Source organism: Theropithecus gelada, chromosome 6 (genome assembly GCF_003255815.1).
Source record: "Theropithecus gelada isolate Dixy chromosome 6, Tgel_1.0, whole genome shotgun sequence".
Taxonomy (NCBI): domain Eukaryota; kingdom Metazoa; phylum Chordata; class Mammalia; order Primates; family Cercopithecidae; genus Theropithecus; species Theropithecus gelada.
Window position 1 is genome coordinate 146,998,961 of NC_037673.1, and position 131,048 is coordinate 147,130,008.

At 51.0% G+C, this 131,048-nt stretch overlaps 3 protein-coding genes and 1 non-coding gene across 10 annotated transcripts in view; 3 read left to right on the plus strand and 1 right to left on the minus strand.

The window, feature by feature from the left end:
- Positions 1–18,292, plus strand: part of NDST1 (N-deacetylase and N-sulfotransferase 1) — a 72,222-nt gene extending 53,930 nt beyond the window's left edge. The window contains exons 9-16 of one of the 2 annotated variants that reach the window (XM_025387862.1): positions 133–315; positions 1,622–1,718; positions 2,909–3,032; positions 5,489–5,663; positions 8,358–8,528; positions 9,837–9,946; positions 11,869–11,971; positions 13,284–18,292. In XM_025387862.1, coding sequence (XP_025243647.1) covers positions 133–315; positions 1,622–1,718; positions 2,909–3,032; positions 5,489–5,663; positions 8,358–8,528; positions 9,837–9,946; positions 11,869–11,971; positions 13,284–13,403 — 1,083 coding nt within the window. In that variant the 3' untranslated portion in view covers positions 13,404–18,292. The remainder of the gene's footprint in view (positions 1–132; positions 316–1,621; positions 1,719–2,908; positions 3,033–5,488; positions 5,664–8,357; positions 8,529–9,836; positions 9,947–11,868; positions 11,972–13,283) is intronic. The other variant, XM_025387863.1, reaches the window with a different exon arrangement.
- Positions 3,650–3,749, minus strand: LOC112627296. The gene has a single exon (XR_003120138.1). It is a non-coding gene; the product is annotated as a small nucleolar RNA U13 (small nucleolar RNA).
- A 43,873-nt stretch (positions 18,293–62,165) lies between the features above and the next one.
- On the plus strand, positions 62,166–121,617 carry SYNPO (synaptopodin). 5 transcript variants are annotated; one of them, XM_025388043.1, is made up of 3 exons: positions 62,166–62,268; positions 80,235–80,885; positions 110,404–116,666. In XM_025388043.1, the coding sequence occupies exons 2-3, from the start codon at positions 80,486–80,488 to the stop codon at positions 112,791–112,793; spliced, it is 2,790 nt and encodes a 929-aa protein (XP_025243828.1). In that variant the 5' UTR covers positions 62,166–62,268; positions 80,235–80,485; the 3' UTR covers positions 112,794–116,666. The 5 variants fall into 5 exon arrangements, with proteins under 5 accessions (XP_025243828.1, XP_025243827.1, XP_025243830.1 ...); XM_025388042.1 differs by lacking the exon at positions 62,166–62,268 and adding an exon at positions 79,773–79,814; XM_025388045.1 differs by lacking the exons at positions 62,166–62,268; positions 80,235–80,885 and adding exons at positions 86,747–86,961; positions 118,846–121,617 and having other exon boundaries at positions 110,404–112,763.
- Positions 121,618–123,236: 1,619 nt separating this feature from the next.
- Positions 123,237–131,048, plus strand: part of MYOZ3 (myozenin 3) — a 19,424-nt gene continuing 11,612 nt past the window's right edge. The window contains exons 1-2 of one of the 2 annotated variants that reach the window (XM_025388325.1): positions 123,237–123,827; positions 125,320–125,381. In XM_025388325.1, the coding sequence (XP_025244110.1) occupies positions 125,321–125,381 (61 nt within the window). In that variant the 5' untranslated portion in view covers positions 123,237–123,827; position 125,320. The remainder of the gene's footprint in view (positions 123,828–125,319; positions 125,382–131,048) is intronic. The other variant, XM_025388326.1, reaches the window with a different exon arrangement.

Below are 131,048 nucleotides of genomic sequence, written 5' to 3' on the forward strand. Positions count from 1 at the left end.
AGCCCCAGCGTAACTTCCGCTGGTCATCAGGGGCCTTGCAAGCTGAGGCAGGGTCAGAAGGATCAGAGTTGGCGGTGAGGGTGGCTCAGACACTGATGGGCCTTGCCTCTCTCCTCCCTTCCCCTGGAGCAGATCAGCATCTTCATGACGCACCTGTCCAACTATGGGAATGACCGCCTGGGCCTGTACACCTTCAAGCACCTGGTGCGCTTCCTGCACTCCTGGACCAACCTCCGGCTGCAGACGCTGCCCCCTGTGCAGTTGGCCCAGAAGTACTTCCAGATCTTCTCTGAGGAGAAGGACCCACTGTGGCAGGTGGGGGGCTGGGCAGCCTGGGCACCTTGCTGCAGGGATGGAATGCCACCACGCACAGGCATACACTCCAGATATGGACTCAAGGCTCAGCCATCATGCCCTCACACTCTCGCTCGAATGTAAACTCAGGTCTCCATCTACTCACCAGTATGAGTGCATTCACTCCTGTGCCCACATGCATGTTCATACATGTACATACCTCCCCATGCAGACCTACATGCATGCAGTCATACATAGCCTTGGAAAAAACAGTGTTAAAAAAAACGAGTGGGCTGGGCGCAGTGGCTCATGCCTGTAATCCCATTACTTTGGGAGGCCAAGGTGGGCGGATTGCTTGAACCCAGGAGTTCAAGATCAGCCTGGGCAATATGGTGAAACCGTGTCTCTACAAAAAATACAAAAATTAACCGGGCATGATGGTGCGTGTCTGTAGTCCCAGCTACTCGGGAGGCAGAGGTGGGAGGATCAATCGAGCCTAGAGGTTGAGGCTGCAGTGAGCTGTGATCATACCACTGCACTCCAGCCTGGGCAACAGAGTGACACCCTGTTTCAAAAATAAAAAACAACTCCAAGTGAACACAGTGCAGACAAAGTATAGAAAGTGACTGCCCTGTCTTGGTCAGACTCTTAGATAATCTCTTGTATCTCTTCTAACTCCAGCAGGCTCTGAGTGGGAAAAGGGACTGATGGGAGGGTTTGGGGGCCAGTTTTGGGTAAAATCTGCTCCTATGGGTTGTTAAAAAGTGGAAGCAGAAGCTGGAATTGGTGACAGTCTCATAGTTCAGACCAGGAGTCCACAAACAATGACTCATGGGCCAAATCCAGCCTGAGACCTGTTTTTGTAAAGAAAGTTTTATTGGCAGACAGCCACACTCATTCTTGTATGTACTGTCTATAGCTGCTTTCATGCTATGACGGCAGAGTCGAGTAGTTGCAATGGAAACTTCCATATCCCAAACCTAAAATATTTACTGAACACTTACCAAAGATTTACTAAACTTTATAGGAAACGTTTATTGACCCCCTGGTTCAGACCCAGCTTGTCCAGTTAAATTCAACAAGTGCTTGTGAGTTCCTGTTATGTGCTAAGGGGCATTTTGCCAGGCTCTTTGGGGGACGTGAAACTGACCAGAAGTGGAGCCTGCCTGTCAGTGGCTCAGTGTCTGGGAGTGGGGATGTGACAAGGACACATGTAGCATGTAGGTATTATGCCTGTTGGGCTGTAAGGGCCACATATCCATGCGCAGTGAGAGTCCGCTGACTGGGTTCTGGGGCGCCCCACACGTCCCTTCCACTGTTGTTTTAGGACCCCTGCGAGGACAAACGTCACAAAGACATCTGGTCCAAGGAGAAGACGTGTGACCGCTTCCCAAAGCTCCTCATCATTGGCCCCCAGAAAACAGGCAGGTTTCTCTGCTCTTGACCCAGCTTCCCCAACTGCCTGCTGTCTCAGCCACAGAATTCTGAGGACTGCCTCGCCCTGGCCCCACTCCCGGATAATTTGCTCCCTCTTTCCCAGGAAGTAAGAGTGAAGTTGGGGTGAACACAAATTGCCTGTCAGTATGGAGGGGAAAGAGGTGGAGGAGGGGCCTGGAGTTCTCCTATTTACCCTGAACCATAGCCTCAGGGAGCTCTCTCTGCATCATCCTGGGAAGTCTCCAAGTCTAGTCAGAGAAGCCCAGATCAGTTGCTCTGTAAGTTTGAGTAGTGCCAAGCAAAACTGGTATAAAGAGGACTGTGATCAATTAACCATGTCTGCCAGAGGTGCAGTAGGGAGAAGCAGTGACATGATGGCTAAGCATTTGTCATTCATACAACCCTGCAAGGCACAAATAGGCACTCCCATTTTATGGACAGAAATTCAAGGTTCAGAGAAGTCGTGACTTCCCTTAACACATTCAGTTAGGTAATAATGGCAATTCCTGGTCCTGAACTCTGGTCTCTGTGACCCTGAAACATACACTCTTAATCGCAAAACTCTGTAGCTTCCTTCTCTTCTGGGCTCTCTCATTATAGCATGTAAACTATAGATTCATATCACAGAAAGTGAATGAACTTGCGGAGGAGGAGGTAGGTTTAGGGCAGGGTGCGTGAGTGAGGAGAGGGTATTGGGAAGAGGAGACATGGAAACAAGATTTGTTAGTTTTTTAAGAATTTCACATTAACAGAACTGGAGGGTCACAAACTCCCTTTTCCCTGAGCTCCTACCAAGTGCCAGAGGACAGAGGCCCAGAGCTGGAAAGGGCCAGCTCTTCTGGGATGCTGAGGGGACAGCAGTCAGTTAAACATGGCTACCAGAGTGCAGTGGTGAGGAGGATTCTGAGGCCAAGTCCTTGTTTAGTGAAGAATGCTGTGATAGATTAGTGATGTCTGCAGTAGGTACAGGAGTTGCGGTGTCCACATGCATGCCATATATTTACCACCCTGGATTTAGTAATTCCTTCATTGCACTGATGAAGAAGCTAAGACCCAGAGAAAGGCAGAGACCTTCCCAGGATCCCTCAGTGGGTCATGGGGAGCTAGGCCCAGAACCCAGACTCTATCTTTGGCTGGGGACTGGGCCCTGGGTCTGAGGTGTCTACCCTCCCCACAGGCACCACTGCCCTCTACCTGTTCCTGGGCATGCACCCTGACCTAAGCAGCAACTACCCCAGCTCTGAGACCTTTGAGGAGATCCAGTTTTTTAACGGCCACAACTATCACAAAGGCATCGACTGGTGAGTTGGCCTTTCTGTCCACAGCAGGATGGGAAGGCCATCCTGGGGCCTCCCGGGAGTCTGCTATGGCCACAGCAGGAAGCAGCTGGAGCTTGCTCACACACAGCTGTAGTTCCTGTAAACAGGGACAAAGTGCAGTGACCCTTGAATCATGGTGTGAAAGCGTTGTCATAGAGAGGACACTCGATGAGGAGGCCCTTTGCCCCTTTGCTCTACTGCCTGCAGTCATACGCTGAAGTTGAAGTCCACCCCTCCCTTGCTCGCAGAGAAACATCCTGAGTCTTGGGGAGGAGAAGGGTTTGCCCAGGGTCTTAAGGTCTGAAATCCAAATGTTCTGGCCCTCCTCACTGCGTGTGGCTGACTGTGAAGCAGAGGTGTTCTTGCGCGCCCTTCAGGGACAGGTCCCTGGTCTTCAGGTATCACCTGGGGAAGTCATTAAGATTGCCGCTTCCCACCAGAGCCTGCAGAGGTTACCTTTGTAGAGGTTCCCAGCAGAGGGTCCTAGTAGAGGTTCTCTTAAGGGTGTGGGGACCGGAGCAGAGATGGTTTTACTCTCCACCTTTTCAGTTGGCGTCTTTCTCTATTCGACTTTTTTTTTCTTTTTTTAAAAATTTTCATGTCAGGCAGGTAATGTGCCAACATCATAACAAGGTTCGAGGTGGGTACACCTCACACGTGTGTGAACACCCAGTCATCACGTGCATGGACTGCAAAGTTTGCCTTTTTAAACCTTGTCCATGTATTACCATTATTGATTATTTTTATGTCAGTGGGTTCCCTGGGTGGAGATGTTATGGGACTTCTATCTGTTTTTTAGTATTTTTCTGTGCATATTTCTCTTTTTTATCTGTGTATCATCGTTTTGTCTGTCTGCCTTTGTGTCTATTCATCTGTCCATCTGTCCATCCACCTACATTTCTTTCTTTCTTTCTTTCTTTCTTTTTTTTTTTTTTTGAGCTGGAATCTCGCTCTGTCACCCAGGCTGGAGTGCAGTGGCATGATCTCGGCTCACTGCAACCTCCACTTCCTGGGTTCAAGTGATTCTCCTGCTTCAGCCTCCCAAGTAGCTGGGATTACAGGCACCCACTACCATGCCTGGCTAATTTTTGTATTTTTAGTAGAGATGAGGTTTTACCATGTTGGTCAGGCTGGTCTTGAACTCTTGACCTCGTGATCCGCCTGCCTTTGCCTCCCAAAGTGCTGGGATTACAGGTGTGAGCCACCGTGCCTGGCCCATCTCCCTGCATTTCTAACATGTCCACAGTCTCTTATCTAAAATCTATTGTGGCCAGATGGATTATTTGAAGTCAACATTTTTCAGATTTTAGAAAGGTAATGTGGTGCGAAACCATATATTTAGTAACATCTTCAGCGATGCCTGGGGCAGTACCCGGTAGCAAATTCATTACTATGTAGCAAAGTATGTGAATATTTACACTAAGTAAGAGGAATAAGTCAGGTTTTGTTGCTACACGGCTTTGCTACAAACCTAGGAAACAAAGCTGTGTTTTCAGAGCTTTCTCAATTGAGATATTGTAAACAAAGGACTGTGGACATGCAAAGAAAATTCAGAAAGATGAGAAAAAGCGTGATTCCTTGGCCTGATTCCCAAGAGCTGGATTTTGTAGGTAGGTCTAAAGTGGGGAGCAAGAATCTAGCAGGCCCCCAGAACGCTCTGATGAAGTGCATCCTTGGGACCACCCTAGAGCAGCCCTACCTCACAGGATAGGATAGGGACCCTGTACCCTTCATGAGAGTAGACTTTGCTTCCCACACGCCCCAGAAGTTGGACTCTGATTTTGCATAGGTAGGTTCCCCTGCGAGGGTCTGGAGTGTTCATTTGGTTTCCAGAGGTTCCTTCATCCAGAGATGGCCATTGCTCTGGTGGGATATGGGCATTAGTCTGGAAAGCCGTGCTCACCCACAGCAGACTGGGGAGGGGTTGTGGGTAGCAGGAGGTCCTGGTCCACAGTGACGGCCTAGAAGGTGTTCCCCCAGGTCAGGAAAGAAAGCCCGCCCTCTGGAGGCCTCCTCTGCTCTGTGCCACCCTTCCTGGGGCAGCCCTGGAGCTGTTCTGAGCCCCAGCTCGCCCCCTAGAGGCAGAGAGAGTGACAGCCCTGGGAGTTTAGCCTGGAGCCGCTGAGAGGGCGGGATCCTAGAGTTTAGGGGCATTACCCCCTCCCCATGACCTGCAACTGACGGCGCACCCACAAGTCTTCAGATCCTGCCAACTCCAGAATCTTCTGGAAAAGGAACAAATTTGAAACAGGGAGGCTGCGGAGAGGCCATTCCCCTCCAGAATCCCTACTGGAGGCAAGTCCTTGTTTGGTTGGGAGCAAAGTGTCCTGCTTGCTCTCTGAGGACATTCGACCCCAGTGCCTCGCCCTTGTGCTGCGTTCCCCTAGCCCACTCCTCATGAGTTTTGTCTGTGAGCCCCCTCTCTGGGCTTCCTACAGGTACATGGAGTTCTTCCCCATCCCCTCCAACACCACCTCTGACTTCTACTTTGAGAAAAGCGCCAACTACTTTGATTCAGAAGTGGCGCCCCGGCGGGCAGCAGCCCTCTTGCCCAAAGCCAAGGTCCTGACCATCCTCATCAACCCTGCGGACCGGGCCTATTCCTGGTACCAGGTGAGTGGGACTGGGGTGGAATCCCTGTGTGGGGGACGCAGGGCTACATCTGACACTCAGTTACTCACTCAACAGATGTTAGTAAGCACCTACTGTGTGCTAGCCCTGAGCCAGGTACCTGGAGCATGGTGGTGGCTGAGAATAGAGTCCCTGGTGGAGGAGACAGACGGAAATGGAAAGCCAGCCACCAGTTAACTGTCCACCCTCCTAGCATCATGCGGGGTCCTGCCTCTGATTCTGACACTGACGAGAGGTGGAGGCTGGTTACGCCTTGAGGAAGCTTAGATTTGGTGAACAGCGATGCAGGATCATACTGACTGTAGCTTCCTCGCTGGACACGGGTGGGAGTGGGAGCTCAAGGAAGGACAAGACACAAGACTGCCATTCACAGTGGAGAAGGCGGGCACCTGACCAGGTGAGGCAGTTACCTGGACTGTGATAGATGAAGAGGGTGTGGATCCGAGCCTCTCTCTGGGACATGTATGAACCAGAGCTGTCTTTTTTTTTTTTTTTGGAGACAGAGTCTTGCTCTGTCGCCCAGGCTGGAGTGCAGTGGCGCAATCTCAACTCACTGCAACATCCGCCTTCCGGTTTGAAGTGATTCTCCTGCCTCAGCCTCCTGAGTAGCTGGAATTACAGGTGTGCACCAGCACACCAGGCTAATTTTTGTATTTTTAGTAGAGACAGGGTTTTACCATGTTGGCCAGGCTGGTCTCAAACTCCTGACCTCGTGATCTGCCCACCTAGGCCTAGGCCTCTCAAAGTGCTGGGATTACAGAGCCACCACGCATGGCTGAACCATAGCTCTCTTTAATGCCTGTGGCCTGACTTAATTTCCTGCATGCCAGCCCACTGAGCCTGCAGGAATGCTTTCAGGCCTTCCCTGGTGGGGTAGGGGGAGTCCCTCCCCTGGCTGCCAGCATTCCTGTGATTATACCACACAGCCAAGAACTGTGATTCAGAAGTGGTGCCCCAGCAGAAAGCCACCCTGTTGTCCAGGCCAAGGTCCCGAGCATCCTCATTAACCCAGCAGACTAGGCCTGTGCTTGGTGTTGGGGAGGGGGTGGGGCCCTGGGTCTTATAGCCCATGGTTGCCAGAGAAGTGTCCCCTGTCCTGGCTGGGACAGCCTCTTCAGGCCTGGCCTGACCCACCACTTTGAGGCTCTTTTCTCAGCTGTGACAGTGGCTGCCTCCCGCCTGGGACCTCGTGGTCTCGTCCACGAGGCTGGCACCTGCCTCCTCTTTGCTCCCATGGAAGTCTCTCCTCCTGCCACTCGCTGAGGCTGATGGGGAAGCCCCTTCTTACTCTTGTTCTCTAGGGCTTCTGTTTATGCCCTGATGTCTGCTTTCCTGTGGCTTTTTCTTTAGGAGAAGAAAACCGAGAAACCCTCGTCGAGTGTTTCTGTTTTCTGCCGTGCCGTGCCCTCGCCTCCTGGTGCTGTGCAGGGAACGAGCAGTCTGCTTTCATGGGGGAATGTAGGGTGGAGAGGGAGCCGCCACAGGTTGGCTCAGTCCCTGTTCTGCACTGACACTGCTGTACATCTGCCACCTCACTGGAGAGACAGAGGAGGGGTTTCATGTTTGTGTCCCCTTCTCAAAGATGAGAAAACCAAGTTTCAGCAAGTTTCATGTGGTGGCATTTGAATCCAAGTCTTCTAAATCTAAGACCCTATTCCTTTTTCTGTCCATGGTCAAGAGGGGTAAGGGAGAGAAGGAGAAGGGAGACTCATTGTCCCCAGGAGGACCTGGGAAGGTGCTGGAGGAGAGGAAGGGCAGTGGCCTATCTCAGAAGGACGTTGGGATGAGGAGGAGGCTGCTGTGCACCATATTGTCTTGGCCCTGGGCTGTGTGTGATCCTCAGGGGAGGGGATTGGCAGCTGGGGGGTAGTGCCCGTTGCACAGGTGCCCGAGCTCTGGACTTCTGGACTTAGTGAATTCTGCAGATTCTGGCCTCCCATGGCATTATTTTAGGTGGTTCAGACCAGCCAGTCTCCCTTTTATAGTTCTTTCCCAATCCTTCTGATTTCCATAAAGGAGAAATGCTCACTTTAGTGCAAGTGGTCTTTTGTCCTTTCTAATACTGCCAACCTCTGCTTTCAACAAAGAAAGCAAGTTCAGGGCCTGTTGCAGACATTTGTGTCTGGCTGGAGTTTGAGAACATTGCTTTGTTTTTATTGCATTTATGAGTGGTTGCCTTCTATATAGGACAACAGTGCAGCGGCATGATCTCGGCTCACTGCAACCTCAGCCTCCCGGGTTCAAGCGATTCTCGTGCCTCAGCTTCCCGAGTAGCTGGGACCACAGGCGTGCACCACCATGCCGGCTAATTTCTGTATTTTTAGTAGAGATGGGGTTTTGCCACATTGGCCAGGCTGGTCTCGAACTCCTGACCTCAAGTGATCCACCTACCTCAGCCTCCCAAATTTCTGGGATTACAGGCGTGAGCCACCATGCCCAGCCTCAGGAAACCCTGATTTAGTCCAGCTCCCGTATTTCGAAGATGCAGAAATTGGGGCTCTGGGAGCAGTGGCTTCCCCTAACATAGGACACGGTGAGAGGCAGAGCCAGGACTCAGACCCAGAGCTTCTGGGTCCAGCTGAGGATCTTCTGGTCACCTTGCAGGCTGCTGTCCCTCTGAGGCCACTTCCTTTGTGCCCTCCATGTGGTGTGCTGACCCTCTTTCCTTGCCTGCAGCACCAGCGAGCCCATGACGACCCAGTGGCCCTAAAGTACACCTTCCATGAGGTGATTACGGCCGGCTCCGACGCATCCTCGAAGCTGCGTGCCCTCCAGAACCGCTGCCTGGTCCCCGGCTGGTACGCCACCCACATCGAGCGCTGGCTCAGTGCCTATCACGCCAACCAGGTAGCTGCCTGTCCCTGACCCTTGTGAGGGCAGTCGCAGTACTGGCTTGCTGTGGTTAGCGGAGAGCCTCCAACTCTTTCTCACCAGCCACGGGGACAGATATGCCCTCCTTGGAGAGCTAGACCCTTGGGTCTATAAAAATATTTTATTATTATTATTATTATTTTGAGACAGGGTCTCACTCTGTTGCCCAGGCTGGAGTGCAGTGGTGTGATCTCAGCTCACTGTAGCCTCGATGTCCCGAGCTCATGCAATCCTTCCACCTCAGCCTCCTGAGTAGCTGGGACTACAGGTGTGAGCCACTGTACCCAGCTACTTTTTTTTTTTTTTCTTTTAAGAAACAAGGTCTTACTATGTTGCCCAGACTGGTCTCAAACTTCTGGGCTCAAGCAATCCTCCCTCGGTCTTCCAAAGTGCTGGGATTACAGACGTGAGCCACTGTATCTGGCCTAAAAAGACGGTAGACCTGTTTACCCCAAGGTTGAACTCCCCAAGCCTGTGTCCCGTCACCACAGACCCTGTAGCCCTAAAGGGACCCAGAAAGCCCTGAGGCAGGCAGGTGGGAGTGAGGAGCCTGGGCGTGGTGAAGTAGGGAGAGGCTGATTGGAGGGGTGGGCAGGAACCCAATCATACCAGCTACGTATTTATTTATTTATTTAGAGACGGAGTCCCGCTCTGTCTCTCAGCCTGGAGTGCAGTGGCATGATCTCGGCTCACTGCAACCTCTGCCTCCCGGGTTCAAGCGTTTCTTCCACGTTAGCCTCCCAAGTAGCTGGGATTACAGGCATGCGCCACCACGCCCAGATAATTTTTGTATTTTTAGTAGAGACGGAATTTCACCATGTTGGCCAGGCTGGTCTTGAACTCCTGACCTCAAGTGATCTGCCCGCCTCAGCATCCCAAAGTGCTGAGATTACAGGTGTGAGCCACCATCCCCGGCCATACCAGGCCTTTTAGGCAAACTTGTGGAGTGTTTGAGCAGGAGAGTGATGTGGACTGGAAGCTCAGAGAGAGGCCAGAGAGGGACGTTTGTAGGGACCTGAGGGGCAGGCAGAGTTTTGGTGAGAGCTTAAACTCTAGGAGAAATGGCATTGGGCAGCAGAAGCTGGTGGAAAGCAGGCATGAGACCACAAGAGGCCTGAGCTTGGGGATACCTCCCCTTCAATGGGGGAGGAGGAGCCCGATTCTAGAGGGTGCAGGGTCCCGTATTTATAAGCAGGCCCGTTCCTGCTGCTGTGGCTGTTGCCCTTGTTTGCCACCGAAGTCAGAGCAGGTCCCGATCCCCTTTCTCCCTTTCCTCCTTTCCAGATTCTGGTCTTGGATGGCAAACTGCTACGAACAGAACCTGCCAAAGTGATGGACATGGTGCAGAAGTTCCTTGGGGTGACCAACACCATTGACTACCACAAAACCTTGGCGTGAGTGTTGCGTTTGCATTTTTGCAGGTTATTTCCCTGATTAGGGACCTGGGCCAAAAAAGCTGAAGGCTTGAATAATTATGAGAGAGGTTAATTAGAGTCAGCAAGTATGAAAAGTTATTAATATGACTTAAGTCATATTAATAAAGGTATCACCTTAAGAAAAAGGGAGGTGATGGATCTGTTCTACTCTGGTCCGACCATCCTGGGGTATTCTTTTTGGTCTGGGCTGAACATTTTCAGAGTGTTTTATGTAAGTAAATTAGATCAGTAATGAAGCAGCCCCAGTTCCCACAAGGTTTTCTTAGCATTAGGTTTTTTTTTCTTTTTTTTTTTGAGACATGGTCACTCTGTTGCCCAGGCTGGAGTGCAGTGGCATGATTTTGGCTCACTGCAACCTCAACTTCTGAGGCTCAAGTGATCCTCTCACCTCAGCTTCCCAAGTAGCTTGGGACCCCAGACACGTGCCACCATGCCTGGCTAATTTTTGTATGTTTTGTAGAGAAGGGGTTTCACCGTGTTGCTCAGCCTGGTCTTGAATGATCTGCCTGCTTCAGCCTCCCAAAGTGCTGGGATTATAGGCATGAGGCACCGCCCCCGGCCAGCATTAGATTTTGACTTATAATTTCAGGAAAAGGAAACAAATGTTGTTGACGGTTAATAACCTTACTCACTCAGAACATGGTGCAAGTGCGTTGAGAATGCCCTCCCGCTGTGAGTAAGTGCCTGCCCGCATTGCATGGGCTCAGGGCTGGGAAAGGCTGCTTTCCTGTGCTATGTCACAGATAAGTGACACACTCAGCTGAATGAGGGGACCCGCAAGAGGAGGAATCAAGTCACACTCCCTGGCTCCATTCTTGAGAAAGTCTTGCAACGAGAATATTCCCTCTTCACTGTTGTGGGAGTTGAAGGTGGAGAAGGGAAGTCAGTCCTTCACCTTGAGGGAGGAAGGGCCACCTGCTGAGGCTGTGGGCCATGGTGTCAGAGATGCCTGGGTTAGGGCCCCACATCCATTTCCTCAGCCTTTCAAGCCTCACTTTCCTCATCTGTAAGTTGGGGATAAAGATAATCCCGGCCTCCTGAAGGTCACTGAATTGAATGAAAGCTTCATGTGGGGCTCTTAGTACATGCTTGGCATGCTCTTAGCTGAGTGCTTGGCACACACTAAGTGCTAAGTAAATGGTAGCTGCTGTTGTTGTCATCATCATCAATATCATCACCATCATCATCGTCATCGTCTATATCTATCCTGTGACCCATTCAGAGGTCTCTGTTCTCCTCCGCTATTCATGGGAATTCTGTTTTCTTGATGACCTCACGCTCAAGGATCTCCTCATAGTTCCTGATCCGGGGCTAAATTCTGATGTCAGTATTCCTCCCTTCTCATAACAGCTTCGGATCTCATATCCCAAAAATGCCTTTGAAGACAGGATGGTGTTGGCAGTCTTGCTGTGTCATTTCTGAAGTTTACTGCAAAAAATGAAACTCTCCAGTGATAGGCATGCTTAAGTGCAGCTGTGGATACTGCATGTTTTGATAAAGACGAAATTTATTAAAAAGCAAAAGAACCTCCATTAAACGCCCCCCTCCCCCATGGACCCTGGGAGGGGTAAAGAAGGCTTCTTGGGTTTAAAAAAAAAAAAAAAAAAGTTACTCTGAAGGAACTGTGGCTGCTTGGGCTGGAGAAGAGAAGACTCAGAGTGTGTGAGCTGCCCTTCGCCGGGAAGTAGGGCAGGCACATTTAGTGTAGCCTAGGACACATTTGGTCCCACCGATGGCACACAGCCGCTGACAGTCCTTGTGGGTTCAGGAGCAGTAGATTCCCTGGACTCGGCCATTCCTGGGGTCCATGAACATAGCTTTAAGGTGGGAAGTGGGTGGGCTGAGTCAGCTCCCATCCAGAGACTTTCCCACCTCCGCAGGTTTGATCCAAAGAAAGGATTTTGGTGCCAACTGCTCGAAGGAGGAAAAACCAAGTGTCTGGGCAAAAGCAAGGGACGGAAATATCCCGAGATGGACTTGGATGTAAGTGGTGGACACACTACCTGTGGCACCTGCATAAGCGTAAGGGATCCCTGTATGGGGTTGAGGGGGGTTCTGTTCCCTTTACCATGCACTCAGCACATTCATGGCCTTAGCATTTCTTGGACAGTATTTGTAAGAGGAGGAAACGGGGGCTGAGACATGGTGGGTCAGAACTGATTTCATCAAACAAGTGTTGGTTACCTTCTACTAAGGGCTGAGTGCTGTGGGGCTTTGACAATGAGTCACAGATGTTCTCTGCTTTCAAGGAATTCCTGGCCTTGGAGGGGGATGAGTCCCAACACCAGTAAGTAGAATACAGGCAGAGAGTGCTGCGCGCAGTCAGAGAGGGCACACGAGTGCTGTGGGAATTCAGAACAGGGGAATGTCACTTAAAGCTGAGAGGGGTAGAAAGGCTCCTTAAAGGAGGGATGGGGGTCTCCGGAGTTGCACCTAGAAGGATGAGATCCATTTTATAGGATTTGGACTTATGGAATGGGAGGCTGGGTAAGAACAGCATGTGTAAAAACATAGGGGAAATTTAAAAAAATATATAGGAAAAAGGTCACAGACTGTGGGTCTTGTTATTTCCTCCTTCTGTTTTTTTTTTTTTTGAGACAGAGTCTCGTTCTGTTGCCTAGGCTGTAGTGCAGTGGTGTGATCACGGCTCACTGTAGCCTCGATCCCCTGGGCTCAATCAATCTTCCCTCCTCAGCCTCCCATGGTGCTGGTATTATAGGCGTGAACCACTATGCCTGGCCCTGCCCTGCCTTGGGTTTTGATTATTAATTCTGTCTCCTCTCCCTATGAGAAGAATTTTGACCTTGTGAGATATATTTTGATGCTCCTGCCAACTGGGAGTTCCTGATTGGAGGCTACCATTTAGAAGGATATTGTGGATAAATAAGAGGTATATAGAGGGTGGTGCCAGAGGCATGGTGTTTTTTTTTTTTTCTTTTGAGACAGAGTTTTGCTCTTGTCACTGAGGCTGGAGTGCAATGGCGTGATCTTGGCTCACTGCAGCCTCCACTTCCCGGGTTCAAAAGATTCTCCTGCCTCAGCCTCCCAAGTAGCTGGGATTACAGGTGCCCACCACCTCACCCGGCTAATTTTTGTATTTTTAGTAGAAATGGGGTTTCACCATGTTGGCCAGGCTGTTCTTGAACTCCTGACCTCAGGTGATCCACCCACCTCAGCCTCCCTAAGTGCTGGGATTACAGGCGTGAGCCACCGTGCCCGGCCGAGCATGGTGATTTTAAAGAGGAGGTCACTCTTAAGTCAGCACGCAAGGTCTGAGCTTTCCTTCCCGTTACAGTCCCGAGCCTTCCTGAAGGACTATTACCGGGACCACAACATCGAGCTCTCCAAGCTGCTGTACAAGATGGGCCAGACGCTTCCCACTTGGCTGCGAGAGGACCTCCAGAACACCAGGTAGCCGCGGCCACCACAGCCAGACTGAAAGTTTGTGACAGCCGGGACGTCCCGCCACGCGCTGAGCCAGACTGACCTGCAGAGTGCGAAGCTGGGCCCGGGCGGCCACGTACTTACGAGCAATACTCTGTGGAGGCCTGGTGGGGCCGGGGGAGCACCCAGGCGGGTCTGCAAGCACCTCGGAGCACCCACCGCTGGGTCTGTGGCCTACGGGACCTCCCTCGCCAGCAGAGGTCCATTCCGTTCCCAGCCGCTCCTGGGGAGGCCGCTTCCTGGTAGGAGGGAGTCCACGAGGCTCTTTTCTGTCCCTCACTGTGTTCCGCCGACCGTCCCCTCTCGTCACCCATCACTCCCTGCTTCCGCAGGGCGCCCCTCAGTATTCGCTGCCATTTGTCCCTGTCCTCCAGGCTGTAGGGGAGGAGAGCCTGGCGGGGGGAGACAGACTGGACATTTCTCTTACTGTTTCGAGCCAGGCTCTTCCAAGTGGCCAGCTGGGTCCCCAGAGTCAGTCCTAGGCTGGATGGGAGGGTGGCCACCTCGAGAGGACTCCCAGCCTCCACATCTGGTTCCTACCTTCATATCTCACCCTCCTGTTCTGGGGAAAGAATCTCTGGTTCCTACAGTATCCACCCCATCCTCAAGGCTTCCCATGGGGCCTTGGGGCACTGCCTTGCCATGGGGCTCGGTTCTCTGGGCCCCACCTGCACCCCTTTCTTCCCCCTGGGATATGACATGTGTGGTGTTTCCTGTGGTAAAAGACTGAGGCAGGCCAGGGTTCTGCCAGTAACATGTTCCCATGTACAGATGCGGTCCCCACACCCTCCCAGCCTCAGGCCCAGGCAGACGTGGACGAGCTGGCGAGATTGCCAGCCATGGCTTTGCTCAACCACCTGTGGCGGAGGGCTCCCAGAGACCCCCTTAACCTCCCAAATACTAAGAAGCTAAAGTATTTTAATATTTTGGTTTTTTTTTTCTTGGTGCCAGAGTTTATACCCTGGGTGCTGGGGTCGCACTGTGTTATATATATATATAATGTGTATATATATATATATTCTATTTTTTTTGGTTGGGTTTGTTTTTAATTCAGTCATACAAAGTGGTGGTAAGCCCCAGTCTCAGGGGGCGTTCTGTCTTAGAGCTAGAAATAAGGTGGCAGGGAGGGAGGCTGTGTCCTCAGTGGCCTGGGGCCTGAGGAGACAGCAGGAAGGGGCCCTTCCCAGTGCCATGGCTGCTCTGGGGCTACCCCAGGTGAACAGAGGTGGTGAGATGTGCAGGGAAGACCAGCTCTCTCCAGGACATCGGGCTGTGTGAAGTCCGGTGACCCTGAGGGGATTTTGGCCAAAGGAAACAGCCAGTGCTGGGCTAGGAGAGCTGGGGTCAAAAACTGGCCCACCCCCTCTCCCTCACATGGTGCTAGGCTGGGAGCTGCCCTGAGAGCTGGAATGCCCACCAGGGCCCACAGAACTGTCTCCAGGCTCCTTGGAGACAGTGGGATCTCTGGGCTGATTTCTGGTTGGGGTCTGCTCCTACCCCACCCCGTATAACAATGTGAAGTGACTGAGGCTGAGGTGCCTCTCCCTGGCCCCCTCCAACTGCCAAATTCTGCTTCCCTCTGACCCCCAGGAAATACTTTCTAGAGAGCCTTGTCTTATTCGGAAGACTCTAGCATCTTGGGGCTGGAAGGTCTTTTGACGGGTATGAAACAGGTCCAGAAAGGGGAGGTGGCCTGCTTGGCCGATGTCATGGAGCCAGCTGGGAGCAGGGCTGGGCATTGAACTCAAGGCTCCCGGTTCCAAGTCCTGTCGTGCTCTTCCAATGCCACACTGCCTCTGAGCCCATCCTTGGGACCCTACTCTGTGCCAGGTTCCTGTCCCTTCCTCCGTCACACCATGGTCATTCCAGGATATGGGGACAAACCACTCCTTCCCAGCCAGGGTGCCTTTGAGCCTTCGCATTCCGAGGTCTGCGTTTGCATCCTTGTCGTGTTCTCCCGCGAGGGGTCCTTCCCCAGCCTGTGGGGGCCTGGGTCTGTTCTGAGCTGATTCCCTTTTCTCCAGTTCACTGCTGGGATGAAGAAGTTGGACACTCAGTGGGACCAGCTGCAGGTGGTTTCATGGTGTACAGAGCAGTGTCTCCATCATGCCTCTCAATGGGGCCTGCAAGCCTGGGAAACTTGGGCATCGTTGGGCCAGCAGGGATGAGCAGCAAAGGGTCTGAGGACAGGGTGGCATGTCTGCTTGTACACTCGTGAAGACTTGCCCATGCCATGGAGCCAGGGGCTCCTAGAGAGGGGCAGTGACTTCCAGAGTCCCATCCGTCAGTGAGGGGACCAGGCTGCGGGATGGGTGAGGATCTTACAGCTCCCAGGTTCTGAAATCTACCCTCTGGGCCTGGAGGCCTCTGTCGCAGAGCCTGGAAGGCAGGAGAGGTGGGCTGGCCTGGGGCAGGAGCTCCACTTATCTCTGCCTCTGGCTGTGGGAAGGAGCAGGCAGTTGGAAATCCTGTGACAACAGAGATCTGGATTTTTGCCTGGGCCCTTCTGCAAGCCTGGGGACTGGACCTGCCATGTGTTCTAAGTCTATCTGCTGGGGTCGCTGCTGCCACCTCCCCTCCCACTAACAGACCTTTCTTGAAGACCCACTAGGCCCAGACACTGCCAGGACTTGCAGGTATGGGTGGGGGTGGGTAGAAGGAGAGGCAGATAAGCTGCCTGAGGGGCTGTCAGCTAATGGGTACACGGACACCCCCTCCCGAGAAGAGAAAGCCACAGATGAGTGGGGCAAGCGAGACCGGTCTTCAGTGTCCACCAATTCACTCTCAGCATTTGGCCAAAAAAAGGGAGAGAGAAATAGCTGAAGTTAATTGTTCAGGTGGCTCCACCACCTATTCTGTGGTCCCCTCCATGAGCCTTTGCCCCAGGGTGGGTGCAGGTGCGAGTGTCACCTGCAGTTGCCTGTCATTCAGGGTTCCGGAGCCTTCTGTGGTGGAGCGTCCTGCTGCTTGGAGGATGAGTCTGAAGTTTAAAAATGGGCCTTTTCTGAGTCCCCCTGATGAGCAATCAGTGCTTCTGGGCCCAGCTAAGGAAGCCATCTGTTCCCAGCAAAGGAGGACTGCTGCGCTGACCTGCAGAGGTTGGTGGTCCCAGCACAGAGCTGTGCCCACTGGCTTGTTAGTGGCAAGAGCAAGTACAAAAATGTTTTACCAAACATTTAATTATGAATGCCCACTCCCCAGCATCTATATCTAAAATTAACATTTTGCCACATTTGTTTTTCTCTGTCTGTGTACATATATATTTTCTCTGTCCTAATTTAAAAGTACATTGCAAACACCATGAAACTTGAGACCTGAAAGCTTCAGCCTGCATCTCCTAAGCATTAGGGCATTCTCCTACACATTGGCCCAGTATCACAGCCCAGACAAGAAGTCATTTCCCAACGACGTCTGCTATCCAATCTGTGTTCAAATCCCCCTGGTTGTCTCCCAGGTAACTTATGTCTGGTTGTGGAGTCAGCGTCCAGTTGCGGTGCACACTGCATTTTCTAACTATGTTTTAAAAACCCCTTTGAATGCTGAAAGGTCTTCCCTCAGCTCACTTTGAGGTTTTAAATGATATTGTTTTTGAGGCCCTCGGCCTGCTGTCCTGTTGAAGCCCCACATTCTGAATTTGTCAGCTTGTTTGCTCATGGTGTCACATAACCACTTCTTCTATCTCCTGTACTTTCAAGGATGATTTAGGCTACATGAGACTTTGCCTTTTGTGCTGGCTTGACAGCTTCACTTCTGCCTAAGGTGTGCCTCCACTGTCACCTGTACCAAGTGCCAAAACAGCAGAGGGGCCAGTTAGAGCAAGAGCTCTGGGGAGGGCCCGGAAAGGCTCCCTGGAGAAGGCCGCAATATCTGGGCCTCGAAAGGAAGGACTCAGGGCTCTGGAAGGAGGAGGCTGCATGCCTGAAGGCTGGGCCTTCGACCCTGGGGATGGGCCGCAGGGCACCAAACACATCATATGTCTCTCTCTTTCTGTTTTGGGGTCCCAGGGTTCTCATTTCCTGGAGGCCCATGGTCTGTGTGCACTGGAGCAGAGCCAGGCTCTGGGACGCAGCAGGGAAAAGCCTACATGGGGAACTGCCTCCCACAAGCTGTGGTGTGAGAAGAGCCCTGGCTGGCAGCAGGAGCTGTGAAATTTCATCCCAGCCGGGTGCATTTAGTGACTGCCTGACCATCTTCCTCCCAGGCCCTCAATTTCTTCATCTGTAGAATGAGCAGATAGGGGCCACGGCAGGGGTTTTCACACATCCAAGGAGGCAGCTCTGCTCTACTTGATGTGAGGATGAGGGGGGCCTAGACCCCCTGCTGCCCAGGCCCTTGAGGCAACACTGGGTTCCTGGCTTGACAGCTCTGGGCCGGCTGCCCTTGCCAGCTCAGCCGGCTGGAGAGTTTTCAGCTCCCCCAAGGAACGGGCATAGGGTTTGTGTGGGGTCAATGCCAAGAACCTGGGGGAAACTGGCTGCATTTTATCCTAAGAAGTTCATCCCTCCTGCTCTTCTTCTTCTTTCTGGCCCTGGAGGAGAATGAGGGAGGAGAGGCTTTTCTATGACTGTGTTAGCTTTTATTATTAGCAAGAGGGCTCCTTTTGTAATTTGTGCATGAAATTCATGTCATTTCCTGGGAGAGGAGAGGGCCAACTGGAGAGGGTGGGGGGCACACTGGGGAAGCAGGCAGAGGTTTCCTTCCCTTGTAGGGGGGTGGGGAGAGTGGGGGAGAGGGGGTGCTACCCAGTTCGCCTGATGAGGGCTCTCGAACCAGCCGTTTTGGGTTGTGTTAAAGGTGAGACCTTCCTCCATTAATGTACAATCTCGAACTAACTGCTAATAAAGTGGGGTTCTGTTTGTACACCTTGGTCCTGTCTGTCTGACCTTTTTGCAAGGCCTGCAGGGGAGGGTGGAGTAGGGGTGTTTGCATGCATGGCCAAAGCCCACTTGTCCCCGCCACCTCAGGCATGCACACGTGCCCACACGTGTGCACTCACATATGCACATGGTGACTTGGTCAACGCAGATCATTTCCACTGGGTTATGAATGGAAGATTTCCCAGATAGAGCAGAGGCCTATCCTGGGGCAGCCACAGGGGGCATCTCAGATCATGAGCCCTCAGACAAGCTGGATTGCTCAGAAGCCCTGGGGGTCGGGCACTGGACCGAGGGGAGATTTGGGAGCTGGAACCATTTGTGCTACTAATGTATATGGTAGCTGGGGGGCAAGCCACTTTTACTGTTTTACCCCATTTCCCTTACCTTTTAGATGCATGGAGGGAGTTGGACTCTGTGGCCTCTCTTGAAGAACTTGCCTAAAAAATACAGATTCCCAGGTCCACTTTCAGAGATTTAACTCCAGCAGATGTGGGATGGGGCCCAACATCTTTAAGGAGCCCTCCAGTACACTGAGGAGTTTTTAACGAGCCCTCCAGTACACTGAGGCAGCCCAGTGTAACTCTGGCTCAGAGTGGGAAACTCTGGCTCAGATCCATGGTTCCTGTGGGTTCTAATTAATGTGGAGAGCCCCACTGTTCAGGAAAACGTAGGGTAAAACAAATGACTTTGAAGCCCTCACAGCCTAATTGAGGGCCAGACTCGAGATTTGCCTGGAGAAGGAGAGTTATCACAGGTAGGGGGGCCCAGGCCAGTGTCTGCAGTGCAGGTGATCAGACCTGCTCCTTCAGAATCCCCTTGGGAAGATTGAAACAATATACATTCCTGGGCTCCCCCAAAATCTGCTCACTCAGAACCTCTGGGGTGGGACTCAGCACAGTGTACTTTAACAGACTCCTTGGTGTTCAGGGAAGTTTGGGAATGCCGAATCAGGCCACCATGTATGTCAGAGACGGTACCCAGAAATGTGCACAGGTTCTGAGGGGCAGAGGAGGGGCATGCTGGAGACGCAGCTGGGCAGTCCTGCTTCCCAGAACCCAGTATGTTCAAAGTGAATGTACCACAATGCCACCTCTGATGGCGCAAGGGCAGCACCTGCAGAGCCCTCTTTGGAGTTCGTCAGCTGGGAGCTTGGTTTGGGTCGGGTGGCCTTCACCAGCAAGAACACAGCTGGAGGCTGCATGGGCAAGAGCAGATCAAGAGGCATGGTGCAGAAGGGTGACTGTGCCAGCTGAGGGGTCAGCCTGCAACGGGGATTTTTGAATTTAAATACAGCTGAGATTCTGTTTTGGAAGAATCACTTAATTGAAAACCAGGTAAAGGTGGGGGTGCTCTCTGGAGTGGGAGTGAAGCTCTGGACTCTTCCCAGCTCACCTCCTCCCTGTCTCTCAGCCTATCTTGGAACCTTAGGATTTTTTGAAACACATTGTGAAAACCCAACCCAGTTGCTTCCAGAGGTCCCAAAATTCCTGCAGTTCTAACAGGCTGAATGAATAGCAGCCCATCAGCCCCTCCTCACCCCCCACGGGGATGTCCACCCAGGAAATCTGGTGCCCCAGGAGTGGTTCGGGCTTCTAGAGGTGGGCAGTTCCCTTGGAGAAGCCTGGATTTTGTGTGTAGGGCAGTGTGTTTCATAATAGCAAAATGCTGGGAACAACCTAGATGTCCATCCACAGGGGATCAGCTAGGTAACCTCCGTTGTATCCATTCACTGTAACGATGATTCAGTTGAAAGTAATGAGCTCAGTCTTCAAGGCCTGCCGGGGAAATTTCTATGACAGACCTATACAATGTGACCGTCATGGAAAGAGAACACTACAGTTTGTATTTTTCCTGGGGTTGTAGATGTATGTATCTCACATCAAACTGCTAGTAGGGGAGGAAAGACTGAGAAGGGGGACTTTCAAAGGGGACTTCAGCCTTGGCTGAAATATATGTAAGACAAGGATAATTTATTTGCATATCATTTGTGGAATGAAAACGTCTTAATGAAAAACAGAAATGGACAAAGTGGAAAGGGGGACTCCAAGCAGCTAGAATTCCACGACCATGCGATGAAGGCCAACACGGCTTTACCCAGCCCTTAAGCTCCTATGGAGTTAAGGTCTGGAGAAGGCCTAGGGTGCCGGTGATGAATTTCTTGCCTTGCTGCATTTGTCCTAAGCATTCGTGAAGACCCTGAAGTGAGGAGCCTGACCTTCCTGTGACTGTAGGCCAGTCTTAACTCCTCTCTGGTCCTGGGAGCTTGGCTTCCCTGAGCTGACAGACGGGGGAACTAGGGTTAGTATCACCATTGCTGGAACAAACTGACACCATGTGTCTCCCAATATGATGCAATGGGAAGGACCCAGTACAACACCTGGGAGATTCCTAACAAAAACATGGGACACGAATCCAGCCAAGGGGAACAGACAGACACATCCGCATTGGGGACATTTTGCAAAATAACTGGCCTGAACTCCAACAATGTCAAGGTGATGAAAGATACAGAAAAGCTGAGAAATGGTTCAGGATTAAAGGATACTAAAGAGGTGTGGTAATCAAATGCCATGTGTGACCCTGGAGGGTCCCGGACCATGAAACAATTTGCTATAAAGGATACCACAGGGACACCTAGCAGAACGTCAAGATGGACCGTGTGGATTAGATAATACTATTCAACCGATGTTCAATTTTCTGGTTTTGATTATTTTACTGTTATGAAAGAGTATCTAATGAAGTACATGTGAGCTATTAGTTTTTTGCAATTACAAGTAATTGCCGCAATTACTTTTGCACCAACCTAGTATTTAGGGGTAAAAAGGAAGAAATGGAACTGAATTTTGACTCCTGTTCTTTCTCTAATGGTACTAGATGATAGGTACTCATCAGATGCAGTCCAAAAAGTGTCCACCAGGGGGCACTATTATCCCAGCCTCTCACAGTGTAGTCAGTGTGAATGCCTCCCGGGAAGACTGGGCTGGTGTAATGGTGGTGTGGCAGTAATATTATCAATATTAATATCAATAAATTAAATAATATAAATAAAAAGTATTTCTTATCCTGTGTCAGGCAGACCCTCTGCTTATCAAGTGCTATCTTTAAAATTTTTTATTTATTTTTGAGACAGTGTCTCACTCTGTCAGCCAGGTTGGAATGCAGTGATCTCAGCTCACTGCAGCCCGAAGCTCCTGGGCTCAAGCCATTCTCCCACCTCACCTTCTGAGTAGCTGGTATTACAGGCATGCACCACCACGCCTGGCTAATTTTTGTATTTTTTGTAAAGATGGGGTTTTGCCATGTGGCCCAGGCTGGTCTTGAACTCCTGGCCTGAAGTGATCCTCCTGCCTCAGCCTCCCAAAGTGCAGGGATTACAGGCATCAGCCACCTTGCCTGGCCTCTTTTAATCCTCATAACAATCCTCTGAGGTAGGTATTATCATTCCCATTGTATATTTGAGGAATTTCAGTTCAGAGAGGTTAAGTAACTCTACCAGGATCACAGAGCTGGTAGTCATTGGCCCATGAGACTCCACAGCTTGGAGTCCACTAGACTGTCCTGCCCCCTGGGCCTGAGGCTGAGAATGTGTCCTGGCATAGAGAAGTGCCCATGAGGCTGAGTGGGGACAATTCACTGAGCCTGGCCCTGCCCTTTTCAGGGCTGGGGACTGGGTGGTCCTGGGAAGCTGTTAAAGGTGCCTAAAAGTATATGTACCTACAAATCTAAAACAGAAGTACAAACAGGGGATGGTGTGAGAAGCAAGACTCCTTCCACTCCCTGAGCTTTGTCCTCCAACTCACTTCTTCAGAGGAAACCACCATTAGCAGTTTCTGTGGATCTTTCCAGAAATTGTTTTACATGTACAAACAGTTGAGTGCACGTGCATGCCCTGCTGGTGTGTACCCTCAGGCTGTTCTGCACTGTGCTTTTCCATGGGTGCCTCTGGTCAGTGGGTGGAAGGTATTTACTGCTCTGCATGGCAGCACAGGGCTCCTCTGCATGGGTACTTGGGTGGAGGGTATTTGTTGCTCTGCATGGCAGCAGATGGAGGGCTCCTCTGCATGGGTACTTGGAGAAGCTCTGCTCTATTACACCTTTCAGGGAGTGGGGGTAGAAACTGGAGCTTGAATTCTTTGACCTTTGCCACATTCTGGGGTGTTCTCCCTTGGGAAGGAATAGACTGCACAGCACAGTAGTCAAAATATGCACAGCTGGATAGATTTGGTTTCAAATACAGGCTCAGTATTGGCTGTGTGACCTTGGTCAAGTACTTCATGTCTCTGGGCCTCAGTCTCTGCTTTCGTGAAGTAGGGATAGTTACAGGACTGAGGTGACAGAGATGTTGTGAGGAGTGAAGAGACAGTGTCTGGAAAGCCCTCAGCAGAAGTCTTCTACACAGTGAGTGCTCAGTAAAGTCTTTGCCAGTTCCTGGTATCACACATATACAGACCCCATTTCTGAGCCTGAGCCTGGGGGTGGCACTGCCACCTTTGTCCTGAGGCTGATGAGGTTGGGCTGAGGAGTCAAGCGCCCCAGTCAATGTGGAAACTCATTACATTTGATTGTTCTTCCTGGGACCTTGAAATGGAAATGGTGGGTGATCTGGGGCACTGAGAATGACTCTTCAGAACACACACACACAACACCAACTTCACAGGAAAACAAGGAACACGAGAGACTGCTATAAGCAGCTGCACGTTAACAAATCAGATGCTCTAGATGCAATGGACAAATTCTTAGAGGCACACAAACTACCAAAACTGACTCAAGAGGAAATAGAAAATCTGAATAGACCTATAACAAGTCAGGGGATTAAATCGGTAATCAAAAAACTCCCAGCAAATCGGTGAATTCTACAAAACATTTAAAGGAGAATTAACATCAATCCTTCTCTTAAACTCTTACCAAAAATCTAAAGAGGAGAGAACATCTCCCAACTCATTCTGTGAGGCCAAGCATTACCTTGATACTGAAACTAAGACTCTACAAGAAAAGAAAATTGCAGGCCAGGTGCAGTGGCTCACGCCTGTAATCCCAGCACTTTGGGAGGCTGAGGCAGGTGGATCACCTGAGGTCAGGAGTTCAAGACCAGCCTGGCCAACTTGGCAAAACCCTGTCTCTATTAAAAATACAAAAATTAGCCAGGCATGGCAGCATGCACCTGTAATCCCAGCTGCTCAGGAGGCTGAGCCAGGAGAATCACTTGAACCCAGTAGACGGAGGTTGCCATGAGCCAAGATTGCGACAGTGCACTCCAGCCTGAGTGATAAAGTGAGACTCCACGTCAATAAACAAAACAAAACAAAAACATTATATGCCATGATCAAGTGGGTTTTATTCCAGGAATGCAAGGGTGGTTCAACATATGAAAATCAAAGTAATATACCACATTATAAGAATGAAGGGGGGGGGGGAAAACCACATGATCATCTCGATGCAGAAAAAGCGTCTGACAAAATTCAACACCCTTTCATGATATAAACGCTTAACAAACTAGTACTAGAAAAGAACTCTTTCAACATGATAAATGCCATATGTGAAAAACTCACAGCTAACATATTTTTTTTTTGAGACAGGGTCTCGCTCCATTGCCCAGGCTGGAGTGCAGTGGCACAATTGTGGCTTACTGCAGCCTTGACCTCCCAGGCTCAAGCGATCCTCCCACCTCAGCCTCCCAAATTGCTGGGACTACAGGCACATGCCATGCCTGGCTAATTTTTTATTTTTGTTGTAGAGACAGGGTCTTGCCATGTTGCCCAGACTGGTCTAGAATTCCTGGGCTCAAATGACATCATTCTGAATGTTGAAAAACTGAAAGCATTTCCCCTAGGATGAGGAACAAGACAAGGATGTCTGTTTTCATAACTTCTAGTTAAGATTAGAAACTTCTACTCAACACAATACTGGAAGTTCTAGCCAAAGCAATTAAACAGGAAAAAAACAAAAGGCATCCAGATTGGAAAGGAAGAAGTAATACTATCTCTACTTATAGATAACATGATCTTAATGCCTAGAAAACCCAAAAGAATTCATACGCATACACGAACTATTAGAATTAATAAGTGAATTTTGTAAAATTTCAGGATACAAAATCAATACACAAAATCCATTGAATTTCTATACACTATAATGAACAATCCAAAAAGGAAGTTATGAAAACAATTCTACTTATGACAGCATCAAAAAGAATAAAATATAGGCTGGGCGTGGTGGCTCCCGCCTGTAATCCCAGAACTTTGGGAGGCTGAGGTGGGCAGATCACCCAAGGTCAGAAGTTTGAGATCAGCCTGGCCAACACGGTGAAACCCCATCTCTACTAACAGTACAAAATGAGCCAGGTGTGGTGGCACATGCCTGTAATCCCAGCTACTTGGGAGGCTGAGGCAGGAGAATCACTTGAACCCTGTAGGTGGAGATTCTGGTGAGCCGAGATCGTCCGCTGCACTCCAGCCTAGGCAACAAGAGGTAAACTCCTTCTCAAAATAATAATAATAATAATAAATAAAAATAAAATATATAGGAATAATTTAATCAAGGAGGTGAGAGACTTGAATACAGAAAACTATAAAACATTGCTTGAAGAAATTAAAGATCTAAATGAATGGAAAGACATCTCATGTTTGATTAGAAGACTCAATATTGTCAAGGAATATACAGTTTTTTTTTGCAATTCCTATCAAAATTCCAACAGGTTTTTTTCCAGAAATGAAAAAAGATTCCTAATATGAAAATTCCTAATATTCACATGGAATTTCAAGAGACCCAGAATAGCAAAAACAATCTTGAAAAAAAAATGACACAGTTGCAGGACTCATGCTTTCTGATTTCAGAACTTACTGCAGGCCAGGCATGGTGGCTCACACCTGTAATCCCAGCACTTTGGGAGGCTGAGGTGGGTGGATCATCTGAGATTGGGAGTTTGAGACCAGCCTGGCCAACATGGTGAAACCCCGTCTCTACTAAAAATGCAAAAATCAGGTGGACGTGGTGGCACGCGCCTGTAGTCCCAGCTACTCGGGAGGCTGAGGCTGGAGAATCACTTGAACCCGGGAGGCAGAGGTTGCAGTGAGCTGAGATCATGCCACTGAACTCCAGCCTGGGCAACAGAATGAGACTCTGTCTCAAAAACAAAACAAAACAAAAAAACTTACTGCAAATCTACAGTAATTATAACAGTGTGCTACTGGCATAGGATAGACATGTAGACCCTGGGGTAGAATTGAGAGCCCAGAAATAAGCCCTCACATCTATTGCCAATTCATTTTTGACAAGGGTACTAAGAACTTTCACTGGAGAAAGAATAGTGCTCCACAACCTGGATATCACATGCAAAAGAATGAAGCTGAACCCTTACCACACACCATAGGCCAAGACTAAGTGAAAATTGATCAAAGATGTAAATTTAAGAGCTAAACTTAGAACTATTAGAAACATAGGTGCAAATATCTATGACCTTGAATTTGGTAATGGTTTCTTAAATATGACACGAAAAACACAGGCAACAAGGAAAAAAAAGATAAATTTGTCTTCATTAAAATTTAAAAGACTTTTGTGTGTCAAAGGACACCATTAAGGCCAGGCACCGTGTCTCACACCTGTAATCCTGGCACTTTGGGAGACCTAGGTGGGTGTATCACCTGAGACCAGAAGTTCAAGACCAGCCTGGGCATCATGGTGAAACCCCATCTCTACAAAAACTACAAAAATTAGCTGGGCGTGGTGGTGTGCCTGTGGTCCCAGCTATTGGGGAGGCTGCGGTGGGATGACCCCTTCAGCCTGGGAAGAGGAGGTTGCAGTGAACCAAGATTGCATCATTGCACTTCAGCCTGGGTGACAGAGTGAGACCCTGTCTCAAAAAAGAAAGAAAGAAAAAAGAATACTATAAAGAGAGTTAAGAGACAATCCACATAACAGGAGAAAATATTTGCAAATCATATGTCTTATAAGGGCCTCATATCCAAAAAATATAAAGAACAACTCAACAACAAAAAGACAAACAACCCAATTTAAAAATGGGAAAATGACTTGAATGGATGTTTCTCCAAAGAAGACATACAATGACCAACACACTCGTGAAAAGGTGCTGAAAACGTTCGTCATTACTGAAATGCAAATGAAAACCAGTTCTCATCTACTAGAATGGCTGTTTTTTTTTTTTTTTTTTTTTTTTTGAGATGGAGTCTTGCTCTGTCACCCAGGCTAGAGTGCAGTGGTGTGATCTTAGCTCACTGCAATCTCCGCCTCCCGAGTTCAAGCGATTCTCCTGCCTCAGTCTCCTGAGCAGCTGGGATTACAGGCATCCACCACCAGACCCAGCTAATTTTTGTATTTTTAGTAGAGATGGGGTTTCACCATGTTGGCCAGGTTGGTCTGGAACCCCTGACCTCAGGTGATCTGCCCACCTGGGCTTCCCAAAGTGCTAGGATTATAGGCGTGAGCCACCACACCTGGCCGGCTATAATTTTTTTTTTTTTTAAAGGAAAATAAGTTTTGATGAAGATGTGGAGAAATTGGAACCCTTATACATTGCTGGTGGGAATGTGAAATGATACAGCTACTGTGGAAAACAGTTTAGTGTTTCATCAAAAGGTTAAACAGTATTCACAATAACCAAAAGCTGGAAAGAACACAGATGTCCATCAATAGATGAATGAGCAAATAAAATGTGGTATATAATACAGTGGAATATTATTCCACCACAAAAAAGGGAGGAAGAAATTCTGATATATGGTACAACATAAATTAGCCTTGAAAACATTATGTGAAATAAAATAAGCCAGACGTACAAAAAGACGAATATTGTCTGATTTCTTTTATACTAAATATCTAGAATAGGCAAATTCATAGAGATAAGAAGTAGGTTAGAGGTTACCATGGCTGAGGGGAGAGGGAGGCTGGGGAGTTATTGCTTAAGGAGCACAGAGTTTCTCCTTGGGTGATGGAGAATGTTGACAGTAGATAGTAGCGATGGTTGTGTAACATTGTGAATGTACTAATGCCACTAAATTGTGCACTTTAAAATGGTTAAAATGGCAAATTTTATGTTATATGTATTTCACCACAATAAAAATACATATACGGCATTCAAGGCAGCTCTGTTTTCTTAAATTGAAATATAATTTACATACACAAAATAATACTTTAAAGTGTATAATTCAGTGGTTTTTAGCAAATTGTGCAACCATCACCACTATCTAATTCCAGAACATTTCATCACCTCAAGAAGAAACCTCATAGCAGTAAGTGGTCATTCCTCATTCTTCCCTTCTCTCAGGCCCTGGCAGACACTGAACCACTTTCTGTTTCAATGAATTGCATATTCTGAACATTTCCCATAAATGGAATCCTTCCATATGTGGCCTTTTGTGCCTGGTTTCTTTCACTCAGTGTGCTTTCAGGGTTCATCTATGTTGTAGCTTGTGCTAATACTTCATTTTTAATGACTGACTACGATTCCATTATTGGTATGTTTGTTTATCCATTCATTAGTTGATGGACATTGGGTTGTTTCCACTTTTTGGCTATTGTGAATAGTACTGCAGTGAATACTCATGTACAAGTAACTGTTTGAAATTCCTTTAGGTATAGATGTAGGAGGGAAATGCTGGGTCATAAGGTGATTCTATGTTTAACTTTTTCAGGAGTCACCAAACTTTTTGCCACAGCAGTTGAATCATTTTGCATTTCCACCAGCAGTATACAAGGGTTCCAATTTCTCCACATCCTCGCCAAAACTTGTTTTTTTTTTTCCACTTTATTTTATTTATTTTTGAGACAGAGTCTCGTTCTGTTGCCCAGGCGAGGGTGCAGTGACGGGATTATGGCTCACTACAACCTCCTCCCCTCAGGCTGAAGGAATCCTCCTACCTTGGCCTCCTGAGTAGCTGGGACTACAGTTGTGCACCACCATACCCGGAAAATTTGTATTTTTTGTAGAGACAGAGTTTTGCCATGTTGCCCAGGCTGGTCTCAAACTCCTGGGCTCAAGAGATCTGCCTACCTCAGCCTCCCAAAGTGCTGGGATTACAGGCGTGAGCCAACAGGCCTGGCCTTATTATTATTACTATTAAAGAGATAGTGTTTTAGTCTCTTGCACAGGCTGGAGTGCAGTGATATGATCATTGCTCACTGCAGCCTCTAACTCCTGGGCTCAAGTGATCCTCCCCTCTCGGCCTCTCAAAGTGCTGAGATTACAGGTGTGAGCCTGGTCTTATTTTCCATTGAAAAAAAAATTATAGCCATCCTAATGGATGTGAAGTGTTACCACATTGTGGTTATGATTTGCGTTTCCCTAATGACTACTGATGTTGATTATCTTCTTATGTATTTGATGGACATTTGTATGTCTCTTTGGAGAAATGTTTGTTCAAGTCTTTTGCCCATTTTTGAATTGGTTCATTTCTCTTTTTGTTGTTGAGTTGTAAGAGCTTTTTATGTGTTCTGGATATTAGACTCTAATCAGACAGTTCATTAGGTCTTTGATCCATTTTGAGTTAATTTTTGTATATGGCGTGAGGTAGGGGTCCAACTTCATTCTTTTGTGTGTGGATATCTGGTAGTCCCAACATCATTTATTTAAAAAACTATTCTTTCCCCCATTGAATTGTTATGGCACCCTTGTCAAAAATTAGTTGACCATAAATGTGAGTATGTACACATATGCTCAATTCTATTTTATTGATCTGTTTGTCTATCCTCAAGCAAGTTTCATGCAGTCTTGATTACTGTAACTTTGTAGTAATTATTGAAATCAAGAAGTATGAGTCTTCTAGATTTGTTCTTCCTTTTCAAGATGATTTTTGGCTGTTTTGAGTTCTTTGCATTTCTATGTGAATTTTTGTATCGACTTGTCAATTTCTGCAAAAAATGTACCTGGGATTTTGATAGGGATGAGTTAAATCTGTTGATCAATTTGAGGAGTATTATGATCTTAACAATATGAAATCTTCCACTCTGAACATGAGATTTTTTTCCATTTATTTATATTGTCCTTAATTGTTTTCAGTGAGGTTTTGTGTTATGTATTTTTTTGTCTCCAGTTTGACTCTACTGTTTTTGTTGTTGTTGTTGTTGTTGTTGTTTGTTTGTTTTTGAGATGGAGTCTCACTCTGTCTCCCAGGCTGGAGTGCAGTGGCACGATCTCAGCTGACTGCAACCTCCACATCCCAGGTTTAAGCAATTCTTCTGCCTCAGCCTCTCCGAGTAGCTGGGACTACAGGCATGTGCCACCACGCCTGGCTAATTTTTGTATTTTTTGTAGAGGTGGGGTTTTGCCATGTTGACCAGGCTGGTCTGGAACTCCTGACCTCAGGTGATCCATCCACCTCAGCCTCCCAAAGTGTGAGACTACAGGTGTGAGCCACCATGCCCAGGTGACTCACTATTTTTATAATCACATAGAAAATGTTTAGAGTGTGAAGAAGGGGTATGGGTAGAAATGGCAACTGGGACTGAGTTGGCTTGGGGAGATGTGACCTTGATCAGAGTTGACTTGGCCTCAGAGGCCCCTCTGGAAAAGGAGATTCTGATCTTGCGGTCAGAGTTGGAACTTGCCACTCTCCCCTGCCCATGCCTGCCTCATGTGATCTCAGATGGGGGAACTGGGAAAGTCACATGGCTGGGCCTGGTGGAGGGGGAGAGTCTCCCCCAGGTACGTGGTGGAGTCCCAGGCTTGGGCTTTTTCTTTGGGACCTTGGGCCAGCTGCCTATGACATGGAAGATGTGCTCTCTGGTCCCCTGGCCCAGGCTGTTCAGCACATTGCCTTTTCACAGTGCCCAACAGAGAGAGCCCCTGATAAACCATATGACCATAAAATGGTCCCCACATGTTTTTTACCTCTACTGCGTCTGCACTTCTCGCTTTTGAATCCATCATCCCCTCCACCTAGCCTGTTTGTTCCTTGCCTGTTCTATCACCCAAATCCTCTCCGTCATTCAGGGTATCTTCTCTAGAAAACCTTCCGTGGTCCCCTTCCTAGTCCTGCTTTCAGGGGTTTGCTTTCGCTCCTCTGGGCTCCTCCAGCATCCACCCTTTGGGCTGTGCCACCTGAGAAGATTCCAACATCCAGCACTGAGTTCGGATGGCTGATATGGGGGTCTGGACCCCTCACTAGGTGATGAGCTTCTCAGGGGTCTCCAGTCCCATCAGGCCCCAAGCATAGGGTGGCACCAGCTGCCTGGCAATGACTGTACCCTGTGTTGGTTGATCGGACACAGGACAGGATGTGAAAATCATGGGTGACCCTCCTGCCCTACATCCAGTCCACAAACACTGAGAACTCTGGGCCAGAGGTTCCCAAATACTCACCTGTAACAGACTTCTAGCCTCAGAATTCACCAGGGAATTAATAAGAATTCAAATATTCAGACACTACTGTCCTAGATTCTGATTCAGGAGCCCCGGGAAGAGCCCAAGAGTCTGTGGTTTACCAAGTTCCCCAGTAGTCCTGTTATGTAACTAGGTTTGGGAGCTTCTGGGGCTGGCAAATCTTAGTCACTTCAGTCCAGTGTGCTTTCTCCCTGCCCTCTCCCGTGCCAGAAGCTTTGTTTCTAGGGTGGAAGATGGACATGGATCCCTTCCCTGGATGACCCTCAACAGCCCTATAAATCCCCTCGCACTGAAATCCCTCCCTTCTCCTCCATTATAACCTTTTTGGAGGCTCATTCCTCTTGCCTGTTGAATTCATAGGCTTTAAGTCTCCCTTCTCCCAGGAGGTCTTCCTGGCTTGCCTCCATATACTCTCTGATCACAGATATCCAGAGATGGTCATTAAACATTTAGAAACATAACATTAAAGAGGCTGACATAAAACATGTAATATGTATGGGGTTATAGTACAGATAAACATTTGTTTAAGTTCTCGCATAGGATATATTTTTATTATATTACAGACAGATACATTACAGGCATTTAGGCCTAGTGCATTGATTTATGGATGGGTCATGATGTAGTAGAGCTGAGAAAGCCCATCTAGTCCGTTACTTCTTTTCTTCCCCATTTTCAGATAGGTAAATCGAGGCCCAGGTGCATAGGTAATGGGGCTCAGGTGCCTGAGAATCCTTGGCCCCCAGACCTCTGCTCACTTGCATGTAATCTCACTTAGGCTTGTGCAGACCCTCCATCCTCCAGTTCTCTAACTAGTGGTGCCCACCCGGATCCTGGCAGCTCATGGCCTAAGGAGGACAGGCAAAGGGCAATTCCTCAGTGGCCAGCCCAGCCCCCATCTGCCCCCCAGTGTGGCCAGGGCCCATCTGCACAGCTGGAGTTGGTTACCCAGCTGTTTATGGGTCTTTGCCTCTGGTGTTTATAGTTCCGCCTTTGGGTCTGCTTTGCATCCCCACTAATGAGAACAATGCCCCAGGAGGCGGCGGCGGGTGACTGGGGGACCACTGGATGGGGAGCGGTGGGCTGGGCCTGTGTCCTGGCTTCTGCCTTGCCTGGTTCTAACAAGGATTTCATTCCCTTTACAAGGACACAGGAAGAACAGCAAGGTGGCCCATATGAAAACGGGTGGGAAACAGACACGCCCAGGTGAGGAGTGAGGAGGCGAGAAGGCTAAGAACGAGTCTGCCATGACTTAGGCACTCAGGGCAGGGGAGAGCTGGGGCCAAATCTTTCCTTTTAACAAAATGCCTTTTTTTCTTTCATTGCAAGAGTTATAAATCTCCATCGTGGAGACTTTAGAACATACAGACACATAAGAAGAAAATTTAAATGTCTGTATCCCACCAACCTGGTAACCACGGTTCATGTTTTAGGACGTTTCCTTTCTGTCTGATATATAAAGTTGTTTTTGCAGAAAGGATAATATGCATACACTGTATTTTACAAACCCCCTTTATTTTTATTCTTATTTTTTGAGACAGAGTCTTGCTCTGTCACCCAGGCTGGAGCGCAGCGTTGCGATCTTGGCTCACTGCAGCCTCCGCCTCCTGAGTTCAAGTGATTAGATTCTCATGCCTCAGCCTCCCACGTAGCTGGGACTATAGGTGTGTGGCACCATGCCTGGCTAATTTTTTTTTTAGTAAAGAGGGGGTTTCACAGCTAGGCGCAATGGCACATGCTTGTAATCCCAGCACTTTGGGAGGCTGAGGTGGACAGATCACGAGGTCAGGAGTTTGAGACCAGCCTGGCCAACACAGTGAAACCCCTTCTCTACTAAAAATATCAAAAAATTAGCTGGGTGTGGTGGTGGGCGCCTGTAATCCCAGCTACTCAGGAGGCTGAGGCAAGAGAATTGCTTGAACCTGAAAGGTGGAGGTTGCAGTGAGCCAAGATAGCGCCATTGCACGCCAACCCGGGCGACAGTGCGAGACTCCATCTCAAAAAAAAAAAAAAGAGGGGAGTTTCACCATGTGGACCAGGCTGATCTTGAACTCCTGGCCTCAAATGTTCCACCCACCTCGGCCTCCCAAAGTGCTGGGATTACAGGCGTGAGCCACCGCGCCCAGCCTACAAAACTCTTTTAAATCATAATAAATTGTCAACATCTTTATGTGTTATTAGATATTTTTCTACTACATCAAATTGTGTTATTTCTATTTTGTGGAAATTGCAATCGTTAGTGAAGTGCACAAAATTTAAGGCTCAAGTGTCCCCCTTTTTCCTGTCCCCCAGTAATACTTCTAACTCTTCGGTGGAAATCTGTCAGACATTCTCCTGTGTACATCACAAACTGGTGTACATGGTAGAGCTGTGTCATAGTTTATTTAGATGATTCTTTCTTTCTTTTTTTTTTTTTTTTTTTTTGAGACAGAGTCTCGCTCTGCTGCCCAGGCTGGAGTGCAGTGGCGTGATCTTGGCTCACTGCAAGCTCCGCCTCCCGGGTTCATGCCATTCTCCTGCCTCAGCCTCCCGAGTAGCTGGGACTACAGGCGCCCGCCACCTCGCCCGGCTAGTTTTTTTGTATTTTTTAGTAGAGACGGGGTTTCACCGTGTCAGCCAGGATGGTCTCAATCTCCTGACCTCGTGATCCGCCCGTCTCGGCCTCCCAAAGTGCTGGGATTACAGGCTTGAGCCACCGCGCCCGGCCAGATGATTCTTTCACATTGGGCATTGAGGTTAGGTACACAGCTGTTTGAAGCCCACAGGCAGCCAGTGTGACCAGGGAAGCCTCCTGCTTCCAAGAGCAGATCATAGTTTCTCCCAGAAAATCTCACTAGGGCAGCATAATAAGCAATGTCCTTAACAACATGCTGGCCATTAACACAGGAATGAGTTCCACTGGGCTGTTTCCTTGTAAGGTCATGTTTGCTTTTACTTTTAAGTTAATAAAAGTAATAACATTCATTGCAGAAAAATTTAAAAATACAAATAGGCAAATGTAAGAAAATGAAAATCACCCATAATATGGAAATAAGCCCATGCGTGATGTTTATAATGTCTGTTGCCTCAGTCCGTATGTCTGTTGCTGGACACACATGGTGTGCTAAGTGGCTAGTATATGTCTGTAGGTACAATATTATCCCACTTGTACAGATGGCCACCTCTGGCTTTTTAGGTTTGGTGAATGGCCCAAAGTCTTTTGGCTGCAAGGGGGCAGAGGCTGCCAGAGGACCCAGGCCTCCAGCTTCCAAGTCTGCACCCTGAAGCACCCCTCACTCTACACCCCTCAGTTTCGCTCACTGAACTGCCCGGAGGTTTTTCTCTTCCAGCGTAAGATGTTGTAAGATGTTATCATCTGCTTTTTTCACTTACAGATAAATTGTGACCATCTCTTGGTGGTGTTAAATAACCCTCCTTATGGAATTCCATTTTATGGATGTATCACACTTTATTTAATTGTTGAATATGTGGGTTATTCTAGGTATTTTTTTAGTGTCATAAACAAAGCTATGCAAAACATTTTTGTGGCTTAACCCTTGAGCATGTTTCTAGTTATTTCCACAGGACTGTTTCCCTAATGGCCCTTGCTGACCTGTCTTACCAAAGGGCAGGGAGGTCAGGGAGACTCTGGGTGAGGGGAGCACCCAATAAGGTGTGCCCACCCGGTTCTTAGCTGGGTCAAGTCAGCTAGAGGGAGACATCCTAATCTATGTAGAAGACAGCAGGATGCCTTATTCTTTAAACAGTCCTCTAGAAATGGTCTCAGCTGAGTTCAGAGAACCACTGAAAGGCTGGGAGCTTAGCTTGGCAAGTGATACCCATGTGGGCATGTGAGTGCAGCCCCCGCGGCTCTGCAGATAATTGAATTTGAAGAGGAACGAGACAAAACCAGTCTGCAAAGGTGATGTCCCCATCTCCAACAGAGGAAAGAGGATGCAATCCTTCCTCTGCAGAAATGGACTCTGAAATTGGAGCAACTCCCAGAGGTCCCAGAGCTCTACTCCCAGAAGTGTTCCAGGGGCTGTTCTAGTGGGTGGGTGGGGAGTGGAGGGGCTTCACACAGTCTTCCTAGTATGTGGGGCTTGGTGGAGTCTTGGACCACAAGTTAGCCAGAGTGGAAAAGGAGAGGATACCAGGCAGGGGGAAAGATGAGCACGGCCTGGAGATGAGAGGCAGAGCCAGTGCTGCAGAGGACCTGAAAGCCTTAGTCCACAGGGTAGAGGTTAGGGGCAGGGGTGCAGCAGGGGTGACGGGAGTCTGCACTTTACCCCACATGACAGGACTGCCATGATGGCTCAGTGAGGAGACACGTGACAAGGTTTGGGCCCTCTTTTGACGTTTTCTCCCTCCCTCCCATAATTTCTCAGACACCCAGGAGCCAGGCTGGGTGGGTGCTGGGAGAGGCAGGGAGGAGGACACGGCCTGCACACTGGGAACGGGGCCTTCGGGGGCTCTGGGGGAGGGAAGGAAGGGAGGCTGAGTAGGGTTGCCAGTGAGGGAGACAGCTCCGTCCACTGGAGGCCCAAGGAGAAGGCACTCTCCGCTCCCCCAGACAGGCTTTCCAGTGCAGGCCACCCCTGTGGGAGATGCTGCTCCCTCCACAGGACACAGGGTGGGTGGAGTTGAGGCAAGAGCAGGGACAGGGCTCTGCAGCGTCATATCCCAGCTCTGCCTCTCCCTGGCTGTGTGGTCGTGGCCTGGTTGCCTACCCTTTCTGAGTCATAGTTTTGTTATACATAAATGAAAACAATCATAAGAGGAGGATTAGATGAGCTTATGCATGAAATGCCCAGGTGCAGCACCTAGTAAGTGCTCAATAAACATTAATTAGTACTGTCTGAAGCTTTGCCTGCCATGGAGGGAGGCGACGTGGGCCCTTCAAGGAGCTGAGGTCTGCCCCCCTACCTCTCTTTGTGAGGCCCTTTGAAAGGTGGAGGGAGCAGCGGAGGCCAAGGTCCCGGAACTGAGGAAACCAGAGTCAACCGTAGATGCCACCCCTAGCTTCTTTGGAGGTCAGCCACCTTGCTCCAAGGTGAGTTCTCTCCACTCTTCCATTAAATCAAAGTGTGAGTCCCCTGCCCCTGGCCCTGAGTTGGCCTCTAGGTACAAAGTGCATACTATATGTCAGGCCCACACTATGCACCAAGCACCCTCAAATGAAATCCTTACAGCCCCCCGTAAGGGACTCCGTTTATACGCAGGGTGGGGCCCGGGCTTAGAGAGGTTCCGTGAGTTGCCTCGACGCAGACTGTGGGGTGGCAGAGCCAGGACCCCCGCTCTCTATCTGGCCACAGACCCTGGCTCATGACTGCTGTGCTGGGCTGTCCCCCTTGTCCTCCTCACCCCCAGCCTGACCCCCACATGGGGTCCCCCTCACACTCCTCCCTCCTTGAGGCTGCCCCACCTGGCCCGTCCTGGCCCTGCTGTGGAGGTGAGCCCTGCGGCGCTCTCACAAGGCACCATTCATCCAGGCAGGCTGCTGATTAAAACCATGTGTGGTGTGGCCAGCCAAGGTGGCGGCAGCTCCGGAAGCCAGGCCTGGCCCGGGGCTTGTGGGCCTTGAGAAGGTTGGGGGAGGGATCTGGCTGACCCAGAGGCCTGGCAGGCTGGGGGTGCTCTGGGGCGGGACTGACCTCCCCAAGTCATGTACACACACCAAGGGGACTCTGAGCTGTGATTCTGACTCTTAGGTCCAGTCTGGGGATGTGGGAGGCAGAGAGGCCCCCTCCAGGTGAAGGTGGGAACCCGGCTTGGAATGTCTCAGACCCTTACAAGGCCCTTTTCAAGGCTGCCTGGGAAGGGCAGGCCCCGTCTATGGGGCTTGGTTACCTAGGAAGGCGTGTGTATGTGTGTGTGTGTGCGTGCGTGCATGTGTGTGCGCGTGTGTGCGCATGTGTGCGTGTGTGCGTGTGCGCGTGCGTGTGCACAACCATGCATATGTGCTGAAATCCATGCAAGGTGCCTCTGAGTCCTTGGACTCATGATCGCTTTGGGGTTTCCTAAAGGCAGTTTTGTGCAGTGGTTAAGACCATGGGCTCTAGAGGCACAAGACCTGGGTTTGAGTTCCACTTCTGCTGCTCCTGGGCTGTGTGACCAGAGGCAAGCTGCCCAGCCTCTCTGAGCCCCTCTCCTCATTCACCAAATGATGATGGAGTCCTGGTCAATGCGATTGAGCAAAGGTGGGGCTACATTGGCTGGGTAGGCTTTTTGCTCATGGCTGGCCTTGAGGGTGTGCCATCCCCAACCCCCAGCCCAGGGCCCCTAAGTCATTTGGCTGTCACTCCTGACCTCTGAGTTGTGGCTTGTCAGGGAGCTGGGAAGGTGCTAAGTGTGGAGTGTCTGGGTTTCCTGAGGCCAGTTAGAGGGGGTGAACAGGGGATAGGAGAGGTGATCAGGGGTGATCAGGGGAGAGCAGGGGTGAGCAGGGGAGAGCCAGGGAGAGCAGGGGAGAGCCAGGGAGAGCAGGGGAGTGTGGGCTCTGCATCCCGTGTGAGGTGTGGCTGAATTAGCTGCCCCTGCCCAGGCCAAGAACAGAGTGAAGCATTGTTCAGGGGCCGCCTCCCCGGGCACCGAGGTTGTCACAGGAAAGGGCGGGCAGGTGGGCTGGGCCATGGCGGGGACTGACCACAGGCTCGGCTGTGTTGGGACCCTTCGGGGGCTTGTCTCTCAGGAGGCACCCTGGTTTCCCCAGGAACACATGTTCTACTGGGCAATGCTCTCCCTAGCTCTCGCCTGCTCTCCCTGGCTCTCCCCTGCTCACCCCTGCTCTCCCCTGCTCACCCCTGCTCTCCCCTGCTCACCCCTGCTCTCCTCTGCTCACCCCTGATCACCTCTCCTATCCCCTGCTCACCCCCGCTAACTGACCCTCCCTCTGGGAGGGAGGCCATCTGAGGGTATTGGTCCTAACTGAGTAGCCCCCATGAGATACCCTCAGCCCCTTCTCCCAAGGGTAGGGCTAGTCCCAAAATAGGAGCTCCCTGGAGCCAGGAGTCCTGAGATTCTACCCTGTGCCCTGACCACAAACCTGGAAGGGCCATGTCCGTCTTTACACAGGGCGATGCTCAGGCCCGGAGGGAGGGGTGCCTGTATCACACAGAGAGCTCCTGGGCAGAAGCTCAGCATTGTCCTTTGGGGTGGACTGCTTAGGGAAGAGAGCGAGCAGGCGGTTGTTGTGAGGAGGGGCCTAGAGCTGAAGTGGAACAGCCTCCACCTCCCAGTGTTGTGACTGGGGCATCCACCTGCCCTCTCGGAGCCTCTGTGTCCTCCAGAAGCAGAGAAAAGAGTCCCACCACAGGGGCCTCTATGAGGTCTGGGAAGGGGGGTTAGGGGTTCAGAGCCTCAGAGTGGCTCAGGCTGTGCTCGGAAGGCAACCTGGCTTCTAACCCCAGTGCTCTCCCTGGCCAGCTGTGTCACCTTGGGCAAGACATGTTCTTCTAAAAACATCTTCCTCATGGGATTTTTGGGGAGACAAATCAGCTGCTATGCACTCATGTGCTCGCCATCACACTCGGCAGGTGTTGTGGTCATCAGTGGCCAGGCTATGGTCACCAGATACTCAGTCGGACACTGATCTAGGTGTTCTGTGAAGGTATCTCAGAGATGTGATTAAAGTCCATAATCTGTTGACTCTTAAGTAAGGGAGACTATCTGAGATGATCTGGATGAACCTGATTTGAGTGGTTTGAGGCCTTAAAAGCAGAGCTGAAGTGTCCCTGAAGAAAAGTTGTGGACACCAGCTTCAGTGCCTGTTGTGCCTGAGGGTTCCAGCCTGCCCTTCTGGACAACCTGCCCTGCTGTGTTAGTCAAGGTTCTCCTGAGAAACAGAACCAATAGAGGGTGTATGCATGCGTGTGTGTGTGCATGTGTGCACGTGTTTATGTGTGCACACGTGTGCATGTGCATGTGTGTTGCATGCATGTGGGTTCGTGGGTGTGTGCATATGTGCATTGCATTTGTGTGTGCATGCTTGTGCATGTACATATGTGCACATGTGTGCATGCATGTGTATGCATGTGCATGTGTATGTGTATACGAGTGTGTATACCTGTGTGTGTGCACACATGTTTTTATATAGACAGATTTGTTATAAGGAATTGGCTCCCCAGATTATGGAGGCTGACCCGTCCCAAGAACAGCAGTTGGCAAGCTGGAGCCCCAGGAGAGCTGAGAATGTAATTCTTGTCTGAGTCTGAAGGCCTGAGAGGCAAGAGAGCTATTTAGGTTCAAATCCAAAGGTAGAAAAAGCTAATGTCTCAGTTCCAAGGCCAGCAGGCAAAAATAATTCTCTCTTATGGGAGGGAAGGTCAGTCTTTTTGTTCTCTTCAACTGACAGGATGAGGCCCACCCACATTAGCGAGGGCCATTTGCCTTTAGTGATTCCCATGTCAATCTCACCCAGAAACATCCTCATAGGAAAACCCAGAATAATGTTTGACCAAATTTCTGAGCACCACATGGCCTAGTCAAGTTGACACATAAAATTCACTGTCACACTTACGCATTTCAGACTCACCTAGCCAGCCCCTACAATCATGTAAGCCAAGTCTTTGCAATAAATATCTTACTATACATCTCTTACTAGTTGTGTTTCCCTGGCTGAACCCTGACTGACACACATAGTGAGCTGTGATAAGAATAACAATCGCAATTATCGCCTTTTCTGGGAAGTCCCCAGCAGTAGGTCTGCATGTCGTAGGCCCTTGGCAAGTGCCAAGGAGTCCCATTTTATAAGCGGAACAGAAGTCACAGCAGTTTCTTGCATGACTCCAAAGGGCTCTAGGCAGCCAGGACAAGTCGCGTCCGAAGTCCCCAGCACAGACAGCCTCATGGCCCCACCTACACTCCATAGCATGACAAGGCTGGCTTTTCAGGGTGCCAAGCATGCAGAAGAGGGACCTACTCGCATAGCTCCATTGCATGCCAGGCCCTTTGCCACAAGCTTCATCTATTAACCAGTCATCTAATCCTCACAATAGAGCACCAAGGTGGCTACTGATGGCGTCGGCAGCCCGTCTGGAGCAGCCGCTGCAGGGACATCAGCTGCAATGGGGGAGCCACCGCCAGGGCTGCGCGTTCTGCAGAGCCTGGCCAAGGGGCCTCTGGGGCAAAGGGGCCAAGAACGGGTGGGAGCCCTGCTCCCTACCAAGTCAGCAGGGTGGGAGCCCCATGCTCCCAGGCACAGCCGCGACTCTGGACCTGTGCGCTCGGGGGCCTGGGAAGTCCCCCTCCCCCGACAGGCTCCGATGTACCTGCTCCTGCTCCCAGGCCTCTGCCTGCTCCTGGCACTGCTCCAATTTTGGAGCAAAGTTGTGGTTGAGCCCAGGTGCTGGTCACAATCCAGCCAGGTGTGCACGCACTCAAGGCAGCACTGACACACCAGCACCCCCACCGCCTTGACCTCCTCTGGGCACCAACGAGCATGGGAGGAAGGCCAGGGATGACTGAGGGCAGCTCGGCACTGGCCTGCCGGCACTCCTTGCCATGAACAGCCTGGACACCATGGACAGCATGTTGATGGCAGAGGCAGACAGTCCCTGGGCAGAAAGGGGCAGGTCCCTGGTGAAACCCCACCTTCAAGCCAGGGATGGCCTGAAGCCTGGGTGCTGGGCTGCCTGTTCTGGGTGAAGTCCACAGCCCAGCCAAGAATAGCTTCTGGTGCTTTTTCCAGGCCACCTATGGCTGCCCATGGACGAATCAGCAGCACTTTCTCCCTTCTAAGCCCATAGAAACCCAGACCCAGCCAGACCACACAGTCTGGACTACCAGCTGCGGCTCTCCTCTGCACTGCGAGAGGGACACTTGTCAGGATGACCTGTCTGCGGGAAGGAGTTACCCACTGTGGGTCTGCTCTCCGCTGAGACCCGGACACTTGTCAGGATGACCTGTCTGCGGGAAGGAGCTGCCCACTGTGGGTCTGCTCTCCCGAGCCGCCACTTCTAAAGAGGTTTAGGAGCAATAGTGACAGGTTTCTTTTATGCTTCCCTCCTTTCCAAGATGGTAGTGTGGGTCTACTTTCATCCCAGTTTAAATTCCAGCTTTCGACCTTGAGTTTCTGATTCATCTTTGTATTTTGCGTATTTGGCGTGGAGTAGGTGTCCAATAAATGTTAATTGTCACATCTTTTTATCTGGGCCTCCATTTTCTCAATTATACAGTGGCGATCCTGATACAGTCTTGAGACTTGTAGGTGTCTGATAAATTGTTTTTTTCTTTCTTTCTTTATTCTCGCCACTTCCCTTGTATAGACTGTCTTCTCTGCTAATACCATTCCCACCCCACATTGGGTGGAAGGAGACGAAAAGGAACTGTAAGAAAGGAAGGGATATAGAGAAGAAAGGGGCTAAGATGAGGATGCCTGCTTCTTCTACTCCACATGTTCTAGGTGTTCTAGTCAAGGTAATTAGTCAAGGAAAATAAAAAGTCATCCAGATTGGAAAGGAAGACATAGGCTGGACATGGTGGCCCATGCCTATAATCCCAGTGCTTTGGGAGGCCACCAAGGTGAGAAGATTGCTTTAGGCCTGGAGTTTGAGACCAGCCTGGGCAACAAAGCAAGACCTCACTTCAACAAAATAAAAAAAAAAATTAGCCGGGTGTGGTGGTATGTACCTGTCATCCCAGCTACTCAGAAGGCTGACGCTGGAGGATTGTGTAAGCCCAGGAGTTCAAGGCTGTGGTGAGCTGTGATCACACCACTGCACTCCAGCCTGGGTGACAGAGCAAGACCCTGTCTCTATAAAAATATAAATAAGTAAAAGTAAAAGAAAAAAAGAAAGGAAGCAGCAAAGCTATCTCTAGTCACAGATGATATTATCTTGCGCATAGAAAATCCTAAGAAATTCACTAAAAAACTATTAGAACTCATAAATGAGTTCAGCAAGGTTGCAGGATATAAGAGTGATATACAAACATCAATTGTATTTCTACACATTCACAATGAACAATCCAGAAACTAAATTAACAATTCTACTCACAGTATCATCAAAAAAAAAAAATACATATAAATAAACTTAACAAAATAAATGCAAATTTTATACTCTGAAAACTACAAAACTGTTGAAAGAAAGTAAAGATTTAAACAAATGGAAACCACTATATATTCCTGGACTAGATGACTCAATTAACATTGTTAAGATGGCCGTACTCCCAAAATTGATCTACAGATTCAACACAAACCTTATCAAAATCCTAGCTGATATAAATTGTATAAATTGACATTCTATTTCTAAGATTCATACGGAATTTCCAGGGATCCAGAATAGCCAAAACAATACTGAAAAAGAATGCAGCAGGAGGACTCACACATTGAGATTTTAAAGCAACTGCAGAGCGACAGTAATCATGACAGTGTGGCACAAGGATATGTATTTATCAAGTCTAGAGTCTAGAAATAAATCCATACATCTATGGTCAACTGACAAGGGTTCGAAAAAAGACCATTCAGTGGGGGAAAGAATAGTCTTTTCAACAGAAGAAAAGAAAAAGCTTGGGCTTGGGAATCTGGCAGATTCTGCCATTGCCTTGCTGTGTGACTCTGAGCAAGTGGCTTAACATTTCTGAGCTGAAGTTTTCTCATCTGTTAACACGAGGATAAGAGTGCTCATATCACGGGCATAGACACTTGAGATCTCCTATGTGAGTGCTTAGCAGAGCAGACCCCTTGGGCAAGTGCACGAAGGCAGAGGAGTACTGTGCGAATCTGCTAGTGGCCATTAGGTTCACTCCTTCCAGGTCCCCCCAGGAACCCCTTTTGCCAGGAACAAGCAGGGTCGGTGGGGATTGAGTGTGCAGACAGGGCTTGGCGGGGTTCTGCGGGTTGGTAATAAATGAACAGGAAAGGAGATTCCATTACGCAGGAATGTCTGGGGAGGGGGTGGGGAAGGAGCCGGCTCCTCTCCCAGCACCAGCCAGCTCTGCGGTCTTGATTGATGTGCCTTGCACCGCGGCAGCGGCGGGCCTGGTGGAAAGAGGCCCCTTCGCTCACCCTTCCTGGAGCTAGGCCAGCAGCCAGATGTTCCTGGCCTTTGGGGAGCTGGGGTGGGGGCAGGGGAGGCCAGCAGCGGGCCAGAGGGCAGCTGCCCAGACGGCGAACCTCTCTACCTCCTCCTCAGCAGCTGGAGCCAGGTGGCGTTGGCTGTACTGCTGACCTTTGGCTGATGACTGTCTCCTGGACTTTGGCTCTGTTCAGGATTGGGGGTGGGGTTCACCCACCCTGTCCTGCTGGGAGAGACACACAGCTGCCCAGGAAAGGGCTTCGGCTCCAAAAAGGAAAATGTCCCACCTGCCCAAGGTGCTTGTCTTACCCTGGCCAGAGGCACAGGGAGAGGTGTGACTGGCACCTGAACCATCCACAGAGGAGGAAAATCCAGGTTGAGGCCCCTGGGTGAATGGTTTGGGGAGAGAGTCTGAAAGCAGATTCTGGACTTCTCAGAGAAAATCCCTCCAGCAGGCACTAAGATGAACCCAAGGCACATTTCCTCATGAGCTCCTCTCAAGTACAGTGATTATAGCAGAGAGCTGCAGGCCACCAACTCTAGCCCTTTCAATGGTTTTATTATTATTGTTATTATTTTATTATTATTTATTTTATTTTATTTTTATTATTACTACATGCCAGGCCCTTCCCAGGCATTGTATAAGCTTCCTTTCATCATTTTTTTTTAAGAGACAGGGTTTCAAACTCCTGGCCTCAAGAAATCCTCCCACCTCAACCTCCCAAAGTGCTGGGATTACAGGCATGAACCCTGCACACAGCCAATGATTTCATTATTAAACACATAATAACTAGAAGAGAATATAACAAAAAAGAGAACTAAATATCACCCCAAAATTACCATGTTAAATGACTAACTGCCAATATGTTGGTGTCATTTCTCCTTTTATTTCTATCCTGGGTCTATGTAGTATTTATGTATGTTTACTCTTCAGGAAGGTGAGCTTATCATACCCATCTAGCTTTGTCACGTTCCTTCTTTTACTCAACACCAGTGGTGCACACCTGGCCACGCTAGGACATGCAGATCCACTTCAACCTTTTTAGGGCCGTTCCATCGTATAGCTGCCCGATGTTGTCGAGCTTTCAGGGGATTTTCAAAATTTCCCTTGAATGGACAATGCAGCATTGAATATCTTGGTACCTGCACCTTCGTACACATGTGAATTATTTCCTTGGAAGAAATGGCTAGAAATAAAACTGCTCAAAGGGTAAACCTATGAACCAACTGAACTCGCACACGCCGGCCCTCATTCTTCCCTCTGCTTATGTCCTTCCCTCAGAGCTGCCCGCGATGTCCACCATGCCCCCACCCCACCTTGGAAGGTGGTTAGTGGTACTGCAAGGCCCTTCACCTTCACCTGTGGCTGGGGTGGCACTCTGGCCAGACAAGGTTGGCCTGGGAGCCCAGAAATATCTCGCCCCATTGATCTCTCTCTAGAGGGCATCTCATGGTGGGGAAGTCCTGGAATGGAACAGAGAGGACCTTGGCTGGGTCCTGTCTGGTCCACACTTTACCCATTGGGAGTGACGGGGTGGGGGGCAGTACCACAGCTTCCTTCAGTTTATACAGTCTGTAAATGACAGCAGGTCCTCTACGATATGCCCACTGCAGGGACTTCTGCGACTCACGTGGGGACTGTGAGAGGCACAAGGGCAGGATGTTCATGTCACGGGCACTGCTCCAGGCAGGGGCCTGTGCAGTGACAGCCCAGCTTCCTACCAACAGACTGGAAACCCTGGCAGTGACAGCCCAGCTTCCTACCAACAGACTGGAAACCCTGGTCAGGGCAAGAGCAGCTCAGCCCTGCAGTGAGCAGCTAAAGAAGACTTGGTTGCTTCTCTTTGAGGACAGGGATGTGTGACAAAGCGGCATGAGCTGTGGCTGCTCAGAGGAGGCTGGAGGAGTAGAATGGACTTGGGGGTGACTTCTCAAGGCTTCCTGGAACCCGAGAATCCCAACTGCATGGAACTAGCAGCTTTCTTGACATTTGCACGCAGACGCTCAGTTAACTTTGCACATAAAGTCAACTACTACCAGCAGCATTCTCTACCCCCCCACCCCCCCCACACACACACACACACTCTGTCTCCCTCTCTCTAACTAAAGACTGCACCTTCATTGCTTCACACATGCAGATCACATTCAGACACACAATAATAATGATGTAATAATAATTTTAATAACACCTATTGAGCATTTACTACATGCCAGGCCCTTCCCAGGCATTGCGTAAACCTCCTTTCGTTAGCTTCATTGTAAGCATGAGGGAAAGTCACTTGCCTAAGGTCACAGAGATGCTGAGCAGAGGAGCCCCACCCTCAGCACACACTGCCCTCCCACCAGTCGGACACAACCTGGCCCCCCAACTCCCTGCACGCTGCCTTCCTGCCCGGGCTGCAGTAGCCGAGTGTTCACCACATGAACCCCCAACACCTCACCCAGCCCTTGGTACACAGTAGAACAGACCTGGCTTGTCCAGATTCAGGCAGCTGGAGACACAGTAAGTATAATAAACACAGGCTGTAAACCACCTTCTTGGCTTGTATAGGTGCAGAGTTTTCCCCAGGTCTGCGCTTCTGAACTGGATGGGCGCAGCCCCTTGCCCCTCTCCCTGAATCCTTTTTCTTTCCCTCTTTTTCCCTGTCTGCCTCTCCCTGCTCTCTCCTCTTCTGCTCTCTCAAGCCACTTGAGGACCTACCTACTGTGTGCCTGGCACTGAGGTCGCCACTGGGGCTGTGGTGGGGTGGGTAGCCCAGGTTCCAATCTTTTGGGAAACTGAGAGCTCATCCCATCATGTGAGGCCTAGAAGGAGGGGACTTGTCAGGTCACACGAGGAGGGAGCATAGAGCCAGGCTTCATAGTTGAGGCTCCCTGTGCCCGGGCCAGGGCTTTTATTTGGGGAAACAGCACAGGCCACTGGGAGCACTAATGGTCTAGGGTGGCATGTGCTGCACTCCAAATACATGGCTCAGACGTGGAATCCTAAGGGAGTTCAGAGTGGCCCTGAAGTGAGTTGTATCTTCCATGTGCTGGGTGCTTGTGTGCACCAGGCCCTTTATATACATTCTCTTATCTAGCCTTCCCAACAAGTAGATACTATGATTATCATCTTTCCCCCATTCTACAGACAAAGAAACCAAGGCTCACAATCGTCAAGATTCAAACTTAGGTCTGTTTTCTCTAAAACCTCAGCTATCCCAGCAGGCTGACCTGCCTTGGATGAGGAAGGGACTGGGGCACCCAACGGATAAAGGCTTTGACAAGGAGTTGGGGTTTCAGCAGACCTTGAAAAGGATGGGAGGAAAGAGGGGGACAGCCTGGAAAGTGGGCACTGTTTGAGCCAAGGTATGGAAGCCAAAACATACCCATTGAGCCCTGGGACCAGCAAGGTGACAGCCTGATCAGAGGGAGGTTTTTGGCTAAAGAAGCCATTTGAGCTCTTGGCATCCTGCAGCTTCTTCCTTGGAGGAAGGGCTGACAGGTGAGCCTGGCCCAGGAACCCGTCTGGGGAGCTCTTGAAGGCTCTGCCAGGGTTGGCCCCAGAGGAACTTGGGAGGCCCTGAGCTGGGCAAAGTTCTCCTTGGCGTCATAAACCAGGCCCCATGGAAGGAGGAGCCAAGAGGCTCCTAGTGACTGTGCCATCCCCAGCGAGGGACGCTGCCAGGGTCCGGCACAAGTACCAGGCTCTGAAGGTCCTCAGGATGCACTGGCATCAGGTTCCCTGCTGTATGGCGCAGCTGCAGGCCCGCATGCAGGACTGGCAGAGGTGAGTGCCAGGCAGAGGCTGCCCTCGGCCTTGGCAGATCTGGTGGGGCTGGAAAATCGGGAAGGGAGAAGGGAAAGCCCATGCTTGATGGCTGTCTCTAGGGTGAGGCAGCTGAGGCCACTGCTGTGATAAGCTCAGTTAAACCACAAATCACAGAGGTTAGAATCAATCACGCTGCAGTGGAGCTACCAAAAGCGCAGCCCGTGGACTCACCTGCCTCCTCCATCTCCCTCTCGTTGTCAAATGCCTTCTCATCTTTCGGGTCTTAGCTCCAGGTACTCTTCTTTAGGGAAGCTCGCCCTGATACCTAACCCCCAACCCCCACTATAAACTGGAGATATGGTCAAACTCCAGAATAGCACTTCTAAAACTGAGGCTTCTCCTATGCTGGTTAGGTAGGTGGATAAATAGACGGACAGATTCATGGATGGGTGGACGGAAGGATGGATGGATGGATGGATGGATGATGTCTGGGCGGAACTTTAGTTTGTTATTATATATTTATTTGTGGAATTATTTGATTGATATTGTGCCCCTTCTAACTGCAAGCCCTGAAAGGGTAGCAGTTGTGTCTATCATGTTCACCGGACTATCCTCAGGCCCTGGAACGTAGTAAAAACCTGATAAATATTAGTTGAACAAATGGATGCTTGAGTGGATGTGGATGGGTAGATGTATACATGGATGCATGGATGGATATGTGGATGCATGGATGTGTATGTGGATGCATGTATGTATATGTGGATTCATGGATATATGGATCCATGGATGGATATATGGATGCATGGATGAATATTTGGATGTATGGATGGATATATGGGTACATGGGTGGATATATGGATGGATATGTGGATGGATGGATGGATGGATATTGGCATGCATAGATGGATATGTGGTTGGATGGATGGATATATGGATGCATGGATAGATACGTGGACTCACAGATGAACATGTGGATGGATGCATCTATGTGTATGTGAATGCTGCATGTAGGTATATGTGGATGCAGGGATGAAGATGTGGATTCATGGATGGCTATGTGGATGATATGTGGATGGGTGAGTGGCAGGATGAATGAGTGGAAGGATATATAGAAGAATGGATGCTGGGTAGATAGGTGGATAAATAGGCAGATGGATACATGGATGGGTGGATGGAAGGATGGATGAATGGATGTCTGGGCAGAACTTTAGAATGTTAGACTGTTAGAATGTTCATAATCATGAAACTCTAGAATGCTAAAGACAGGTACCTTTTATTTATTATATTGTTAAAATAAAACATAGCATTATAATTAGAAGGGACAAGTAAGAGCTCAATTCCCTCTTATAGGAGATGAGCAGATAGGCTCTGAGAAGTGAAATCGATGTGTCCAAGGCCACACAGCAAATTAGGTGTCCACAAATCTGTTTTCGCACTGCTGTGTGAAACAGCCTCTGGGAGAGGGGTCAGAAAGCTTCATTCCAGTCCTGTCTCTTCTGAGGTTTCTGTGTGACTTGGAACAAGTTATTGGGACTCCATTTTCTCTTTAGAAGAAAAGATTGGGTCTCTTCCAGGGGCAAAATCTAGCTATTCTGTTGCATTTTTGGGAAGGTCAGCCTTGCTGAGCTGTGTCGGATATCCCTCCCCATACCTTTCTCAAAGCCCAATAGAGTTGTCAGGGTAGACGCCAGGCCCCTGGGAGTAAAGTGAAGTGATTTTACAATGAGTCAGTGTACAGTATGAATTTTTTTAGTTTCATAAAAGTGTGAAAACATGGTTCCATATTCCATAGAGAATAAAGTCCAAAGGCCTCAGCCTGACTTTATGGACCCTGGGAGCTTCTGGGACCTCCCATCCTGGTCTGAGGACCAGCCTCCAACTCCCTCTTAAGCCAGTCTGGCCACCGGCCATATCTCCATGCATGACTTTCCGCTCTCTGGTGTGCCCCGGGGGTCGGGGGAATCTGCGTGTTATAAAAGAGCCCTTAGTGAGTTTCTGGCACCACATAACCTGCCTGGAACTTTCTCCCTACCCTGGACTTCTGCAACGCCAGCCTCTGAAGCTGGGGGTGTGTCTGCCAGGTGGAAATTCCCCTTCTCCGGAGCGAGCCTCGACTGCCTGTCCCCACCCAGAGGAAAAGGGGCTCCACAAGTCAGGAAGGGAAGGACCTCTGCAGCAGCCATGGAAGAAAGTAGGTCTTGAGCATCTCAGACCCCCAGACACAGGATTGTGGGCGTCAGAGAGAAGGGGATCTCAGTCTGTCTAGGAGAGTGGGGGAGAAAAACCTTGCCATATGACAAAGGTTAGGGGTGGGGTGGAGGAAGGGGACAGGGGAGAGAAGAGAAGGCTGGGGCGGTGCTCCCAGGAGCTCCCAGGGACCATAAAGTCAGTCTAATGAGGGCTTTGGACTTTATCCTCTGTGGAATATGGAACCGTTTTTTTTAAAGGTGTTCACACTTTTTGACATTAAAAAGTTTGTATTGCACTGTCACTTATTTACAAAAAAAAAAGGCAGCAAACAATACAACTGAATGTTTAGTAAAAAATAAATTTTTCTTCCCCCTCTCCCAATTCCTCCTGGAGAAGCAAACCCTTTTGACAGGTCTTGTATGTCTAAGATGGAGCGATATTCGAGGCTATATTGATTCAATGTATTCCATTGCTTCCTTTTTGTAAGTGGTAATGTACTATACACACCATTCTCTGTTCCAGTGTATGCTTTATAGATTTTTTTTTTTTTTCTGGAGACGGAGTCTCACTCTGTTGCCTAGGCTGGAGTACAGTGGAGCCATCTTGGCTAACTGCAACCTCCGCCTCCTGGGTTCAAGCCATTCTCCTGCCTCAGCCTCCCGGGTAGCTGGTACTACAGGTGTGTGCCACCACACCCAGCTATTTTTTTTTTTGTATTTGCAGTAGAGATGGGGTTTGGCCATGTTGGCCAGGCTGGTCTTGAACTCCTGACCTCAAGTGATCCACCCACATCAGCCTCCCAAAGTCCTAGGATTACAAGCGTGAACCACCACACCCAGCCTTATAGATCATTTCTGAGCAGCACATGTAGGTCTATCTCATTGGTTTTACCCCCACTTACTGTCCTGCCATATGGACACTCTGCACTTCATTACCCATCCCTACGAATGGACCTTGACATCATTTCTAGCCATTTGCTTCCACAAACAATCCTGTGACGAACATATCCTCACGCATTCACCTTTGAGCATGTGGGCTGGTGCGCCAGCTGGATAACTTCCTAGAAAGTGGTATTGCTGGTCAAAGGATACATGCGTTTAATTCAGTATGTGTCACCACATTGTTACCTAGAAGGTTTTGAGCAGGGGAATGACAGGCCTCCGTGGTCTGGTCAGTTGCTGCTAATGCATTTGACAGGGGGTAGAAAGAGCAAATTATTGGATTATAAGCCACACAGGCTCCAGGTCTGAGATGGACTAAAGTATCTTCAAATGAGGGTTTATTCAGAGCCCCTGTGAGCCCTTTCAAAGCCCCCAGCTCTGTGCTCTCTGTAGCGCTCTGGAGCCTGGGAGAAAGGGATTCCAGTAGACAAGTTCCTTTGCTGTGGGGAGAGGTCCCCAGTTCACCAGTCAGGCAAGGACCCACATCCCCCCCGGGGGTGGCTGCAAACAACCTGGTGGGGAGAGGACAGGCTGCCGACAGCTGCAAGGAGCGAAGTTCAGCCAAAGCCCGCACGGAGGGCTGCCAAGAGTTTCCTCTTTTCATTTTTCCAAGCCTTGCGCTTTGGGCTGGGGCACAGTGTCATCCTCATGTTTCCTATTATTTTACAAGGCTCCCATCAAAGCGCCAGCCGCACAGGCTCTTTGATGTCTGAGCTGGAGCCTGCCTCTGCCTTGGGGAGAAGCATCTTTGCTGAGGATCAAGAGGGGAATGAGGCCTGAGATGGTCCCCATGCCTCTCCCCTACGTGCTCCCCTGGCTCATCTCCTGGCTGGGACCGTAGGCCCCTGGAGTGGGGCAGAGGGACCACCACAGCCAGCCAAGCTGAAAAGCCTCTAAGATAGAGCTCAGAAGGGGATGCGGAGGCCCAGAGAGGGCCAAGGGGCTGCTCTAGGCCACACAGCAAATTGGTAGGGCACTTCAGCTCTGGTGGTGATCAGACACTGGGTGAGACGGCAGAGGGGATTTCTACCAGAGTCAAACCCAGCCTGGTAGGCAGCCTCTGCCTCTTGGTTTCTCAGTTTCCCCACCTCACGTCCTAGAAGTCTTTTGGGGCTGATACTGTGCATCTGAGGGTGGCGCTTGTGTGGGTGTCTGCAGTCACCCTGCATAGGTTCAAATCCTGGGCTCTGTCCCTTTTAGCTATGTGACCTTGAGCAAGTTACTTAACACAACCGAGCCTCAGCTTTTTCCTCTCTAAAATAAGATAATGGCAATTCTCAGTTCAGAGGGTCCCTGTGTGGGTGCAATAAGAAGATTCACAGAAAATACTTAGCACAGTGCCTGACACGTGAAGAGCCTCGAAAAGGAAGGGCTCTTATCATTGTTGCTGGTGGTGACAATAAAGAAGTGGAAAGGGGGCTTCTAAGGTCTAAGCATAGACTTGCTGCGATACCTCCCCATCCCGACCTCAGTCCTAGTCTAAGAAGGGACTGGGGCCTTCTCTACAATCCAGGGAATTAGCTCCTTTTCTGCCCCCTCCAAGCCCCTACCTCTAATTCCAAGGCTCTTTTCTGAGCCTCAGGGTTAGAGGGGGTGGGGAACAGATGAGGCAAAGGTGCCAGGCCTGGGTTGGGGGCACGAATGGTGTCTGGGCCGGAAGGTCTGGTAGGTGGGGGAGGGGTGTCTGGAGGACATGGCCTGCAGCCCTGGCTCCTGGAGGCAGCCAGAGTGGAAGGGGGGGTGGGTCTTGGCAAAGCTGAAAAGGCTGGGATTTGACTTGGAAACACATTGAGAAGTCCCTGGCGGCTGCCTCCTCAGAAACAGCCCCTCTGAAGTCGAGCCCGGGACGGGGAGGCTGTTTTGTATAAAGGGGCTCTGGGGACCTCGGTGATGGAGAATGGACTGAAACCTCTCCCCCAGAATTGCAGCATGCACAGCTGAGCCCCCAGCACTTCCTGCAGGCCTGCCCGGGGGGCTGCAGAATTCCAGCCATCAAGCCTGTGTGGGACCAGGGACGGGGCAGGGGAGGAAGGGACCCTGGAGTTCACAGATGGGAAAGGGCAGAAGCACCTTCTCAGATAGCCCCAAGCCTTGGTCTCTTGGCCTTCACCTTCCTGTTTTTTGTCACAACTGCATTGAGCCTGTGATGTTACTTACATAACAGTTTTCTTTAAATTGATTCACTTTTTTAAACCTGAATACATTTATTTCAAAGGGAATTTGATATTGCTACTGTAAAGGGAAGATGGTAACACTCACCATACATAGTAACCATGTAAATAAAATACAATAAAAACAAAACAATGTTGTTAAATTTTACCTAAAGCCTAGGACTTGTTTTCTCTCTCTCTCTCTCTCTCTCTCTCTCTCTGATAAAAAGAGAGATTAACAAGTGTCAGAACTGTGTTAAGGACAGGCTAGCACCCAACTAAGACTTTCTTCTTGATTAGATCTGCCAGATAAAATACAAGAGGCCCTGACTCACTCCTGTAATCCCAGCACTTTGGGAGGCCGAGGTGGGTGAATCACCTGAGGTCTGGAGTTCAAGACCAGCCTGACCAACAGTGGAGAAACCCCATCTCTACTTAAAAATACAAAATTAGATGGGCGTGGTGGTGCATGCCTGTAATCCCAGCTACTCGGGAGGCTGAGGTGGGACAATTGCTTGAACCCAGGAGGTGGAGGTTGCAGTGAGCTGAGATTGCACTATTGCACTCCAGCCTGGGCAACAAGAGCAAAACTCCATCTCAAAAACAAAACAAAACAAAACAACAAAATCATCAAAAAAAAAAAAAAAAAAAAAAAGAAGAAGAAGAAGAAGAAAAAATGCAAGATGCCCATTAGGTTTGAATTTCAGATAAACAATGAATAATTTTTTAGTATATATCCTAAATATTGTGGAGGCCCTACTTACCCTGAAAAAAGTTATTTGTTGTTTATCTGAAATTCAAATTAACTGGTCTCCTGTATTTGTACTTGCTGAATCTGGCAACCCCACCCTCGATGAATGAAAGAGTTTTTAAAGGAACAACTTTCTCACTGCTAAGTGATATTGGATATTTCCATGTCCCTATGCCACCAAGAAAAAAAAAAAAATCTTGAGAAACACTGTTCTGATTCAAGGTGGAATTAAACCAACAAAACATGCTAGTGTGGGAATCTGCAAGTAGGTTAAGAACATTCCAAATGGGGGAAATTCTGAAGGCTCCATGTAGGAGAAGGAGGCATTGGGGCTGGACCCATAGGCCAGCTAGTGTAAGACAGCAATCTTGGAGTCCAAGCACACTTCCTCCCATTGAGCCGTGGCCTGAAGGACAGAGGACACTCCTCAGGTGTTAAGTCTTGAGCCTTCTTTCAGAAGACAGGGGATCTTGTGTTTAAGGGACTGTGGTTTGTGAGCTTGAGTAACTGAGTGTGTTTGCCCAAATCACACCCTCTCAAGATGGAGAAGGGCTTTTAAGGGCATCTCCTCTAATACCACCTACAAGTCCTGCCCACCCCATGTGGGCATCTGAACCTTGTGTCCAGTGGTAGGTGCTCACCACCTACCAAGATATGTCTTTCCATCACTGGGCAGCTTAGGAAGCTCTTCCTTAGGCTGAACAGAAACCTGTTATGTCTCTGTAGATTTACCGCTGCCTTCTGAACAAAGTGCTCCCCTCAGTCCCGGGACAGTCCTTTAGAGTTGTATTGGTAGCCCACTGGAGTCTGAATAGACCCACTTCTTTGAATTCTCCCTCTTATGGCCTGGTCTCTGGCTTTCTCATTTGAAGAGAAATGGCCTTAGACCCCCAGACCAGGGCATGCCTGGCGGCCCTGACTTGTGTGCTATCTTCAGGCAGGGAGTAAGAATGAGGTTTGTCCTGGGAGCTGGGGCCAGGGCAGAGCCAGGACAGAGAGGGAAGCTCCTTTCTGAGCTTTTGGATGCTGAGTCTGCAGGAGTTGCAGGCGGAGCCCCGGAGACCTGGGTTCTGTTCCCTACTCAGTCCCTTATGTGTTGTGCAGCTTCAGGCAACACTCCTTTCCCTTCTGAGCTTTGGCTCTGTTTTATATATTCCAGAGTGACTTGGCCTATTTCTTTTTAGTTTTTTGAGACAGGGTCTTGCTCTGTCTTCCAGGCTGGAGTGCCGTGGTATGATCTCGGTTCACTGCAACCTCTGCCTCCCGTGTTCAAACCATCCTCCCACCTCTGCCTCCCAAGTAGCTGGGGCTACAGGCATTCACCACCACACTGGCTAATTTTCGTGTTTTTGTAGAGATGGGGTTTTGCCTCACTGCCCAGGCTGGTCTCGAACTCCTGGGCTCAAGTAGTCTGCCCACTTGGGCCTCCCAAAGTTCTGGGATTACAGGCATGAGCCAGCACACCCAGGGCGTGGCCTATTTCTGACAATAAAAACATTTGTGTCTGTTCCGGTTGGCCAGTGCTGCTGGAACTGTGATAAGAAGAATTCAGAGGCAGTGTCTGGGTTTGGTGGGTAAATGGACAGTGTGTGGTCAGTGGAATGGCGGTTTCAGAGCTATGTAGGTACAAGTCATGGAAGACTTAGGGGGCTGCCAGCTCTGGCAGTGCTTGGTTCTGGAATAATAAAGCTTCACAAAGTGAGGTGATAATGAAGTCAGACCTGGGGCAGTGGGTGTCCCTGCTGGGCGAAGGGGGGTACCCTGCATGGCCATGCTGGCCCTGGTGCTATCCTTCTTCAGCCTGCAGATGTGTGTTAGCTCCCGCCCTGCCATCCAGATGGCCAGAGGACAGAGGCGCTCTGTGGAATCCTGTGTGTGGGCCAAGACTTGCGGCTCGAGGGTGGTGTGGAAGGTGGCAGGGAAGCCTGGCCAAGTGGGGCTGGGGCAGTGCAGATTGAGGCTTCTCTGCCGGGGGAAGATCTTTAGGGAACAGAAACTTGGGTCAGAGCTGGGGCTTGGCTGCTACACAAAGGGGCTTTCTCCCCATCCCTGCCTTGCAAAGCCAGGAGGCTGGAAGTGGGGAAAACCCAGACTCTGAGTAGCTCAGAGAGGTCAAAGCAAATCCTCAAGCTGGGCAGGATCCCTAAAAAGCAACCAGTTTCCCCCCCAACCTACCAACAGGCCTTCCTGATAGATGGGTCCCTCCACCTGCCCCTGGATCTGCTGCCATCTCACTGTGTGACCTTTGTCAAATTCCTTCCCCCTCTCCCTGGGCCTCAGTCTCCCCAACTGTAAGAAGAAGGAATTGCACAGATGGTCACTACAAGTTTTCCCGGGCCTCACATTTGCAGACTACAAGTTCTCTCATCATCATCAAGTCTTTCAGTTCACAGAGCACTTTCCTATTTACCACTTAGTTTATCCCTGAACAACCTGGGGAGGTGCGCGTGGTGAACACTCTCCTCAGTTTTTTTTCAGATGATAAAAACTGAGGCTCAGAGAGGGGGAAAGTCTCTTCCAAGTTTGCACAGCAACGTAATGGTTGAGCGGGACTCTTGCCGCTATGTCGAGACCTCCATCCGCTGCCCCAGAAGTTTGCAAGGGGCTTCAGTGGGACCTCGGATGCTGTGGAAGGAGGTCAGAGGCCTGAGGGGAGCAGACGTGGAGGATGGGGGGGATGGGATGAAGCAGGCATGATGGCTTCACTTGTCTGTTATTTTATATGGGTTTCCATGGAGGAAATATTTTGAGGCAAAAAATACTTATGCCTAAAAAGTTGGAAGACCTCGTGCTGTTGTAAGACTTCTCAGGCGGAAGCTAAGGCAGACCCTCTTCTGAGCTGCAGAGACTGGGTTGGGTAGCTTTACCTTGGGATGAAGCGAGAACTTCATGTGTCTAATGGAAATGAAGGGGATTTGCACATTTTAGATTGTAGACATTTAGCATGCGATGGCATTTGGGAAGAGGTTGGAAAAGTTCAAAACACACAGAATCACCAAGTATGAAAATGTCAGCACTGGCCGGGCGCGGTGGCTCAAGCCTGTAATCCCAGCACTTTGGGAGGCCGAGATGGGCGGATCACGAGGTCAGGAGATCGAGACCATCCTGGCTAACACGGTGAAACCCCGTCTCTACTAAGAAATACAAAAAATAGCCGGGCGAGGTGGCAGCGCCTGTAGTCCCAGCTACTCGGGAGGCTGAGGCCGGAGAATGGCATGAACCCGGGAGGCGGAGCTTGCAGTGAGCTGAGATCTGGCCACTGCACTCCAGCCTGGGCGACGGCGCGAGACTCCGTCTCAAAACAAAAAAAAAAAAAAGAAAATGTCAGCACTGTGAGATGCTAATGCTGGAAGGATCTTCAGAAACCATCTTGTTCCTCCACCTTTCCCTGTTCTTCACTGAAGGGAAACAGAGGCCCAGCGAGGAGAAGAACTTGGCTCAGGTCTCACAGCATCAGGAGCGACAGGACTAGAACTTGGGTCTCCACACTTCGCTGACAGTTTCAGCATAGGCCACTTTCTGGGTAGGCTTTGGGAGTCAGGAGACAGGGGAGAGAGAAGAAAAGGAGGGATCTGGGGGCCTGGGGACAGGCAGACAAGAGGTATGTAAGGCCTAGCCACTCGCTGATAAGAGACCCACAATGTCATTCCAAAGGGCTATTTTATCAAGATGTAATTTTCTCCGCTGCAGACACTATTTTCTTTCTCATGCAGACTGTGCTGGCCTTCGCGATAAGGCGCCTAGACATGTTCACACTAAGGCAGCCAAAACATGAGGCAGGAGGAAAAAAATTCCCTTCTTAATCTCCCCCCCCCCCCCCCCCGCCCCCCCCTCATTTCCTCTCATTCTCTCCAAGTTCTCATGCCCCCCACCCCCCTAGCTGGCTGGCCCCTTCCTGCCTTCCCGTAAGTCGGCCCAAAGGAGCCAGGAAGGTATGTGGCCCAGCGGCTCTTCTCAAAGGAGAGAAGCATGGAGGGGCCTCCCCTGGGAAAAGAGGCCCGGGCCACAGGCTCTCCCATGACCCTGCAAGGGCAGGTGGGTTGGGGGGAAGTCTTGTTCACAGGCTTGCCCCTAGACTCTTTTCTCCTCCGTCCCCACAATCTCTGCAAATAAAACACAGCTCTCTATGGTTTGGGGGTTTAAGCTGGAGGTGATTAGAGCCTCCCCCAACCACAGACTCTCTGCTCCTGACCCCTACTCCTGACCTCCGAATCCAGGGCTTGATGGAGATTCCTGGGGGAGGGGGCCACCCTGCCGACTTTCCCCTAAACACCCCCAGAGAAGAGATCTGGCCAGATAGGAGATCTGGAATTCTGATCCCACAAATCCAGCAGTCACTGTGGGACTAGTCCTTTTTGTTCTCTAGGCTCTCTAGGCCTCAGTTTCCTTATCTGCTCACTAAGAAGGCTGGACTCAGACATCCTGGCCTTGAAATTCTACATCTGGCTTTTTCAGAAGATGATGTTCCATCCCAGGCCTCCTAGGTACTTGGTGAGTTGACAGACTGGCCCCATGTATCAGTGCCCCGCCCCTGCTCTGCTCAGGAAGTCCACCCCGCCCTCCACATCTGGATGGAATTTACCCCCCAAGGCAACTCAATTACCAGTGATCTGATCAGGACGGCTCATGTGTCAGAAGGGGCCCTGGTGAAGGTTGCTCTGCCAGAGATGAAGGTTCCTGGGCCAGTGATCCACCCCTCCCACAGCCCACGGTACCTTCTTGAGGTCCCTGGGTCCCAGAATGTGTCTGGTGAGCAGTGTCTCTTGCTGAGCAAGGGTAGGGGACCCAGAAGAGGCTGCCACCTCCTGCACGGGCTCAGATCCCCCATGCAAAGACCCAAGTCAGGGCAAGGAGGCTGGAAGGTAAGGGAAGATAGTGTACGCATTTCACACCCACGGGGCCCCATCGTGTGCCCAGCCATTTGCAAGAGCTGGAAAACCTCATGACTTCTGTCCACATTCTGAACTCTAGAAGGGGAACCTGGCTGGTAGGGCTGGCACCTGCTTGATAGTGAGGGTTGGGGACCTAGTGCTGTGTCTCAATCTGCCTTCCTTGGGAAATCAAGACAATCCTGCTGTCTTCCTGTGGCTTCTGCTGAATTGGCTAGTGGCAGACAGTGGGCTTTGGAGCTTCCTGTTTCTTCAAGTCTCCATTTAACGCCTCTTACTCTGAGCCCATTGCTCAAGGACTGTTTTCTTAGACATTGCACCTCTCGGCTGTCTCCCATCCCTCACCATCAACATACATAGGAGGCTCAGTGAGCCCAAGAGTTCTGGGACATAGTGTGCTGTGCTGATGGAGTGTCCACACTAAATTTGGTTTTGTTGTTTTGTTTTGTTTTGTTTTGTTTTTGAGACGGAGTTTTGCTCTTGTTGCCCAGGCTGGAGTGCAATGGTGCAATCTTGGTTCACCGCAACCTCCGCCTCCCAGGTTCCAGTGATTCTCCTGCCTCAGCCTCTGGAGTAGCTGGGATTACAGGCATGCGCCACCACGCCCGACTAATTTTTTGTATTTTTAGTAGAGACGGGGTTTCTCCATGTTGGTCAGGCTGGTCTGGAACTCCTGACCTCAGGTGATCCACCCACTTCAGCCTCCCAAAGTGCTGGGATTACAGGCGTGAACCACTGTGCCCGGCCAGCTTTTTTTTTTTTTTTTTTTTTTTTTGAGACAGAGTCTCGCTCTGTCACCCAGGCTGGAGTATAGTGGCACAATCTTTGCTTACTGCAACCTCCGCTTCCTGAGTTCAAGTGATTCTCCTGCCTCAGCCTCCTGAGTAGTTGGGACTACAGGCGCACGCCACCATGCCTGGTTAATTTTTGTATTTTTAGTAGAGACAGCGTTTCACCATCTTGCCCAGGCTGGTCTTGAACTCCTGACCTCAAGTGATCTGCCCACCTCAGCCTCCCAAAATGCTGGGATTACAGGCCTGAGCCACCACACCCGGACTACACTAAATTTGGCATGAATATAGGGACTTCCTGGGGGTGGGAAGGAGGGGAAAACTTCCCTGGATCAGAAACAGCGTGGGTCAAAACCTTCACGCTCCTCAGTAGTGGGGTCTTGCCTGTGAACACTCACTGCCCTCGCAACACACCGTGGTCATGGGCTCCATGTAGGTTGGGCAGGGCTCGCCAGGCCAAGGAAGCGGTGTTCCCCGCCCACAGAGAAACACACACTACCTCCTTCCATCTGAGAGTCTAACCAGGACCTCTCTGGCGTTCAGTGCAGCAAATGTTCACAAATGCCAGTTCAGAACGAGCACGGCACTCAGCACTGCTGCAAGGGGAAAGACAAGACTGAGGCTGTCTCACTCCTCCAGGGGCGCATCCTGTCACCAGGCACAGAAAATGCTGCCCTCGGAGCCAGTCTGTGCTGCTGTGAAGGGCATAGGCTGGAGGTAGCAGGCCATACTCGTAGGACACACTTAAATACCCGCCCTGCCACGGACAGGCTGGGGCGCTTTCAGCAAACAGTTTGGCCTCCCTACCAGCTTTCTGGGGCTGTCAGGAATGCATGTACGGTGCATGTGAAATGCTTAGCACCGTGCCCAGCACAGAGGAAGTGCTCCATCAATGGCGGTTTTCTTATTATTTTATGAGATGATTAGTATCCAGATAATAACCTTCCACCTACCTGGAAAACTACCTAATGCAGAGCCCAGCCCAGAACTCCTATGAAACCCCCTTTCTAAAAAGGCCTCTGAACTGTTACCAACAGCAAGTTCCGTGTGCAGACAATACAGCTCATGGACATCCCACATCAGCAAGCTGATGGCGGCAGTGGAAGGCAGAGGCTGCTGACGGTGGTGGGGAGGGAGGGGTCCCCAGAGGCCTGAAGGTGCAGGCTGACATGGTGGGGGGTTTGGGTTGGGAAGGAGGGGGAAGTTGAGGTCGGGGCCAGGTTCACAGGGACCTTGAATCAATCCCCTCTAGCCCCTCATATGGCCGGGGGACCTGCCGTCGGTATTGCAGGGCTGTCGACATGGAAGGACTTGTTCAGGAAGCTGATTCTGGGGCCGGATGCAGGTTACACTGAGGGCCACCCATTGGCAAGGAGGCCTGTCAGGGCCTGTTGGAACCCAGACAGGATTTAATGCCAGGATCCATTCTCGACACAAAATTCCAGACAGGGAAATCACCATGTACCGAGCGAAGCCCCTCTCACATCCTTTTTTTTTTTTTTTTAATACTTTAAGTTCCAGGGAACATGTACACAACGCGCAGGTGTGTTACATATGTATACATGTGCCATGTCTGTGTGCTGCACCCATTAACTCGTCATTTACATTAGGTATATCTCCTAATGCTATCCCTCCCCCCCTCACCCTACGACAGGCCCCGGCGTGTGATGTTCCCCACCCTGCGTCCAAGTGTTCTCATCGTTCAATTCCCACCTATGAGTGAGAACATGCGGTGTTTGGTTTCCTGTCCTTGCGATAGTTTGCTCAGAATGATGGTTTCCAGCTTCATCCATGTCCCTACAAAGGACATGAACTCATCCCTTTTTATGGCTGCATAGTATTCCGGGGTATATACCCTCTCACATCCTTTAATATCATGTGATCCTCACAGTTGAGTGAAACGGCGATCTCTACTTCACAGGTAAAGAACCATGTCCTTAGAGAAGGGACCCCACACTCTTGCTAGTGGCATGGTGAGGCCAAGAACCCAGGACGCAAGCTTCTGCATCAGTGCCCCCTTTTTCGTGGATGGTTTGGGAGTGCTCTTCCTGGCAGGGGCCAGGAAAGTGACTGTTACTGGCTGTCACCCAATGGTATGCAGTGCTGGGCAGTCTTGGGACTGATGCTGGGGTCAAGGACTGAGTGAGCCCCAGGAGGGTGACCCGCACCGGCTCTGGAGTCAGGGAATCTTGCTAGGAGGCCCAGCCCCGTCACCACCAGTGTGGCCTGGGGAGACATGTAAACCTCTCTGAGCCTCAGTTGCCCTAAAGTGAGGATGACTGTGGTACCTACTGCAAAGTGTATCAGGGAAGAATCCCTGAGAAGACATCTGCAAAGACGGAGGCTCTTTCTGTACTGTGAGCATGGGGGTCGGGGGGTGGGCTTGTCTTACAGTAACTACTGCAGTGCCAGTGCTGGGCACAGGCTTGGTTGTAGCAGGGACTCGATCAATATCATCATAATAAAGTGTTTGCGGCCGGGTGCGGTGGCTCAAGCCTGTAATCCCAGCACTTTGGGAGGCCGAGACGGGCGGATCACGAGGTCAGGAGATCGAGACCATCCTGGCTAACACGGTGAAACCCCATCTCTACTAAAAAATGCAAAAAAAAAAACCCTAGCCGGGCTAGGTGGTGGGCGCCTGTAGTCCCAGCTACTCGGGAGGCTGAGGCAGGAGAATGGCGGGAACCCAGGAGGCGGAGCTTGCAGTGAGCTGAGATCCAACCACTGCACCCCAGCCTGGGCAACAGAGCAAGATTCTGTCTCAAAAAAAATAAAAATAAAATAAAATAAAGTGTTTGCATTTATCATGGACACTTACTAAGTGTCAAGCACTGTGCTAACTGCTTAACTAAATGGATGGTTAGGCAGTTGATGAGAAGGGATTGAATTCTAACAGGAGAGGGGACCCGAGGCCATCTCCGGAGACTGAGTAGACACCAGTGGGGTAACTGCACAGACCCTGAGCAAGAGGCCTTGCCCGGAGGGAGCTGGGGACAGCTTGCCGGCAAAGCCTTGCCAGCAAACACAGGTTCAGAAGAGCCGGGGTCGATTCTCTGTCCTGCCATCATTTTGCTGCATGACTTTGGCCAAACCTCAGACCTCTCTGGGCCTCTCCTTTTGTTCCTGGAGAAAAGATGGAGGGTGCGAGGGGACTTGGGAGCTGAACTGTAAAGGAGGGAGGCTCCTGCACCTGAGGCCTCCGGGCCTGTTGGGATCTGCCGGCCTGAAGGGGATTTCCTGGGGCCAGCCCCATTCCCAGCCCTGCTGACGTCACCCCTGGATGGGTGCCCAGAGTTGGAGGGGATACCCAGAGCAGTGCTCCACTGGGAAAGGAAGGCAGGCACTCTCCCAGCCCACACACCGGCCCTCCCTCTGGGGCTCTGGGGTCTCCCCAGTCCCATCCCCCAGGTGGGGAAGTGGGGATCCCTCCTGTTGAAAGAAGAAGGCACAGCCCCTTGGCCCAAATCTGGATTTGCTGTGTGACCTCAGGCAAGTCCCTGCCCCTTTCTGGGCCTTGGTTCCCCGTCTCTGCAATGAGGAGAGCAGAGATTCCAAGCTCTTCTGGAACTCTTAACACTCAGGGATCTGGCTGGGCGTTAGGGGATCCGGGAAAGGGAAACGGGGAAGGGGGCTGGATTCCAGGGGTTTGCTTCCCACAATAGCACAGAAGGTGTAGGGGGTGGTGGGAAGTGCCGTGGGATAAAGAGAGCCCCGAGTCCTCCAAGTGGCTCCATGAAGGGGCAAAGCCAGCCTGAGGTTTTGGAAACGTATTTATTTTTAAGTGTCCTGTGTCGCTGGGGTCTTTTTCTTCGGGTTTTGAAATGCTACAGAAGTTAGTACTCTGATGTGTGTGTTTGTCAAGCAGAATATGGGCTGTATTTATTCATCCTTTACCCCAAGCCCTTAAAAATATAGACGGCTAATGTCTTCAGTATGTATGAAATATCCCATATGCTCGGAAACAAAAGGGGCTCTGTTATTAAAGTTTCATTTCCACACGCCCCCTCCCCTCCCTCCCGCCCGCCCCCCTGACACCCTGCCCTCCTCCCATCCCGCTCAGCCTGCTCAAGACAGAGCGCGAGTGAGGAGCAGGCGGGCAGGCGGCGGGCAGCTGGGCAGCCGTGGACAGAGGCCCGGGCACAGCCAGTTGCTGCGCCGGAGGGTGTGGTGGCCGGCTACAGGTGAGGGGGCGACCAAAGGGAAGGAGAACAGAGCCTTCCAGGGGAGAGGGGGCCTCGGGGTCCCTGGGATGGTCAGTGGCGGAGTGGGGGTGGAGGTGGCCCTTCTTGCGGGCGCCTGTGGGGCCAGGGCCCTGGCAGGGCCTGGCTGTCTGGGACGGAAATGCCCGCTCTCCTGTTAACTGAAACCACATGTGTCTCCCAGGCAGCGGGGCAGAGACGCCGCCAAGCCTGGTGCTTGGGGCTGGGGGAGAAAAGATGCAGCTGGCCCCACCATGTGCCCCAGGGTGGGTGAGGGGCTGTGCAGGAGGGCTCGGGGTCATTTGCATCCGTACAAGTGAGAGTGTGTCAGTGTGTGAGTGAATGAGTTCTGTGCATGTGCTTATTGCATGAATGAGCGTGTGTGCACACGCGAGAGCCCGTCTGCAGGTCGGTGGGCTGTTCCTGCTTGCAGGGCTGAAGTGGCCTCCTGCGGCCTGAGTACTGGGCACACTCCTACCTGTCACCCAGAGCTTGGGAGCCTGCTGGCTGCCCCCTAGGAGGGCCCTCTGGAGTGAGGGAATTCTCACCTGAGTGGGGGGTGGTTCTCACTGTGCGGAGACTCCCTCATGACCACCATCCTCCTTCGTTCCTTTTCTTCCAGCCCAGCTCAGTCTTCTGGCACCTGTGCAACCTCTGCCCATTTCCCCGGGGGGAAGAGCTGAGAAGTAGAGCAAGGAGGTGATAACAACCTCTGCTCCCACGTCTGTTTTCATCTTTTTCAGATCAGTCACCTCCAGGAGCTCGGCATCGCCACTGTAGCCCTGGCAGGTGAGAAAACCTAGCCTGAGTGAGGGACAGCCTCACTCAGTGAGGGACATGGTGGGCCATCCAGACTCATCGGGGGCACAGAGGACACTGGGATGTGGGCTCTGCCTTGGTGCAAGTCTGGAGTCCGCATTCTTAGGTTCTGTGGCAAATGGGATTCCCCGAGGGCCTAGGTGACCTGAGTCCTGGATCATCTCTCCTTAAGGAATGAGCCTTACTGGGTGCCAGGCTCTGGGTTCTGGTGGTGGCCCTGCCACTGCCTTGCTATGGATGTTGGACAGGTCTCCTCCTGTCTCCGGGCCTGTTTCCCTATCCCCACAATGGCAGAGTTGGGCCAGGATAGTGTTTTCCAAAGTCTGGTGTGTGTACCTGTGGCAGTCCATGAGACGGTGCCACGTGGATTGCCAGTTTTCACTGTAACAAGGAGTGCGTGGTGTTTTTACCCGTTAGGGAAAGGTGTCTAAATAGCATGTCAAGTCAGCGGGTAGATGGAAATAAAGGAATAATTGACCCAAAGGAATAAAAGCCGGGCATCAGGAGAAGATTCTTGTGTTCTGTCCATTTTGGCAATGGGCTCTCGTTATGCTTCCAGCACTTTATTTATTTATTTATTTTTATTTGTTTATTTTATTTTTTTAGAGACAGAGTCTCACTCTGTCACCCAGGCTGGAGTCCAGTAGCATGATCATAACTCTTCCAGCTGTTTTTTCTTTTATTTTTTGTAGAGACAGGGTCTCACTATGTTGCTCAGGCTGATCTCAAACTCCTGGCCACAGGCGATCCTTCCCTCATGGCTTCCCAACGCACTGGGATTACAGGCATGAGGCACCATGCGTAGCCGCTTTCATCATTTTAAATGCTCCTAAGAGCACTGGTTTTGACTGTCTAGGGCCTGAAGGTGTGATCTGCTATGTAGACCATCTTTTGGCCCCCACGAACTAGCAACCGCCCTGTAATTCTGTGATTACAGAGTGGAAAGCCCAGTTGCCACCTTAGGGTGTGTGTGTGTGTGTGTGTGTGTGTGTGTGTGTGGTGTATGCTGTGAGTGCTATGTGGGAAGGGGCAGGGGATGGAATGCGCAGAGCTGGGGAAAAGATCAGCTGTCCCGAGTAAAAGCTGAATGCCCAAGGTCACAGGCAAGGAGTTTAGGAAAGAGATTGTCCCCTGACTGACGTTTTCAAGTGCTTTGTCCGGACTCAGCCTTGCTTTGAATCACCAGGATGGGTGGGTAGGCGAGAGGCCACCCTGGCCTTGGCCTTTCCTGCCATTCAGCTCTGGCTCCCAGGCCACTTGGCTGTGTTTTATCTGCCAGTCCAGGACAGGCCAGGGAGAGGTGCACTGGGAGGATGCAAGGGTTTTTTTGGGGGGGCCTTGGCAAAGCTCCCCCGTCAGTTCTCCAGGCGAAGCTGGTCAGAGCTGGCATCTTTCAGGACATACTCCCTCTCCCTCCTCCCTTTCTGCTAGGTTTGCTGTTGCTGTTAGTGTTAGTTGTGACCACAGTTGCTTATATGTGGATATTCACTGGTGATTTGTCTCATCACCAGCTCTTTAGGGAAGCCTGACCCTGCTCTGCTGCAGGAAACGCAACTCTCAGGACCATTCTTTCTTGTCTTGTCCTGCAACAGGCAAAGGGTACCAAGCTTTGACTCCAGGATGTGGACAGCATCCTTGGGTGGGGATGAATTCACAGTCCTTTCTTGGTGAGGTAGAGATGCAGAGGAAGGAGCACAGGGCTGGGTCCACCTGATCCCTGACACTAACATGCAGTGTGACCCTAGGCAAGCTCCTTGCCCTCTCTGGTCCGCCTCTCCTCTGGCCCCAGGAGGCATTGTCCTTGATGAGGCTGAAGTGATTCTCTAGTGCTGCCCTAGGATGAAACAAAATCCTATTTCCAGGGACTCCTGTTCTCATGGAAGGGTGCCTTTCCTAGGGGGAAGAACTCTGTGAGTTTTGGAGTTGGGCTTCCTGGAGATGGGCATATGGAGTCATTCAGAGTCCTTGGGCCTGGATTCCCTTGAATCCTGTTTCAAACCCTGGGGAAGCTGCTGGCTGTGGTCAGGGGCATAGCCTCTGCCTGCAGAGCATGCCACATTCTAACTGGCCTTCAGTGGCCTTGTGTGTCCTGCTGAACCACTAGCAGCTATACCCAAGGCCAAGGGCAAACAGAGATCTGCTTCATGCTGTCCTGGCATGGGCATCGTTACAGAGAGATCTGCCTGACCAGGGAGTGGGAGGTGGCACTGCTATGTGGGGAGGATGAGTGCTTAAAGAGCAACTCCGTCCCCAAGAAACATTCTCATTTAAAAGCAAAACTGTTCCCATAACTGTGGTCTGGTTAAGTAAGCCACCCCGGTGGGCTAAGGAATGGGGTGCAGATGGAGGCTGAAGATTCTAGAACTTCTTCACTGACAGTGATGCTCTGGGCTCTTGACTTCCTTAGATTTTACTTTGATTTCTTTTTCCTAGGTTTGGTAGGGGCAGTGTGTGGAAGTGGCAACAAAGCAGTTTATCTACAGAGTCACATCCAGATCTATTTGTGGCAATGTTAACTTTAGGCAAGGGAAAACTGAAGTTAGCTGCTGGGTGAGGCAAAAAGAAAAAGAGAAGCTAGGTGACCCCGTGTTCTGCTTCTGTAGCAGCTGTGGGAGCTTGCCAGGCGACTACGTCTCAACTCCACCTTCCTGACCTGCAAAATGGGTTGTTGTGCAAATTCACGGGGTGGTGGCACAGAAGCCCTGGCACACACTGCAGCTGGCACTGAACAAATTGTAGCTCAAAGGCATCAAGCCTGCTGATAACTCTGCTGGCTTCAGGAGGGGGTATGATTGACATTTTACAGAAGGGGGAACACAGCCGCAAGTGGTGTGTGCCAAGATGAGGGAAGAGCACCAACTCTTTCCCAGACCTGGGTTCCAGTCCCATCCCCGCCCCCACTGGCTCTATAACTTCCAGCAGGTTACTAATCCCACCAAGTCTTAGGTTCTGCATCTGTAAAGTGGGCAGGAATAACATCTACCTCACAAGGCAGTTATGTGGACTAAATGAGCCAACCCTAAGCTCCTGGCACATGGTAGGTGCTCAATGAACACTCCTCTAGCTGAATGGAAACCCAGAGGCCTTTGCTCCTCAAATTGCTCCCCTCTGATAGTCCCAAGTTGGGGCCACAGCCTTTGTGAGTAGTGAGGTTAGATGGCCAGAGGCCCTGGCTCTCCCTGAGGCTGGTCTCAAATCTTGCCATAAACACTACCAAAAGCACTTCTTGGAACGTTTTGCCCGAGTCTCCCAGGTTGGCAGGTGGTCAGGACTAGCGCTCTTCCTTGTCACTGACAGCAGGAATGGTGTGATGGTTCATGCCTAAAGGATATTTAAAGAGATGAGGAAACTCAGAAAACTGAGGCTCAGACAGGGAAGGGGCCTCTGTGGGATCAACGTGGCAACAAGGCAGGGATGGAGGGGTGGAGGCAAGAAGGTAGAAAACCTTATGGGGAGAGGGGAAGGGGAGGCCCTTGGTACCTACCCGGACAGGGCCTCCTTCCCAGCTCCACTGGAGCAGGAATGGGTTAAAGGGGACCGGAAAGGAGAGGAAGAAAGCAAACAGAGTCAGGAGAAAAGCCTGGAGCTGCAAGCTCGCTGGGGTTGTTTGGTCTGGCTGAACCACCTCCTGGGCCACTCCCAGCAGCTCTGCAGACAGACTCCAACCACCCCCACCACTTGCACGCACACACACACACACACACACAAACATGCACACACTGACAGATAAGCACACACTGATACACAGAGACACATGCAGACACATACATAAATACAGGCACAAACACATGACTAAACAGTCACACAGACACACAAATACACACAGATAGATATACATAGACACACACACACAGACACACACAGATTCATACATACATACCCAGAGACACATATACATCACCCTTACACACAGTTACATAGATACACAAAGAAACAATTACACAGATCACACACAGACACATATATACAAAATGTCACATAGAAACAAGTATAGACACACAGACACAGATACACGCCCAGACATATACACATGCACACAAACATACACGCACGTGGATATCATGCAGATATCATGCAGATATCCACATAAACACAAGATTCACATACAAATATACACAGTGAATACATAAACACACAGACAGACGTAGACATGCATGCGCGCACAGACACACAGCAGAGAAGCTCCAAGCTGGAGGACAGATGCTGGGATGGTGTATTTCTGTAGCTACTTCTCGTTCAACCTGCTCCCCTCTGCCCCAACAACTTAGTCAGGCTCAACTCCCTCACTGCAATAATAACACCTACTGTATACTGGGCATCGCCACGTGTCAGGCTCTGTTCTAGGCTCTTATATTAACTTGTTTAATCCTCATAACAACCACTCTATGAGGTGGGCACTGTGATTAGTCCTGATTTGTACATGGAGAAGAGGGAAAGTCACTTGCCCAAGGCCACACCGTTCCTTTATGGCTTCTCCAAGGCAAGCTGCCAGTGCGCAGAGCCGGCTGGCGGACCGCGCCCCCACACTGTCTCAGAGCACTGGGCTGGCTGGCGGACTGCGCCCCCACACTGTCTCAGAGCACTGGGTTGGCTGGCGGACCGCGCCCCCACACTGTCTCAGAGCACTGGGTTGGTTGGTGGACCGCGCCCCCACACTGTCTCAGAGCACTGGGCCGGCTGGCGGACCGCACCCCCACACTGTCTCAGAGCACTGGGCCAGCTGGCGGACCGCGCCCCAACACTGTCTCAGAGCACTGGGCTCTTGCTCTGCACCAGGTGTGGGGACCAGCTCTTTCACCTCCAGTATTGCCATGCCCTGTGGAGCAGCAACATGATTTTGCCCTTTCTCAGGTCCAGGGAGAGAAAGTGACCTGCCCACGGTCACAGGGGTTAGAAGGAGCAGGGCTGAACTTCTGAGTGTGTGCTGAGCCAAAGCTTCAGTGACGAGGAGAGGCAGGTGACAGGGGCTGGCCAACCGAGCAAATCTACAGTTAGACTCAGCGCCCTTCAGCCTCCTCTTTCGGTATCATCCTTTCCTTGACCTGCTCCCAACTCTTGAGCCTATACTCTCCTCCAGCCCTTCCCTGACCAGTATCTGACGCCCTCACACTTGCCAGACTCAACAAGTGAGTCCTGAATGGACTTAATAGTAACCTTGGATAACTGTTGACAAAACGTATTTCCCTTCCATTATTTTATTTCATCCTATGTTAGGAGTAGGGGGAGGGGTTATGATCTTTTGATAAACTTGAGTCTGGGCTCCAGTCCTTACTGAGAGTCCTTGTCAGCATGATGCCAAACTAACTTAAATACGTGTCAGGTCCTCCACTGAGCTCAAAATGCCAACTGCCCAGGTACAGGATGTGGGAGATATGGCATAAAAGTAGCAGTTGTTTAGTGACTTCTTTGTGGACCATAAGCATAATAGGGACATAGCTGTTGAAAGAAAAAAAAAGCGAATCTGATATTAGGCTGCATTAATAAAGGTAGAATGTCCAGAGTGAAGGTGGTTATGGTCTTACCATGCTCTGTGCTGGTCTGGGTTTCTTGTAATATTGGGGTCAGTTCATTTCTGCTGAAGAGTTTCTCATTCTCTGCTTGTTTACCACAAGTGACAGGGAGCTCAGTACCTATTGAGGCACGTAATAACCCAAGGGATCACTTAGGCCAATGCCAAGGGCTGCCGGGAGAGCTGATCTTTATTGAGGACTTTCTTTGCCACGCACATTTAAATGAGAAGTAGGTACTATTATTATTCTAGTTTTACAGATGAAGAAACTGAGGTACAGTGGGTGATATAACTTGTTCCAGGTGTCACAGCTGGTATGTGGCACAATGCAGTGCTGGAGTGTGGCAGTGGAGACCAGCCCTCCTGACTGCAATGCCTGTGCTGTCCCCTGAAACATAAGGTGAGCACATATGTAATATTACATTATCTAGCAGGTACACTAAAAGGTTTTTAAAAAGGTGGAAAAAAGAAGCCCGTGAAATCAATTATAATAATGCATTTATTTAAACTCCGAATAGCATCATGTTAACATGTAATAAATGTAAGAAAAAAACTTGTTGCCGGGCGTGGTGGTTCACACCTGTAATCCCAGCACTTTGGGAGGCCGAGGCGGGTGGATCACGAGGTCAGGAGATCGAGACCATCCTGACTAACACGGTGAAACCCTGTCTCTACTAAAAATACAAAAAATTAGCCAGGCGTGGTGGCAGGCGCCTGTAGTCCCAGCTACTGGGGAGGCTGAAGCAGGAGAATGGTGTGAACCCGGGAGGCGGAGCTTGCAGTGAGCCGAGATCGCGCCACTGCACTCCAGCCTGGGCAACAGAGCAAGACTGTCTCAAAATAATAATAATAATAAAATAAAATAAAAAAATAAAAAAAACTTGTTAATGAGACATTTTACATTCTTTTTTTGGTACTAAGTCTTGGAAATGTGGTGTGTATTCTTCATTTACAGCACATCTCAATGTGGGCTAGCCACATTTCAAGTGCTTGGTAGCGCATGTGGCTCGTGGCCACCATGTTGGATGGCACAGTGCTATACCGTATTGCCTTTCGAGGCGCTCGCTGTAGTATAGCCTAGTGTATAGGAAGAATCCATAAATGTCAGTCACTAGTATGATTATTTTTATCACTGGTTGTTGTTGTTGGTGGTCCAGGGAGAAACTGGACTGAGGCCCTAAGCCCTTGGCATAAACTGTGCACTGATGTCACCCTTCTTAATCCAAGTCCTTCAAGCCAGGAGCTCGATGTCTCGCAGGCAGAGCCAACTTCATGAACCTTTGGCCCGTGGACCCAAAAGGGCCAGCATGACTCTCTAGCGGAGGAAGAGAGGCCAGCCCGAAGCCCCTCCGTCTCCCTGGCTGGCCAGCTGGGTACTCCATGAAGTGAAGCTTCCTCGGGGCCTATAAGCCTGTGGCCCATCTGTTCTGGAGTCTGGGGCAGCCAGGCCCACATCTGCAAAGGAGAGGGTAAGGTCCTCTCCTCCCATGGTTCCTTTAGATTGGTTAGGCTTTTAAACAGAAAAAACAAATGAATAAAACCCACTATTCTTTTTTTTTTATTATTATACTTTAAGTTCTAGGGTACATGTGCACAACGTGCAGGTTTGTTACATATGTATACATGTGCCATGTTGGTGTGCTGCACCCATTAACTCGTCATTTACATTAGGTATATCTCTTAATGCTATCCTTCCCCTCTCCCCCCTCCCCACAATAGGCCCCGGTGTGTGATGTTCCCCTTCCTGTGTCCAAGTGTTCTCATTGTTCAATTCCCACCTATGAGTGAGAACATGCGATATTTGGTTTTCTGTTCTTGCGATAGTTTGCTGAGAATGATAGTTTCCAGCTTCATCCATGTCCCTACAAAGGACATGAACTCATCCTTTTTTATGGCTGCATAGTATTTCATGGTGTATATGTGCCACATTGTCTTAATCCGGTCTGTCATTGATGGACATTTGGGTTGGTTCCAAGTCTTTGCTATTGTGAATAGTGCTGCAATAAACATACGTGTGCATGTGTCTTTATAGCAGTATGGCTTATAATCCTTTGAAAACCCACTATTCTTAATACAGCTTTTTTTTCCCTGAAACCCCAGGAGTTAAACAATGGAGCAGTGATGTGGGGTCTCCACTTTCCCCATCCCTGTATGATCTCTGGGCAGCTACATAGTGCTTGTAAAGAGTGAGGGTTCCCAAACCTACCTGCGCATAGGAACCATCTGGGAAGCTTCAAAATACACTGAACACAGGTCCTACCCCCAGAGGTTGTGATTTAATTTGTCTGGGGTGCGGCCAGAGCTTTGGAATGTGTAAAAGATCCTCAGGTGATTCTGATGAGTTGGACAAGTTTGGGAATTGCCATGCTAACCCTCGGGGCACCAGCTCCGGTAGCCCTCACAGTCACTATGATGCAGGTGTGGTTAGTGTTCCCACTCCACAGATGAAAGATTGGAGGCTCCCAGAAGAAAGGTAACTGGGGCAAGTTCAGCCAGTCAGGAAATGGGTACGGTAGGGATTCACTGGCCATGGTTTTAACCAGCGGTGTGTGGATAAATGTCTAACAACTTGCTCTCTGGAGAAAAAGAGCTATGATTTGTAGCACCTGCCAATTTCCGTGGTGTAGCTACTCCCACTGTGGCCCATTTTAAGCCATTGACAATGTCCCTGAATGCAGAGCTGGGAAAGGGTACATTGGCTGCTGAGACAGTGTGGCTGGCTTCAGCACACAGCTGGGCCACTTGGCATGGAGAAGAAGGGATCCCATTTGGTAGGCATGGTTAAGCATTTTCTATTTTTATTTTTAATTTTTTTAATTTTTTGAGATGGAGTTTTACTCTTGTCTCCCAGGCTGGAGTGCAATGGCTCTATTTCGGCTCACTGCAACCTCCACCTGCTGGGTTCAAGCAATTCTCCTGCCTCAGCCTCCAGAGTAGCTGGGATTACAGGCATGCACCACCATGCCCAGCTAATTTTTGTATTTTTAGTAAAAATGGGGTTTCACTATTTTGGCCAGGCTGGTCTCGAACTCCTGACCTCAAGTGATCCGCCCCCCTCAGCCTCCCAAAATCCTGGGATTACCGGCGTGAGCCACCATGCCTGGCTGGTTAGGCATTTTCTGAATTTTTAGTCCTTGAACCCTTTCTGCAGTGCAATATTTGGGAGCCCTAGTGTATGCAACAGATAAAAAGCAGTACGTTATCAGCATAAGTTTATTATAGAAACTGAAATCATAGTATCAGTCTCAGTCTCTTGTTTAAACTGGGGGACAGGGTGAGGGGGCACTGTGAATGTGGCAGGGGGTGGCAGTGAGAAGCAGTCTCAGAGCCCAGGCCCTGTGTGCCAGCCCTCTCCCCCTACGCTGACTGCGTGGCGTTGGGCAAGTCCTTCTCCATCTGAGCCCCCATTTTCTGGTGTGGCCAAGGGAGACTGGACTGTGTGCAGAGTGGCCTCTGCCCTGCCACACCCCTGCCTGACACAGCCAGTCTCAGCCCCGTATTTATAGCCATGACTTCAGTCTCCCTAGTTCCTCTGAAGCTGATTCCCTGGCCCATGTATTTATAAACCCAGCAGGGCAGAAATAGATGTGACGTACTGGGGACTTGGCTGATTCTGTGAGCAGGCTGGCTTCAGTGAGTCCACTTGGAACAGGCTTGAGTCCCCCAGCATCCTGGGTGCCGGGTTCCACAGGCAGTCTAAAGCTGGAAGAGCATTTTGAGACCCCAGGCCCAGCCCTGTCATTGTGTGGTGGGGGTCACCAAAGCCCAAGAGTGGAGGCATGTGGCCACGGTCACAGTGGGCATGGCAGAGCCAGAGCTAGAACGAAGGACTCTGTGCTGTGTGAAACGGCCCCTCCCCAGACCCTCAGAAAACCTCCAGTGACCACGCCAGGCCCCAGACACCTGTGAGGTTCCAGCTTGGTCGTTTTCCTGCTCTGGGATCATGGGCGCAGACTCACCCTCTGTGAACCTCTGCTTCCTCAATCTGTTAACTGGGGGGTAACAGTAGGTGCCTGCCTCACTGTGTTATTGTGAGGAAGAAACAAGAAACAAGATTGACACAGTGCCCAGCACATGCTCAATATTCAATAAATGCTAGCTCTTGTAATGCCCTCAGTCACCACTTCACAAAAACAATAATTATAATAACAACAGCTGTCTCTATTGAGCATGTTCACAGGTTGCCTTATTTAATCCTCACAGCAATATGATATCATTATTATTGTCCTCAAACTCATTGCATATCATGTGTTTTACAGTGAGGAGATGCTCTACCAATAATGAACTTGGAAAAGAATGTTCTAAAAAAAGAATGCTAACATATGAAATCTTATTTTTTATATACAGGATTACAAAAAATACTCATTTCTAAATAGTAGACATATTCAGAATGGAATAGGAAGGTTCTAAAATGGTGAACAATTGAATAATCAAAATATTAGCATAAGAAATATGTCTCCCAGGGGTTTGCAGGGCTTATGTTTCTCAGTTTGCCACCTAATGTTGGTTTATGTTTTTTTTATAATTGCATATGAGAATTTAGCATAATAGTGAACTTGAAATGCATATGCTGTACAAAACATGGAATGACCTCTGTTAAGGTTTGTTGTGCTCATACCACAGTTTCTTTATCTTAATGACACGCAGCACTCCCAGGTCACCTTTCTGGCTTATTTTTCCATTGCATTTAACACCATTTGACATACTTTCTTATTTATTTATCTGCCCACCCCAGCTAACATGTGAGCTTCCCGTGGGCAGAGTTTCTTTCTCTTTTGTTCACTGTGTACTGCCAGCACTTAAAATAGTGATGGCACTTAGCAGGCATTCTGTGAATATGCGTTGAGTGAACAAATGGGTAAATGAATGACTGAGTCTCCATTCTACCAAGAGGGCACCTGAAATTCAGTAAGATGCAGAGACTCATCTGAAGTTACCCACTATTCTGAGGCTGAACTGAAACCTTATCTCTCCTGAGACCACCCAGTGTGCCCAGCTGGAAGTTCTTCCCAACTTCTCACCACTACCTAGTGCCAAGGGCTGGTTTCCTATGGCTCCTGGGGGTCCCCCCAGCTCCACCTCATGCCCATCCAACACTGGTCCCTTCTGCCCCAGGAGGTGGGCAGAAATGGAGGGCAGGAGAGGACTAGGGGGGAAGGAGAAGAGGTCAGAGCAGGCTGGGCAGCCGGGATGGTTGATGCTGATGGCCGCTGAGGAAGGGAGGAAGGATGCCGAGATTGGTCAGTCTGTCCTAAAGGACTAGAGGAAAGGATTGGGACCATGGGATCCTGGTGGACATCCCTCTGGGACTGACTACCCCAACAGGAAAACACTGGAAATGGGCAAGGCCAAGGAGAATTCAGGTGTAGCAGCAACCTTGCTGCTACCACTCCCACTAACCACTTTGCCCAAGGCCTTTCTCAGCTGGAGAAACTGAGGCCTGGTAAAAGAAAGCGATTCTTCCAAGAATGCAGAGCAAGGTAATGGAAAATGCTGGGGTTTCTCATGCTTACTAGCTCTGGAGGTTGGAAAGGCTTGGGATTCCCCGCCTTTGAAGCCATGAGGAAGAAACCCCCCACCTTGGCTCTCATCCCCTCCTTGGGAGAGAAACACTAAGGCAGGAACATAGGTCAAATTCTCAAGGACAACAAAAGCTTTCTTCCTGTTGTCAGCAAGAACTCAGCTGTGGACAGGCCAGACAGTTCCCCTACCCCAGACTGGTGCCGAGGGTGCTTCCAGACAGGAGTCCGGTGGGCAGGTGCACCTGAGCCATCTGAACCTGTTCAGAGTCACCTTTTTTCCCAGGGTGCCTCAGTTTTGCTCCTAGGTTACACCTACAGTTAATCTCTTGGCCACCCCACATGTATTGTTTCATTTGATAAATATTACGCATCTACAATATGCCAGGCAATGTACCAGACATCGGAGAGAAGCTCCTTTCTCCCTCCCATCCTTCCATTTCCCATTCCTCTCTTTCATTCATTCATCCTTTCATTCTTTCACTCAGCAACTACTTATACCATTAAAATAGTACAGCCTTATGGATAAGAGTGACATTTGGAACTAGACCATCAGGACGTGAACCTTGACTCAATCACTCACTAGCTGTGTGAACTTGGCAAGTCATGGAAGCTCCATTTCCTTATCTGCACAATGGGGATAATAATAGCACCTTCCTTATAGGGTGTGATGAGGATCAAATGAGCTGCTGCAAATGAAGTGTCTGAATAGCACCTGACAGAGTAAACACTCCACATATTATCATTGTTACTGGTTTTGTGTTTTGTTCTTCTTTTCTTTCTTTCTTTCTTTTTTTTTTTTTTTTTTTCTGAGACTGGGTCTTACTCTGTTGCCCAGGCTGGAGTGCAGTGGCACAATCATGGCTCACTGCAGCCTTGACCTCCTGGGCTCGAACACTCCTCCGGCTCAGCCTTTCAAGTAGCTGGGACTACAGGTGTGTGCCACAATGCCTGGCTAATATTTAATTTTTTTGTAGAGACAGGGGTCTCACTATATTGCTCAGGCTGGTCTCAAACTCTTGGGCTCAGGTGATCATCTCACCTTGGCCTCCCAAAGTGCTCAGATTACAGGCATGAGCCACTGGTCCTGGCCTGTTGCTTTATGTGCCTGGCCCTGTGCCAGCTGCTGAAGAAATTAATCCAAAATTCTCCTCTTGCTGGGACCTCTGCCTGCCAGCCCTTTTTTCAGTCCCCTGCCTTCTGTTCTGGCCATGCTGCCTCCAACCCAAACCCACAGAGCTGGGCCTTGCAGTGGTTTCCCCAACCCTGTAGGGCTGCCCACGCCCCTACTTTATCTCTCCAGCAAGCAGGAGAGAGCCTAGGCAACCAAAGCCTGTCACAAACTAGTCACCTTCTCAGCCCTTCCATACATGCCCTAATCTCAGCCTATCCAAGCCCGCCTGGTTCTTCAGAGTCATCCCCAGTGGTGCTGCCTTCTTGCCTTCACTGGGCCTCGATGGCTGATCTTTACCCTAGGAAGCCTTTCCTCATTCCCCTCAGCCAAGAATCATAAGATTTGGCTTTGAGTCTGCATTTGCAGTGTTGCTTTATCTGTGAGCAATTGGGAGCCATGGAATGCTCTTGAGCAGGTGAGCAACACATTCAGAGCCACACTCTAGGACAATGGATCAGGCTTTGTATAGGATGGAAACAGAAGAGACAGCAGGTGGGGAGGTCAGGCAGGGAGCCATGGGCAGTAGGGCTTTTGGAGGAATGAGGGTCTAGTCTTCCTGGGCTGCTTCTCCCTTCTCTATAGTCTTCCACCTATACGATTAGATCTTGTGATTTTCCCCAGCATGACTCAGTGAGTCAACGGCAGAGTCGAAACAAGGACCCCATGCCCTGACCTCTGCAATGCACCTACTTAAGCCCTGATGCTCAGCACCCCTCACTCCCTTTCCCTTCTTCTACAGCACCAGGGAGGCTCTTTTGACCTATGGGGACCCTGCAGATGATGGGGAATCAGAAGGAGGCTGGACTGTGCCTTATAATCACTACAGTCTGTGCACACCAAGCACTTGGGGCCCCGAATGCCAGGCTCACCAAGCCTCTGTAGAGCCCAGCCGGTGAGCAGCACACAGCAGTGCTTCCTCATTCCCCACTGGGTGAAGGAATAAGCCCATATTTTCTCTATTAATCCCTACAACCACCCTGGGAAGTAGATCGTGTTTTAAGCCTTGTCTTGCAGGCAGTAAAAGTGAAGCTCAGAAAGACAAGAGACATGTCCAGGGTCAGGCAGCCACTGGGTGAGAATTCCAACCCAGACCTGATGCCAAAGCCAGTGCCCTTCCCCCAACACACACACAGCAGCGGAAGGGATGCGAGCGTCCTCAAGGCCATTGCAGAAGCCAACAGTTAGAGCCCTGGGGCGTCTTGGCCAGCCCTCAGACTGTGGAGCACCTGATGCTTAGCCAGTCCTCTGGTCCTGGGAGTCCCTGCTTGGACTTGTGCAGAGGTGAAAGGGAGGGAGAAGGGGAGGCTGACCCTCAGAGGGAGCAGGGCTTATGTAAGGAGCTAGAGTTGGAGGGTCTGGGTACCTAGGTTCCAGTGCCACGCCTACCTCTGGCTTGCCATACAACTGCAGGTAAATCCTTCCCCTCTGGGTTCAGAGTTCTCTTCTCTGACATGAGGACAGCATGTTCTGTGGACTCTATCAGCCCTTTCTGCCAAGGCTCAAGTATTTTAGAGCCTGTGTCCAGATGAGGGTCATGAATCTGGGGGAAATGGAATTAGAAGTTGGTAGGACTCCCTCCCATGTTTGTGGAGACTGCGGCAGGTGCTGTCCTACCCACAGAGGAGATCCACCCTCATGGATGGGTTGCCGTGGCTGAGTCCAGCAACCCCAGGGGTTGTGGGGATCCCTGGAGTCTGCAGTTGCTGAGAGCAGTGAGTATAAGCACAGACCTCAGCTGCCTCCATTCACATCCTGCTTTGCCACTCCCCACCCGTGTGACTCTGAACACAGTACTTACCTCTCCGTGCCTCAGTTTCCTCCTCTGTAGACAGCACTCACACAGCAGGAGTGTCAGGTAAAGGGCTGGGTTCAGCGCCTAGCAGGTGCTGTTAGTGGCAGCCGCTATTATTGTTTTGGGCCCCGACCCCCACAGCTCCTGCACAGAGGTGGGTGCTGCAGGGCTTAGGCCTGCACAGGGCCTGCCCAAGTTACCCGACTGGGTTGGGAGTCCTCCTTCCTCCTTAGGAGGGAACCTTGAATTGGAGTGCTCCTGCCAACTCCTCCCTCCTGGCTTGGCAGCGTGAAGACAACGCCGGCCAAAAATATTTGTGTGGGTGGCGGAAAGTTAACTTTTCCGCCTCTCTCTTCTTTCCTGGAAACCGTGGCCACCGTCAAATACATCAAAACAGAAGCAGGGATAGAGTGAGGCAAGGCCCCTGTGGGGAGTCAGAGGAGCCCTGCCCCCTCCCCACACCCACTCCTTCTGCCTCCAGCCATCTGGCTCTACGCTGAGGGGATGACAGAGGGGCTATCCAAGTGCTTAGAATCAGGGGATCCTGCAATGTCAGAGTTGGACGGATCCTCCAGCATCATCCGGCTCAGTCTCACCATGGTGTCCTCCGGGAGTCTGACTCCAGAGTGCAGAAGGCACCTGCCACAGTTCACACAGCCAGTCCTGTCTCTTCTCAGTGTTGCTGGCCTTTGTGAGATTCTAAGATTCTTTGAAACCCAAATGGCAGAAACCTGGCAGCAGCTGGTGAGTGAAAAAGTACCTGGAGATGAATGAGGGCCTGGAGCCTCTCCTCCAGGTCTCTGAATCCACCATCATGGTCAAGGTGTCAGAGCGAGGTTAGAATCCCAGCCTGGCCACTTATGAGCTGTGTGCCTTAGGCAAGAAGTCACTTCACCTATCTGAGCCTCAATTTCCTCGCCTCTGAAATGGGATAATAATAACGTAATTCTCTCGCAGGGTTGATGTGAGAAAGTACTGCAGTAACCTAAGTGAATGACCCAGGATGAAAGAGGTGCTTCTGTTCTTCCCCCGGGGCAGAAGGTGGGCTTCTTTCTCCTCATTTCCCTGCCACTGAGGCTGCTGTAACAGGTGCCTGGTTATCTTTCTGATCCGGACAGTCGTTTGCCTTTCCCCTGGCCGGCTCTGATTCGCCCTGGGGCTTGGAAATGCGCTTATCTGTCTGCCTGCCTGCCAGACTCTCCTGGCACAGTCCCAGCCAGAAACCAAGACCTTGACCCAGCCTGTTGCGGTGGGAGGTGCCTGACCCCTGCTTGGGGGCGGAGGCATGACCACAGCAGCTGAGGTCAGTCCAGGTCCTCAGATCACCCATGTCCACAGACTTTCACAATTTTCAGGATTCTCACTGCTCCCCATTTTGCAATAGGATAAGTGAGAGTAAGATCGTTCACACTTGCCTGAGTTCACACAGCTAAGTAGCAGCAGAATCCAGTCTTTAAGCAAGATCCCTTGTTTCCAGGGTTTCCTCTCAAGTGTAATTGGCCATCTGCTCTGTCTTACGCACTACCTGCCCATCCTGGGGCATCTCACCCACCTCCACCCTTTGCCTCCACAAATGATTTCTAGATATTTGTCCCCAGCCTGGAATTCTCCCCTGTTCTCTAGACCCCTGTGTGGAACCGCCCACTGCTCATCTCCCCTGGAAATCCGAAACCTAACTCATCTCCCTGCTCCACTAAACAGCTGCTCCTTCTCATTTATTCCTGATCTCTATTAACAAAATCGCTGTCACCAGAGCTAGGAACCTGGGCTGCATCCTAGGCTCCTCCCTCTTCTCCACACCCACTCTCCATCTGCCTGCAAGCCCAGCCAGTTCTTCCACCCAAGTATCTTTCCCATCTACCCCCTCCTCGTCATCGCTTATAGAAAGCCTCCATTCCCTCTTGCCTGGATTATCATCATTCTTAACATTTATATAAATAATCATACAATGATTATTGTTGTTCCTGCTATCATTCACAGCTCTCCTCACCACATTTTAAGACTTCTTTATCCCTCTGCTATATCCCCAGTACTTTTCATGACGTCTGAAAAATAATAGGATCATAAAAACTTTTGTGGAATGAAAGAACAGCCAACATGTATTGAGTTATGGCTTAGAAACTGCGCTAGGTCCTCTGCATGCATTTTCTCATGTAATCCTCAATGCAACGTGAAGTTAGAAATATTACAATACCCATTTTACAGATGGAAAAGTGGAGGTTTAGAGCAGTCCTGTGACTGGCTTGCTGATTGTCACACAGATGGCAGAGCTAGGATTCTAACTGAAACGCCTGGGCACAGAAACTGAAAGCATGCCACTGCACTGCATCTTTTTTTTTTTTTAACAGAGTTTTTTGCTCTGTTGCCCAGGCTGGAGTGCAATGGGGCGATCTTGGTTCACTGCAACCTCCACCTCCTGAGTTCAAGCGATTCTCCTGCCTCAGCCTCCCAAGCAGCTGGGATTACAGGTGCCTACCATCATGCCCAGCTAATTTTTGTATTTTTAGTAGAGATAGGGTTTCATCATGTTGGCCAGGCTGGTCTTGAACTCTTGACCTCAGGTGATCCACCCGCCTCAGCCTCCCAAAGTGCTGGGATCACAGACATGAGCCACCACCCCCGGCCCGCACTGTGTTTTTTGTTGCACAACCTCCTCCAAGGGCTCCTATCCCCAGTTTGCATCTGAGGTCACACCACTCCTGTGATTCCTGTGGTGTAGGTACCTTTGCTGGGACATGAGCGAATTCTTTCTAGGTGGTGTCTAGATACATGTTGTTAAATAACTAGATATTTATTTAATGTGCACTGGGGGAAAAGGACTGAGCACAATATACTTGTGGTTACTCTGCAAATGCTACTTAAGATAATTCTAAAGTAACAGAAGTAAGTGATTTCAAGTTGATTAAAGGAAAAATATTAAATAAAGTTTCAGGTAGCATGAGGATGTGGTGAAAATCCAGGATGTTAAATGACTGGAGCTTTCGAAACACTTCCCTATGGAAGTGTGGAACCTGCACCCCAAATGCTGCCGGCCAGTTCTCAGGGTCACCTGAAGATGAACAGGCCTCAGAAATTCAGCCTGGAACCCCCAGTGAGCTGTCTCATGTGCTGTTTCTTTCTTCCCTGTGCAGATAGATTGCACTGAAGGGGTCTCGCACCAGAGACCGGTTAAGAAGAGGGATTGGAGGTCCATCACTTCACTAACCCAGGAAGGACTTATCTTTCGCCTCAGCCAGACCTCACCCCAATTCTGTGAATCAGCGGAGGAAGGCAAAACTGCAGAGTCAGAGGAGGCTGTGCAAGGAGCAGAGACCAGGGCTCACACAGGTGGCCCCAGCCCAGGCCCAGGAGCCTGCTTCCCTGCATCGCTGAGGAGGAACAGCACCATGCTGGGTCCTCACCTCCCATCTCCGCCCCTTGCGCCCAGCGAAGGGAGGCCTACCCCCTGCGCCTTCCAGATCCCTGATGGAAGCTACAGGTGTCTGGCTCTGGAAGCCGAGGAGAGCAGCGGTGAGGAGGGCCTGCAGGGAGAGGCAGGGCCTACTGACCTGGAAGAGGATGAGGGGGTCAGCAGGAGTGGGGACAACTCTGCCTGCAGAGTCACCCAGGGTACACCGCAGCTGCCCAAAGCCCTGGGCATCCAACCACCCAGCTGCTCCAGAGAGGAACAAGGGGCGTCCCAGCACGATGGCAGGGCCAGCCAGGACCGGGATGTAGTGAAGGCCCGGCAGGTGATGACAGCCAACCCCAGCCCGGGCCCTGGGTCCAGAGTGGCCCAGACACCAGGTAAGCTTGTGTTCCTTTTCCCTCGGACTACCGGAGTCACTGGAGACCCCTCAGGTCCTTAGTACAAGGGCTCCTGACCATATTTTTCCATGATTCACAATAATTCATCACAGCCCTATGGGCATGCCCAGATGAACAGCTGCGGAGAGATAGGAGCGACTGGGAGCTCCGTGCAGCTCCAGCTGCACCACATCTAACCCCACTCCTATCTCTGCCAAAGAGGGCACGTGAGAAGGCAGTGAGAGAAAGCCACATTATCTTGCTTGGTCAAAAAAAAAGCCCATTTCCCACTCTCGTCTGCCTTTTAATCATTAGCGGCAACAAATCACTGTGGTGTCCCAAGCAACCGATGGGGCAGGACCCTCTCATTAAATGTATTGAGTGCTGGCTACATGGGGGTGCTGGGGACGTGGCACTGGACAAAACAGATGTGGCTGCTGACCTCATGGAGCTTGGGAGGTAGAGACTGAAGCCTTGGATAGAATTTGACCTCCCAATCTTACAGGTGGGGAAACTGAGACTCAGAGTGAGGAAAAGACAGCTGGAGTCACTCAGCATGTTAGTAGTGGCTGAGCTAGGCCCGCGTTCCTCGTCTAGGCCTCGGTTTTTCATTTGTTAGAGATGACAGGGGCAGATGGAACACCACCTAGGCTGCAGTGAGATCCCATGACAGCGTGTGGGGAGCGCACAGTGTGCGCCGCGCGGAAGGAAGGAAGGGCAGGAATGATGATAATTTTCCTGCAGCGGCTGCTGTCTGCAGAGCAGGGCGGGACAGGGAAGCCCACGCTGAATCACCTCCGCAGCCGGCCCATGGAAACGCTGAAGTGGGTCCAGATGGGGAGGACGTGAGCAGGGCCATGCTCAGCTTAAGCAGGAGCACAGCCAGTAGATCCTGGGGGTGCAGGGCATGCGGGGGACACAGTCCTGGGAGGGCTTGTGCGTCAGGAAACTGAAGGAACACTTCATTTCTCTGCAGGCGTCGTTGACGCCCGGCTGGCATATCACCAGCCTTCCCGCCCACTCTTCTCTCTGAAATAATTCTCTCCAGGCTCGGATCGCCCCCCATGGCCACCATTGTCTACCAGGCTGGGGTCACACAGGGGGCTGGGCAGGAGCAAGAAAGGACTTTTAATCCCTCTAGGGCAGGAAGAAGGAGGACCCCAGGGAGGCATTGCAGTCTTGAACTTGAAGGTGGGCCCTCACACCAGAGTCAGCCCAAATTTGATCTCCTAGAGCCTGAAGTTCCCAGGACCTGCTCCCATCCCTCTCACAGGCCCAGACTGGGGGTCAGGAGACATAGATGCTTTCTAGACCGGATGTTGCTGACTAGCCAAGCCCTAGCAAATCTCTTCCCCTTGGTGAGCTCTACTTTCCTCCTCTGTGAAAATAAAATAAAAACATGAATCTTATCTACCTCAAAGAGCTGTTGGGAGGTTGCAGTGATCTTAGTTGTGGCAGTGTTTTGGAAATTTTAGAGTAATCTAGATAAGTATGTAAGAAATGTTTATTCTTAATTGAAATGACCATCATCAGCTCAACAATAGGGCTGCTATTATTTGTTAGAAGCCTTTATGTGCTAAGCCCACTATACCAAGAGCTTTACCCTTTTCATTTAATTTAACCTCATAGCAATCCTCATGAGAGACATACTTTTTAAATCTTCATTATACAGATGAGAAGATAGAGGTTCAGGAAATATATGTGACTTATCCAAGATGCATGGTTCGCAAGCTGCTAAGGCATGATCCAGTTACGGTTTTTTGAAAAGGGGCTTGTGCTCTTGGCCACCATTCTCTTCTGGAATTAGAAGAGTAAAGTGTTGTCTGCAGATATCCTGGAATGGAAGAGACCATGGATGGAGAGGGCACTACCTTTAATGAACTCTGTTGGCAAGTCATACTAAGCCAGTTCATTTGATAGCGTCTCATTCTTGTTATTATACTATAGCCTCTCAAGGTAGGCAGGTGTTATTCTCCCCATTTTACAGGTGAGGCAGCTGAGGCTCAGAGATTTAAGTCCCCTACCCAACGTCACACAGCTAGTGCCAGAGCTGAGACTATGATTGTGTTCTTCTTGCCTGGAACAGTGTGGTTCATTCCTTTCTTTTTCTTTTTTTTGTTTTTTGTTTTTTTTTCTTTTTGGAGATGGTGTTTTGCTCTGTTGCCCAGGCTGGAGTGCGGTGGCACAATCTCGGCTCATTGCAACCTCTGCCTCCAGGGTTCAAGCAATTCTCCTGCCTCAGCCTCCCAAGTAGCTGGAATTACAGGTGCCTGCTACCATGCCCAGCTAATTTTTGTATTTTTAGTAGAGATGGGGTTTCATCATGTTGGCCAGGCTGGTCTCGAACTCCTAACCTCAGGTGGTCTGCCGCCTCGGCTTCCCAAAATGTTGGGATTATAGGCGTGAGCCACCACACCAGGCCTTATTCCTTTCTTTACTGTCCAGTCAGTCTGTCATCCAGTTCTGTCCTAGAATATTTCTAGAGACAGAGGGGGCAGAAAAGACTTCAGAAGGATGAAATGGGCAGGGAAGACTTCTTGGAGATGGAGGCACGAAGGAAGTGTTGCAGGAGAGTCAAAATCTGGTGGTCTTGGGTCGGAGCCCACACTTGCTGTTCTGCTGCCTTGAGGAAGGGAGTGGCTAGAGTTCCTTCTCTCTGCCCAGAGATCAGGAGGGAAGAAGGCTGTGGGGCTGCCAGGTTATTAGTGGATTAGGGCTTCCTTTTAAAGCTTCCTCCCATTACCGCCAACGGATTATAAGCATCTTCAGACAATTACATCCATCCTTCCGCAATTATACCTGCCTCTCTAGAGGGCTCACAGGCAGGTTTAAGTATGAGCCACAATATCTTCTGCTTTGGGCACTGCAGATACCTTTGTTTGAGGTCAGTGGGTACCAGTGCCATTTCTCCAAGGCCTGAGTACCAGCTGAGCAGGGCAATGTAGGGCCCTTGGCAGGCTAGAGGGATGGAAGGTACAGAGAGATGCCATCAGCTGCTGCCAATTTGGGAAAATAGATCTGGGGAGGAAGGGGTAGTGTAGAGCTCATGATCAGGCCTCAGCCAACACTAGGGTCCCCAGCTCACCAAGACAGCCCCATGCTATAGCTGCCCTCCCCAAAGTCTCAGCTGGTCATAACTGTTAGGGTTTCTTGAGATTGTTGTGCAGATGGAGACTCTGAGGGCCAGAGACGGCAAGTGACTTGTCCAAAGTCACACAGTAAGTTGGTGGCAAAGCTAGGGGCTGGAACCCAGGGTTTATGCCTCCCAGTTCAGCTGCCCGGCACTGTGCTAAATGCGTCATATGGAGTATTTAATCCTCTAAACAATCCTGTGAAGTTCATACTTTTCTTATCTCTGTTTTACAGATGAGGAAACTAAGGCATAAGGAGTTTAAGTGAATTGTCAAAGTCTCACAGCCTGTGGGTGGAGGAGCTGAGATTTGAACCCCAGGAGGTCTGGGGCCATGCTTTTAACCACCCTCTCTGCTGCCTGTCTCCATGGTGATGAGGCAGCAGGCTGTGTTCTTCCACCCACCTGGGGCTGGGAAAAGGTTGTTCAGGCTCTGGGAGTTGTTGGAAGATTCTGCCAAGCCACATTCCCTCCCACTCGGATGCTCTGGGGTAAACCTAGGTACTCGCTGATGATCCCTCCCCGCCTTTGCTGGTGGCCACTTGTTATTGGAGGCTCGAGGTGTGGAGCAGATTTAGAGCCATTTCCAACTCTAGTGGACACTGTTCTGAGCCTCTGGGGTGGGGAGGGGTGTGGCTCTGTGTTGTCAGATGAGTCCTGCCACCGGACATGTCCGTTTTGTTCAGGCAGAGGAACCTGTGTCCGTGTTAACAGCTGACAGTGGTCACTGGGCCCAGAACAAGGCTCCTGACAGAGAGGGCAGATGGAGCAGGAGCCTGGGCAGGAAGCTGCCCACTCCCCCTCAATTCCCCTGCTCCACAGTGATGGTGACAGGAGGGTGATGGTGAGGAGCACTGCTCACAGATTCACAGATACCTCACCATGCACTCACACGTACATGCTTTCACATCCATCCATACACACATGTATTCACACATGATGTATAGATGCCATGTTCTCATGCAAACCATCACACATATGCACTCACACATCTGCACACACATGGAGGCCCTCAGACACACATCCATGCATGTAGTACACACTGGCACACACCTTCCTGAAGGCCCCCTCACCCATGCACCGTTGCCACATGCGAACACATGTCTCAGATTTGCTTACAGAGCTGCAGTCGCATCTGAAAACATAAGCAGACATAGGCACACTTTCTCACACAAACACACATATTCCCTCTCATAGATACAGGTGAAAAGCATGTTCTTTTCTCCGTTTCCTTTTGCTACACACCTACACTTTGAAATCTTTCGCACATTCTCTCCTACAGACCTAGCCACACTTGCACACCCACTGTCACACACCTACGCACAGACCGAACCACTTTCTTTCCTTTCTTTTCCACATCTCTTTCTCTTTCATACCACCCACACAGCAATCCTAGCCTCTCTCTCTCTTTTCCTCTCACCCACACACAGCTTCCTGGTTTCCCACAGCCTGGGCTGCAGCCACTTCCCTAGAACAGGCACTCTCAGGGTTAGCAATACCCCAACCTGGTGGGGGTCCTAGGATCCCCCCTCCACCCCTCACTCTCCCAACCCACCCCCTACCCTGGATACAAGAGGATGAGAGCAGAGCAGCCACACGATCAGAGTAATTCTCTGAAGCCCACGAGGCCAGGAGGAGAAATGGGAACTACCAGGGAGGGTTTGCCCCTTGTCACCTGACTTCCTGCATTCTGAGTCTCCCCAGTGTGAACAGGGGACATCCCAAACCCGGGCCACCTGCAGATCTGTGTTTCACAGGCCCTTGGGTGGGGTGGGCTTACACTAGCACATTCCTAACTTCCTTTAGCAGAAATCTAAACACAGAACTCTTGATGCAGAAGACAGATGAAAGTGGAACCACCCTGGTCAAGGGGGTGGGGAACCCAGGGAAACTTCGGTGAAAACCTAGACCAGCATTTTTCCAATTGTGGTTCTGCTTCAAAATTGCTGGGGTTGTGGAGGGTACTTGCCATCAGTCCTGTGCCAAGCCAACCGGCTGGTGGCCTCAGTGGGAGGGGTGCTAGAATGTGGGTATCTGGACTTTTAACAGCATCCCCACGTGACTCTGATGTACATGGCCACTGCCATGAGGCCTCACACGCTCAATCTGAATGGCATTTTGCGCAGTGAAAGGTGGGGAGCTGAGCCCTAGAGCTGCCATACAGCACCCCTGCCTTGTTGCTGACCCACTGGTTAAGTCAGGGGATGGCAGCAGGTGGGTGGGGACATCACCATTCTCCATTCTTCCGTGCCCGTTTGCCTAAGTCGTACCAAGGGAAACAGTTATTCTAATTACCGGGGCTGAGACATAGCGGAGAAGACGGGCCTGAGCACCCAGGTCTGAAAGGAAAGCCAGGAAGAGGTGGGGTGGGAGGTGGTACCAGTTATGGGGACAGAATCACAAAGGCAGATTTCAAAGTGGGTAGTGGGTGGGTTAGAGAAAAGAAAAGGGGACACAAAGAATCTGTCTCCCTCCTATCCAAAGGAGATAGGATTTTAGGACAGACCGACGGACTTACAGATACAGAAAATGATAAGGAAACGGAAAGACAGACAACCAGGCAGCAGAGAGTGAGGCACAGCGAGAGGAAAGAGAGGGGGCCGCGCCTGGAGACGGGAGGCTGAGCGGGTGGGGGAGTGAGTCGCACCCCCGGGGCTGGGCGGGGCGGGGCGGGCGGGGCGGCGCTAGGGCCCCGGGGAGCAGGCAGCAGGAGCACGGCTCACCCGCCCGCCCGCCCAGCGCTCCCGGCTCCCAGCCCGGGGTCCCGGAGCAGCCCGCTAGGCGGTGGCGGCGGCGGCGGCGAGGAGGGGGCGTCGGGCGCGGAGCCTGGGCCTGGCGCGGGGCGGGGGTGGCGGGGACCTCGGGGCGGGGCGCGCTGACGGACGCAGCCAGGTGTGCCGAGGCGGCGGCGCCCGGGAGCTCGGGGACCGTGCGCAGCGGCTGGAGGTGAGTGAGGGGCGCTGGCCTGGCGGGGGTGCGGGCACCGCGCGAGCCTCGCCCCTTCCCACCTGCTCTATTCCCGGCGCCGCCCAGGAGGAGGTGGCACATCTGGGCTCCAGTACTCGCACGCGGGGTGACCTTGGCCAAGTCGCTTCTACACTTTGGGCCTCAGTTTCCCCATCTGTAGGTGGGGGGCTGGAGGGGTCTCGAGGCTTTCGAGCAGCTAAGGAGGGGGAGGACGCCCTGACGCCGGGAAGCTACCCTCCCGGGCTGCGTGGGGGCTCCAGCCCTTGCGCCCCTCCCCGCAAGCGGATCAGGGCGAGGCAGCCCCAGGCTCACAGGTGGGCAACAGCCCGGAGTCTGTGTCCCCAAGCCCGTTCAGGGAAAAGTCGGACCGACTTGACCCAGGACAACGGCGGGTTGGGCTCTGCCCAGGGTTGACCAACATGGGCGCCGTGGGGGCAGCGGGAACGGCCAGTGCTGGGCCTCCTCACTCCTCCCTGCGGGCGGGACGACCAGGCTCTGGGGTCTGGCTCTGGCGGTGGGGCACACAGGATGCCAGAGCAGTCACATCCTGGGGACCACCCCTCCCAAGCCCTACCTGGGGAAATCGAGGCCTCTCCCCAGTGCCTTCAGAGAGAGGGGAAACTGCCCTGTGCCCGCCTCACAGCACCTCTGCAATTGCCCTCCTTGCCAAGGTGAGAGAGAGGCCCCAGAGGTGAAGCGAGTGGAGGGCCCAGCACCTTTCTAACCACTGCGCTGTGGAATCAGGGGCACTGTCCAGAGCCCTGGCAACACCTCTTTGAGGACTTGGGAAAAGGTCTCCTTTCCTCCCCCCATCACCCCAAGTTATGGGCTTATTCTGGAAGGGGCCAGGGAACTCCATCCATGGGGTCCAGGTTGTCTGGAAGGGACAAGAGCTGAGTGGGAAGCAGCAGGTGCCCCATCCCCCATCCCCCACCCTGTCCTGAATGGCAGGTGACACTGGAATAAACCAACTTGTTATGTGATCATGGAGCAAGACCCTTGCTCTCTTAGCCTCCAATGAGAGGGGTGGCAGGGTGGCCCCTGAGGGGGAAATCGCATTGTGGACAGCAGTGCTGGTGGTAGCTGTAGGGCTAGTCAGAGGGTGCCCTACCCCCTGTCCATTAGAAAGTGGAAGTGAAACTGCTGATGGGGGTCTAGGGTACTCTGGGGCAAGGGGTTGGAAGCCTTGCTGGCGCCAGCCTGCCTTGTCACCAAGCCCAGGCCTGGCCCATTCCATGTTGGGGGGCACAGCCACAAACTGAAACTGATGTGCCCCCCCACTACTTGCCATATTGTCTCAGGCAGTCAGATGAGATCTCTCATGGGAGTTGAAAACCCCTCTGACGGGTTGAAAAACCCTGTTTGCTAGGTGGGGCATCCCCTTCCTCTGTCTCCTTAGGAGATCTTGGGCTGGTTCCTCCCCTTCTCTGATCCTCAGTTTTTCCATCAGTACGAAGGGGATGGACTAGGATCACTCTAGCTTGATATTCAAACTTCCCCCAGGAATGTTGTTTACCACTCTGGCTTGCAGCCCCCACTTTCCAGGCCTGCCCCATCTTTGCAAGCCATGGGCCAGCTCCCCTCAACCCCACAACTGACACCTAAACTAAGCTGTGGTTGGAACCAGCATTTACATGGCTAAATGAGAACTTTAACTCCTTCCTCCCTAGTCAGCTGTTGCCCTTATCTACTCCCCATCCCTTAAGGTAGGAAAAAAACCGACCAAACCAAACCTGTGGCATTCAGGCGCCTGGTTCCTGGTGCATCCCTAGGTTCTTCCATGGCATTTTATCCAGTCTCGGATTTTAGAATTGGGGAGACTGAGGCCAAGGAGGGGAAGAGGTTTGCACAGAGTGATTCTGTGGGTAGAAGGCAACAGAGCTCCCTCTCCTTGGGAAAGAGCATTTCCTTGATAAGTGGCTGGGGACATGAGTGTCCATGGAGCACCTGGAGAGAGAGGAGAAGCATGGGAGGAACCTTCTTCCATCTTCTTTCCACCCCTAGTCACAGCCTATTTCCAGGGTTGACATATGTCTCCCTGAGCCCACGTCACAGCTCTGGGAGGTGGGCAGGGCAGGGGTCAGCACACTCCTTCCACCTGCCAGGGCTGCCCTCCCACAAGGCTGAGCACACCTCCAGGCCCCCGGCCTGGCCTGGGAGGCACCTTTTCCTTCAGGGCAGCTCCCAGGCTTCCAGACATGAGCTCATCAGAGCTACTGGTGCCAGGAAGGGAGGGACTGAGGGGAAGCAGGCAGGGCTGCCCAGATCAGGGCACCGTGGGCCCAGGGAAGTACAGGGGGGTGCTATTGGTGAGGCCCTGCAGGCTCTGGTCCCCATTGTAGTGAAGAGGCAGTGGCAGGATAGATCCGCTAAGGGTCAACTGAGGAGGGGTGGAGACAGGCCAAGTGCCCTGGGCTGTAGTGCTAGGCCAACCTCTGCTACCCACTCACTTACTACGTGACCTTAGGTAAATCCCTTTCTCTCTGTGGGCCTCACTGTCCCTGGCTAGCAATGGGGTGGGATGGGTGCTTAGACACTGGGGTTGCAGTAGTGAATAAGACAGACAGGCCCCTGCCCTCAAGGCACTTGCATTTTAATTGGGAAGATAGAAAAGAAGAAAGGGAGCAAATAAATCATCAGGATAATTTCAGATGGGCAAAAGTGGCATAAAAAAATAAGTCGTGCTGTTAAGATGGAGAGCAGTTAGGGGGCTACCATGGGTTGGTGATTAGGAAAGTCCTCTCTCAGAGGTGACTTCGGAACAGAGACCTGAATCTTATTTAGGGGGCTACCATGGGTTGGTGATTAGGAAAGTCCTCTCTCAGAGGTGACTTCGGAACAGAGACCTGAATCTTATTTGAAGCAATGCTCAAGGCTTCCTGGGGGAGGTGTATCTGCATCTGGAGTCTGGAAGAATGGGGCAGCGGGGGCGGGGGAGAATTTGGTTGGGAGGAAAGGTTTCCCAGAAGATGGTCACGGTCTGGGGCTAGGGGCTGGGACCAGGGGCTGGGACTGGAGGGTAGGCGCTGGTTGCATCCCCAGGGGCTTCAGACTGCAGATCCAAAGGAGCTTCGCCTGAGATCTGGTCAGAGGGGCGGCTGCCTGCAAAGTGGCTCTGCTAAATTAGGCGTGTGTGTGTGCGTGTGTATCTGTGTGTGTGTGTTTCTGTGTGTGTGCACGTGCACACGTGTGTGTGTGTTTCTGTGTGTGTGCACGTGCACGCGCGCGTGTGTGTGTGTGGCCAGAGTCTTTTGTGAACTGTCCCTGGATATTGGGGCTCAATTGCTACCCAGTGTGGCTAGAGGAGGAGTCAACATGGAAGCCGCCTCCAGGCCCTGTAATTCCAAAGGCTTACACAAGCCTTCTGTCTGGAATGAAATCTACCAACTGGCTGCTGCTGCCTGAAATTCCACCAGCCTAGCTTCAGCTTTTCCACTCGCTGAGGCAGGGTCGTATAGTACTGTGCAGACCCTGCCCTAGCCTACCCTGTCCAGCCTCCTAGGGTTGCTGTGGGTGGGACAAAATTCAGTCTACTCCTGAATGCTTCATGTGTGGCTAATACACAGATTCTGTGGTTGGACCTCTGGGTTCCCTTCCTGGCTAGCTGGGAGATCTTAACTATGTTATGTAACCTCTCTGGGCTTTTGTTTCCTCGTCTATAAAATAGAAACAATAATAGACCCTATTGTATACTGTTGTTCTGAAAATTAAATGAGATGATGATAAATGCTAAAAAAAAAAAAAAAAAAAAAAAAGAGCTACCACTTAAGTATTGTCATGTTAAAATAGCGGTCAGATGTGGTGGCTCACGCCTGTAATCCAGCACTTTGGGAGGCCAAGGCAGGTGGATCACCTGAGGTCAGGCGTTTGAGACCAGCCTGGCCAGCATGGTGAAACCCCATCTCTACTAAAAATACAAAATTAACCAGGAATGGTGGCATGCGCCTGTAATCTCAGCTGCTCGGGAGGCTAAGGCAGGAGAATCGCCTGAACCCAGGAGGCAGAGGTTGCAGTGAGCTGAGATCATGCCATTGCACTCCAGCCTGGGCAACAGAGTGAGACTCCACCAAAAAAAATAGGAATAGCAATTTCTTAAGGAGATGGGCTCTTGCTCAAGACTAGTTATATCTCACTATAAGTTACTTTTTGATGTTTGGCCAGGAACAGGTATTTTTGTTTGGTTGGTTGGATTGTTTGTTTGAGACAGAGTCTTGCTCTGCTGCCCAGGCTGGGGTACAGTGGCATGATTATGGCTCACTGCAGCCTTGACTTCCTGGGCTCAAGTGATCCTCCCACCTCCCAAGTAGCTGGGACTGCAGAGATGCGCCACCATGCTCAGCTAATTTTTGTATTTTTAGTAGAGACAGTGTCTCACTATGTTGCCCAGGCTGGTCTTGAACTCCTGGGCTCAAGTGATCCATCTGCCTCAGCCTAACAGGCATGAGTTACCATGACTGGCCTAGGAACAGGTTTTGATGGTGGGAGAATTGGCACAAGCACAACGGAAAATGCCTGGACTGAGCTTCAGGAATGGATGCTTGAACCTGTGCTCTTAGCTGACTGGCTGGTGTTCTTGGGCAAATCATTTGCTTCCTCTGGGCCACAGGCTTCACTTCTGACTGCTGAGATATGGGCTAGTAAGGATCTGAGGGGATCATGGGTGTGACAAAGATCCTTACTGGCTTGTCACCAAAAACATGGGGCTAGCAGGAGGGGCTGACATCATGGTGTCAAGGGTCAAGGAAGGGCAGGCTGGGTGAGCCCCTGGGACAGGAGAGTGGGCTAACCTGAGACCCTTGTGTGTAATCCTCCAGAATAAAATCTCTTGGAGTCTAAGAGTGCTTGAAAGATAAAAGCCACAGTTCTTGAAAAATGATTGTTTACTGTTATTTACTATGTACCATGGGTGCTTTAAGTTCTTCACGCATCAACAACTCCATGAGGTGAGTACTGTTATTATTAGCATTTGTAGGTGGGAAACTGAGGCACAGATAGGTTGGTTAAGTGAGCTTCCAAGGTCACACATCTGGTAAGTGGCTAGATTCAAATGCAGGCAGTCTGGCCCCAAAAACTATGTGCTTAACTTCTTCACAACATGGTCTCTCCCACGCTAGATGGAGTGCCAGGGGCTCAGAAAAACAAGCCACCTGTCCCAGAACAGACAGCATTCATCTTTGATCCTCATTATCCCTGAAGCTGAGGTCCTGAAAGGAGGAGCCTCACTGGGTCTAGGGTCCAGGGCTCTGAGATTGGCCCTTGAACCAGCTCAACCTTTCTATTCCCCTGGGAGTAGGTCGGAGAGGATCAAGGGTGCCCTGCAGTCACTGTGGGCGTGGAAGGCTTTGCCAGGGCCTGATGAGTGGGCATTGTTAGTGCCTTGGAGCTTGAGTGGCTCATAAGTGCTTGAGTTGTAATAAACTCCCATGCAGTCTGGCACACCGCCACCGTTGTACAGGTAGGGGAAACTGAGGTCAAAGTGTTTAGGGACCAGCCCAGGGTCACACAGGCAGAGGACACGCTTCATCCCTGAGCCTCCTGTCCTGCCTTCTGGGCCGCTTAGTTCTTGTGGGCTCCATAGGAAGATGAGATGTTGGGGACCCTCCCACGGATCCCTAAGGTGGTCCTAGCCTCCACAGCCGGGACATTATTCCCAATATGGGGTCCTTTGGGAGGGCACATGGAGTTGGGGGATGGGGAGAGTACTGATTAAAAAATAGACTGTCACGCGCACAGAGAACAAGCATGCCACCACCCAGCCCGAGCCAGTTGGCTCCCCCGTGCCTGGCTGCCAGGCCCCACTCAGGTCTCCTGCTGGGGGCCCCGCCCACCACACCCTGGCTCTGGGCCTGAGGCTGAATGCTCCCATCCACCCTCTCCTCTCCCTCCTCCATCCCTGCCCAGCCTCCAGGCAGATGGTGCACTTACTGAGCTTGGGTGGGCCTGAAGCTCAGCTGTGGAGTTTAAGCTGTGCCAGGGGCGTCTGGCATCCCCACACACTGGCTATGTGGCCTTGAATGAGCCCTTTCCCTCTCTGGGCCTCAGACATTGACAGAGTAATGCTGTCAATCAAAGTTCTTTTCCAGATTTCTTCTCTCATTTAGACCTGACAGACAGTGCAGGAGACCCCACTCAGAGAGGTGATGTGTCCTGCCGTGGCCACTCAGCTAGGGTGCAGCACAGCAGAGGCGGATGCCCAGATAATCGTGCAAATCCCAATGCTGTACAACTCCGGGTGAGTGAGGTCACGTGGAAGCATGGAGGCAGGAGGCTTTGCAGTTGTGATGTGAGCAGTGTTTCATGCATTTGCTCTTTTACTTAGTCAACAACTGTTTATTGAGCCCCAGCTATGGCCGAGGCACAGGGGCATGAACATAGCCAAGGTCCCTGCCCGGCAGGGACAGGCAGACTGACATGAAAACAAATCCTGATGGAATTACAAAGCTGATGAGCGTTTAGGGGAGAGGCAGAGGGTGTTGTGACAGGAGAATGTGACCTCTGAGGGCCTTGGGATCTGTGAACAGACCTGAAGGATGAGAAGTATGGTCAGAAAGGGGCAGCCGAGGGGGCAAGGGAAGAAAGGGCTCTAGGAAAAGGAGCAGCCAGTACAGAGGCCCTGAGGGGAGAAAGTGCTGGGCTGGCCGAGCACTAGGAAGAGGGTCAGCACGGCTGGAGCCTCGCTGGCTGGGAGGTGAAGCACCAGGACACCAGGACGGGAGCTGCAGCGCGGGGGTGGGGGCATTGGGGCTGGTGGTACAGGCCCTGGAGCCTGCGAAGGGGCTTGAGGCGGATCATAGGAAGGAGGAGCATGCTGGTGCTGATCTGGGAGGCGGGTCTTTCCTCTTTTCCTTTTGTCTTTCCCTTGGATGTCCACCCTGATAGTGCTATCGACAGACCCCATCCGTGCCCCCCCAGCCACTTCATGAGGTGGCTGAATGCAGAGTCTGGGGCCATCTCTCCCTTCTTTCTTCAAGGAGGGTTATGGAGGCCCAGCAGGCCTCAGATGTAAGCTGGTGAGAGTGCGTTCCTGGGCAGGAGGCTGCGGTCACTCAAGCTGAGTGCCCCTGTTCAGGTGAGTTCTTACTTCCTTTTATTCCCTGTGGGAGTCTGTGGACAAAGGAGGGTCAGCTTGTGTTTGAATGAAGGCCGCCCCTGGACTTACTTCCACTGCCTGTAACAGCTGCCTGTCCCCAGTTCCATTCCAGGCACCAACCCTGCCCCAACCCTGGAGCCAAAGCCCTGGGCTGGCAGGCAGGAGGCTTGCGTTCTGAGCCCAGCTCTGCTGGACGCTCTAGGGCACACCCCTTTCCCCCCCGGGCATCAGTTTCCCCATCTCTATGATAGATAAATACTCTACTTTTTCTGCACTCAATGTGTGGCCCATGGATGCAGTATCAGCATCACCCAGAAGCTCATTAGAAGTGCAGAGTCCCAGGCCCCATCCCAGACTTCCTGAATTACAATCTGCATTTTGACAACATTCCTGAGTAATTTCCATGTACTTTAAATTATGAGAAGCACTGTTCTAGGTCAGTTATTTTTAAACCTAAGACAAATGAAAATCTATAGCATATTTTTCCTTCTCTAAAGCTTTACATATAAACACATAAGAGGGCACCCACCCACTCTCTATTTATTCATCCCATGAACAAGGAGGGGGAGGAGTGTGGAGGGGTAAGTTGGAGGCACAAACTTTATTAGGATGGACGTCAGAAAGGAGGAGGAAAAGATAAAGCAGGCTGGTGGAGGGGCGGCTGCCATCTGCTCACCCCTGGAGCCCTCCTGACAGTTGGCCTCTCAGGGCCCTTTCGGCTCTGCCCTCCAGGCTCCTCTGCTTTATGGGTTGGGAGAGGGAGTGCTTGATCGTCCATAGTCCAGTGACGTCTTTCCCTGCTTGTCCCTATCTTGCTGTCCTGCCCTCTTCCCCTTGGAATCACTGAAAGAGTAGCCGGTGCTATTCTTAGTGTGACAGGGTGGTGAGGAGAGAACATACTAGTGCATTATTTATGTCTGTGAGTCAACAGGATTACATCCAGGACTCCCAGAACACCGCCCTCCCAGCTTGGCCTTCATCACAGCCATGGCAGGCGGTCCACTCTATGCAGATGGAGGGCAATTTCCCAGGACCCAGAAACCATTCCTTCTGGCCCTGCTCATCCCTGCTCAGAGTCCCTACCCCTCGACCTGGGAAATGACTCAGGAAATACCATGGTCAGTTAGGGCTAGGACAGAGCTGCTTTGGCCATATCATTTCCTTTCATCATGCATTCAGCATGTGTTTATTGAGCACATATTACATGCCATACGTGTGGGTGCATGGGTGGAGGAAACAGGGTTCCTACCTTCCAAGAGCTCACACTTTAGCCAGAGAGTTAATGTGCAATAGTGTAGGTTTCAGGCCTTTGCCTATGTGAGAGCTGATCTGAGCAATAACATAGCAGAGGAGGAATTAAGAATCTTTTAGAGGAAACTGAGGCTCAGCACATATAAGGCTTGGTAAAGGTCACCATAGCTAGCGATCAGGTTGAACTCGTGTTAGTTAGAATAAAACAACTATTGTAGATCAGATGGTAGTGTGTAGCGTTAGGGCTCTGGGGACTCTCTGCACTACCAGTGAGAAGGATCTTGTGGCTGGAAGGAAATTAACTGGTTGAGGTTGTCCTGTTCTCCAGAGTCATGGAGAAGTCATGTGTACTCAGAGTTTTTACAAACCTGGAGTGGAAGGACAGTTATATTGGGGACTGGGAGTCAAAATCACATGGGATGAGAGGATAAGGCCCGGAAGTAGTGCACCTCCTGAGGCTGTGCCAGCGGCTCTGGCTGGGAGCCAACGAACCATGAGATCCTGGGCAGGTCCCTTGCCCTTTCTGTGCCTCAGTTTTCTAGTCTGTAAAATGGTGTAACAATCCTTGCTCTGTCTCTAGGAAAACTATAAAAGTGTTGTGCATATTCAAGGAATGCTATAAAATTACCATATATAATTATGATAGGCTGTGTGCAGTGGCTTATTCCTATAATCTCAGCACTCTAGGAGGCCAAGGTTGGAGGATTGCGTGAGCTCAGGAGCTCAAGACCAGCCTGGGAAACATAGTGAAAACACACCTCTATTAAAATAAGAATTTTTTTAAAAGACAATTATAAAAATATATTTTATTAAATTTTTTATTAACATTATGGAGCCTTACTGTGTGCAAGTCTGTATTCCAGACATTTTCTTGTGTTAACTAACTTACACACTTAGTTATAAGATCATGGACTCTAAAGCCCAGTGGGTCCCCAGCCTGGCTGTGCACAGAACCCCTTCGGGAGCCTGTTAAGGTGCATATTCTGTGGTCTCACAGGTCTAAGGTAAAGCCCAGGAATCTGCATCTTGATCACATTCCCTGAGGGATTCTGAAGCACCTACAAGTTTCTGATCTGGACCAGAGAAGGGAAGGAACTTGCCAGAGGCCTCACATTGAATTGGAGACCAGGTTGAGGCTAAAACCCAGATCTCCAGCTCCTGGCCTGATCCTTTCCCTCTACTCTTCAGTTGCCCCCAAGTACCCTAGAGAAATGAAGGTGGAGATGACTTTGGTGACACGTGAGGATGCTAGTGGTGGTGCTAAGGTGTACGGTGCTGTGGTAGGCATTTCACATGGCTTATCCCATTTAATGGCAATAAGGATAGAAAAGGGGACATTCGACTGGGCACAGTGCCTTATGCTTGTAATTCCAACACTTTGAGAGACCAAGGTGGGAGAATTGCTTAAGCCCAGAAGTTTGAGACCAGCCTGGGCAACAAAGTGAGACCTCGTCTGTACACAAAATTTTTTAAAATTAGCCGGGTGTGATGGCACATGCCTGTAGTCCCAGCTACTTGGGAGGCTGAGGCAGGAGGATCCCTTGTCCCTGGAAGGTCACTGCCATGAGCTGTAAACGCATCACTGCACTCCCGCCTGCCAGCCTGGGTGACAGAGTGAGACTCTGTCTTAAAACACACACACACACACACACACACACACACACACACACACACGGACACTCTCCACAGCCACATGATCCCCTGGCTCATTTGAGCATCAAGTGGCAGATTTTAATGTACCCTTGGAAAAGGGAGACTATGAGTGAGGCGCAGAGATACTGGAGAAGTGAATTTGAAACCATACCATCGGTGCATTGTCCGTTCTCCAGGAGCATGTGCCCTCAAGGCAAGAGTTGTCTGCTAACCCGGTTACTTGAAGACAGGGCAGGCTGGCAGGAAGGAAACACGTATGTCCCACAAGGTGTGTACCTGATGCCCGTCCATCCATACCAGCCTTCCACATGAGTCCCGTGTACCTATGGGTGCTCAGTGTGCACATATTTGTGTGTATGTCCTGCCCCCTCTGTGGGTGTGCATGTGTGCCTGGGCACGCTCTGCTGTGTGTAGCACAGGCTTGAAGCAAGCAGCACCTCTGTGTGTGGGCATACGTGCAGAGGAGGATGTGCTGCTGCCGGCTGGAGCCTCTCCAGCGTTAAGAGGCTACTGAGAATGCGTGTATGTTGCAGGTGTATGTGTGTGTATGGAAAGGGTTGCAACGCAGAGCTCAGAAGGAGAAGGGCCATTAGAGAACACATTTGTTTGTTGGTTGGTTGGTTGGTTGGTTTTAGACAGAGTCTTGCTCTGTCACCCAGGCTGGAGTGCAGTGGTGCAATCTTGGCTCACTGCGACCTGCGCCTCCTGGGTTGAAGTGATTCTCTTGCCTCAGCCCCTCAAGTAACTGGGATTACATGCATGCGCTACCATGCCTGGCGAATATTTTTAGTAGAGACTGAGTTTCACCATGTTGGACAGGCGGGGCTTGAACTCCTGACCTCAAGTGATCTGCCCGCCTCAGCCTTCCAAAAGTGCTGGGATTATAGTCGTGAGCCACTGCGCCCGGCCCATGCTTTTCTTATTCATGTCTTACCTCCATATTATGTGTATCATTCTTAAACCTGCCAGGTATGAGCCTGCCTCAGGACCTTAGCATTCGCTGTTCCCTCTGCCTGCATTGTTGCCCTAGACAAGCATATGCCTCACTCTCTCACCTTCTTACATTCTTTGCTCAGATGCGCCCTCTCAGTGAGGATGGCTTTGGTTATCATATCTACCTTTGGTTATCATATCTACCTTTGGTTATCATGTCTACCTTTGCAAATCACTCCTCACCCCTTACAGTCCGTATACCCCTAGTCCCTGCTTTATTTTTTATAGCATTTACCATCTGACTTACTTGTGTATTTATTATCTTGTTCCCTTACTGGAATGCAAGCAGAGGTTTTAATCTGTTTCCCTTTACACCTGTGAACAGTGCCTGTCCCTTAGTTGGTGTACAATAAATACTCATGGAATGAATGAATCCATGCACCACCTATACGTATTTTCTTTAAATTTTGCCAGTGAAATGTCCACTTTAGCCTCTCCTTAAGCAGTAATATACCTGAGATCACAAGTGTGTTTATTATACCTCTTTTCCAATTCACATTTGAAATGTACGTAACTATTAAGATTTTAAATATCAGGGTACGACCTAAAATCCTTTTGCTTCCATTAGTGGTGGGGGCACTACACTCTAGGAACCACCAGTCCAGTCCAATCCCTCCTTTGGACAAATTGGATGCACTGAGGCCCCAAGAGGGTCAGGGATCAGCCCAGCGTCTCACCCAAATTGTGACAGGACAGACCCTGGAACCAAATCTCCTGACTTCTAGTCTTCTTTTCTTTTGTAGTCTGAGGGAAACATGGAGGGCAGGACTGCATGATTCAGCCTTTCCCTGGCAGGAGACTCCTCCTGTTGGAGTGGGGCCAGACCTGCCTGGTAATTGGTGAATGGCAGCAGAGGAGAGGGCCATGGCAGGGTCAGCCGCCTCCAGCACCCCAGAGCCATGGTGTCCTCCTCTGAGGGGCCCTGGGGTTCAAAACTGATTCTGGCTAGAAATGACATGGGGATCCCTGTGCAGAGAGGATGCTAGGGGGTGTTGGGAAGGGGGATGGGGTTGGGCTGAGCAGAAGAGTGAGACCAGACCCAGAGAGGGGTGGTGAAGACAGGGAGAGAGACAGATACAGCCCCAGCCTGGTCGAGTTATGCAGAGGTGGGTGTGTGCAAAAGCCTACAGTTAACCACCCCCCAAGGTGTGCACAGTGCTTTATACTTTAGACATCATTGCTGCATCTCATTTACTCAGCAGCTACTCTGCAAAGCAGATATTATCATCCCTGTTTTACTGATGATGAAGTTGAGACTCAGAGAGGTGAAATGATTTACTGAAGGTAGCCCAGCAATTTGAATTGGATGCCTTGCTGAGCCATAGATGGGGGAAGAACTGGCTGCACCTCTGATTGGATTTGGTAAAGGAGGGCTGTCTGTGGGAGGAGCAGGCAGGCTGAATGGATTCGGGAGCGAGGGGCCGGCTGGAAACCCACAGTCCACTCACTGGCCAAATAACCTTGACAAATCGCAAAACCTTTCTTTTTGAGGCTCAGTTCCCTCATCTGTAAAATGAGAATAATGGCACTCCCTAACTCACAGCTTGTGAGGATAAAATAAAACAACATGATGAAAAATGATAACACTGAAACCGAATGCCTCGCACATTTGATGTGCTCGGGAAGCAGCAACTTGAGTGATGAACATGAGTGCACCCGGCCCCCTGATGAGTTTGCGCACAGTGACCACTTGCCACGACTGAGGGATTCCCAGTGCCTTCTTTAGCAGCTGTGAGTGAGCCTGAGACCCCGTCTGGGGGACCCGCAGGGGTTGGGGGCAGGTTTGTCTGTCCCAGAGCCCCAGGCTGGTGATGATGCCTCCTGGGGATAAACCTCGTCTCTCTGTTGTTTACCCCATGTGTGGTGACTTTGTCATTATCATTCCTCCTGCATTTTTTCTCTGAGTTATTTATTTTTCTGTGAGGAAGGAATGTGGGGAATTTACCACAGGGCGCTGGCCTTCATGTTCAGCTGGGCTGCAGGGCGTCCTTCCCTATAAGAGGGAAGCTGCTGAGACAGATGGCAGGAGAGGTGGAGGCGGAGGGTCCTAGCTGGCTCTGTGGCCCAAGGAGTAGGGGGCGGTTATGTAACTCACCCGGAGGCCCAGGTTCTGGTCTCTGGTCTTGAGCCTGGTAATGTACATAGCTCCTGTGGAACTGTTCCTGGCCCTTCCCATTCACCCCTGGCCTGTGGGCAAGCCCAGTGGGTGTGTTCTTCTATCAAAGTTTCCTTTCTATTCAGCTGGTCTAGGTTTGGGGTATGGGAGTGGGTAGGAGAGTGGGGTGGGGGTTATCTTGAACCTCCTAGTCTCTGCTGAGCTATCCTCATTGCTTAGAATGCTTCCTTATCTCCATCTTTCAAGATCTAGGACATATGTCACCTCCTCCAGGAAGCCTTCCTGGATTGCTTCATCCTAGTTCATCTTTCTCTTAGGTTCTATGTTCTCCCCTCACTTCATGAAACATTCTTCCTCTTAGATCTAACATAGTGATTTGAGACTTCATCTCCCTCTTCTCTCACAAGCGTGTTGCTCTCTCCTTCCTTCCTCCCACTCCCAGGAACCACCCTCTAGATCTTTGATCTAGAATCTAGATGAGTCTTGGATTTAGACAAGTCTAAAATTCATCTCCAGGGATGAATAGTGAAGCAAAATATGAGGGGGGAGGCTTTGGATTGTGGAAGTGCTCATCCTTTAGTAGTTTATTTAGTCAACACAGTGATGGTTTCAGCCCCTCCTGGCTGATGACTTCTGCTGAGTCTGGGGACATTTACAGAGGACGGAGACCAGTCCTGACCCTAGGGCTAAGGAGAAGGACCACATCTTTGTGGTGGGCCCAGAGTGTGCCAGGCCCTGGGAAGAGTAGGGAATCCACAGATGACCTAGGCCCTGCCCTGACCCTGGCAGAGGCAGTTTAGGGGAAACCACCTCTTTCCCCTGCCCTGACTTGCCACCTTTTTATCCTTTAGCTTATGTGTTTTCTCTGGAAAGGTAGGGTGTGACGGCCCTTTCTGTATCCCTAAGGCCTCCAGGGAGCTGGGGGTGGGGAGAGTGAAATAGCAGGAGGGGGCTTCGTGAGCACAGGCCTAGCTCACCAGGGTTGGACTGGAGAGGTGGAGGGCTGGGCTGTGATCCTGTGACCCTGTCTGTGAGCCCTCCCTTTTCAGTTTGCTGCATACTTGGGGCTCAGCCTGCCTCTCTCTGGGTTACCATCTCAAAGTTTCTAAAAATCGACTGATTATAGATTAATGATTACCCCAGTAGAGTGGGCAAGAGAGAGGCTGTGGCTCCTGGCCTTTGGCAGGGCCCTGGTCAGCCAGCAGGGAGCAGGGCTTGTGGTCTGCAAGGATAGAAGATGGGCCGGGCCTGCGCTGACTGAGGAGCTCTCATCTTAGCTTCCCCTAACCCCTCCATCTCTGCCCTCCCTGATCCCGACCCAGTGCCAGCAGAGAGAAACCAGAAGTTTGGCCAGGCCCAGCCTCCTTCCCCTGGGTTTCTGAGTTTTTGCAACCTGCTGTTTCCTCTGAGCCCTGTTTCTGTTTGGGGCCTCTGGGCCAGGTTGAACAGGGGAGGAGCACTGATCTAGGAGTGTGAATGGACTGATGAGGGCTTCCGACAAGAAATGGCTGTTGGGCTGGGCCTGGGTGGGTGAGTAGGAAGGTGAGTTTGCTTTGTGGGGAGCTCTTCTGAAGGAAGGCGTCCAGGCTTGCGATCAGTCAGACCACGAGGGGCCCTTGCTAAGCTGTGAGACCTGGAGTGAGTGAGCTGCTTCTGTGTGCCTCATCTTCCTCATCTACGAAATGGGGATAAGGGAACCTCCTCTGTGAGCTGTTGTGAGGATTAAATGAGAAAAGGCACGTTAAACCCCTGGCTTGGCAGCATCTGGTGCTCCCAAAATGTTGGCTCTTGTCATTCTCACAGATTTCGTGTTTATTCTGCAAGTGCCAGTGGAAGATGTGGAGGGGACCAGGGAGGAATACAGAGGTGAAGCCGTAAAGGCCCCTGCCCTCGAGGCCGCTGCAGTCTCTGGGGGAAAATAGGGCCCAGAGCCTGATTGCTACAAAGCAAAACACTGGGAGGGGGCGGCATGGCCCACGTGACTGGCCCTGGACTGGGCATTGGGCCAACCTGGGCTTGAATTTCAGCTCTTCCTCTGGCTGGCTGTGCGACCTTGAGCAAGTCACTGCACCCCTCTGAGCCAGCATCTTCTCTAATGTGGAGATGAGGATAGTGCTGGCCTCCTGGGTTGCTGTGGAAGTAAGTGAAGTAAGGCCCTGCCCTGGTACCTGGCATGTGGTGAGCACACCCTGAAAGAGAACTTTTACTAGAATGAATAATACACAAGGTGATGGTTATGAAGTGGTGCAGGTAGAACGTTGGTGGATCAGGGAAGGCTTTTTGGAGGGGGTGGTAGCATTCTAGGTAGGCCGGAAATCTGAGGGATTAGGGCATGTAGAAAGGATGTGAGACAGAGGAGGGTTCCCGGTAGAGGGGGTCTGTGCAAACGCTGCTCTGCAGGCAGGAATTCACTGGGCAACTGTGGGAACCGCAGGCCACCGAACTCCCTTCACTGTTGCCGAGGGCACAGAGAGAAGGTGAGTGAGCTCTTGGGCAGGCCCCAGTGGAGGGTCTTTGAATGCCAGGATGAAGCCTCTCCTCTTGATCCTCCATGTCCTGGGGAGGCAGCAGAGGGTTTGGAGCAGGAGAGAGGCATGAGTGGAGCCCAGAGGGAGGAAGATGAATCTGGCAGCGTGGGGCGGGTAGATTGGCGGGGGAGAGACTGGGGGTGGAGAGGCCATTTAAAAGGCTGTTGCAAAATCGGTTTTCCTGATAAAGAGCTGGGCTGAGTCATCTGTGGAGGAGAAAAGTCATATCCAGCTCCTTCGTGTTGCTGTCGATGTGGGATTTTCCTGGCTTCGTCAGCCAGGCAATTGGCTGCCTTTGCCGGAGGCTTTGAGAACCGAGGCCCGAAGGCCGGCAGGAGCATCCAGGGAGAAGCTTGGCTTCAGGGAGGACCCAGCAGAGTGAGTAAGATGAGCGCCCGGAGGTGCCTTTGTGGCTTGGGGTATGTGACTTAGGGCATGTGGATCCCCCTCTGATCTTAGTCTCTCCTCTGGGCATCAAGGGAGAGGTATGTGGTGATTTCTGCCAGCCTGTGAGTGGTGAGGCGGGGGCTGGGCCTGGGGCTCCCCACCCCACTTCTGTGTCTTCTCCCATGCGAGGCAGTCCTTCCCACCAAAGCCTAGATTATTCTCCTCCCAAGAGGAGGTCTGGCAGTCTGCCGACCCAGTCAGGTCGCACTCGCCATGACTGTGGGGATGGAGAACTCCCCAGGGCATGGAGCCTGTGCCGTTTCCTCCTCTCAGTGGGAGGAGTGGGGAAGGGGCTGGCAAGGTAGCCAGGCCATTACTCAGGCCTCTCCATTTTCCTGCCTCCAGCTGAGCCAGAGGTTGTGCAGTGGCCAGTCATTGGTTCCTTCCTGACCTCACCAGGGGGGCAGTTTACCCAGCCTGTTTACCCTTCCTGTTGCCAAGACCCCTGGACAACCACAATGGGCTGCCTTGAGCCAATCTCTATTCCTACCCCTGGCTCCCTGTCCCACCCCACCCCACCCGACCCTGGCTGGACACTCCCATTGACGGCATCGTGTGAAGAAGCATTTCCTTGAATTCTCCCTGTCCTGACCTTGTGCTCTGGCCTCCCCTCCCCGGCCCCACCTCCCTCCTGCGGATCCTCCGTCCACACGGGCCCCAAGTGGTGGGCAGAACAGGCAGCTGTCCACAGTGGGTGGCAGGGGTGGGGGAAAGGGTTTGTCCCTTCCTACGCCAAACGAGAACTGGGGTCTCCTGACTCCCAACATTGTGATCTTCCCACTCTACTAATCTTTCATGCCCTAGCAGTCCTTTCTACCTTAGTAAGAATGAGTTCATCAACTCTTCTTCTGAGAGGAAGAAGTGGGAGAAAGAAGGAGTTGTTCTAGGCGGCTGGATTTTCAGGGGAGAAGACACTGCTGAGGGGCATTGATCACGAGATGAGGAAGCAGAGGGCTTTGCAGACCATCATCCAGGAGCACTGGAGCCTCTCTTGTTTTTCGTCTTTCCAGAGTCCTAGTCTGGAAGGAGAATAGTTAAGAGATTAGACTCAGAGCCAGACTTTTCTGAGTTTTGAATTCCAGCTCTGCCACTCTTAAGTTGTGTGACCCTGGGCAGGTCTCTCTGAGCCCCAGTTTCACCTGCAGAATGAGAAGAATCACAGGACTTACCTCTTGGAGGTGCTGTGAGAACTGAACAAGGCGGTGAGCATAAAGTGCACAGCACTGCACCTGGGCTGCAGCGGGGGCTCGGTAGTGACCGCGGTCATGGCAAACCCCTTCTAATGACTGTGCTGGGGCTTCTCGCCTACTCCCCCACTCCAGGATTTACCCTGTTGGACCCAAGTCTCCTGACCCCAGGCAGCTTTTCATTGTGTCCGTGCTCCACCCCTTCCTCTCTTGAAGGCCTGTCTTCAGGGCTCCTGATCCAATGTCCAGGGTGGGTCTTTAAAGGGCTAACCCCCCAACCTGGCTCTGCATCAGTTTAGGTGGGGAGGCGGTGGGGACATCATGACTTGCCAAGTGCAGGCCACAGCCAGGCCAATTGAGGGTTTAATGAGGTACCTGTCCCCTGTAGCCTTTGGCTACTTCCCCACCCCGACCTTTGACACCAGGAGCAAGATCTTGGAGCAGCTGCCTGGGATATTGCCAGAGAGGGCAGCTCCCTAGTCTGAGGAATTTTAGATGGACTTGCCCCCTGGTGCCCTGCTACAAGGGACTCTGGGGTGCCCCCTCCCTCCCCAGCTTTGTTTGTGAAGGGTGGCAAAAATCATCTGGATGGCTGGCTGGATCTGGTCCAAACCTCCTGCTGAATTCCTTTTCCATGGAGTCACTGTGGGCTGGAGTGCAGGCTGCAGGAGCTTGCCTTGGAGGGCAGGGCTCTCTTACCTCCTGGCCTTTTCTGCCATTCCTCTTGTTCCAGAACAGTAGCTTGGGAGCAGTTCTAAGCTCAGAGAGGTGGCGGTGATGGGATCTTAGCAGCAGCCCATGCTGTGAATGGAGCCTCACTGGGAGTCAGCTGACCTGGTCTTGGACTCACATCCTCCTCTCTGACCCCTTCCTTGGCTGGGCCTCCCAGGCCAGCTTATTTCTAAAGGCCCTGCACACTCTGACATTTGAGGATTTTCTAAACCCATGGCCTTCTAGAGCCAGTAAAGAGAAAAGCAGAAAAATGCAAGGGCATTGAGAGGTCTGGAGTAATCAAACACTGAAGTGCTTTCTATGAGCCTCGCACGGTGGGAACCGGCCAGCCAGGAGCCTAGTGCTCTCTGCAGTAATGTAGAGCCAGGTGTGAACACAGCTCTACTCCTTCTGGCTCTGTGATCTTGGGCAGCTCACTTTACCTCTCTGAGCCGTAGATTTCTCATCAATAAATAATAATAGTTTGTGCCTTGTAGGGTTGTTTTGAAAATTAAATAATATGAGTAAAGTATGTGTATAGGTATACAGTAAGTGACCAATCAATGTTAGCTACTGTTGCTGCAACTGTGTCATAAGAAACACTGGTAGGACCACAGATGTTTATCCTGACCCTGTCCCAAGGGGATCTGATGTATCTGCAAATCTCTGCAGGGCTGTCAGGCTGGAATGAATGAGAAAACTTTTTTTTTTTTTTTTGAGACGGAATGTTGCTCTGTCGCCCAGGCTGGAGCGCAGTGGTGTGATCTCGGCTCACCGCAATCTCTGCCTCCCTGGTTCAAGTGATTCTTCTGCCTCACCTCCCAAGTAGCTGGGATTACAGGCCTCTGCCACCACACCCAGCTAATTTTTGTATTTTTAGTAGAGATGGGACTTCACCATATTGGCCAGGCTGGTCTTGAACTCCTGACCTCACTATCCATCTGCCTTGGCCCCTCACAATGCTGGGATTACAGATGTGAACCACCACCCCCGGCTGAGAAGATTTTTTTTCTGTGCAGCCTGGGGAGGCAGACCCACATCAAGAAAGTGGATGAAGGCTGGACATGGTGGCTCACACCTGTAATCCCAGTGCTTTGGGAGGTTGAGGTGGGTGGATCACTTGAGCGCAGGAGTTCAAGATCAGCCTGGGCAACATAGTGAAACACTGTCTCTACAAAAAATACAACAATTAGCCAGGCATGGTAGCATATGCCTGTAGTCCCAGTTACTCAGGAGGCTGAGGTGGGAGGAATGCTTGATCCTGGAAGTCTGAGGCTACAGTGAACCATGATGGCGCCACTGCCCTCCAGCCTGAGCGACAGAGCAAGATCCTATCTCAGAAAAAAAAAAAAAAAAAAAGTGGATGGAAGTTAATGTAAGGAGGAACTTTCTAACTGAGGAATGTTAATTAGTGGAAGGCACCTCCTGGGGGAGTGAGCTCATGCCACCTGAGTACATCAGCAGAGACTTGCACACTCAAGGGTGTGGTTTTGAAGATGCAAGAATTGTGTGGGGATTGGACTTGGTGACAGCCGCCTCTGAGATTCCGAAGTTCCGTGTTTGGGGGCAGTAAGCTCTGGAATCCCCTGCTATTTGACCGTCAGCGAATCTCCTATGCTAGAAGAGTATCTGACCTTTTCCAGGGAGTGGAATGGGGTGACCAATTGCCAGCTTATGCCAGGAGAGCATGAGCCCTCTGCCCACCTGGGCTTCATGGCAGTCAGGCCTTGGCATTCAGGATCTCATTGTGGCCTCCCAACACTCATGTCGAGTTAAGGAGACTGTGGCTCTGAGAGGTACAGTAACTTGCCAAGGTCACATGGCTAGCAAATGGCAGAGCCTGGATTCAGGCCAGGACGCCTGGTTTCTAAGCAGAGCAGGGGAGACAGATGCTGCATGAGCTGAGCAACCTCTCAGAGCCCTCCCGTGTGGCTGGCACCCCATCCCTTAGGTACCTCCCAGGGGAACAGCCTGGCTAATAGACATCTTTAATAGATAGGGTGATCCAGGCAGGAGAGGAGTCCTATTGAGGGGAGTAGTATCATGGGTGGGTGGGATAGGCTGTGTGCTTTCACTGTTTCTAATAGGTTAGGGGAAAGCCAGGTTCGATGGAGGAGGGAAGAAGGAGGTTGCGGCCAGAAAACCTGTGGCTGCTTGGCCTGGCCCCAGTGGAGTTGCTGTGACGCTGCTGGTCACAGCTTCTCTGCTCTGTGTGGACCTCCCTGTGGCTCCCATGTGGGGTCAGCCGGCTCTACCCTGGGCTACTCTCTGGACCTCTGTTTCCCACCTATAAAACAGGGTGGTGATGAAATACCTCCTCTGTAAGAATTCTTCCAGCTCTGAGAGTCCATGAATTCAGACCTCGCTGGCAAGATGCCTAGAAAGACTGTCCCTGGAGACAGACTCAGCATGCCATGGCCAGTGCTAATGAGGGCAAGGGAGGGGAGGGCAGGGTCAGATTCCTCAAGAACTAATTAGCTTCCCACAGTAGGGAGGAGAGGGGTGATGGAGGGAGGAATTTTCTTAGCCACTGATGTTGCTTCTGACCCTGGTCACAGGCTGATCCATCCACCTGTCTGTCAAGGCGTTTGTTCATGCATCCTTTGTTCATTAATTATTCAATAATTATAAATTGAGCACCAACTGTGTGCCAGCTGGGCAATGGGGATAGAAAGAGAAATGGTTGCCTATAGTGATCTTATAGATTAATAGGGGACTGAATTCAGCCTGATCTCAGGACCTCAAGTCCCAGACTGACCCCTGACCCCTGATGACCTTGTTCCTGCTCCTTATGTCCCAAAGAGACCTTTTGGGATGAGCAGACAGCTTGAGCATGGGCTGGAGACCCCAGAAAGAACAGTTCTGGCTCCAGCTTTGTCACCCTTGGCTTTGCAGCCTTGGGGCATTTCCTTATATATCTCTGAACCTCCATTTCTTCTTCTGAAAACCACAGGCAAGCAATGCTTGTCTCATTGTGGTCTTGTGCAGATAAAATAAAAGAATGCAATGTTCTAGAGTAGTCGTTGGTGAAACTAGCTCAATTTGTTACTTTTCTAGTGTTAAAGGATGTGAATTTTAAAATGATTATTTAAGTAAAAATGGGAAGAAATCCTGGGAGGAGATAGAATAATGACACAAACAGTGGTTACCTGATTGTGATATGGAGTAATCGGGGATGGGGTGACACTTTTTACTGTATGTCTTTTTATATTTTAATTTTTAGGGCCAGATATGGTGGCTCATGCCTATAATCTCAGCATTTTAGGAAGCTAAGGCCAGAGTATCACTTGGGCCCAGGAGTTTGAGACCAGCCTGGGCAGCATAGCGAGACCCCTTCTCTACAAAAAATACAAAAAAAAAAATTGGCTAAGTGTGGTGGTGCATACTGATGATAGTCCAGCCATTTGGGAGGCCGAGGTGGGAGGATGGCTTGAGCCCAGGAGGTTGAGGCTGCAGTGAGCTATGATGGTGCCACTGCATGCCAGCCTGGGCAACAGAGCAAGACCCTGTCTCAGAAAAGTAAAAATAAAATAAAAATGAATGAATAAATAAATTTTTAGACCATGTGAATGTATTACCTACTCTAAAAAGGGGAAATATTAGTGACATCTCTTTATAAAATCAAAGCACATGCCTGTAATCCCAGCACTTCGAGGGACTGAGGTGGGCGGATCACTTGAGCCCACCTGAGTTTGAGACCAGCCTAAGCAACGTGGTGAAACCCTGTCTCTACAAAAAAAACATTAGCCGAGTATGGTGGCACACATCTGTAGTCCCAGTTACTTGGGGAGCTGAGGCAGGAGAATCACTTGATCCCAGGACGTGGAGGCTGCAGTGAGCTGAGATCTCATCACTGCACTCCAGCCTGGGTGACGGAGTGAGACACTGTCTCAAAAAAATAAATAAATACAAATTAAAAAAATTAAACCAGACAGTGGTTTATTAAAATATTTTTGTTTAAAAAAATTAGAGCACATTCCTATACTATAAGTCTGAAAGTATAAAGGGCCCTAAGGAGGGCACACAGAAAATATTCTGGGGGTTCATTTGTGCATTCAGCAATATCTACTGAGTGCCACTGTATGACAGGTGCTGTTCTAGGAGCTGCTGTTACAGTGATAAACAAGTCAGGTGGCTGGGTGCGGTGGCTCACGCCTGTAATTCCAGCACTTTGGGAGGCCAAGGCGGGTGGATCATCTGAGGTCAGGAGTTTGAGACCAACCTGGCCAACATGGTGAACCTCCGTTTCTACTAAAAATACAAAAAGTAGCTGGGCATAGTGGTGCATGCCTGTAATCCCAGCTACTTGGGAGGCTGAGGCAGGAGAATCACTTGAACCCAGGAGGCGGAGGTTGCAGTGAGCCGAGATTGCGCCACTGCACTCTAGCCTGGGTGACAAGAGCGAAACTCCTTCTCAAAAAAAACAAAAAACAAAAAAACAAAAAAACATGTCAGGCAAGGTCATTGCCCCTTGGAGCTGTGCTCTAGGCGAGGAGATGGATAATAGAGAGGGAAACATAAAGATCATTTCAACTTGGTGAATGCTATGGAGGAAACAAAACAGATTGGGATAGGAGAAGGAAAGGTTCCTCCAGAGAGGGGACATTCCAGCTGAGACTTGAGTGGCAAGAAGGAACCAGCATGGACTGCTACCTGGGAAAAGATTATTCCAAGCAGAGGGAGCAGCAAGTCCAAAGGCCCTGGGGCAGGAACATACTTGGCATTTTCAAGGAAGAGAAAGCAAGCCAGTGTGGCAGAGCCTAGTGAGAGAGGAGAAGGCGGTGGGGAGGAGCCAGGGACACGGAGGGACTTCTAGGGTGAGGTGTTCGTACTCAGTTTGGTAAAGTGCCGTATCAGCAACTGTCAGGGGGAATCCAAATCAGGGACCAGTTAATCCTGAGAGGATAATCAGAGTGGCGTAGAGGCGGTGGCATTTGAGTTGGGCCATGAAAGGTAGGTCAGGGCTGATTACGAAGTGAGCTAATTCTAAGAAACAGTGGGCCGGGCGCGGTGGCTCAAGCCTGTAATCCCAGCACTTTGGGAGGCCGAGACGGGCGGATCATGAGGTCAGGAGATCGAGACCATCCTGGCTAACCCGGTGAAACCCCGTCTCTACTAAAAAATACAGAAAACTAGCCAGGCGAGGTGGTGGGCACCTGTAGTCCCAGCTACTCGGGAGGCTGAGGCAGGAGAATGGCGTGAACCCGGGAGGCGGAGCTTGCAGTGAGCTGAGATCCGGCCACTGCACTCCAGCCTGGGTGACAGTGCCAGACTCTGTCTCAAAAAAAAAAAAAAAAAAAGAAACAGTGAGTGACAATTAAATTCCAGAAGAAGAGATCCTGTGTAGGAAGGGCTGAGGCGACCATCTTGGTCTGCCTGTCTGTCTGTGTACCCCTGTGTCACTGCATTCCTGTTTGCTAACTGGGCTTCTGTCCCTCCCCGCAGCGTTGGGCCAGAGCACTAGCCTCACGGAGAAGGATCTGAAAGAGGCCAAGGCGCGGAGCCAGCAGATTGCAGCCCAGCTGACCACCCCTCCCAGCTCCAATTCCCGTGGCGTCCAACTCTTCAACAGGCGCCGGCAGAGGGTGAACGAGTTCACCTTGGAGAGCCACGGCCAGAGGGGACAGAAGCCCAGCCAGGAGTCCCTCAAAGTGCTCCCTGAAAGCCCCCCAGGCCATGCCCCGGGGCTCAGCCTGAGTTCCACCTCGCTGCCAGAGCCAGGCCCTCCACGGCAGCCCAATCCCCAGAGCCCCGACAGCGGGGTCCCTGGCCACAGCATGGAGGGGTACTCAGAGGAGGCTAGCTTGCTGCGGCACCTGGAGAGGGTGGCCAGTGAGGAGGAAGAGGTGCCACTGGTGGTTTATCTAAAGGAGAACGCAGCACTGCTGACAGCCAATGGGCTCCACCTGTCCCAAAACCGAGAGGCCCAGCAGTCCTCACCAGCCCCACCTCCAGCTGAGGACCACAGCCCAGCTGCAGATGTCAACCAAAACCTTGCCTCGCCCAGTGCCACGCTCACCACACCAGTTTCTAACAGCAGCCACAACCCGCCAGCCACCGACGTCAATCAGAACCCACCGGCAACTGTCGCTCCACAGAGCCTGCCACTCTCTAGCATCCAACAGAATTCCTCAGAGGCCCAACTCCCATCCAATGGCACAGTGCCTGCTTCCAAACCCAGCACCCTGTGTGCTGACGGGCAACCCCAGGCACCGGCTGAGGAAGTGAGGTGCAGCACACTCCTAATTGACAAGGTATCAACTCCAGCTACCACCACCAGCACCTTCTCCAGAGAAGCTACGCTCATCCCCAGCTCCAGGCCCCCAGCCTCAGATTTCATGTCCAGTTCCCTGCTCATTGACATCCAGCCCAACACCCTAGTGGTGTCAGCAGATCAAGAGATGTCTGGGCGAGCAGCTGCCACCACACCCACCAAGGTCTACAGTGAGGTCCACTTCACACTGGCCAAGCCCCCATCAGTGGTCAACAGGACGGCCAGGCCTTTTGGGATCCAGGCGCCAGGGGGCACCAGCCAGATGGAGAGGAGCCCCATGCTAGAGAGACGACATTTTGGAGAGAAGGCTCCGGCTCCCCAGCCCCCCAGTATCCCAGACAGGAGTCCCCGGCCACAGAGACACATAATGTCCCACAGCCCCATGGTGGAAAGGAGGCTGATGGGGCAGCGAAGCCCGGCCTCAGAGAGACGCCCCTTGGGGAACTTCACCGCACCCCCCACCTACACTGAGACCTTGTCCACAGCCCCTCTGGCTTCCTGGGTGAGGTCTCCTCCCTCATATTCTGCCCTGTACCCCAGCTCCGACCCCAAGTCTTCTCATCTGAAGGGCCAGGCTGTTCCTGCCAGCAAGACAGGCATTCTGGAGGAGTCGATGGCCCGCCGGGGCAGCCGCAAATCCATGTTTACCTTCGTGGAGAAGCCCAAGGTGACCCCGAATCCAGACCTGCTGGATCTGGTACAGACAGCGGACGAGAAGCGGCGGCAGAGGGACCAGGGGGAGGTAGGCGTGGAGGAGGAGCCCTTCGCACTGGGGGCCGAGGCCTCCAACTTCCAGCAGGAGCCAGCACCTCGCGACAGGGCCAGCCCCGCGGCGGTAGAGGAGGCAGTCCCAGAGTGGGCCTCCTGCCTCAAGTCACCCCGCATCCAGGCCAAGCCGAAGCCCAAACCCAACCAGAACCTCTCCGAGGCCTCTGGGAAGGGGGCTGAGCTCTATGCCCGCCGCCAGTCACGGATGGAGAAATATGTCATCGAGTCTTCAAGTCATACACCGGAGCTGGCCCGCTGCCCATCACCTACCATGTCCCTGCCTTCCTCCTGGAAATACCCCACTAACGCCCCCGGGGCCTTCCGAGTGGCATCCCGAAGCCCAGCCCGGACCCCGCCTGCCTCCCTCTACCATGGCTACCTGCCTGAGAACGGGGTCCTGCGCCCAGAGCCCACCAAGCAGCCGCCGTACCAGCTGCGGCCCTCGCTCTTTGTCCTCTCTCCTATCAAGGAGCCTGCCAAGGTCTCGCCAAGAGCTGCCTCGCCTGCCAAGCCCAGCTCCTTGGACCTGGTGCCCAACCTGCCCAAAGGGGCTCTCCCTCCGTCTCCTGCCCTGCCTCGGCCCTCCCGCTCCTCACCGGGCCTCTACACCTCCCCCGGCCAGGACAGCCTGCAGCCCACTGCTGTGAGCCCTCCCTACGGCGGTGACATCTCCCCTGTGTCTCCCTCCAGGGCATGGTCTCCCCGAGCCAAGCAGGCCCCCAGGCCCTCCTTCTCTACCCGGAACGCCGGGATTGAGGCTCAGGTGTGGAAGCCTTCCTTCTGCTTCAAGTAACAAACCCCACTGGGGTCCCACTGCCGGTCAAGTTCCCCTCCTTGAGGGCCAGATGGAGAGCAGACGTGGCAGGAAATGGCACAGAGCTGAGTGAGGAGAATGGGGAGTCCATGGTTCAAGGTCAGATGCGGCCACCAGCTGGCTTTGTGACCTTGGGCGTGTCGCCTCCCCTCTCTGAGCTGAAGCTGCCCCTCCCCTACTACAACGGGGGTCGGACTCCGTGTCTGAGTGGGGAGGAGGGTCATGGAGAGAGAACTGTCTGGCAGCCCTGATGCGGTAGAGGGGCATCCACTGGCCTTTGTGAGCTGTAGGGATGCAGCGTCTGATGCCAGCGTCTTGCTGGAGGAGTGGCCTAGAAGGGGATCCTAACAGGGACTTCTGGAGCAGACAGAGCCTGCCAGTGCCTGTGGAGTCAGCCAGCCAAGGGTCTGCCTCCTCAGCTGCCCCAGTGGGGGCCTCCCTCCTGAGGCTCAAGCTCCTGGCATCTTTCTTCCTATCGCTGGATTCTCACCTCCACGGGCCTGTCTCTTCTGCCTCTGCCTTCTGGACACCGTTTCCTCTCCGCTGCTTCAGAGAGCTTTGCCTCGCCTCCGCCTGCGCTCCTCTCCGGGGTCCTTCTGCTGGCTGCGGACTCAGCCCACCACTGCTGTCTGACGCTTTTCTTCCTGCCCCCTCCGAGGCCTGGCTCTGTTTTAGGGAGACCACTGGGCCCAGGCCTCAGCCCCAGTTCTTCCTGGCTTGCTGTCACTGCTGTAGGGGTGGGGGACGTCCCAGGGGATCCCCAGGAGGAGAGCCCTGTAGGAGGCTGTGCAGATGTGGGTGTGCCACAGGCAGGGTGGCCCCTAGTCATGTATCCATTGGCTGTTTTGGCTTCAGATTCAACCAAGATCTGCCTGACTAAAAGAAGCCACCTCAGTGCACTGGAACGGGGCCCAGGGGGAGGCAGGAGAGGAGGGTTCTGGTCCCATGTCACCCTCCCATTTGCTGTGTGACTTTGGCCCACTCACGTTCTCTCTTTGGGTCTCAGTTTTATCATTTATACAAAGAGGGCTTTTCTAGCTGTAACAATCTGTGAGGATTGAGAGGATAGGCTGGTTCTTTGAAGGAAGACCTTGTAAGTGACAAGACAGTCCCCTGGGAAGAAAGAGAAAGGAAATGGGCTATTGCCAAAGGACAGGTGGCGTTAGATGGCTGTGAGGGTGACCTGGTGAGGGAAGGGTTGGAATGAACTGCTGCAAGAGGCCAAGGGATGCCTGGGCTGGGCTGGGCTGGCTCAGGCTCAAGATTGCCTGGGGACAGTGGGAGCACCAGCAGGACCTAGGGCAAGGCATAGCAGTGCAGTGGGAAGGGACAGAGGAGATCTTAGAGTTTTGAGGAAAATCTGGGACTTGAAACCTGGATTCTAACAGACCAACTGCATGTGTGTCTGTAGGTCTCAGTTTCCACATTCATACAGTGAGAGTGTTAAGTCAGGTAGCTGGAGACTCCCCGTCACCTCTGACACTTTTAGAGGTGATATGATACAGCCCCCGACCAAACCGGGCTTTGTGGGGGGTGAGAGAATACAGACATAAGTGGCAGGATTCAGATGGAAGCTTCGCAAGGCTGGGGGCCGAGGACCACCCACTTCTCTTTCCCAGTCCTATTTCTGGGCTCCCCAGTGGGGCAAGGGGTGGTGGAGGCGGTGCCCATGCTGGGCTGAGCCTGCAGTTTTTGTGAGCTCTGGGCTTGTCTCCATGGAAACAGGGGTGCCTTCTTAGTGAGCTCATTTCACACAAATCAAGGGGGTATGCATGGGGGAGTTGTGAGTGAGCTCAGCTCCTTCAGGCCTGGCCCCTCCCAGAACAGAGTGAAGCCCCTGCCCTGGACCCCTGCTCCCTTCGACCCTTGAGGGCCATCAATGGAAGAGCCCACCCTTCATTCTGCAGCTCCTGCGGCCAGGCTGAGCTCTGCCCCCAACTTTGTTTTCTCTCATATTCTCAATACACTCTGCCTCAAATCCGTCTTGCTTCTTTCTTTCTTCCGTGCTGCTAGGGGTCAGGGTTCCCTTCCTCCTCCCTGATTCTAGCCTGGGAAGTGGAGTGGGCCTGCTCAATTACTGTGCGTGAAAGTGTGGCTGTGTCCTGCGTGCTGCCTGCATCCACTGTATGTCTGGTTCTGCACGGGTACAGATGTGTGCTGGCTTGGAAGTGAGGCCTTCCTCTCTACAGCACTCAGGGAGCCAGAATCCTGTGCAAATAGCAACCTTTTGTTCTTTCCTTCCCTCAGAGTTTGGCCAAAAACACTGTAGAGGATTTTTGGGGGAAATGCACTACCTCTTCTGGTTCAGGTTGGTTTGGGTTCTTTGCAAGTGGAATAGAAATGCCTCTAGCCAGCATTCGTTCTCCAGTTCCCTCAGTCCCTCCCTCCTCTCTATTATCTACACTTGGCCATTTCCCACTTTTGCCATTGTTTTCACTGTCTGGATCCTGAAAGCATGGAGTTTTTGCCCCTGGTGGGGAGGAAAGAACTGCCATAGAGGGTCAGGAGAACTGGGTTCTAACCCCAGGTCTGCATCTGATTCGTGTGTGACCTCAGACAACCTCTTCCAATCTCTGGGCCTCAGTTTCCCCTTCTGTGCAGTGAAAGGATTACAGAAGGTGGTATGGGAGCCCCGTTTGGTCTCTGACAGTCCAGGTTTGACTGTGTTCTACTTACGCATTCACCTCACACACGTGCCCTGCTTTGGGTCTGGGGTTGGGTTGAGCGGATGCTACTTTTTGAATTTTCACCCACCGCATTCCCAAGGAGCTCTGGTGTGCATGGTGCATTGAACAGTCTGTCAGAAAGTGAAGAGTTCTGATTTCCTGCAGCCTTTTCCTATTGTGCATACTCCCCACTCCAAACATACACACAGAGTCAGTGCCCAGGCATGGCTGTTAGAGTGAGGTCAGGTTCTGGCCCATCTCCAGATATGAGGAGCTGCCTACCACTGCCCCCAACATTCAACCCCATTTGAGCCTTTCTGTTTTGTAGTCTTGGCTGAATCGTTGTTCCTTCCATTTATTGGCCCCAGCATTCCCCTTGTGGTCACCAAAGGGAGAAACAATGCTTTAGAGATTTTTAGGTGGTTATCATAGCTCTCCTGCACAGCCTACTCTCCTGGCTGAAGACCCCAGGTTCCTCTGCCTTGGGTGGTTACTGACTGGCTTGGGTCATGAACTCTAGGCCCCACCTCCCTGCTCAGGGTGGCACTGTGGTCAGGTGTTGGGTCATGCCAGAGCCCACCCTGATTTGGCATTTGGCCCTAGAGCTGGGACCTCCCTCCCAGCTCCTCTCCCTAAACTGTGGAGTCTGCCCTCTATGACCAGGGTGACTGGGATGTTTCATAGACACAGAGAAGCTCCCAGTGTCTCTGGCTCATGTATACACAGTTCTGACCCTGGGAGGAAAAGAGTGTGATCCCAGGCTGAGCCTTAACTTTCAGCTTGATGACTGGGAGCTTGGATGTCCCTAGGGAGTCTCTAAGGGTCACTCCAGCATTAGCATCCCATGAAAAATGTCCTGCTCAGGCTGTTGTATAACATTCCCCTTTAGTTTAAAGGGCTCCAATTTAGAGTCTGGGCTCATCTAGCAGCTGCTACATTCTGTTTGGATAAAACATACAATTAGTGTCTATTTCCTTTGGATTGGAAGGAATTAGAAGACCCTCAGTTGGATGAGAGGATGATTGGCTTGGTTATGGCTGATCACTGATTGGATGAAAGAATAAATCTTTGGATGGTTCTAGATTTTGATTGGGTAGGAAGCATGGAATGGCCTGGCTAGCTCTGAACTGTGGTGGATGACTGCTAGTGAATTTGGATTGGATTGAATGGCAAGGTGGACTGGTTATTGCTGGAATCTGATTGGGTGAACAGTTGGAAAGTTCAGGAGATACATGTTAGGCAGGGATTCCCAAGCCCTCCACTTTCAAACCAGTTCAAACTGCTTAAACATGTAGGCTTTGAGCCGCACACACACACACACACACACACACACACCCCCACACACACTTCCTGGTGGGGCAGAACACACTAGATTGTTATTTATACCTCTGAGCTTCATTTTCATCATTTGTAAAATGGGTGTGATAATGCTAGTTACCTCACTAGTCTGTTGTGAAAACCTAATGAGACAAAGGATGAGAACGAAGTTTGTAGACTGAAAGTCCTTAAGTACATAGGAAACAGGTATGGCCGTGCATTGCCAACCAGTGCTTCATAGCCTCCAAGCTGTTCACCATCTTGGCCTCTCCAAAACCACACTCCCCTCCCCATGCTGTGAAAAAGCTCAGTGAGGGGCATGTGCTGCTGTCGGGCATGTGCATGACCCGACTTCCTTTTGAATTTCCATCTGTCAGGAGGATCTTCCTCCCTGCTTGGGTATCCAAGGAAAGATGAGGAAGTGACCATGGCGACATGGCAAGGGGTTTGGGGCTGAGAGGGTCTTTCCCTAAGTCCAACTTTAATAATAGTCAGCTGGGCTCAGTGTCTCACGCCCGTAATCCCAGCACTTTGGGAGGCTGAGATGTGTGGATTACCTGAGGTCAGGAGTTGGAGACCAGCCTGACCAAAATGGAGAAACCCCGTCTCCACTAAAAATACAAAATTAGCTGGGCGTGGTGGCACATGCCTGTAATCCCAGCTACTCCGGAGGTTGAGGCAGGAGAATCACTTGAACCCAGGAGGCGGAGGTTGCGGTGAGCTGAGATTGTGCCATTGCACTCCAGCCTGGGCAACAAGAGCAAAACTCCATCTTAAAAAAATAATAATAATGGTCAATATTTTTACATTTTAATTTTGAATAGGTAATACATTCATACGGTTCGGAAATCTAAACTTATATAAAAAGTAATATATTAAAAAGTCTTATTCCCATCTCCCTGCCCCAGCCTACTCTTCTGGTTGAAGAGCCGGGTTCCCCTGCCTCAGTAGTTGTTGACTGGCTTGCGTCATGAGCTCTAGGCCCCACCTCCCTGCTCAGGTGACACTGTCAGACGGGAGGACATACAGAGCCCACCCTGACTTGGCATTTGGCCCTGAGACACTAGCCTCAGCCTCTATCTAGTTCTTCCCATGTGGCCCTGGGTCCAGGACCTCCCTCCCAGCTCCTCTCCCTAAATCATGGGGAAACCGAAGCCTCCCTCAGCTAGCCTGACTGAAAGCTTCCTGGGATGTGCCACAAACAGAGCAACTCCCAGTGCCTCAGGCTGCATGCCCTGATCCTGTTCTCACCCCATTTCCTAACAGGTGACCACTTTGGTTAGTTCGCATGTATCTTTCTATATCCTTCTAGTATTATTTTTTTAATTGAGACAGAGTCTCGCTGTGTTGCCCAGGCTGCAGTGCAGTGGTACGATCTCGGCTCACTGCAACCTCCGTCTCTCAGGTTCAAGCGATTCTCCTGCCTCAGCTCCCGCAGTAGCTGGCACATGCCACCATGCCCGCTAATTTTCGTATTTTTAGTAGAAACAGGGTTTCTCCATGTTGGCCAGGCTGGTCTCGAACTCCTGACCTCAGGTGATCCACCCACCTCGGCCTCCCAAAGTGCTGAGATTACAGGCGCGGGCCACAGCGCCAGGCCCTTCTAGTATTTCTTTATGGTAATCAACATCTATTGAGCACTTTCTTCCAAGGAATGTGCCAATATATGTAATGTTCTTTTCCATCAGTTATCTCATTTAACCCTCACAACAACCCTATAGGATTAAGTACTGTTATTACACCCCATTTTACAGAAGCAGAAACTGAAGCCCAGAGGGGTGAAGGAACTTGCCCAAGCTCAGTTAGTAAGTTAAGGCATCTCTCTCCAAAGCGAGTCTTAACACGGGAGCAGACACAAGACAGCGGGGGCTCTTCAAGCGTTCTGGGCTGAGTTTGGGCGCCTGCGTTTTATTGCAGGTACTACCTGACTTGGATCGGTGGCTTCCCTTCTCGGTGTAATAGACAAATCGGACTCCGTCCCTTCCTAAAGCGCGGTGTGGAGGAACCCAGCACTAATGATTGCCCCACCCTCTCTGCTCTCTCCCCAGGACCGCCGGGAGAGCCTGCCCACCTCCCCTCCCTGGACGCCGGGCGCGTCCCGGCCCCCCAGCAGCCTAGACGGCTGGGTAAGCCCGGGGCCGTGGGAGCCAAGCCGCGGGAGCAGCATGAGCAGCCCCCCGCCGCTGCCGCCACCGCCGCCCATGTCTCCCTCGTGGAGCGAGCGCTCAGTGTCCCCGCTGCGACCGGAGACCGAGGCGCGGCCCCCCAGCCGCCAGCTGCAGGCGCTTCTGGCGCGAAACATCATCAACGCGGCCCGGCGCAAGAGCGCCTCCCCGCGGTCGGCGGGCGCCGAGAACCTGCGGCCCTTCTCCCCGCCAAGGGCACCGCCGCCGCCGCCGCCCCCGCGCATGCGCTCGCCACAGCCCGCCCGCCCCGGCTCGGCTGCTATGCTGGGGGCAGCCTTCGCGCCCATCCCGCGGAGCCCGCTTCCCGCCGGGCCATCGTCCTGCACCAGTCCCCGGAGCCCGCTGCCCGCGCCTCCCAGGCCCTTCCTCTACCGCCGCTCGCCCACGGACTCCGACGTGTCCCTCGACTCCGAGGACTCCGGGGCTAAGTCTCCCGGCATCCTGGGCTACAATATCTGTCCCCGCGGGTGGAACGGCAGCCTTCGGCTGAAGCGTGGCAGCCTCCCTGCCGAGGCCTCCTGCACCACCTAGAGCCCCACCCCCGGCCCCACCCCGGGAGGACAGAGCCAGAAGAAGGCTCATCAGACCTGGGGGACCCAAAGGGTCTGGCCTCTTTGGGCAGCCCCAGAGCTGAGGGGTCAGCAGAGGAGAGCTCTGGGCTTGGGGATGGGTTAGGGACGCAAGCTTGAGTTCTAGCCCTTGCTGTCATTCAGCTGTTGTGTGACCCTGGGTAAGACTCTTCCTTGTTTGACCCTCAGCTTTCCCATCTGTTTAATGGTGGCTTTGGCCAAGACAATCCACAAACGTCAAAATTCCCCTTCCCATCAATACACACACACACTCTCTCTCTCTCACACACACACACACACACACATATACACGTTAGTGCCTTGGATGAAGCAGGGCAGTGTGTATATGGACCCCTGGACTTGCTGCCTTCGGGGTTCCATACTCCTCCCTCCCCTCCTGGCTCTGCTCTCTGGAGTCTGGCAAGTGCAATGTGTTGGGAAGATCCTAGGCCTATGTCCCATGTCCAGGCACTGGCCTGACCATCCGGCTCCCTGGCACCAAGTCCTAGGCAGGAGCAGCTGTTTTCCATCCCTTCCCAGACAAGCACTATTTTTATCACAATGACCTTTAGAGAGGTCTCCCAGGCCAGCTCAAGGTGTCCCACTATACCCTCTGGAGAGAAGAGGCAGGAAAATTCTCCCTGGGTCCCTGTCATGCTACTTTCTCCACCCTGGTTCAGACTGTCCAGGACATCTTATCTGCAGCCACAAGAGAACTATAAGGCAGTGATTTCCCTTAGGCCCAGGACTTGGGCCTCCAGCTCATCTGTTCCTTCTGGGCCCATTCATGGCAGGTTCTGGGCTCAAAGCTGAACTGGGGAGAGAAGAGGTACAGAGCTACCATGTGACTTTACCTGATTGCCCTCAGTTTGGGGTTGCTTATCGGGAAAGAGAGAGACAAAGAGTTACTTGTTACGGGAAATATGAAAAGCATGGCCAGGATGCATAGAGGAGATTCTAGCAGGGGACAGGATTGGCTCAGATGACCCCTGAGGTCTCTTCCAGTCTTGAAATGCATTCCATGGTATTAGGAAGTGGGGGGTGGGTGCTGGTGGTGGGCTAGTTGGGCTTGAATTTAGGGGCCGGTGAGCTTGGGTACATGAGCAGGCTGCTAGGTTAGGGTCTGCCTGTATTTCTGGCCCCCTTGGAAATGTCCCCTTCTTCAGTGTCAGACCTCAGTCCCAGTGTCTGTATTGTGCCCAGAAAAGTAGACATTATCCTGCCGCATCCCTTCCCCAGTGCACTCTGACCTAGCTGGTGCCTGGTATCCAGTGACCTGGGGGAGCCTGGCTGTAGGCCCTCACTGATTCCCTAAACCTTGGTGGCTCTGATTCCAGTCCCCAGGTGGGACTCAGGGAGGAATATGGCTGAGTTCTGTAGTTTCCAGAGTTGGCTGCTAGAGCCTTCTAGAGGTTCAGAATATTAGCTTCAGGATCAGCTGAGGGGATGGAATTGGCTGAGGATCAAATGTATGTAGGTGAAAGGATAGCAGGATGTTGCTAAAGGTGATGGAGAGTATGGGTTTAGGACTGACTCACCCGTCAGGGTGGTGTTAGATCTAGAACCCCCAAGTGAGGCTGGAGAGAGTTAAGGTCAGTATGAAAGATAGGGTTGGCACGGGGTGCTTTGGAATGAAAGTGTGACCTTGGAGTGCTCCTTGGGCCTCAGGAATGAGGACACAGCTCCTGCTGGTGTGAAGATGAGAAGGGGCTCTTACTCAGTTAATGATGAGTGACTATATTTACCAAAGCCCCCACCTGCTGCTGGGTCCCTTGTAGTGCAGGAGATTGGGGCTAAGGGCCCCTCCCAGAGAAGGGACACCATCAGGCCTCTGGCTGAGGCAGTTGCATAGAGGATCCACTTCTACCTGCATTTCCCAAAGGACTAGCAGGAGGCAGCCTTGAGAAACCCACAGTTCCCAAGCCAGCCCCTGGCTGTTCTCTCATTGTCACTGCCTTTTCCCCAACCTCTCCTCTAACCCACTAGAGCTTGCCTGTGTCCTGCCTCTTGCCTCTTGTAGAATTCAGCTCTGGCCCTCAATAAATGCTTCCTGCATTCTTCTGCCTCCTGTGTCATTTTCAGCTGTGTCTGATGCCTTTCCCTTCTCCCCAAGCATGGAGCAGTCCATGGGACTCTGGGTGGCTGGGAATATTTGAGACACATGGGATGGGAGCTTGGGAAGAAGCAGCCATGGGGAGAGATGGGAACAACGGACAGCTTGAGGCCATAGAAGTTCCTGGGTTGAAATCCTGGTCCTGTCATGGACGAGCAAGGTGACCCTGGGTGAGCCCACTCCTTCTCCAGGCCTCAGTTTCCCCATCCATATAAAGGAGAGAATTGGTCTAGGTAATGTCTCAGGCAGTACTGTCCAGGCTCTGACCACAGAGCACTGTCACCAGAGTGGGCAGGGCCAAGCTGGGTCAGGGCTCTGTGCTCTGGGGCTGTTTCCTCATGGCAGGTGGGGGTGCCAGGGCAGGAAAGGAGCCACTGTAAGAGGTCCCATCTGAGCCAGGAAGCCCCAGTTAAGCAAGGACTCAGGCCATGAGGCATCATCTCCTGACAGGAGCGTCCTTTGGCCAGAAAAGGGGATTGTGGTCCTGTTCCCAGGTGAGGCTAAGCTTGCCCTAGGGACACATCTCACTCTTCCTCTCTAGAAGCTCAGGCCCACCGAGGGCTGGGAAGCTAAGGTCAGGGCGGTGGACAGCAGAACCCAGGCTTCTGATTTGAGAGGGTGTCAGAAATATGCCCCAGGATAGTCTGCCAGCATACAGACACAGGCGCTCCCCACCCTGTGCCCAGCCCATCCTTGCTAGACCCACCATTCCCCAGGAGTGGTGTGTGCCTTGGACCCAATCTTTATCTTCGGCTGGGGCCCCACCACAGCACGGTGTCCCACTGCCTACTGGTGATCTCATCCCAGTCCCCTGACACCTCAAACAAAGTTCATCCAAAACTGACCTCAGTGTCTACCCCTACCCCACCTGCTCCTCCTCTTCCAGTCACCCAAGCATGAAACAGGGGAGTGGGACTCCCTTTCCTCACCTCCCACATCCAATTCCTCACCAAGACCTGAGAGTTCTTCAAATACCCTTCAACTCCCTCTCCTCTCCATCCCCTTGTCACTGCTCTGATCCAGCCACCCCTGGTGACAGATCCTCGTGCCTCCAGTCTGGCCCCCTCCAACCCATTTCCCACATGGCAGCAAAGATATCTTTGGAAAATGCCAATCTGATCACTCCATTTCACCACTTTGATCTCGTCAGCAACCCTTTATAAACACAGTTTCCTTTTGAAAGCCTGCTGGGATCTGGCCCCTGCCCCCACTGTCTGGGCTAATCTCTCAGCACTGCCCTCAGCAATGGCTCTACTTGCCAACCCCCTACCATCTTTATAAGTGACATGTCCACTGCCTGCCATGCCCCTTCTCTGCCCAGTGAACTCCCACTCATCCTTCAAGGCCCAACTCCAGTGTGTCCTCCTCTGGGAAGCCTTCTCACCCCCTACCCCAGACTGAGCTGGTAACTCCCTCCCCTGGGCTCTCTTAGAGCCTTCCCCAAAGCTTGTTTACCCATCTGAATCTGACCTGGCTGAGCTCCTTGAAGACAGAGCCCTGCCTTATTTATTTTCAGTCCTTAGAGAGAGGCTCAGGGAATGTGAGAAGGTAGAGGGAGGGAGGGAGGAAGGGAGAAAAGAAGGCAGGCAGGAAGGAGACAGAAGAAGAAAGGCAGGAGAGAAAAAAGGAAGGAAGAAAAGGATAAGTCAAGCAAAGATATTGAGGAGCAATTCATTCATCCATCCATCTATCTATCCATCCATTCATTCACCTGGCAAATATCTACTGAGTTCCTGTCAGGCACCATTCTTGGCACTAAGGATTTAACAGTTAACAAGCGGAAGCTACCAGCAGCTGACCCTCAACATTTCCAGGTGACTTTGGTGCATGCATATGTGAGCGTGTGTGTACATGTGGGTGCAAGCCCTCTGTCGGCAAAGGCCTGTTGCCAGGGCACCTGTCTTCCCTAGGGTCTGGTGCTTTTAGCATCTGGCTCCAGCTCCTATTGCAGCCCGAAATAAGGCTGTGACCCATGGCAAGGCAGGAATGATTCTCATCAGCTGAAGCCAGAGCTGGCTGCAGGGGACACCCTGCTCGCTGCCTACTGACTGCTGACCGCTGACTGCCTACAGGGACACCACGCAACTCTCAGCTTCCCGACAGAGGTGTTAATCTTGGGGGTCTAAGATTCCCTCCTGCCCACTGTGGTCCCACTCTCTCAGGTACCAGCATCCTAGGGGAGCTTGGGGAACTCGGGGGAGTGGGCAGAGAAGATGAGCCAATCCCCAGAGCTCCTTCTCCAGGAGAGGAAGGGCCCTGCAGTAGATCTAGGGAGTTTGGAACCCCATGAAAGCCTAGATCCTGGTTTGGGAGGAGAGGAACTCTAAGCTCTAGGTTACCCTGCATTAAATGGGGAGGGTGTGGCTAGGATTAAAGGTGGGGAATAGGTAATGGCTCTGCTCAGGACTTTGGGATTTTTACGCAGTAGAGGGAAGCAGCTTCTCTGTCTGTAAAATGAGAGACCCTTCCCAGCGTCTGTGAATTTCTGTAAAGGGAGTGTTTATCAAGAAACAGATCTGTGGACTGTGGAATCCTAAACGGTCATGATCGAGGCATTCTCAGTCATCCCATGACCCTCATCCCCAAATGCATGTAGACACACTCATGTTTACCTACAGTTTTAGGGGGATTGTGAACACCCTAAAGCCCATCCATGTATCTCCGTGATTTAGCCTAGCCCCCTAATGTTACAGAAGGGGGAACTGAGGTGCAGAGCTGCAGAGCTACTTGTTTGCAGTTACAGAGAAAGTCAGGGACACCCACTAGACTCCAGTTGCACAATGAGTGCCCACAGACCGATGGCCCCTTGTGGGTGTTGGGGATACAGATGAAGGCAGATTGTTTTCTAAAGGAAGGAGTATAGAAAAATCCGGAGGCAAAGGAGAAGGGTACCAGGCTGGGTGGTCAGTCAAGGAGCTCAAGGGCTCTGCCTCTTCTCCAGAGAGCAAGTTAAGGGCTTTGGACCTCATTTTATTTGCAGATCTCTTCCAAGATTCCTTGAAAGTGCCATGAGATACAAATCGCGGGATGGAATAGGAGGGAGAGAAGGGATGAGGGAGAAAAGAACACCACAGAAGTTAGCCCAGTAATGGGGAGATGGGGAGATGGGGGATGGTTCTCTCTGCTTGGTTGGACCAGCCTGTGCCCTCAAGCCTCAGGGCCAAGTGCCAGGGATGAGAGGGGCACACCAGCCTCACAGACCCCATTGCAGCCCCAGCCTAGCCCATGCTTCCTCTCCCCTAACTTAAACCTCCAACCTCTTTCAGTCGTGGAATAGGACTCTCCTGGGTCAACAGATGACAGTAGTCTGAGACCTTTGCCTGCCCCACCTGGATGCCCCTGGCACCTACTCTCCCTCTGATCAGGATGCCTGAGCTGGGAAAAGCCCCTAGGAACCACCCTTGAGAGACAGTGCTTCCCTAGCAACACGAAAATAGATCTGTGCAAACTTGAGCACCTCCCTCTCATTCCCTGGGCCCCAGTCTCCTCTGCACAGAGACCCTGAAGGCTCTTCCAGCTCAGATATCCCTTGCTTGTGATTTTGGGCTGGTCTAAAGCTGTTCAGGACCGGGGCAGGGTGAGCCAGGGACTAGAAGGAGGTCTGGGGAGAAATGGAGGCAGGCTGGTCCATTTATGGGGGTCTCTCCTCCACAGGATGATCCCCAAGGAGCAGAAGGGGCCAGTGATGGCTGCCATGGGGAACTTCACTGAACCAGGTAAGGTGATTCTAGCCTCATGCCTTCCTCAGACTCCATCTTTTCCTCGCTCCCAGGCTGCACTCACCCTGGCCTGCTGGCCCCAGGCCTGGGCACACAGGTGTGAGCTCCAGGCCAGCCCTGAGGGAGTGCGCGTGGAATCTGCCGCCTCCACTGGGAAGCTTCCTGAGGCACCGGGAGGGGTCTTGCCCATCTCTCCACAGACCCAGGAGCTGAGGCTGAGTGTCCCAGGCTGGGCATTGGCTCTAAAATGACCCTGGCCCTGGCTTTATCTAAGGCCTCACCTCAGCCCCAAATTAAGCTCTGAAGACTCCGGTCCCAGTTCCAGCTCTACCTGTGGCTGCAAGCTCTGCACATACTTGCCCTTGCCTATTGCTCCTTGGGGTTCACCGAGGCCTCTGGATGGCCCAGGATGGCTGGGCCCCATGGCTCAGACAGGGGAGTGGAGAGAATGGAGCAGGGTGGGAAGAGCAGGCCGCCCATTTAGATACAAAACTTTTTACTTAAAAGCTGATTTATCCAATGAGTAAATCATTTTTATCATTTCATTTAAAAAGTTTAAATTCATTTTTATCAATTTTATAAGACCTCTTCAGGAACTCTTGATATAATTTTGGAATCTGTGTATTTGGTCTACTTTACAGGATTTCAGGTATTTTAAAAATTAATTTAGGGGCTGGACACAGAGGCTGATGCCTGTAATCCCAGCACTTTGGGAGGCTGAGGTGGAAGGACTGCTTAAGCCCAGGAGTTTGAGACCAGCCTGGGCAACATGGTGAGACTCCATCCCACAAAAAAAAAAATTAGCCAGGCATGGTGGCACATGCCTGTGGTCCCAGCTGCTTAGGAGGCTGACACAGAAGGATCGTTTGAGCCTAGGAGTTGGAGGCTATAGTGAGCTATGGTTGTGCCACTGCATTCCAGCCTGGGTGACAGAGTGAGACTCTGTCTCTTTAAAAAAAAAAAAAAAAAAAAATCAACTAAGTCAGAGCTCTTCAGCTTTATTGTGAATCATAATGATTTGATGTTGGTTAGGCATACAGATGCCCAGCATCTACTCCTGAGGATTCTGACTCAGGGGACCTGAGGTAGGACCTGTGCATTTGCCTTCAGCGTGCTAAGGAGTCAGTCATATTTCATGACTTTATATGTGGCATCCTTTTAACCTATTTTGTGTGTTCTTGCTTCCTCTTGTTGATGTCCAGTTTCTTCTCCCACCCTGATTTTGTAGCTAAAATATGCACATTCTATGCATATTGACGCTCTAACTAGAAGCGTCAGGCAATGCATTCTCTTTTCTCTTGGGGAGTTAATTACAGACCCCCAAATATGGAGACACATCATTGATGAAAGATTTGAAATATATAACTTGTTGATTATTGCTAAGGTACTGACTAAAGACAATTTTGAAACAAAAGAAAAGTAGGAAGAAAAAATAAATCTTATAATCTCACCGCCTAAAGACAGCCACTGTAAAGTAAAAGTTATAAAAATGTTTACCATCATTGCATGTGTACTATGTGGCAGACACTTTGCTAAGAGAAAAGTATCCTTTATGCTTTGTGTCATTCCATCCCCACCACAACTCTGTAAATTAGATATTATCCTCATTTTGGGAATGAGAATATTGAGGCTCAGAAGAGCAGGTGGTCACATCTGGTAGGTGGTAGAGCTGCAATTTGACTCCAGGTCTCTGTCTCCAGAGCTATTTCCTTATTATATGGTTACAATGATAATACATCACTTTTTTTTTTTTTTTTTTTTTTTTTTTTGAGATGGAGTCTTGCTCTGTCGCCCAGGCTGGAGTGCAGTGGTGCGATCTCAGCTCACTGCAGGCTCTGCCTCCCGGGTTCACGCCATTCTCCTGCCTCAGCCTCCCAAGTAGCTGGGACTACAGGCGTCTGCCACCTCGCCCGGCTAATTTTTTGTTATTTTTAGTAGAGACGGGGTTTCACTGCGTTAGCCAGGATGGTCCCGATCTCCTGACCTTGTGATCCACCCGTCTCGGCCTCCCAAAGTGCTGGGATTACAGGCTTGAGCCACCGTGCCCAGCCGATAATACATCACTTTTTAAAAAAATATCCATTTGCCATTGACTTGGCATACATTAGAAAAATTTGTTTAATTCAGACAAAACAGACATGAACAGCTTTGAAAGTGAAAGTTCATCATAATGGAACCATCTGGAGATAACCACTGTTAACATATTTATGTAAATTCTTCTTCTGTTCATATATGAATGTCTTTATATAAACATACATACACATGGGCTAAATACTATATGCTATGTTCTTTGGCTTTTTTTTTTTTTCATTTAGCAGCATTCCATCCTAGTATGATTTATCTCAAGCCTTCCTTCCCCGTGCTTACCATCATTCCGCTGTTTGCACACGCCACGTGTATTTAAACATCCCCGATGGTGGTCATGAGGGTTGTCTGGGGTGAGATCCTTCAGGGCAGAACCAGAGGAGCCTTGTGCAAGTGACCTATTGAGAGAGTGCTCTCGGGAGAGAAGGAGGAATGCAGCCTAGGGTGGGGTATTGCTGAGCGAAGGTGTGGGCTCAGCGGCTCTCCAGGTTCAGTGTGAGCCTGTGGGGAGCTCTCGAGCATGAATTCCTCCGCAAAATTCATCCCACCTGAGGCAAAGGCGCTGCGGCAGCATCCATTCCACTGGCAGTTCTTTGTAGAAGGTGGTAGTTTGAACTATTAGCTGTTGGCCGGGCGCGGTGGCTCAAGTCTGTAATCCCAGCACTTTGGGAGGCCGAGACGGGCGAATCATGAGGTCGGGAGATTGAGACCATCCTGGCTAATACAGTGAAACCCCGTCTCTACTAAAAAAAAAAAAAATACAAAAAACCAGCCGGGCGAGGTGGCGGGCGCCTGTAGTCCCAGCTACTCGGGAGGCTGAGGCAGGAGAATGGCATAAATCCGGGAGGCGGAGCTTGCAGTGAGGTGAGATCCAGCCACTGCACTCCAGCCTAGGCAACAGAGCAAGACTCCGTCTCAAAAAAAAAAAAAAAAAGAACTATTAGCTGCTAATAAGGGGCATCTGGGCAGCATCCACCAGAAGACTGAGTCCCAGTTTTCACAATTTTAAACCCCACTGCAATAAACGTTCTTCTACATATATCTTTAGACATATTTATTCAACTTTTCCCCTGAGAATAAATTCCTAGAAATAGAATTACTCAGTCAAATAGGTTTTATCTTTTTTTATTTTTTAATAGAGACAAGGTCTTGCCATATTGCCCAGGCTGGTCTCGAACTCCTGGGCCCAAGCAATCCACCCACCTTGGCCTCTGCAAGTGCTGGGATTATAGTTGTGAGCCACTGCAGCTGCTCTTTTTTTTTTTTTTTTTTTTTTTTTTTAATTGAGTTTGGCTGGGTGAGGTGGCTCACACCTGTAATCCCAGCACTTTGGGAGATGGAGGCAAGCAGATCACCTGAGGCTGGGAGCTTGAGACCAGCCTGACCAACGTGGAGAAACCCTATCTCTATTAAAAATACAAAATTAGCCAGGTGTGATGGCACATGCCTGTAATCCCAGCTACTCAGGAGGCTGAGGCAGGAGAATCACTTGAACCTGGGGGGCGGGGGTTGCAGTGAGCCAAGATCGCGCCATTGCACGCCAACCTGGGCAACAAGAACGAAACTCCATCTAAAAAAAAAAAAAAAAGAACAATATTGAGCTCAGCTCATCTGTACAGTATTTGAGAATATGATGCTGAGGGTGCTTTATTATGTATTTAGGTATAACCATTCTTTCGTAATTTTAAGTAGGCAGTACACTTTCTCAATAAAAACAGTAACAACAAAACAGTGTAAACAATTTCTAACCCTCCTCCTTTATATGTCCCATGGTCACTGCTATGGTGACATGTCTCCTTGTAGATGTTTGCTATGGCGACATGTCTCCTTGGCATGTGTCCTTGCAAATTTTTCAATGCATGCAAAAACACATACTTATTTTTTAATATATAAATGGGGGCCGGGCGTGGTGGCTCACACCTGTAATCCCAACACTTTGGGAGGCTGAGGCGGGCAGATCACTTGAGGTCAGGAGTTTGGGACCAGCCTAGCCAACATGGTGAAACCCCATCTCTACTAAAAATACAAAAATTAGCGAGGCATGGTGGCTCATACCCATAGTCCCAGTTACTTGGGAGTTTGAGGCAGGAGAATCACCAGAATCCAGGAGGCAGAGGTTGCAGTGAGCCGAGATTGCACCACTGCACTCAGCCTGGGCAACAGAGCAAGATTCTGTCTCAAAAAAAAAAAAAAATATATATATATATATAATATATATATATATACACACACACACGTATAATATTTATATAATATATAATACAAATGGGATCTTCAAATACCTATTCTTCTGATTCTTACTTTCCCTGCAATTGGAGGGGAATTAATTTAATTTATACTGGATTTCTTTTTTTATTTTTTTTTGAGACAGAGTCTTGCTTGGTCGCCCAGACTGGAGCACAGTGACATGATCTCAGCTCATTGCAAACTTCACCTCCAGCTTCAAGCGATTCTTGTGCCTCAGCCTCCCAAGTAGCTGAATTACAGGCACACACCACCATGCCCAGCTAATTTCTGTATTTTTCGTAGAGACGGGGTTTTGCCATGTTGGCCAGGTTGGTCTCGAACTCCTGACCTCAAGTGATCCACCCGCCTGCCCCTCCCAAAGTGCTGGGATTACAGGAGTGAGCCACCGCGCCCAGCCTATAAGTGGGTTTCTTTCTGTTCTTAGCACATAGAAAGTGCCCTTTATGTCTGTGTTGAAAGAATGAAAAAAAAAATCAGTGTCCTTTTTAGACAGCTATTCAGGATTCCATTGACTGGCATGAATCACAGCACCCGAGTGACCCCCAGTGCTGCCCGGTAGCCATGTCCATCTCCCTAGTTCATTCACTCTCCCATGCTACTCTCTTAATGACTTTGGCACCACTTCTCCTCAAACCTTCAATACCTCCTTGCACAACTTCATTATCAGCTAAAGACCTTGTTTCTTATTCCACTAAGAAAAATAGAGTAACCAGAAGAGAACATCTGCAAGCATCCCCTGTCACATCTGTCTACTTGCTTGCATCTGCGCCCGTGTTTGTGGTTTTCCTTTCTGATATGGTGGATGAACTTTCCTCACACCTGCCTGGTGCCAACTCCTCTGGCTGGGCTCTGGAAACGCAGCTCTCCTGTCACTCCTGCTCAAGGACATTCCTGCAGCAATTCTCCCCTCTCTCTACTGCATTGTTCAAAAGTTCCCATCAGTTAACGCACATGCTGTTATTCTCCATCTTTACAAACAAACAAACAAACCCCTCTTGATCCCATAGCTGTCTGTAGCCAGGATCCTTTAAAGCCCAACTCTTCCAAGCAGTTGCCTATATTTTTCTTACCAATCCTCTCTTTCTCTCTTTTTGACATTTTATTAGTCAATTTCCAAACACACATACAAGTACGGAGTACATGGTCCCTCCTTCATTCCTAAATTTCAAAGCTAATGCCAAAAAGCATGTCATTTCACCCAGCAAATACTTCAGAATGCATCAAAATAATAAAAGGATGTTTCCTTACATGCCACAAAGATATTAGCACACTGAACAAAATCAGCACTAATGATTTAATACCATTTAATAAGCGGTCTGTATTCAACCTTCT

Coding starts and splice junctions, on each gene's coding strand:
- SYNPO (XM_025388043.1), top strand. CDS start 80,486: ATGCTGGGTCCTCACCTCCCATCTCCGCCCCTTGCGCCCAGCGAAGGG. Junction 80,886..110,403: donor CAGAGTGGCCCAGACACCAG/GTAAGCTTGTGT, acceptor CCCTCCCCGCAG/CGTTGGGCCAGAGCACTAGC.